General features: G+C 44.4%; 1 protein-coding gene across 5 annotated transcripts; it reads right to left on the bottom strand.

Moving 5' to 3' along the window:
• Positions 1–46,620: 46,620 nt before the first annotated feature.
• On the bottom strand, positions 46,621–105,347 carry LOC128305405 (protein encore). 5 transcript variants are annotated; one of them, XM_053042838.1, is made up of 12 exons: positions 105,241–105,347; positions 55,650–57,569; positions 55,181–55,336; positions 54,831–55,033; positions 54,251–54,472; positions 53,794–54,182; positions 53,589–53,716; positions 53,009–53,524; positions 52,556–52,943; positions 50,262–52,471; positions 50,088–50,181; positions 46,621–50,007 (listed from the first exon to the last, which is right to left on the bottom strand). In XM_053042838.1, the coding sequence occupies exons 1-12, from the start codon at positions 105,244–105,246 to the stop codon at positions 49,931–49,933; spliced, it is 6,309 nt and encodes a 2,102-aa protein (XP_052898798.1). In that variant the 5' UTR covers positions 105,247–105,347; the 3' UTR covers positions 46,621–49,930. The 5 variants fall into 5 exon arrangements, with proteins under 5 accessions (XP_052898798.1, XP_052898794.1, XP_052898796.1 ...); XM_053042834.1 differs by lacking the exon at positions 105,241–105,347 and adding an exon at positions 69,303–69,809; XM_053042836.1 differs by lacking the exon at positions 105,241–105,347 and adding an exon at positions 69,303–69,809 and having other exon boundaries at positions 54,251–54,454.
• Between the last annotated feature and the right edge of the window lie 17,884 nt (positions 105,348–123,231).

Here is a 123,231-nt window from a genome sequence, read left to right as displayed (position 1 = left end):
ATAGGCTTCAACACCGCCCTCCGTGACGGGGACTTGGAGCCAGGTAAAAATCAACAAACTCACACGGATGAGAACCAAAGCCAACCACCAGCGCCTGGTGGTTTTGTTCGTCCTACCGGAAACCCTTTTCATGCGCTTTGTCCGCTCAGGATACGCTCTGGAAGAGCTCGACAAATAAAAAAGGTGCTTCATCCTTTCCAAAATATTCTGCAACGTCCGTCGCACCAATCATTCGGCACCGGTAACGCTCAATATCAACTCCAATTTTCCGACGGAATGTTATATCGTCACCCCGTTTTGGGACTCCCATTTGCTTTCGGCAAAAAGGTACAGGGAGCTTAAGACCCGTAGTACAGCCGCTTGCAGAGGGAGGGTTAGGTTTGAGGGATGGAATTACCATTACGGGGAGAGCCCCCGTGGCATGGCACAACCGTGGCTAAACACTATAAAAAAGCGAAGTCGATAATCGATATCTTTCCGGCCAGTACGTTCTTTCCGCACACACATACCGGCATGCACACACGCACTACACACGCCTGGGCAATCAACGAACAACACACACACACACACATCGGTGGAGCAACGAACCGGCCGGGCACCCGGAATGAATCGATCCGTACGAGCCGAAACGGAAGCAAAACTCAATCACAGGCACCTCGGATTCGGTTACATAATCGAGCCAGCATAGTTGGATTCCTTGGCCCGCCGGAACTTGAGTATTTGATTTCAATCATGTGTTTTTTTTTCTTCGTTTCGTTCGCGACAACAAATGAAGCGTCCTTACACGAGCCGAGCGGAATTCCATTTTTGTTTTCAATTCTCAGTTTTATTTTTGCATTTGTGTCAAGCATTTTTACTCTGTGACACGTGCTTCGTTGTTGTGGAAAATATGAACGTTTCTTTCTTCTAATAATAAGGTGAAAATTAAATAGAATAATTGAAAATTTTATCTACTGCAATGTTCATGCTAATTACGGGACTTTTTCAATATAAATAAACTTCAGAAATTCATAAATAAATATTTCGCGATAAACCATAAACAAAACCAAACAGTTCAAGGAGGGCTAATAATTTAAATGATGAATTCCTGGAATGAAAATGTTCCACAGCACCCGCAATGTGTACGTTGTAAAGGAGAAGTTCATACCAATCACCGTCCCATACCCTCAATCCCTGAATATCCAAGCCAGATTATACGGGGGATAATGATTATTTATCCAAATTTGTACTATCATTTGCATTGCATGATCTTCAGTTACAAAGAAATAATACTCATCGGTAAAAATGCTAACCTTCACTGCACGCGTTGTGGTTTGTTGCAGTGTGATATACCAAGCTGAATCACTCGAAGATTTTACAATTCTAGTCAACTAGTGCATTAACATCACATCGCTGAACAAACGTTTGATTGCCGGCTGGCGTCCTTGTGGCAATTCCTACCAGACCCATTACCGAACGGTAACGCGCACCACGGCCATGCGGGAACGACCAACAACCGTTTCGCAACAAATCTGCAAATGTGCAATCGGAATCGAGTGCTCAAGGAGAAGGTTAGCGGGCGTGAGCAATGCCGGTTTCACAGCGCCACGGGTACAATTAAAGCCAGCGCAGGCCGGCGGTATTGGCATTTCCTACGATAACGCAGCATCGCTGGCTTGGCATTTGTCATTTGTGTCAACGATTAAGTTCACGGTTTTCCACTGTAGCCACTGTACGGTAGCTTGCCGCCGATAAGGACCGTTCAGCAAAATCGTAATAGCAGTAGCTAATGGCAGACGAGACGATGGCCCATTCGGATATGAGGTAACAGTTCGACATGGAAGTCACTCCCCTCACTCTCTCGCTGGGTAGTTGTGAACAGTTGGGGGAATTTGAACCAATTTGGATTGTCAATGAGAGTATTGGGGCAATCGGTAGCAATTAGCTTAACAGGTTTGAAAAAAAAGCTTCTGAAAATTGGTTCTCGGTTAAGGAGGAGTTAGTTTGAATGCCAAACATATTTAGTTTAATGATGGAAGAAGATTGTCATGAGTCACATAATTTAACTGCAATGTCAAATTATTCATATCTGTTCGTTATGTCTTCTTAAAGGGCATAACGATTTTTTTTAAAGTATCCAGATGTCACAACCGTCTGACGTTTGGAACCGTGGAATGACGTCAGTCAGTGAGAAAAGCGTGAAAAAAAGGAAGCGTTGGTTTTCTGGATAACATGCGGAGCAAAATACACACATAAGTTGGAAATTACTCAAATAAACTGTACTCGGATTAAAAACACAAAACTGGGCTAAACAATATCTATTTTTTTAATTTATTTACTCAGGAACGGCCAGACCGGATTGCTAAACAATATCTAAGTGATTGTAGTTTTGTAAGAAAATAAAAAGGGATTTGAATATTGCATCTAAAAAGCACCGATTAAAACAGAAATCATTGTGCAAATCAGACCAATCATCATTTATCGTACAAGAAATGTGCTCCATTCGAAGATAGATTGAAAATTCGTGCATATTTCCGCAAGAAACCCGAAGCACTCCACCATTGGGATCCCATCTTTCCGCAAGTCTATCATTTAATCTATCACGTATTTCAATCACGTCCATCACCAAAGCGAAGCTCCCATTATCTGCTCGCGTTTTCCGTTTCTTTACAGTTCGGAAGTAAAGCTCTGCTTGCACTGCTCAATACATTCATATTTTTTATTAAAATTACAATAAATTATTTGCCGTGATGTGAGTGCCGCAAACCGTGCACGCCTTATGACTGCTCAATAAAGCAACGAGATAGCTTTGTGCGCTATGCACCAAAACTAAAATGTGTGTGGCAGCGGAAATACTCGAGCCCATTTTGGGGTTTCCCCTTATAGTTTTATTTTTTAACAAGCGGGTAGTTCCGGCCAAAATGTGTTACAAAACACAGCTGGACAACTTCGTCAAACTATGTGTTGGTTGCCAAAACATGAAAACACATTTTCCAACGGTAATAAAACCGAAGAGTTCACGCTCTCGATCTCTTTCTTTCACACACAAACACACAGCGTTCTTCCGTCTTCGAACATGGAAAACGGAAATCAAAATTGAAATAAATTCATACGGCTTATGGGAGGTCTGCTACTTCCAAGCGGTAGCAAAACTTCACGTCCTAGCTGATCGACATCGTCACCAACGAGTCGTAAAGTTCGACGATTTGGCTTCAGGTTCCGTTCCGCTTTCACTCAAAACCGATGCGGCAATACGGTAAAAACGTTCACCCAGGTCATATAGGTCAGGTTCGGTTTGAGTGTCTCCCCTTGTACCAGCTCCTCGTTCGAGACCGCGTTAAAGTTTCCCACGTTGAAGCGTTTTTTTTTTGTTTTCGTTCTTAGAGCTTTTTTTCCCATTTTCAAAGAACGTAAGCGAAACGGAACGAAACACACATAAACTGTATATTTAATCAATTTCTTGCTGGTAACGCACCCTGGTCCGCACTTCACGAGTGTGCCAAACCAGTCACTCAACCTGGTAGGTCACGAGCATTGGAGAAACATGGCTTTACTTTTCATGCCGAGATCTGGTATGATAACGCATTCTTTTAGCGAAAAATAATTATCCAGTAAAAGAAACGAAGAAACAACATCTCTAACGTGCTCGAGTTTTTTCATTGCATTAACATTCAAGAAAAATTGATAATTTCCAGTAATTTTTCCATAAAAAGTAATTTGTTGCTGAACAAATGAAAATAAGCATAAATAGCAAATAAAACGTAATCAAACATATTAAAATTTATAACCAAATTAATTAGATCTTTAACAACTTTTATGCTGGGAAAACTTAAATAATATTCATAATATTTTATAGCTCGGAACAGTGGAGGATCAATCCCCTTGGAGGCCCAGGGCGAAATTATAGTTGGGGCCTCTAATTTCAAAAACGATGGAGGGAGGGAAGGGGAACATTGAGGGGACTTGAAATGAGACAAGTCGAAAAGCGCAGTAAGAAGGGGCCTACTCCGCCTACCGTTTGATCCGCCGCTGGGCCACCCCAAATCACCATCTTTGAATACAATAATGGAACCGGCTATATCACCACCAACACCAGTTACCTGCACTCTTCTAAATGGAGCTACAACCATACGTGCGCCAACTTCGAGAAGCTGCACGTGGTGGAATTTACAACTACAGCATCCAAGGAGCACTTTGCCATCAAATTGGTTCGCTCGCTGTTCTTCCGGGATATTCGCCATGCAACACTCAGTTATACTTCTTCGATCTTAACTTAACTTTACAAAACATTCAAGCACCAGTAGTTGGTGGTGGACATAATCGATATTGTCTGTCCTGCAGCGAGTATTTATCACTCGCAATCTCCTAACTCGGATGTTCAGTCATACATATGAACGCATGTCTTTTCGCGATGAGCTGCGCCTTTGTCTCCTTTCACGTATACCAGGTATTGACCAGTACCGGAACAACGCACCGACTGCAGGTGAGATAGGTCATGTGCAGTGGAAGATCAATCTTCTTGGAGGCCCAGAGCGGAATTTTTCAAGGGGGGCCCATAATTTTGCTACGGCATTATCGGTGTTAGGGAGATGTACTTCAAACATGATGTAACAACACCAGCAAAGTCTCGGAAAGAAAGCTCCCTTGCGTACATCTCAGAGTTCTGTTGCGTAGCCCTGTAAACGGGCCTAGTAAGCTAGTCTCTATATATAAACGTTTGTATGCGCTAAGGAGAACGATAACGCCACTACTTGGATCGCCATTAGCTGGTACGAAATTCCATACAAAACCAGCTGTTTTCAGATTGCCGATACCAGGAGAGCATCCACGGAAGAGGTAGTACCTAGTACAGCAATTTTGCTCGAAAACCGCCGAAAGGTATGCAATGTTTAAATACTAACTTTCCCGTTGGTCGTGAAAAATTTCTTCGAAAACTACCAGTTCCCGAATGTATAATACCAGGAGAGCATGCACGGAAGAGGTAGCTCCTGGTACTGCGCCGTAAGGTATGCAATGTTTATACACTAACTTTGCAACCAACTTGCAACGCAATGCGCCGTAAGGTATGCAATGTTTATACATTAACCTTGCAACCAACTTGCAATGCAAGTTTGGTGCATGCAAGAAACTTGCAGCAAGATGGCTTCGTACTTGCATGCAACAAACTTGCATGCAAACTTGCATACAAGTTCTTGCAAGCAAATTCTTGCATGCAAACTTGCATGCAAGTTTGCATGCAAGTTTGTATGCAAGTTTGCATGCAAGTTTGCATGCAAGTTTGTATGCAAGTTTGCATGCAAGTTTGCATGCAAGTTCTTGTATGCAAGTTTGCATGCAAGTTTGTATGCAAGTTTGCATGCAAGTTTGCATGCAAGTTCTTGCATGCAAGTTTGCATGCAAGTTCTTGCATGCGAGTTTGCATGCAAGTTTGCATGCAAGTTTGCATGCAAGTTTGCATGCAAGTTCTTGTATGCAAGTTCTTGTATGCAAGTTCTTGCATGCAAGTTCTTGCATGCAAACTTGCATACAAACTTGCATGCAAGCTTGCTTACAAACTTGCATGCAAGTTTGCATGCAAGAAATTGCTTTCAAGAACTTGCATGCAAGCTTGCATGCAAGTTTGCTGCATGCAAGTACGAAGTTGGGCGCCATCTTGCGCGCCATCTTGCTGCAAGTTTCTTGCATGCACCAAACTTGCATTGCAAGTTGGTTGCAAGGTTAGTGTATAAACATTGCATACCTTACGGCGCATTGCGTTGCAAGTTGGTTGCAAAGTTAGTGTATAAACATTGCATACCTTACGGCGCAGTACCAGGAGCTACCTCTTCCGTGCATGCTCTCCTGGTATTATACATTCGGAAACAGGTAGTTTTCGAAGAAATTTTTCTCGATCAACGGGAAAATTAGTGTCCTGGTCCTGGTGCAATTTCGTTTATACTTTAAAGTCACAAAGTCGATATTCTTCTCTGCATTTAATTTATCACATAGAAAAAAATGTTTTATATAACCAAGGAAGATATTTTTGATCAATTTTCTACCTTGTAAATTTTTTTTTTTGCTATAATTTAACTTTATTTTAAAATTTTCAAAAATCGCACAATAGGCACAAAGTTATTGGGGCCCCCAACACGGCGAGGCTCTAGGCGACCGCCTACTCCGCCTACCGTTTGATCCGCCGCTGGCTCGGAAATCGGTAACTTCAGTAAATGAAGGCTACTTTAGAATACTTCATGGAGAAAACAGTCAATTTTTAACAATATTATGGACGGGATAGTAACTTTTCTTACAGCTTTTCTTTCGAAATTTACAAACATGAACATTTTTGTATCCACTACTCACACAAGGCTGATTCTGCCTCGAATTTCTGGCTCTAATTCTGGCTTGCATGACAAGATTCTGATAAAGACGCTCAAAAGCCCTTCATGGGTGATAGGAACAAGATATTTGAGATGTAAAGTAAGTAAAACTAGTAAATAAAACTGAACTAAGATTATTTACAAATAGAAGTTGAAGGAAACAGGAGGATAATTATGAAGGAAAGGAGAGAGGAGGAGAATAAAAGAAGGTGAAGGATATTTAAAAATTTGATGGCGAGCTTTTGAAAGCCTTCGTGCAACAAGTAGAGTCTTAAGGTAGTTGCAGCCGAAAAAGGACGAAAAAGTCATTTTTTTATTGTGCAATATATACACGGGCATCAGCTAAAACACTGCGCAAAAAGTCCCGCAAACCTCCACGGCACTGAACTCCAGTTCATAGCACTAGCTCCAACCCATTCGTTCTGAGCAATCCGACCCCCTCCCAATGTGACATTGATGTTTTATCGATAAATAAGTGCTTTTGTCTTTCGTTACGACACCAACTACAGGAAAAACCAATCGCGTCGCATCGAAGTCATCAAACCGATCTCAAGTGATTGTTTGCAGCGTGGAAGAACGAAGAGTTTATTGAAAGCAACTGCATAACATCTACTTGTCATTAGCTGGAAAATGGAAAAGCGCACACGAGACCTATTACTATGGTGAGATTGAATGGAAAATCAATCGATGATGCAGTTTGACTTGAAGACTGCAGTCAATTTTTGGGCCGTCTTGTACCGTGGCGGGGGGTTGAATGTCGCTATTTTTAGAATTCCACCCCTTTTTCCCAGCCTGACCTACCGCATGCGTTCCTCGCTTGACGGTTGTAGAATAAACAGTTCCGGGAAATTTTAACGCGAAGATGGCCACTCGCACCGTTTAGCTTGGAAACGAAACCCGAAACACTGCGACGTGGCCTTTGTGGTGAAGAAATAAATCTCAACCGGAACATAGTTCCACGTACGCAAAACTCAAACTCCGAACTAACCGGACAGACAGCAGACAGCGGTAGTAGGTCGCGAACCGGCAAATCTGGCCTAGATTATTTTTAGCCACCAACAGCTCGCAGGCTCTTTTTTCGGATGCCGCCTTGCGTGGGCGTCAGAAGATTTTTATTTACACAATTACCAGCACAAAACAAACAAACCACTTCCCCGATGGTGGAGCGCGTGTCGGTGTGGATTGTAAAGTGAAAGTTGCTGCAATAATTTCGTCACTGCTCAACCAACGAACCAACCAACGAACCAGTGCAATAGAGCATGGATTTTCCAAGTGCACTACAGAACGTTGGTAGAAAATATTACGTGTGATGTAATAAAATGCACAATCGTTTTGGGTTCAAATGATAACTCAATCGTGTTAATCATACCTAAGAATGTTTATTCACTTATAAATAATCTTCAGTATAAGATTCTAACAGCTTGCAAAGACTTTTCTCTGTGGTAGATTGCAAAATAATACACATCATATCAATTTCAATTAAAGCATAAATATTTCTTTGTAACAACATATTCAAGAAACAAAAAACAAATCGAATCGTTACTAAGTCTCTAATTAACAAGAAACATTGCTACAATTACAGAAAAATGTGCCAGTATTCAATATTTCACTTATTGTGCTGTCAAGTACTAAAAGCGTCTCGAAACATCATGACCTTAGGGGAAGGTTTAAGCTAATCTTTGCTAAACAGCAAATTTTATTCTACCCCAAATGCGTACTAAAATAATCAATTTGATGAAAATAGTAAACAAACACACTCTTCCCGTATGATGAATTGAGCAGAAAACACCACATCCATCATACTCAAGCCAGGAAGCGTAAATCAACAAACTAATGAGCGTACCCTCCGTTCCTGCATTTGTTTTTGGATCTGGTCACACCGCTCCGCGCACGTACATACACGCGAACGTTTCAAAATGAGATGTTTTAAAACGTAAATAAAATGCAACGCTAATAGCCCGTGTGTGCTAAATGTTTAGTCACGATTAATTGTGCATAACGTGCACCACCGCACACCAGAACGCATCGAATGCTCCACTCGGTGGTGCAACGTTTCGAGAGCAGCAAAGGCGGGCCGGCATTGGCACTACACGCACCCCGACGTCGTCCTTCTTTCACTCCCGGTGCACAGCCCAGCGCACTGCAGTCAACTGTTCGATGGAGATGGAGATGGGCACACATAAATTAACACGTTTTTCAATTGTAATAATGCTTCGCGGACACCATCTACATTTACGTACCACTTCTATTACCCATGCCGGGTGCATACGCGATGATACTTTTCGATATACGATAACCACTTACTTCATATGCTATTGATCGTCCAGGCGATCATAAAACACTTCCGCAATATTCGCCAGCAATTGCCATTGCGATACTCGTGGTCCAGCCTGCGTGTTTCGGAACAGTATTGTGTTTAGTATTTCGATTGTCACAATTTCTGCAAGTGTGCAAGCCGGTAATGATGTTATATCCGACACAATCTGTCAGTGTACTACAACATAGCTAGCATTGTCATAAAATATGAATGCAATCATATAGCAATCATTGGAACTACCTTTTTCGTTTGATATTAAAACCTCATGGTTCTTGGAATACTATTTCTGTCTTTGTAGATTATTCCTTATTCAAAGCTGGATTGTAGGTCCAGCTTATGGATCTAATATCTTCGGAAAACTGGGAAGAATCACGTTCAAATCCACAAGAAACTGTCCAAATACTTTATGATCAGCTGGTCAACAGCGAAAAACCACCATACCGTTGCGGCGCACACAATTGTTTTCAGATTTCCGATAACAGGAGAGCATGTTCTTCAAGAGGTGACACCTTCAGCGTGGAATAAATTTACCCATCACTGTTGCATTGCATATTATCAAACCCATGAGAGCGATCGCTTATGTAAGGAAGATTGATGAAACGGAAAGCATCCTTCATTTCGCTCAAACTTTCCGTCGACTGGTACGAAATGCCATAAAAAAACCCGCTGTTTTCAGATTTCCGATACCAGGAGAGCATCCACGGAAGAGATAGCACCCAGTACAGCAATTTTGGTCGAAAACCGCCGGAAAACTGCTTCAAAAACTACCAGTTTTTGAATGTATAGTACCAGGAGAGCATCCACGGAAGAGGTAGCTCCTGGTGCTGCGCCGTAAGGTATGCAATGTTTATACACTAACTTGCAATGCAATGCGCCGTAAGGTATGCAATGTTTATACACTAACTTTTCATACAAACCAGCTGTTTTAAGATTTCCGATACCAGGAGAGCATGTACTTCAAGAGGTGACATCTTCCATCCCCCTCCTCCCCTACCCCAACAAGATGGCGGACACAAGATGGCGAACAAGATGGCGGCCAAGATGGCGGACAAGATGGCGGCCAAGATGGCGGACACAAGATGGCGGACAAGATGGCGGACAAGATGGCGGACAAGATGGCGGACAAGATGGCGGACACAAGATGGCGGCCAAGATGGCGGACAAAATAGCGGCCAAGATGGCGGCCAAGATGGCGGCCAAGATGGCGGCCAAGATGGCGGACAAGATGGCGGACAAGATGGCGGCCAAGATGCCGGACAAGATGGCGGCCAAGATGGCGGACACAAGATGGCGGACAAGATGGCGGTCAAGATGGCGGTCAAGATGGCGGACAAGATGGCGGTCAAGATGGCGGTCAAGATGGCGGACAAGATGGCGGACAAGATGGCGGACAAGATGGCGGCCAAGATGGCCGACAAGATGGCGGACAAGATGGCGGACAAGATGGCGAACAAGATGGCGGATACAAGATGGCGGACACAAGATGGCGGACAAGATGGCGGACAAGATGGCGGACAAGATGGCGGACAAGATGGCGGCCAAGATGGCGGACAAGATGGCGGACAAGATGGCGGACAAGATGGCGGACAAGATGGCGGAAAAGATGGCGGACACAAGATGGCGGACAAGATGGCGGCCAAGATGGCGGACAAGATGGCGGACAGGATGGCGGACAGGATGGCGGACAAGATGGCGGACAAGATAGCGGACAAGATGGCGGACAAGAAGGCGGACACAAGATGGCGCACAAGATGGCGGACACAAGATGGCGGACAAGATGGCGGACAATATGACTGATAAGATGGCGGACAAGATGGCGCACAAGATGGCGGACAAGATGGCGGATAAGATGGCGGACAAGATGGCGGACAAGATGGCGGACAAGATGGCGGACAAGATGGCGAACAAGATGGCGGACAATATGGCGGACAAGATGGCGGTCAATATGGCGGACATAAGATGGCGGACAAGATTGCGGACAAGATGGCGGACAAGACGGCGGACAAGATGGCGGACACAAGATGGCGGCCAAGATGGCGGACCAGATGGCGGACAAGATGACGGACAAGATGGCGGACAAGATGGCGGACAAGATGGCGGCCAAGATGGCGGACACAAGATGGCCGACAAGATGGCGGACAAGATGGCGGACAAGATGGCGGACAAGATGGCGGACAAGATGGCGGACAAGATGGCGGTCAAGATGGCGGACAAGATGGCGGACAAGATGGCGGACAAGATGGCGGCCAAGATGGCCGACAAGATGGCGGACAAGATGGCGGACAAGATGGCGGCCAAGATGGCGGACAAGATGGCGGACAAGATGGCGGACAAGATGGCGGACAAGATGGCGGACACAAGATGGCGGCCAAGATGGCGGACAAAATAGCGGCCAAGATGGCGGCCAAGATGGCGGACAAGATGGCGGCCAAGATGGCGGCCAAGATGGCGGACAAGACGGCGGACAAGATGGCGGACACAAGATGGCGGCCAAGATGGCGGACCAGATGGCGGACAAGATGACGGACAAGATGGCGGACAAGATGGCGGACAAGATGGCGGCCAAGATGGCGGACACAAGATGGCCGACAAGATGGCGGACAAGATGGCGGACAAGATGGCGGACAAGATGGCGGTCAAGATGGCGGTCAAGATGGCGGACAAGATGGCGGACAAGATGGCGGACAAGATGGCGGCCAAGATGGCCGACAAGATGGCGGACAAGATGGCGAACAAGATGGCGGCCAAGATGGCGGACAAGATGGCGGCCAAGATGGCGGACACAAGATGGCGGACAAGATGGCGGACAAGATGGCGGACAAGATGGCGGACAAGATGGCGGACAAGATGGCGGACACAAGATGGCGGCCAAGATGGCGGACAAAATAGCGGCCAAGATGGCGGCCAAAATGGCGGCCAAGATGGCGGCCAAGATGGCGGACAAGATGGCGGACAAGATGGCGGCCAAGATGCCGGACAAGATGGCGGCCAAGATGGCGGACACAAGATGGCGGACAAGATGGCGGTCAAGATGACGGTCAAGATGGCGGACAAGATGGCGGTCAAGATGGCGGTCAAGATGGCGGACAAGATGGCGGACAAGATGGCGGACAAGATGGCGGCCAAGATGGCCGACAAGATGGCGGACAAGATGGCGGACAAGATGGCGAACAAGATGGCGGATACAAGATGGCGGACACAAGATGGCGGACAAGATGGCGGACAAGATGGCGGACAAGATGGCGGACAAGATGGCGGCCAAGATGGCGGACAAGATGGCGGACAAGATGGCGGACAAGATGGCGGACAAGATGGCGGAAAAGATGGCGGACACAAGATGGCGGACAAGATGGCGGCCAAGATGGCGGACAAGATGGCGGACAGGATGGCGGACAGGATGGCGGACAAGATGGCGGACAAGATAGCGGACAAGATGGCGGACAAGAAGGCGGACACAAGATGGCGCACAAGATGGCGGACACAAGATGGCGGACAAGATGGCGGACAATATGACTGATAAGATGGCGGACAAGATGGCGCACAAGATGGCGGACAAGATGGCGGATAAGATGGCGGACAAGATGGCGGACAAGATGGCGGACAAGATGGCGGACAAGATGGCGAACAAGATGGCGGACAATATGGCGGACAAGATGGCGGTCAATATGGCGGACACAAGATGGCGGACAAGATTGCGGACAAGATGGCGGACAAGACGGCGGACAAGATGGCGGACACAAGATGGCGGCCAAGATGGCGGACCAGATGGCGGACAAGATGACGGACAAGATGGCGGACAAGATGGCGGACAAGATGGCGGCCAAGATGGCGGACACAAGATGGCCGACAAGATGGCGGACAAGATGGCGGACAAGATGGCGGACAAGATGGCGGTCAAGATGGCGGTCAAGATGGCGGACAAGATGGCGGACAAGATGGCGGACAAGATGGCGGCCAAGATGGCCGACAAGATGGCGGACAAGATGATGGCCAAGATGGCGGACAAGATGGCGGATACAAGATGGCGGACACAAGATGGCGGACAAGATGGCGGACAAGATGGCGGACAAGATGGCGGACAAGATGGCGGCCAAGATGGCGGACAAGATGGCGGACAAGATGGCGGACAAGATGGCGGACAAGATGGCGGAAAAGATGGCGGACACAAGATGGCGGACAAGATGGCGGCCAAGATGGCGGACAAGATGGCGGACAGGATGGCGGACAGGATGGCGGACAAGATGGCGGACAAGATAGCGGACAAGATGGCGGACAAGAAGGCGGACACAAGATGGCGCATAAGATGGCGGACACAAGATGGCCGACAAGATGGCGGACAAGATGGCGGACAAGATGGCGGACAAGATGGCTGACAAGATGGCGGACAAGATGGCAGACAAGATAGCGGACACAAGATGGCGGACAAAATGGCGACCAAGATGGCGGTCAAGATGGCGAACAAGATGGCGGACACAAGATGGCGGACAAGATGGCGGACAAGATGACGGACGAGATGGCGGACAAGATGGCGGACACAAGATGGCGGACAAGATGGCGGACCAGATGACGGACAAGATGGCGGACACAAGATGGCGGACAAGATAGCGGACAAGATGGCGGACAAGTTGGCTGCCAGGACGACGGACAAGATGGCGGACAAGATGGCGGACAAGATGGCGGACAAGATGGTGGACAAGATGGCGGACAAGATGGCTGCCAAGATGGCGAACAAGATGTAGGTCAAGATGACGGACAAGATGGCGGCCAAGATGGCGGACAAGATGGCGGACAAGATGGCGGACACAAGATGCCGGACACAAGATGCCGGACAAGATGGCGGCCAAGGTGGCGGACAATATGGCGGACAAGATGGCGGACAAGATGGCGGACAAGATGAACGACAAAATGGCGGACCAGATGTCGGACAAGATGGCGGCCAAGATGGCGGGTAAGATGGCGGACAAGATGGCGGACAAGATGGCGGACAAGATGGCGTACAAGATGACGGCCAAGATGTCGGACAAGATGGCGGACACAAGATGGCGGCCAAGATGGCGGACAAGATGGCGGACACAAGATGGCGGACAAGATGGCGGACAAGATGGCGGACACAAGATGGCGGACAAGATGGCGGACAATATGACTGATAAGATGGCGGACAAGATGGCGCACAAGATGGCGGACAAGATGGCGGATAAGATGGCGGACAAGATGGCGGACAAGATGGCGGACAAGATGGCGGACAAGATGGCGAACAAGATGGCGGACAATATGGCGGACAAGATGGCGGTCAATATGGCGGACACAAGATGGCGGACAAGATTGCGGACAAGATGGCGGACAAGACGGCGGACAAGATGGCGGACACAAGATGGCGGCCAAGATGGCGGACCAGATGGCGGACAAGATGACGGACAAGATGGCGGACAAGATGGCGGACAAGATGGCGGCCAAGATGGCGGACACAAGATGGCGGACAAGATGGCGGACAAGATGGCGGACAAGATGGCTGCCAAGATGGCAGACAAGATGGCGGTCAAGATGACGGACAAGATGGCGGCCAAGATGGCGGACAAGATGGCGGACACAAGATGGCGGACAAGATGGCGGACAAGATGGCGGACAAGATGACGGACGAGCTGGCGGCCAAGATGGCGGACAATATGGCGGACAAGATGGCGGACAAGATGGCGGACACAAGATGGCGGACAAGATGACGAACGAGATGGTGGACAAGATGGCGGACAAGATGGTGGACAAGATGGCGGACCAGATGGCGGACCAGATGACGGACAAGATGGCGGACACAAGATGGCGGACAAGATGGCGGACAAGATGGCTGCCAGGACGACGGACAAGATGGCGGACAAGATGGCGGACAAGATGGTGGACACAAGATGGCGGACAAGATGGTGGACAAGATGGCGGACAAGATGTCGGACAAGATTGCGGACACAAGATGGCGGCCAAGATGGCGGACAAGATGGCGGACACAAGATGGCGGTTAAGATGGCGGACAAGATGGCGGACGAGATGGCGGACATGATGGCGGACAAGATGGCGGACAAGATGGCGGATAAGATGGCGGACAAGATGGCGGACAAGATGGCGGACAAGATGGCGGCCAAGATGGCGGACACAAGATGGCGGACAAGATTGCGGACAAGATGGCGGACAAGATGGCGGACAAGATGGCGGACAAGATGGCGGACAAGATGGCGGACAAGATGGCTGACAAGATGGCGTCCAAGATGGCGGACAAGATGGCAGACAAGATGGCGGACACAAGATGGCGGACAAGATGGCGGCCAAGATGGCGGACAATATGGCGGACAAGATGGCGGACCACATGGCGGTCAAGATGGCGGACAAGATGGCGGACAAGATAGCGGACACAAGATGGCGGACAAGATGGCGGACAAGATGGCGGACAAGATGGCGGACACAAGATGGCGGACAAGATGGCGGACCAAATGACGGACAAGATGGCGGACACAAGATGGCGGACAAGATGGCGGACAAGATGGCGGACAATATGGCGGACACAAGATGGCGGACAAGATGACGAACGAGATGGTGGACAAGATGGCGGACACAAGATGGTGGACAAGATGGCGGACCAGATGGCGGACCAGATGACGGACAAGATGACGGACACAAGATGGCGGACAAGATGGCGGACAAGATGGCTGCCAGGACGACGGACAAGATGGCGGACAAGATGGCGGACAAGATGGTGGACACAAGATGGCGGACAAGATGGTGGACAAGATGGCGGACAAGATGTCGGACAAGATTGCGGACACAAGATGGCGGCCAAGATGGCGGACAAGATGGCGGACACAAGATGGCGGTTAAGATGGCGGACAAGATGGCGGACACGATGGCGGACAAGATGGCGGACAAGATGGCGGACACAAGATGGCGGACAAGATGGCGGACCAGATGACGGACAAGATGGCGGACACAAGATGGCGGACAAGATGGCGGACACGATGGCGGACAAGATGGCGGACAAGATAGCGGACACAAGATGGCGGACAAGATGGCGGACAAGATGGCGGACAAGATGGCGGACACAAGATGGCGGACAAGATGGCGGACCAGATGACGGACAAGATGGCGGACACAAGATGGCGGACAAGATGGCGGACAAGATGGCGGACAATATGGCGGACAAGATGGCGGCCAAGATGGCGGCCAAGATGGCGGACAAGATGGCGGCCAAGATGGCGGACAAGATGGCGGACAAGATGGCGGACAAGATGGCGGCCAAGATGGCGGCCAAGATGGCGGACAAGATGGCGGCCAAGATGGCGGACACGATGGCGGACAAGACGGCGGACAAGATGGCGGACAAGATGGAAGACAAGATGGCGGACAAGATGACGGCCAAGATGGCGGACAAGATGGCGGACAAGATGGTGGACAAGATGCAGATGGTTGAAGGTGGTTAGTGACCGTGGTAGGTGGGTGGTGACCCGTGGGAGGTGGGTGGTGACCCGTGGGAGGTGGGTGTTGACACGTGGAAGGTGGGTGAAGACACGTGGAAGGTGGGTGGTGACCTGTGGGAGGTGGGTTTTTTACCATTGGAGGTGTGTGGTAACCCGTGGTAGGTGGGTGGTGACCCGTGGGAGATGGGTGGTGACCCGTTGGAGGTGGGTGGTGACCCGTGGGAGATGGGTGTCGACTCGTGGGAGGTAGGAAGTGGCGCTGGCGTGGCGCTGGCGTGGCGCTTGCAATCAGGTTGGGCCATAACACATAGCGAATATCCCGGAAGCACAGCAAGCGAGCCAATTCGATGGCAAAGTGCTCCTTGGATGCTGTCGCTGTAAATTCCACCACGTGCAGCTTCTCGAAGTTGGCGCATGTATGATTGTAGCTTCATTTAGAAGAGTGCAGGTACAGTGGTAACTGTTGTTGGTGGTGACATAGCCGGTTCCGATATTGTATTCGAATGGTGATGGCCCTGACGGATCATTTGAAGAAAATGATTAGGGGCGGCCCATCGACGGATCAAACGGTAGGCGGAGTAGGCCCCTTCTTACTGCGCTTTTCGCCTTGTCTCGTTTTATGTCCCCTCCATGTCCCCCTTCACTACTGCATCGTTTTTAAAATTAGGAGCCCCAACAATATTTCCGCCCTGGGCTTCCAAGGGGATTGATCCTCCAATGTTTCTTTAAACACCTGTTACTTCTTTATTTTGCGTCATAGACCATTAAAAGTTTGACCTGATTTTGATAAAAAACCACACAATTTTCGGACTTTTTGGCAAGTTTTTAGGGTCGAATTTTTTTAGGGTCAAAGTTTTTACAAAAAGTTTTTTTTTCTGTAAACGCCTGTAACTTCTTTATTTTGCGTCCTAGACCATTCAAAGTTTGACCTGATTTCAATAGAAAACCATACAATTATCGGACTTTTTTCAAGTTTTTAGGTCAAATTTTTTTTTTTCTTTAAACGCCTGTAACTTCTTTATTTTGCATCCTAGACCCTTCAAAGTTTGACCTGATTTCAATAGAAAACCATACAATTATCGGACTTTTTTCAAGTTTTTAGGGTCAAAATTTTTACAAATTTTTTTTTTCTTTAAACGCCTGTAACTTCTTTATTTTGCGTCCTAGACCCTTCAGAGTTTGATCTGATTTCAATAGAAAACCATACAATTTTCGGTCTTTTTTCAAGTTTTTAGGGTCAAAATTTTTACAAATTTTTTTTTTTTCGTTAAACGCCTGTAACTTCTTTATTTTGCGTCCTAGACCCTTCAAAGTTTGACCTGATTTCAATAGAAAACCATACAATTTTTGGACTTTTTTCAAGTTTTAAGAGTCAAAATTTTTAGAAATTTGTTTTTTCTTTAAACGCCTGTAACTTCTTTATTTTGCGTCCTAGACCCTTCAAAGTTTGACCTGATTTCAATAGAAAACCATACAATTTTCGGACTTTTATCAAGTTTTTAGGGTCAAAATTTTTTCAAATTTTTTTTTTCTTTAAACGCCTGTAACTTCTTTATTTTGCGTCCTAGACCCTTCAAAGTTTGACCTGATTTCAATAGAAAACCATACAATTTTCGGACTTTTTTAAAGTTTTTAGGGTCAAAATTTTTACAAAAATGTTTTTTTTCTTTAAACGCCTGTAACTTCTTTATTTTGCGTCCTAGACCCTTCAATGTTTGACCTGATTTCAATAGAAAACCATACAATTTTCGGTCATTTTTCAAGTTTTTAGAGTCAAAATTTTTACAAATTTTTTTTTTTCTTTAAACGCCTGTAACTTCTTTATTTTGCGTCCTAGACCCTTCAAAGTTTGACCTGATTTCAATAGAAAACCATACAATTTTCGGTCTTTTTTCAAGTTTTTAGGGTCAAAATTTTTACAAATTTTTTTTTTTCTTTAAACGCCTGTAACTTCTTTATTTTGCGTCCTAGACCCTTCAAAGTTTGACCTGATTTCAATAGAAAACCATACAATTTTCGGTCTTTTTTCAAGTTTTTAGGGTCAAAATTTTTACAAATTTTTTTTTTCTTTAAACGCCTGTAACTTCTTTATTTTGCGTCCTAGACCCTTCAAAGTTTGACCTGATTTCAATAGAAAACCATACAATTTTCGGACTTTTTTCAAGTTTTTAGGGTCAACATTTTTACAAAAAAATTTTTTTTCTTTAAACGCCTGTAACTTCTTTATTTTGCGTCCTAGACCCTTCAATGTTTGACCTGATTTCAATAGAAAACCATACAATTTTCGGTCATTTTTCAAGTTTTTAGAGTCAAAATTTTTACAAATTTTTTTTTTCTTTAAACGCCTGTAACTTCTTTATTTTGCGTCCTAGACCCTTCAAAGTTTGACCTGATTTCAATAGAAAACCATACAATTTTCGGACTTTTTTAAAGTTTTTAGGGTCAAAATTTTTACAAAAATGTTTTTTTTCTTTAAACGCCTGTAACTTCTTTATTTTGCGTCCTAGACCCTTCAATGTTTGACCTGATTTCAATAGAAAACCATACAATTTTCGGTCATTTTTCAAGTTTTTAGAGTCAAAATTTTTACAAATTTTTTTTTTCTTTAAACGCCTGTAACTTCTTTATTTTGCGTCCTAGACCCTTCAAAGTTTGACCTGATTTCAATAGAAAACCATACAATTTTCGGTCTTTTTTCAAGTTTTTAGGGTCAAAATTTTTACAAATTTTTTTTTTTCTTTAAACGCCTGTAACTTCTTTATTTTGCGTCCTAGACCCTTCAAAGTTTGACCTGATTTCAATAGAAAACCATACAATTTTCGGTCTTTTTTCAAGTTTTTAGGGTCAAAATTTTTACAAATTTTTTTTTTCTTTAAACGCCTGTAACTTCTTTATTTTGCGTCCTAGACCCTTCAAAGTTTGACCTGATTTCAATAGAAAACCATACAATTTTCGGACTTTTTTCAAGTTTTTAGGGTCAACATTTTTACAAAAAAATTTTTTTTCTTTAAACGCCTGTAACTTCTTTATTTTGCGTCCGAGACCCTTCAAAGTTTGACCTGATTTCAATAGAAAACCATACAATTTTCGGACTTTTTTCAAGTTTTTAGGGTCAAAATTTTATACAATAATTTTTTTTCTTTAAACGCCTGTAACTTCTTTATTTCGCGTCCTAGACCCTTCAAAGTTTGACCTGATTTCAATAGAAAACCATACAATTTTCGGACTTTTTTCAAGTTTTTAGATCCCAAACGAAGGATTCATTCGCTAATCGTCCATTTAAAAAGCTTAAGAAGCTCGTTTAAGAGTTTGCATTACATCGTACTATGGCGAATCGATGTAATCTATTAAGAAAACGAATTCGTACGTAAATTATTTATCAGTACTATTGCTCGTTTATTTATCTAGCAACTTTTCTTTTGCGTAGTTGTCTTGTGTTAATTCCCATTATTCATTCACCTTTTCGACTAACTTTTTTTTAAAGATTTATCAGATTTAACAGATTTAAATGATCTATAAAAATGGCGAAAGTTAAAATACTTTTGTTGGTAAAGTAGATTTAGTGAATAATTTTCAGTTGAACGAAGATGCGAGTATATAGAACTTATACAGCTCTAGTACTTTCATACGCCCGTGAGACATTGACTTCGCCCAAAACTGACGAAACCCTCTTAGCCGCGTTCGAGAGAAAAATGCCTAGAAGGTTTTTTGGCTCCGTATGTGTGAAAGGACAATAGAGCCGCTACAATGATGAGCTCTATGAGTGGTACGGCGAACCTACCGTCGTACAACGGATTAGTTCAGCCTGGGCCCTTGGTCACGTCATGGGAATGACACCGAACGAACATGTCAAAAAACCGTTTAAGGTCGTCCTCATGGACAAAGGAGGCATGATAGGCCCAAATTAAGTTAGGGGGATGGTACGAAATTCCATACAAAACCAACTGTTTTCCGATTTCCGAAACCAGGAGAGCATGTTTTTCATGAGGTGACACCTGGTACCAGCCGAGCAAGATGACGGTAGATGGCGCGCAACTTCGTATGCAATTCCATTCGAAATTCCTTAGAAAACCAGCTGTTCTCAAATTTCTGATACCAGGAGAGCATGTTTTTCAAGAACCAGCCGAGCAAGATGACGGTAGATGGCGCGCAACTTCTTATGCATCTCCATGCCAATAAGCCGTCAATTAGCTGTCATCTCACCCCACGTGTCACCATCCCAACTTCGACGAGTCAGCATCCACCTCCCACGGGTCACCACCCACCTCCCATGTGTCACAAACCCACCTTCCACGAGTCAGCACTCACCTCCCACGGGTCACCACCCAGCTCCCACGGGTCACCACCAACCTCCCACGGGTCACCACCCATCTCCCACGGGTCACCACCCACCTCCCACGGGTCACCTCCCATCTCCCACGGATCACTACCCACCTCCCACATGTCACCACCCACCTCCCACGGGTCACCATACACCTCCCACGGGTCACCACCCACCTCCCAAAGGTCACCACACACCTCCCACACCTCCCACGGGTCACCATACACCTCCCACGGGTCACCTACCACCTCCCACGTGACACCACCCACCTCCCACGGGTCACCACCCAATTCCGTCGGATCACCACACACCTCCCACGGGTCACCACACACCTCCCACGGGTCATCACCCAGCTCCAACATGTCACCATACACCTCCCACGGGCCACCACCCACCTCTCACGGGACACCACCCACCACCCATGAATCACCACCCACCTCCCACGGGTCACCTCCCATCTCCCACGGGTCACTACCCACCTCCTACATGTCACCTCCCACCTCCCACGGGTCACCACCCACCTCCCAAAGGTCACCACACACCTCCCACGGGTCAACAACCACATCCCACCATCCGCCATCTTGTCCGCCATCTTGGCCGCCATCTTGTCCGCCATCTTGTCCGCCATCTTGTGTCCGCCATCTTGTCCGCCATCTTGTCCGCCATCTTGACCGCCATCTTTTGTCCGCCATCTTGGCCACCATCTTGTCCGCCATCTTGGCCACCATCTTGTCCGCCATCTTGACCGCCATCTTGTGTCCGCCATCTTGTTCGCCATCTCGTCCGTCATCTTGTCCGCCATCTTGTCCGCCATCTTGTGTCCGCCATCTTGTCCGCCATCTCGTCCGCCATCTTGGCCGCCATCTTGTCCGCCATTTTGTCCGCCATCTTGTCCGCCATTTTGTGTCCGCCATCTTGTCCGCCATCTTGTCCGCCATATTGTCCGCCATCTTGTATCCGCCATATTGTCCGCCATCTTGGCCACCATCTTGTCCGCCATCTTGGCCACCATCTTTTCCGCCATCTTATCCGCCATCTTGTCCGCCATTTTGTGTCCGCCATCTTGTCCGCCATCTTGACCGCCATGTGGTCCGCCATCTTGTCCGCCATATTGTCCGCCATCTTGGCCGCCATCTTGTCCCCCATCTTGGCCACCATCTTGTCCGCCATCTTGTCCGCCATCTTGTCCGCCATTTTGTGTCCGCCATCTTGTCCGCCATCTTGACCGCCATCTTGTCCGCCATCTTGTCCGCCATCTTGGCCACCATCTTTTCTGCCATCTTGTCCGCCATCTTGTCCGCCATTTTGTGTCCGCCATCTTGTCCGCCATCTTGACCGCCATCTTGTCCGCCATCTTGTCCGCCATCTTGACCGCCATCTTGTCCGCCATCTTGTCCGCCATCTTGGCCATCATCTTGTCCGCCATCTTGGCCGCCATCTTGTGTCCGTCATCTTGTCCGCCATATTGGTTGCCATCTTGGCCGCCATCTTGTGTCCACCATCTTGTCCGCCATCTTGTCCGCCATCTTGTCCGCCATCTTGTCCACCATCTTGTCCACCATCTTGTCCGCCATCTTGTCCACCATCTTGTGTCCGCCATCTTGTCCGCCATCTTGACCGCCATCTCGTTCGCCATCTTGTCCGCCATATTGTCCGCCATCTTGTCCGCCATCTTGTCCGCCATCTTGGCCGCCATCTTGTCCGCTATCTTGTCCGCCATCTTGTCCGCCATCTTGTGTCCGCCATCTTGTCCGCCATCTCGTCCGCCATCTTGGCCGCCATCTTGTCCGTCATTTTGTCCGCCATCTTGTCCGCCATCTTGTCCGCCATCTTGTCCACCATCTTGTCCGCCATATTGTCCGCCATCTTGTATCCGCCATATTGTCCGCCATCTTGGCCACCATCTTGTCCGCCATCTTGGCCACCATCTTTTCCGCCATCTTGTCCGCCATCTTGTCCGCCATTTTGTGTCCGCCATCTTGTCCGCCATCTTGACCGCCATCTTGTCCGCCATCTTGTCCGCCATCTTGGCCGCCATCTTGTGTCCGCCATATTGTCCGCCATCTTGGCCGCCATCTTGTGCGCCATCTTGTCCACCATCTTGTCCGCCATTTTGTCCGCCATCTTGGCCGCCATCTTGTGTCCGCCATCTTGTCCGCCATCTTGTCCGCCATCTTGTCCGCCATCTTGGCCACCATCTTGTCCGCCATCTCGTCCGTCATCTTGTCCGCCATCTTGTCCGCCATCTTGTCCGCCATCTTCTCCGCCATCTTGTCCATCATCTTGTCCACCATCTTGTCCGCCATCTTGTCCACCATCTTGTGTCCGCCATCTTGTCCGCCATCTTGTCCGCCATCTTGTCCGCCATCTTCTCCGCCATCTTGTCCATCATCTTGTCCACCATCTTGTCCGCCATCTTGTCCACCATCTTGTGTCCGCCATCTTGTCCGCCATCTTGTCCGCCATCTTGTCCGCCATCTTGGCCGCCATCTTATCCGCCATCTTGTCCGCCATCTTGTGTCCGCCATCTTGTCCGCCATCTCGTCCGTCATCTTGTCCGCCATCTTGTCCGCCATCTTGTCCGCCATCTTGTGTCCGCCATCTTGTCCGCCATCTTGTCCGCCATCTTGTCCGCCATCTTGGCCGCCATCTTATCCGCCATCTTGTCCGCCATCTTGGCCGCCATCTTGTGTCCGCCATCTTGTCCACCATCTTGTCCACCATCTTGGCCACCATCTTGTCCGCCATCTTGTCCGCCATCTTGTCCGCCATTTTATCCGCCATCTTGTCCACCATCTTGTCCACCATCTTGTCCGCCATCTTGTCCGCCATCTTGTCCGCCATCTTGTGTCCGCCATATTGTCCGCCATCTTGTCCGCTATCTTGGCCACCATCTTGTCCGCCATCTTGTGTCCGCCATCTTGTCCGCCATCTTGGCCACCATCTTGTCTGCCATCTTGTGTCCGCCATCTTGTCCGCCATCTTGGCCGCCATCTTGTCCGCCATCTTGTCCGCCATTTTGTCCACCATCTTGTCCGCCATCTTGTCCGCCATCTTGGCCGCCATCTTGTCCGCTATCTTGTCCGCCATCTTGTCCGCCATCTTGTCCACCATCTTGTCCGCCATCTTGTCCACCATCTTGTGTCCGCCATCTTGTCCACCATCTTGTCCGCCATCTTGTGTCCGCCATCTTGTCCGCCATCTCGTCCGCCATCTTGTCCGCCATCTTGTCCGCCATCTTGTCCGCCATCTTGGCCGCCATCTTATCCGCCATCTTGTCCGCCATCTTGTGTCCGCCATCTTGTCCGCCATCTCGTCCGTCATCTTGTCCGCCATCTTGTCCGCCATCTTGTCCGCCATCTTGTCCGCCATTTTGTGTCCGCCATCTTGTCCACAATCTTGTCCGCCATCTTGTCCGCCATCTTGGCCGCCATCTTGTCCGCCATCTTGGCCGCCATCTTGTGTCCGCCATCTTGTCCACCATCTTGTCCGCCATCTTGGCCACCATCTTGTCCGCCATCTTGTCCGCCATTTTATCCGCCATCTTGTGTCCGCCATCTTGTCCACCATCTTGTCCACCATCTTGTCCGCCATCTTGTCCGCCATCTTGTCCGCCATCTTGTCCGCCATCTTGTGTCCGCCATATTGTCCGCCATCTTGTCCGCTATCTTGGCCACCATCTTGTCCGCCATCTTGTGTCCGCCATCTTGTCCGCCATCTTGGCCACCATCTTGTCTGCCATCTTGTGTCCGCCATCTTGTCCGCCATCTTGGCCGCCATCTTGTCCGCCATCTTGGCCGCCATCTTGTCCGCCATCTTGGCCGCCATCTTGTGTCCGCCATCTTGTCCACCATCTTGTCCGCCATCTTGGCCACCATCTTGTCCGCCATTTTATCCGCCATCTTGTCCACCATCTTGTCCACCATCTTGTCCGCCATCTTGTCCGCCATCTTGTCCGCCATCTTGTGTCCGCCATATTGTCCGCCATCTTGTCCGCTATCGTGGCCACCATCTTGTCCGCCATCTCGTGTCCGCCATCTTGTCCGCCATCTTGGCCACCATCTTGTCCGCCATCTTGTCCGCCATTTTGTCCACCATCTTGTCCGCCATCTTGTCCGCCATCTTGGCCGCCATCTTGTCCGCTATCTTGTCCGCCATCTTGTCCGCCATCTTGTCCACCATCTTGTCCGCCATCTTGTCCACCATCTTGGCCATCATCTTGTCCGCCATCTTGGCCGCCATCTTGTGTCCGTCATCTTGTCCGCCATCTTGTCCACCATCTTGTCCGCCATCTTGTGTCCGCCATCTTGTCCGCCATCTCGTCCGCCATCTTGGCCGCCATCTTGTCCACCATCTTGTGTCCGCCATCTTGTCCGCCATCTTGTCCGCCATCTTGTCCGCCATCTTGGCCGCCATCTTATCCGCCATCTTGTCCGCCATCTTGTGTCCGCCATCTTGTCCGCCATCTCGTCCGTCATCTTGTCCGCCATCTTGTCCGCCATCTTGTCCGCCATCTTGTCCGCCATCTTCTCCGCCATCTTGTCCACCATCTTGTCCACCATCTTGTCCGCCATCTTGTCCACCATCTTGTGTCCGCCATCTTGTCCGCCATCTTGTCCGCCATCTTGTCCGCCATCTTGGCCGCCATCTTATCCGCCATCTTGTCCGCCATCTTGTGTCCGCCATCTTGTCCGCCATCTCGTCCGTCATCTTGTTCGCCATCTTGTCCGCCATCTTGTCCGCCATCTTGTGTCCGCCATCTTGTCCGCCATCTTGTCCGCCATCTTGTCCGCCATCTTGGCCGCCATCTTATCCGCCATCTTGTCCGCCATCTTGGCCGCCATCTTGTGTCCGCCATCTTGTCCACCGTCTTGTCCACCATCTTGGCCACCATCTTGTCCGCCATCTTGTCCGCCATCTTGTCCGCCATTTTATCCGCCATCTTGTCCACCATCTTGTCCGCCATCTTGTCCGCCATCTTGTCCGCCATCTTGTCCGCCATCTTGTGTCCGCCATATTGTCCGCCATCTTGTCCGCTATCTTGGCCACCATCTTGTCCGCCATCTTGTGTCCGCCATCTTGTCCGCCATCTTGGCCACCATCTTGTCTGCCATCTTGTGTCCGCCATCTTGTCCGCCATCTTGGCCGCCATCTTGTCCGCCATCTTGTCCGCCATTTTGTCCACCATCTTGTCCGCCATCTTGTCCGCCATCTTGGCCGCCATCTTGTCCGCTATCTTGTCCGCCATCTTGTCCGCCATCTTGTCCACCATCTTGTCCGCCATCTTGTCCACCATCTTGTGTCCGCCATCTTGTCCGCCATCTTGACCGCCATCTCGTTCGCCATCTTGTCCGCCATCTTGTCCACCATCTTGTCCGCCATCTTGTGTCCGCCATCTTGTCCGCCATCTCGTCCGCCATCTTGGCCGCCATCTTGTCCGCCATCTTGTCCGCCATCTTGTCCGCCATCTTGACCGCCATCTTGGCCGCCATCTTATCCGCCATCTTGTCCGCCATCTTGTGTCCGCCATCTTGTCCGCCATCTCGTCCGTCATCTTGTCCGCCATCTTGTCCGCCATTTTGTCCGCCATCTTGTCCGCCATCTTGTCCGCCATTTTGTGTCCGCCATCTTGTCCACAATCTTGTCCGCCATCTTGTCCGCCATCTTGGCCGCCATCTTGTCCGCCATCTTGGCCGCCATCTTGTGTCCGCCATCTTGTCCACCATCTTGTCCGCCATCTTGGCCACCATCTTGTCCGCCATCTTGTCCGCCATCTTGTCCGCCATTTTATCCGCCATCTTGTCCACCATCTTGTCCACCATCTTGTCCGCCATCTTGTCCGCCATCTTGTCCGCCATCTTGTGTCCGCCATATTGTCCGCCATCTTGTCCGCTATCTTGGCCACCATCTTGTCCGCCATCTTGTGTCCGCCATCTTGTCCGCCATCTTGGCCACCATCTTGTCTGCCATCTTGTGTCCGCCATCTTGTCCGCCATCTTGGCCGCCATCTTGTCCGCCATCTTGGCCGCCATCTTGTCCGCCATCTTGGCCGCCATCTTGTGTCCGCCATCTTGTCCACCATCTTGTCCGCCATCTTAACCGCCATCTTGTCCGCCATCTTGTCCGCCATCTTGTCCGCCATTTTATCCGCCATCTTGTCCACCATCTTGTCCACCATCTTGTCCGCCATCTTGTCCGCCATCTTGTCCGCCATCTTGTGTCCGCCATATTGTCCGCCATCTTGTCCGCTATCTTGGCCACCATCTTGTCCGCCATCTTGTGTCCGCCATCTTGTCCGCCATCTTGGCCACCATCTTGTCCGCCATCTTGTCCGCCATTTTGTCCACCATCTTGTCCGCCATCTTGTCCGCCATCTTGGCCGCCATCTTGTCCGCTATCTTGTCCGCCATCTTGTCCGCCATCTTGTCCACCATCTTGTCCGCCATCTTGTCCACCATCTTGTGTCCGCCATCTTGTCCGCCATCTTGACCGCCATCTCGTTCGCCATCTTGTCCGCCATCTTGTCCACCATCTTGTCCGCCATCTTGTGTCCGCCATCTTGTCCGCCATCTCGTCCGCCATCTTGTCCGCCATCTTGTCCACCATCTTGTGTCCGCCATCTTGTCCGCCATCTTGTCCGCCATCTTGTCCGCCATCTTGGCCGCCATCTTATCCGCCATCTTGTCCGCCATCTTGTGTCCGCCATCTTGTCCGCCATCTCGTCCGTCATCTTGTCCGCCATCTTGTCCGCCATCTTGTCCGCCATCTTGTCCGCCATTTTGTGTCCGCCATCTTGTCCACAATCTTGTCCGCCATCTTGTCCGCCATCTTGGCCGCCATCTTGTCCGCCATCTTGGCCGCCATCTTGTGTCCGCCATCTTGTCCACCATCTTGTCCGCCATCTTGGCCACCATCTTGTCCGCCATCTTGTCCGCCATCTTGTCCGCCATTTTATCCGCCATCTTGTCCACCATCTTGTCCACCATCTTGTCCGCCATCTTGTCCGCCATCTTGTCCGCCATCTTGTGTCCGCCATATTGTCCGCCATCTTGTCCGCTATCTTGGCCACCATATTGTCCGCCATCTTGTGTCCGCCATCTTGTCCGCCATCTTGGCCACCATCTTGTCTGCCATCTTGTGTCCGCCATCTTGTCCGCCATCTTGGCCGCCATCTTGTCCGCCATCTTGTCCGCCATTTTGTCCACCATCTTGTCCGCCATCTTGTCCGCCATCTTGTGTCCGCCATCTTGTCCGCCATCTTGTCCGCCATCTTGGCCGCCATCTTTTGTCCGCCATCTTGGCCACCATCTTGTCCGCCATCTTGGCCACCATCTTGTCCGCCATCTTGACCGCCATCTTGTGTCCGCCATCTTGTTCGCCATCTCGTCCGTCATCTTGTCCGCCATCTTGTCCGCCATCTTGTGTCCGCCATCTTGTCCGCCATCTCGTCCGCCATCTTGGCCGCCATCTTGTCCGCCATTTTGTCCGCCATCTTGTCCGCCATCTTGTGTCAGACATCTTGTCCGCCATCTTGTCCGCCATATTGTCCGCCATCTTGAATCCGCCATATTGTCCGCCATCTTGGCCACCATCTTGTCCGCCATCTTGGCCACCATCTTTTCCGCCATCTTGTCCGCCATCTTGTCCGCCATTTTGTGTCCGCCATCTTGTCCGCCATCTTGACCGCCATGTGGTCCGCCATCTTGTCCGCCATATTGTCCGCCATCTTGGCCGCCATCTTGTCCCCCATCTTGGCCACCATCTTGTCCGCCATCTTGTCCGCCATCTTGTCCGCCATTTTGTGTCCGCCATCTTGTCCGCCATCTTGACCGCCATCTTGTCCGCCATCTTGTCCGCCATCTTGGCCACCATCTTTTCTGCCATCTTGTCCGCCATCTTGTCCGCCATTTTGTGTCCGCCATCTTGTCCGCCATCTTGTCCGCCATCTTGGCCACCATCTTGTCCGCCATCTTGGCCGCCATCTTGTGTCCGTCATCTTGTCCGCCATATTGGTTGCCATCTTGGCCGCCATCTTGTGTCCACCATCTTGTCCGCCATCTTGTCCGCCATCTTGTCCGCCATGTTGACCACCATCTTGTCCACCATCTTGTCCGCCATCTTGTCCACCATCTTGTGTCCGCCATCTTGTCCGCCATCTTGACCGCCATCTCGTTCGCCATCTTGTCCGCCATCTTGTCCACCATCTTGTCCGCCATCTTGTCCGCCATCTTGGCCGCCATCTTGTCCGCTATCTTGTCCGCCATCTTGTCCGCCATCTTGTGTCCGCCATCTTGTCCGCCATCTCGTCCGCCATCTTGGCCGCCATCTTGTCCGTCATTTTGTCCGCCATTTTGTGTCCGCCATCTTGTCCGCCATCTTGACCGCCATCTTGTCCGCCATCTTGTCCGCCATCTTGTCCACCATCTTTTCTGCCATCTTGTCCGCCATCTTGTCCGCCATTTTGTGTCCGCCATCTTGTCCGCCATCTTGTCCGCCATCTTGGCCACCATCTTGTCCGCCATCTTGGCCGCCATCTTGTGTCCGTCATCTTGTCCGCCATATTGGTTGCCATCTTGGCCGCCATCTTGTGTCCACCATCTTGTCCGCCATCTTGTCCGCCATCTTGTCCGCCATCTTGTCCACCATCTTGTCCACCATCTTGTCCGCCATCTTGTCCACCATCTTGTGTCCGCCATCTTGTCCGCCATCTTGACCGCCATCTCGTTCGCCATCTTGTCCGCCATCTTGTCCACCATCTTGTCCGCCATCTTGTCCGCCATCTTGGCCGCCATCTTGTCCGCTATCTTGTCCGCCATCTTGTCCGCCATCTTGTGTCCGCCATCTTGTCCGCCATCTCGTCCGCCATCTTGGCCGCCATCTTGTCCGTCATTTTGTCCGCCATCTTGTCCACCATCTTGTCCGCCATCTTGTCCACCATCTTGTCCGCCATCTTGTCCGCCATCTTGGCCGCCATCTTGTCCGCTATCTTGTCCGCCATCTTGTCCGCCATCTTGTCCACCATCTTGTCCGCCATCTTGTCCACCATCTTGTGTCCGCCATCTTGTCCGCCATCTTGACCGCCATCTCGTTCGCCATCTTGTCCGCCATCTTGTCCACCATCTTGTCCGCCATCTTGTCCACCATCTTGTGTCCGCCATCTTGTCCGCTATCTTGTCCGCCATCTTGTCCGCCATCTTGTGTCCGCCATCTTGTCCGCCATCTCGTCCGCCATCTTGTCCACCATCTTGTCCGCCATTTTGTCCGCCATCTTGGCCGCCATCTTGTGTCCGCCATCTTGTCCGCCATCTTGTCCGCCATATTGTCCGCCATCTTGGCCACCATCTTGTCCGCCATTTTGTCCGCCATCTTGGCCGCCATCTTGTGTCCGCCATCTTGTCCGCCATCTCGTCCGTCATCTTGTCCGCCATCTTGTCCGCCATCTTGTCCGCCATCTTGTGTCCGCCATCTTGTCCGCCATCTTGGCCACCATCTTGTCTGCCATCTTGTGTCCGCCATCTTGTCCGCCATCTTGGCCGCCATCTTGTCCGCCATCTTGTCCGCCATTTTGTCCACCATCTTGTCCGCCATCTTGTCCGGCATCTTGTGTCCGACATCTTGTCCGCCATCTTGTCCGCCATATTGTCCGCCATCTTGGCCGCCATCTTGTCCACCATCTTGTCCACCATCTTGTCCGCCATCTTGTCCGCCATCTTGTCCGCCATCTTGTGTCCGCCATATTGTCCGCCATCTTGTCCGCTATCTTGGCCACCATCTTGTCCGCCATCTTGTGTCCACCATCTTGTCCGCCATCTTGGCCACCATCTTGTCTGCCATCTTGTGTCCGCCATCTTGTCCGCCATCTTGACCGCCATCTCGTTCGCCATCTTGTCCGCCATCTTGTCCACCATCTTGTCCGCCATCTTGTCCGCCATCTTGGCCGCCATCTTGTCCGCTATCTTGTCCGCCATCTTGTCCGCCATCTTGTGTCCGCCATCTTGGCCACCATCTTGTCTGCCATCTTGGCCGCCATCTTGGCCGCCATCTTGTCCGCTATCTTGTCCGCCATCTTGTCCGCCATCTTGTCCACCATCTTGTCCGCCATTTTGTCCGCCATCTTGGCCGCCATCTTGTCCGCTATCTTGTCCGCCATCTTGTCCGCCATCTTGTCCACCATCTTGTCCGCCATCTTGTCCACCATCTTGTGTCCGCCATCTTGTCCGCCATCTTGACCGCCATCTTGACCGCCATCTCGTTCGCCATCTTGTCCGCCATCTTGTCCACCATCTTGTCCGCCATCTTGTCCACCATCTTGTGTCCGCCATCTTGTCCGCTATCTTGTCCGCCATCTTGTCCGCCATCTTGTGTCCGCCATCTTGTCCGCCATCTCGTCCGCCATCTTGTCCACCATCTTGTCCGCCATTTCGTCCGCCATCTTGGCCGCCATCTTGTGTCCGCCATCTTGTCCGCCATCTTGTCCGCCATCTTGGCCACCATCTTGTTCGCCATTTTGTCCGCCATCTTGGCCGCCATCTTGTGTCCGCCATCTTGTCCGCCATCTTGTCCGCCATCTCGTCCGTCATCTTGTCCGCCATCTTGTCCGCCATCTTGTCCGCCATCTTCTCCGCCATCTTGTCCACCATCTTGTCCACCATCTTGTCCGCCATCTTGTCCACCATCTTGTGTCCGCCATCTTGTCCGCCATCTTGTCCGCCATCTTGTCCGCCATCTTGGCCGCCATCTTATCCGCCATCTTGTCCGCCATCTTGTGTCCGCCATCTTGTCCGCCATCTCGTCCGTCATCTTGTCCGCCATCTTGTCCGCCATCTTGTCCGCCATCTTGTCCGCCATTTTGTGTCCGCCATCTTGTCCACAATCTTGTCCGCCATCTTGTCCGCCATCTTGTCCGCCATCTTGTCCGCCATCTTGGCCGCCATCTTGTGTCCGCCATCTTGTCCACCATCTTGTCCGCCATCTTGGCCACCATCTTGTCCGCCATCTTGTTCGCCATCTTGTCCGCCATTTTATCCGCCATCTTGTCCACCATCTTGTCCACCATCTTGTCCGCCATCTTGTCCGCCATCTTGTCCGCCATCTTGTGTCCGCCATATTGTCCGCCATCTTGTCCGCTATCTTGGCCACCATCTTGTCCGCCATCTTGTGTCCGCCATCTTGTCCGCCATCTTGGCCACCATCTTGTCTGCCATCTTGTGTCCGCCATCTTGTCCGCCATCTTGGCCGCCATCTTGTCCGCCATCTTGTCCGCCATTTTGTCCACCATCTTGTCCGCCATCTTGTCCGCCATCTTGTGTCCGCCATCTTGTCCGCCATCTTGTCCGCCATCTTGGCCGCCATCTTTTGTCCGCCATCTTGGCCACCATCTTGTCCGCCATCTTGGCCACCATCTTGTCCGCCATCTTGACCGCCATCTTGTGTCCGCCATCTTGTTCGCCATCTCGTCCGTCATCTTGTCCGCCATCTTGTCCGCCATCTTGTGTCCGCCATCTTGTCCGCCATCTCGTCCGCCATCTTGGCCGCCATCTTGTCCGCCATTTTGTCCGCCATCTTGTCCGCCATCTTGTGTCCGACATCTTGTCCGCCATCTTGTCCGCCATATTGTCCGCCATCTTGTATCCGCCATATTGTCCGCCATCTTGGCCACCATCTTGTCCGCCATCTTGGCCACCATCTTTTCCGCCATCTTGTCCGCCATCTTGTCCGCCATTTTGTGTCCGCCATCTTGTCCGCCATCTTGACCGCCATGTGGTCCGCCATCTTGTCCGCCATATTGTCCGCCATCTTGGCCGCCATCTTGTCCCCCATCTTGGCCACCATCTTGTCCGCCATCTTGTCCGCCATCTTGTCCGCCATTTTGTGTCCGCCATCTTGTCCGCCATCTTGACCGCCATCTTGTCCGCCATCTTGTCCGCCATCTTGGCCACCCTCTTTTCTGCCATCTTGTCCGCCATCTTGTCCGCCATTTTGTGTCCGCCATCTTGTCCGCCATCTTGACCGCCATCTTGTCCGCCATCTTGTCCGCCATCTTGACCGCCATCTTGTCCGCCATCTTGTCCGCCATCTTGGCCACCATCTTGTCCGCCATCTTGGCCGCCATCTTGTGTCCGTCATCTTGTCCGCCATATTGGTTGCCATCTTGGCCGCCATCTTGTGTCCACCATCTTGTCCGCCATCTTGTCCGCCATCTTGTCCGCCATCTTGTCCACCATCTTGTCCACCATCTTGTCCGCCATCTTGTCCACCATCTTGTGTCCGCCATCTTGTCCGCCATCTTGACCGCCATCTCGTTCGCCATCTTGTCCGCCATCTTGTCCACCATCTTGTCCGCCATCTTGTCCGCCATCTTGGCCGCCATCTTGTCCGCTATCTTGTCCGCCATCTTGTCCGCCATCTTGTGTCCGCCATCTTGTCCGCCATCTCGTCCGCCATCTTGGCCGCCATCTTGTCCGTCATTTTGTCCGCCATCTTGTCCACCATCTTGTCCGCCATCTTGTCCACCATCTTGTCCGCCATCTTGTCCGCCATCTTGGCCGCCATCTTGTCCGCTATCTTGTCCGCCATCTTGTCCGCCATCTTGTCCACCATCTTGTCCGCCATCTTGTCCACCATCTTGTGTCCGCCATCTTGTCTGCCATCTTGTCCGCCATCTTGTCCGCCATCTTGGCCGCCATCTTATCCGCCATCTTGTCCGCCATCTTGTGTCCGCCATCTTGTCCGCCATCTTGACCGCCATCTCGTTCGCCATTTTGTCCGCCATCTTGTCCACCATCTTGTCCGCCATCTTGTCCGCCATCTTGGCCGCCATCTTGTCCGCTATCTTGTCCGCCATCTTGTCCGCCATCTTGTGTCCGCCATCTTGTCCGCCATCTCGTCCGCCATCTTGGCCGCCATCTTGGCCACCATCTTTTCCGCCATGTGGTCCGCCATCTTGTCCGCCATATTGTCCGCCATATTGTCCGCCATCTTGGCCGCCATCTTGTCCCCCATCTTGGCCACCATCTTGTCCGCCATCTTGTCCGCCATCTTGTCCGCCATTTTGTGTCCGCCATCTTGTCCGCCATCTTGACCGCCATCTTGTCCGCCATCTTGTCCGCCATCTTGTCTGCCATCTTGTCCACCATCTTGTCCGCCATCTTGTCCACCATCTTGTGTCCGCCATCTTGTCCGCTATCTTGTCCGCCATCTTGTGTCCGCCATCTTGTCCGCCATCTCGTCCGCCATCTTGTCCACCATCTTGTCCGCCATTTTGTCCGCCATCTTGGCCGCCATCTTGTGTCCGCCATCTTGTCCGCCATCTTGTCCGCCATCTTGTCCGCCATCTTGGCCACCATCTTGTCCGCCATTTTGTCCGCCATCTTGTCCGCCATCTTGTCCACCATCTTGTCCACCATCTTGTCCGCCATTTTGTCCACCATCTTGTGTCCGCCATCTTGTCCGCCATCTTGACCGCCATCTCGTTCGCCATCTTGTCCGCCATCTTGTCCACCATCTTGTCCGCCATCTTGTCCGCCATCTTGGCCGCCATCTTGTCCGCTATCTTGTCCGCCATCTTGTCCGCCATCTTGTGTCCGCCATCTTGTCCGCCATCTCGTCCGCCATCTTGGCCGCCATCTTGTCCGTCATTTTGTCCGCCATCTTGTCCACCATCTTGTCCGCCATCTTGTCCACCATCTTGTCCGCCATCTTGTCCGCCATCTTGGCCGCCATCTTGTCCGCTATCTTGTCCGCCATCTTGTCCGCCATCTTGTCCACCATCTTGTCCGCCATCTTGGCCGCCATCTTGTGTCCGCCATCTTGTCCGACATCTTATCCGCCATCTTGTCCGCCATCTTGTCCGCCATCTTGTCCGCCATCTTGTGTCCGCCATCTTGTGTCCGCCATCTTGTCCGCCATCTCGTCCGTCATCTTGTCCGCCATCTTGTCCGCCATCTTGTCCGCCATCTTCTCCGCCATCTTGTCCACCATCTCGTCCGCCATCTTGGCCGCCATCTTGTCCGTCATTTTGTCCGCCATCTTGTCCACCATCTTGTCCGCCATCTTGTCCACCATCTTGTCCGCCATCTTGTCCGCCATCTTGGCCGCCATCTTGTCCGCTATCTTGTCCGCCATCTTGTCCGCCATCTTGTCCACCATCTTGTCCGCCATCTTGTCCACCATCTTGTGTCCGCCATCTTGTCCGCCATCTTGTCCGCCATCTTGTGTCCGCCATCTTGTCCGCCATCTTGTCCACCATCTTGTCCGCCATCTTGTCCACCATCTTGTGTCCGCCATCTTGTCCGCTATCTTGTCCGCCATCTTGTCCGCCATCTTGTGTCCGCCATCTTGTCCGCCATCTCGTCCGCCATCTTGTCCACCATCTTGTCCGCCATTTTGTCCGCCATCTTGGCCGCCATCTTGTGTCCGCCATCTTGTCCGCCATCTTGTCCGCCATCTTGTCCGCCATCTTGGCCACCATCTTGTCCGCCATTTTGTCCGCCATCTTGGCCGCCATCTTGTGTCCGCCATCTTGTCCGCCATCTTGTCCGCCATCTCGTCCGTCATCTTGTCCGCCATCTTGTCCGCCATCTTGTCCACCATCTTGTGTCCGCCATCTTGTCCGCCATCTTGACCGCCATCTCGTTCGCCATCTTGTCCGCCATCTTGTCCACCATCTTGTCCGCCATCTTGTCCGCCATCTTGGCCGCCATCTTGTCCGCTATCTTGTCCGCCATCTTGTCCGCCATCTTGTGTCCGCCATCTTGTCCGCCATCTCGTCCGTCATCTTGTCCGCCATCTTGTCCGCCATCTTGTCCGCCATCTTGTCCGCCATTTTGTGTCCGCCATCTTGTCCACAATCTTGTCCGCCATCTTGTCCGCCATCTTGTCCGCCATCTTGTCCGCCATCTTGGCCGCCATCTTGTGTCCGCCATCTTGTCCACCATCTTGTCCGCCATCTTGGCCACCATCTTGTCCGCCATCTTGTCCGCCATCTTGTCCGCCATTTTATCCGCCATCTTGTCCGCCATCTCTTGTCCACCATCTTGTCCGCCATCTTGTCCGCCATCTTGTCCGCCATCTTGTGTCCGCCATATTGTCCGCCATCTTGTCCGCTATCTTGGCCACCATCTTGTCCGCCATCTTGTGTCCGCCATCTTGTCCGCCATCTTGGCCACCATCTTGTCTGCCATCTTGTGTCCGCCATCTTGTCCGCCATCTTGGCCGCCATCTTGTCCGCCATCTTGTCCGCCATTTTGTCCACCATCTTGTCCGCCATCTTGTCCGCCATCTTGTGTCCGACATCTTGTCCGCCATCTTGTCCGCCATATTGTCCGCCATCTTGGCCGCCATCTTGTGTCCGCCATATTGTCCGCCATCTTGTCCGCCATCTTGTCCCCCATCTTGGCCACCATCTTGTCCGCCATCTTGTGTCCGCCATCTTGTCCACCATCTTGTCCGCCATCTTGGCCACCATCTTGTCCGCCATCTTGTGTCCGCCATCTTGTCCACCATCTTGTCCGCCATCTTGGCCATCATCTTGTCCGCCATCTTGTCCGCCATTTTGTGTCCGCCATTTTGTGTCCGCCATCTTGTCCGCCATCTTGACCGCCATCTTGGCCGCCATCTTGTCCGCCATCTTGGCCGCCATCTTGTGTCCGCCATATTGTCCGCCATCTTGGCCGCCATCTTGTCCGCCATCTTGTCCGCCATCTTGTCCGCCATCTTGTCCGCCATCTTGTCCGCCATCTTGTCCGCCAGCTTGTCCACCATCTTGTCCGCCATTTTGTGTCCGCCATCTTGTCCGCCATCTTGTCCGCCATCTTGTGTCCGCCATCTTGTCCGCCATCTTGTCCGCCATCTTGTCCGCCATCTTGTCCACCATCTTGTCCGCCATCTTGTCCGCCATCTTGTCCGCCATCTTGTCCGCCATCTTGGCCGCCATCTTGTGTCCGCCATCTTGTCCGCCATCTTTTGTCCGCCATCTTGTGTCCGCCATCTTGTCCGCCATCTTGTCCTCCATCTTGTCCGCCATTTTGTCCGCCATCTTGGCCGCCATCTTGGCCGCCATCTTGGCCGCCATCTTGGCCGCCATCTTGGCCGCCATTTTGGTGGGGAAGGGGGGGAGGGGGATGGAAGATGTCACCTCTTGAAAAACATGCTCTCTTGGTATCGGAAATTTGAAAACAGCTAGTTTGTATGAAAAGTAACTGTATAAACATTGCATACCTTACGGCGCATTGCATTGCAAGTTGGTTGCAATTTTAGTGTATAAACATTGCATACCTTACGGCGTATTGCATTGCAAGTTGATTGCATAAATTCCGGCGAAGTACCAGAAGCTACCTCTTCCGTGCATGCTCTCCTGGTATTATACATTCAAAAACTGGTAGTTTTCGAAGAAATTTTTCACATACAACGGGAAAGTTAGTGTTTAAACATTGCATAACTTTCGGCGGTTTTTGAGCAAAATTGCTGCATAATTTTACTCGACCAACTGGAAAGTTAGTGTTTAAATATTGCATACCTTTCGGCGCTTTTCGACCAAAATTGCTGTACAAGGTGCTACCTCTTCCGTGGATGCTTTCCTGGTATTGGTAATCTGAAAACAGCTGGTTTTATATGGAATTTCGTACCAGTCGACGGAAAGTTTGAGCGAGATGAAGGATGCTTTCATCGCCGTTTCATCCATCTTCTTTACACTAGCGATCGCTCTCACGGGTTTGATAGTATGCAATAGCAATTGTGATGGGCAAATTTGTCCCAAGCTGCAGATGTCACCTCTGGGAAACCATGCTCTCCTGGTATCGGGAATCTGAAAACAATTGTGTGCGCGGCAACGGTATAGTGGTTTTCCCGTTTGACCAGTTTATTTGGTCATTGGACAAATTTGTCAACTCCCGTGGCCCTGCACATATTAATGTGAATTTCGATCGTTCGCTTGATTTTCGCATATGAAGTTTGATGCTCCAATTTTAGGTCGGTTGTCCGTGCGTCAAGAAATCCAAGAATTTCTGGGCCGATCTCTTCGCTCATTGTGAAGCCACTTGCGATCATTTCGTCACATTTATACTTGCACATTTACATTAGTATGAAACACACTATGTGCTCCTCAGGCACAATTTGAAAGTCAGTAGCAAATTATAGGGATACAACACCACAAAGCACTCACTATTTTTGCTCAAACAAACTGAGTTTTCAATTTCAAAAAAACGAGACCGCTTTCAGCACGCACGACAATGTTTTAGCAATACTACTATGATAGGTTCTTCACGGAATATATCGTTTTTATATCAATGCATACCTGATTACTTCAAGCATTTATTTTTTTCATGTTCTTTTTTTAATTTGGATCAACGATTTCGCGGTGATGATCGTCAACCGTATGGATTTAGAATTGGAAATTTTAGAACAATTTCAGTCTAACAACGATGCAAATGTTACCGAGATTACAACAATGTAGTTTGAACAGTATTCTACACGGGGATATGATGAAGTGTTTGGACAGTTTGGGATGGGTGGACATAAGCTGAACCTACAGTCCAGCTTCGATTAAGTAATAATCAAGAAAAACAGAAATGGTATTCCAAGAACCATGAAGTATGAAATATCAAACGGGAAAGAGAGTTCTATTGATTGCAATATGATTTTATGCATATTCTATAACAATGCTAGCTATGTCGTAGTACACTGACAGATTGTGTCGGTTATAACATCATTACCGGCTTGCAAACTTGCAGAAATTGTGACAATCGAAATACTAAACACAATACTTCACCACCACAATACTGTTTCGAAACACGTAGGCTGGACATTTTCACGGTTCAATGGGTGAGAGAAAACAATACCACACCACGAGTATCGCAATGGCAATAGCTTGCAAATATTGCGGAAGTGAAAACAAGCATGGTTTCTATTCTAGCATCTAACGGTAGGATCATTTACGAACAGATGAAAAAATCCCGTTCAAGAAATAGAATACATGAATAGGTTGAAGGGCATATGAGAGTTCACGGGACGGCCAGATGGTGTATTGGTAGCGCAGCCGGTCTGCACAAGACAGGACCACCGAAAAATTTCATTTGGACCAGCACTGACTATCCTACGGGTAAATAAAGTAAAAAAAACTAGAAATGGTAGGCATAAAGATGTCGTGCCGATATCTCATCGGAAGGAGTTGAAGTACACTGCATACTTCTCTTGCGTAGCCGTGTAACCGGGCCGATATAGCTAATCAAATAAAAAAATATCTTACCAAGGATATATAAAATCTAAGGATATTTTCGATCAATTTTCTACCTTTTTAATTAGATTTTGTGCTATAAATTAACTCTGCTGCTAAATTTCCAAAAATCGCCGTTCCTGGCCGTAAATCTTATAGACTACCCGGTTAAACTTAAATTAAATGATAATAATTCAACAAGCTGTTATGCTATGTGTTAGTGCTATGTGGCAGGGAGACATAACCTTCTCCCACCATTAGGATGCACCTTATCCCGGGTGGACTCGGCAGACATTTTCGTCTCGTAGATTTATCCCACTTTTCATTCGAACTTTATGTGACGGTTGGATCGGCAACTTCAGCGTCTTGATGACATGCGGTGGCACAAATTTCCTCTCGCTTTTACAGCGTTCGGTGAAGGATAGTCGGCGTCATGACGTGCTTTCCTGATATTTGCTTGGTGATTTCGTCTTCGTTGTCGTCCGTGCGGGACGATAGCCAGTAGATACATAATATATCTGTCTCCAAGATCGTACCAGACGGCGACATGGCAGCGTCTGCGTAACCGATAGACCCAGAATGTTGCGCATAGGCATCGCTGATAAAAATTCAAAATCACGAAATGGAAAGTAAAACAAACCACAGGAAACTAAAACTAGACGATTTTAACCGATTTCCTAATAAAACAAATCAAAAACAGAAACAGTCAAGATAAACAGGCACAATATGTCGTAGGAAATATAACCCAAATTGAACTAACTATTGCCAAAAATGAGCAACAACCGATATGCTAATAATATCAAGTACAAATGAACTCCTGTTAATAATGTGTATTGACTATAAGGTGTGTAAGGAGTAAATATGAAACAAATCATTACAAACTATATTTTGTAACGTAATGTAATTTTTTCAACGGTTAAAAGAGTGTTCTTAAAAACTTATACCAGAGCCTACGAGCCCGACTTAGCTGTGGGACAAACTAAACGCTGAGAAATGTTGATAATGCGACATGTGTAACGTAATTATTTAAAGCAAAGCTCATGTATTTTATTTATTTTTATTTAATTTCTATTATGACGGCATTGCCGTATTTTCAACACCGCTTGTGTTGAGAGTAAATAACAAATGGAATAAGGCATTTCCTCCTTGCAATTTTCCTTATCCCGGGCATGCTCGGTTGTATGCAAAGCTTACGTACTCATTTGATTACATCATTCCTTTGAGCAGCAGTATAACCAACACAAATAGTTGCACATATTTCGACAGCAAACGTGCGTTACCATCGCTTTTGAATGGTTTGAGCAAAAAGGTAAAGAAAATGTGGAATGAACAGTTGTCCTGATTTTTAAGCATTTTAAAATGAACCGGATCCTGATCTTTGGGCACAATTACCACGTCAAAGTCGTTCCAATGATCCAACACTACGATAATATCGCTCGTCTCGGAACTATTGTCTTGACGAATCTTAGCCCAAATGTAGAGAGTTTGTGGATGTTGTTCGTACTTGATCGAAAAGAGAGGATTGAATTTTTTCCCCAAACACCTGTTCCGCAAAATTGCATTCGATTGCATTAACAGTGGATTTAAAGAAGCGAACGCCTTTACCAATTCATCCGCAACGGTGAAATTCAAACAGAAGAATAGAACTTTGTATACATCCTCGCTTCTTACATCCAATGCTATGTATTAGGTGCCAACCCTTGGGACGTATTGTGGATCGCCGCGTAAGACGTTAACTGTTCACTATCAAAGTACATAAATTTCGATGAATTGCCAATAGCGGATGGTTTTTTGCCGGTGGACAAAGCGCAGGATTCGACTGCAATTGCCGAACAGATGGACACTATGCTACTGAAGGTGATAACGAACAACAGTATGCTCCTAAAGGATAATGCGGGTGCCATTTCCGAAAACCTCCAAAGCTGGCCAATCGTCAAAGATACACTGCACTGAATTGGACACTGATTGTTGAATGGCCTTATATATGCTTACGATAGCTGAAGAAGCTGTTGGAGACATGTTGGCCCACTTTTCCACACAGTTCTGATAATGAATACCGAACCTAATTATGGTAATGGCTCCACAAAAGTTCAAGTAACTATTGCTTTCCATGGTTCTTGAGATGTATCATCGACATTAAGAAATATTTTTTTATCATAACATGCTTATCATAACGCTGTATTCATGCTCAGCTGCTCTGATTTTCTAGTAACTCGAGATGCTTAACTTATGAGATGTATCCTGTCGAAGAAGCAGACGTATCACACCTCAATGAGAGGTAAAATCCCGTCGTGTTCTTCGCTTCTGTTACTTTTTCGATTTTCGGGATAAAATGTGTGTGTGAAGTGCTCGATCACGGTTGATAAACATGCTGAAGATGGTTTCAAAATTAATAAAATTCGTGTGATCGCTAGTACAAGTGAGATGCATGAAATGGGAAGTATCTTTCATGTCGCACTCAAACTCCCCGCTGACGGAGACGGAATATCTCGTACGGGTTTTGGTTTATTTCTACGAATTTTGTGAAAAGATTTTCACAACAACTCTACTTCACTTTGTAGTAATTTATTTTTAATGTTCGTTTACATACCACAATTGTATTTGATTTCGTCAATATTTATTTTTATCTCTGCGAGACCATTTTTTAGAAACAAAAACGTATGACGCAACCACCTACAAAGTATGAGGAGAGCATGCTCAACAGAAGGCGCACGATTAGTTCCGATGACACTGTTCAAATCGATCGATTTTGTGATCTGAAGTAACTGTTTAGCCCATTCTATTTCAATAGAGCCGAAATTTCTTCGGCCATTTTAAACTTTTTTTATCAATGGGATTTCAATAACCCAACCGTTGAATCGGTGGATCGGAGAATTTATATCGCTTGTTCTAACAGTTTTTACAAGTTCTAGAAGCTTTTCGATGGGTTACAAGAAATTTTATGGGAGGTTTTAAGCAGTTTTCCATGAATTGTTTATTTTTTTGTATATCTGGCAATTTTCCACGAACTTTTCCACGAACGGGGTATATTCACGAAATTTCCGGCAGTTTTCGCGGGGTTCTCAACAGTTTTCCGTGGGTTTCCCTCCGTTATTAGCAAGTTTTAAAAATTCCTTGATTCATCCGTTACGCCAAAATTAATCTTTGACTAAGCTTTCTGTCAAAACGATAAATCGGATTAATCTTTGATTAATCCTTATGTCGCAAAGATTAAATCGATTCTATGTTCAGTATTTAAGTTGTCCTCTACAGGATGAAAAGTCCCATTACCAAAGAAAATACACAGGACATAGTTACCTCTTCCGTACAAGGAGTGAAGGCTTAAATAAAATAATCATTTGCTTAACACTTTACTAAGCTCATGTACTTTTGTACCATTTTATACTTATTTATTTATATTCTTTTAAATCATCAGCTTGTTGGCTGCACATATTACAGTCAAGAACAAACACATGTCGTTTTTTTAATTTACGATTCCTTTAAGCAGCAGTATAACCAACACAAATAGTTGCAAATATGTCGACACCAAACGTGCGTTACCATCGCTTTTGAATGGTTTGAGCAAAAAATTAAATAAAACGTGGAATGAACAGTGGTTTTGATTTTTAAGCAATTTTGTATGAACCGGATCCTGATCCTTGGGTACAATTACCACGTTCAATATGTTCCAATGTTCCAACACTATGATAATATCACTCGTCTTGGAACTATTGTCTTGACGACTCTTAGTCCAAATGTAGAGAGTTTGTGGATGTTGTTCGTACTTGATCGAAAAGAGGGTGTGGATTATATTCCCCAAGCAGCTATTCCGCAAAACTGCATTCGGTTGCAATAACAGTGGATTAACAGATGCGGACGCTGTGGCCAACGCATTCGCAACGGTGAAATTCAAACAGAATATATGAGCTCTGTATACTGCTTCAGTTGATCCATCCAATCCAGCTAATATATCCAAGCTTTTGGAAATATTGTTCATCGCCGCGTAAGAGGTTAACTGTACACCATCAATGTAGATCCATTTCGATGAATTGCCAATAGTGGATGGTTTTTGCCCGGTGGACAAAGCGCAGGATTCGATTGCAATTGCCGAACAGATGGACACTATGCTACTGAAGGTGATAACGAACAACAGTATGCTCCTAAAGGATAAAGCGGGTGCCATTTCCGAAAACCTCCAAAGCTGACCAATCGTCAAAGATACACTACACTGAATTGGACACTGATTGTTGAATGGCCTTATATATGCTTACGATAGCTGAAGAAGCTGTTGGAGACATGTTGGCCCACTTTTTCACACAGTTCTGATAATGAATACCGAACCTAATTATGGTAATGGCTCCACAAAAGTTCAAGTAACTATTGCGTTGCATTGCTTTAGAAATGGAAGACATTAAGAAGTAATTTTTTATCATAACATGCTTATCATAACGCTGTATTCATCCTCAGCTGCTCTGATTTTCTAGTAACTCGAGATGCTTAACTTATGAGATGTATTCTGTCGAAGAGGCAGAAGTATCACACATCAACGAGATGTAGAAATTCTGCTATCCTGCCGACTGATTTAAAGAGACGTTCTTAAGATATTTTTTGGGCATGAACATTGTTTAAAACCGAAGAAATCATCCTAACTTCTTTCTATACGAAAATGCTCATATTCAGGGCCTCAGAAGGATTTTTGGCCACGCATGTATAGGAGTTCTACAAACGATCTTTTACTATGAAGTACTATTTGAGATCTGCGATTGAACCAAGAATCATCAGAAGAATCCTCAGATCAGAGGGCAGTTGCAGCCTAGTTCGCAGCGCAGACAGCATAGCACGCGCATATTTAGATAAAATAATGATGATGATTAAACCCTCTGATAACTCGGTATAGAGAATTGGCATACATCTAGCAGTGTACAAGAATACTCCAAACACACAATGTTGCTGGTGAACTGGAGAAGATGAATAAAGCTCCATCTGCTTGAACAAGAAAAGAGCACCAAAAGTCATCTAACCTAAAGTAAAGCAGCCACGATGACTCGTGACACGAAACTCTTCCAAATTTCTTACGATCAAACGAATGTTTAATCCGTATCCGACGAATTTAACAACTTAACACTCTAAATTTACCGAGTAATGGAGGTATAGTTTTATTATACATATGTCTTGATGATTCTTTAGTAAAGAACGTAAGTCAGAATATAATCACACAGTGAAAATAAAACATAAAAAAAGAAGATAAAAAAAAGTTGACACATTTGTAATCAAAGTTTATTAGGAGTCTATCCTCGTAGTGCATTTTGATCATTTGCAATTTGAAACTTTTTCAATGGAAAATTATAAAGTTTGTATGAAACATAAAAGCTTTTTATTCCCATATAATTCATGATTTTTGCCAAGTACAACAACATGCAACAGGATTTAAATTTACCACCATCACTGGAACACAACAATCGATTATGAAGGAAACAAATTGTATGTAGTATGTTGATCACAGCCGTCGTATAAGCAAACCCACTAACGTTGGCAATAGTACATGTTTCGATAATGGATGTGTTGCTCTACCTTTTTCTAGGTCCGTTCCAATCTCTAGTGTCTTGAACATCATAGAAAACATAATTTGGAATGAACAATTACCCGGCTTGTTAGGAACGTTTACGTGAGTCCAATCCTCAGTGTGATGCACCACCGTCACGTTGCATTGGTTCCAGTGATCCAACACCAGCATAACGTCACTTCTCTTCCTATCCTTTAAGGAATCCCAAAAACTCATATCTTCTTCAAGAACCTTAGCCGCAATGTAAAGGGTTTGTGGATGTTGTCCATACTTGATCGATAAGAGTGGATTGTACATATCTTCCATACAGCTGTTATGCAAAATTTCATCCGATTGTAATGCAAGTGGGTTAGTGGTAGCGAACACCTTGGCCAGCTCATCTCCTACGGTGAGCTTCAAACAGAAGAACACAACCCGTAGTTCACCAAAAGTCATGCCGTCCCGGGCTTGTAGTAAGATCAAGTTTCTAGTAGAATTTTGGATCGCCGCAAAAGACGTAAACCGTGCACTATCGAGGTAGATATATTTTGACGAACTGCCGATGGTGGATGGTTTGATTCCGGTGCTCAAATGACACGATTCGATTTCAAACGGTCTTTCATTGCAATACGTTATGCGACTGAACAAACCGATGAGTGGCAGTATGTACAACGGGAAACGTGGTCTACGCAGTGCCATCTCCGAGAGGATCGAATTATGGCATTCGTCAAAGCCACACTGAGCTGATGGATTCTCTGTTGTGGAACACTTTTATATACGTTTTGTGATGGTTGACAAACTTTTCAAACATTCTGGCCAACTTTTCCACACGGTGCTGTTGTTGAGTGCATATTCGACTCCGGTCATTAGTGCACCTAATTAAATTAATGGCTTTTTAAAGACTCACGTAATAATAGTGTTGCGATTCACACAAATTATGACGTAAAAGGATAGCGTTATTAGCAGCACTCAATCACAATCATTCTCGTTGGATGAACTTCTCTAATTCAAGACACTCTATATTCTCTCTATTTCATCATTTGCTTCCTTTGCAACTTGACACTTGTATTGATTTATAGAGATATGCCAACAAATCTTTAAAGAGTTGTTGCTGCCCAACAATTAATTCTAAGGTACCTATTTTAAACAATACAATAGGCCAATATCAACGTTTTTATAAAATATTGTTTTTTTTATTCTCACATTTGAACGCCAAGAAAAACATCGATTCTATGTTATGTTATTTAAGTTGTCCTCTACAGGACGAAGAATACCATTACAAAAGAAAATGCACAGAACATAGTTACCCATCGGGGCACACAAAAATCGTTGCTGTTTTTCAATGGTGGTTGAAATACGATCGTCAACTCCAAACGGTACCTACAACTGCGCTTATTTCCCGGAGTAAACAGATAGATACTATTAAACTGCTTATCCATCTCCTTTATCTCATACGGGGTCCATTGATTGGTCGCCAGAAACATGCTGGTGAGGTTACCACCATCCTCTAGCATATTCGCATCCATGAACAATGTTTCGGACACAGTATCGTAATGCACCCTGTAGGAAGTTCGGCGACAGTCTATCCACTTGCTCACTACTTGCCGCAAGTCTGGATCGGTGGGATAAACATCCATATACCTCTGCTCGGGGGCGTCACGATCGATCGGACAGTACAGCACAATGCTCAACCGATGCTTTCTGTAGGAAATGTCCACATTCACGCCCTCTAGGTGTATCTTGGTGGCATTGAAAACGTTAAACGGTGTGTAGATGGAGCCATCGAAGCGAAGATAGTTCACTACATTGTGAGCGCTAAATCTCTTCCTGATCGGTACTCCATTCCAATTAAGCAATGCACAAGAAGGTACCGCGTGCTCGAAATGTCCTTTTCCGAGCAAGGAGTGAAGGCTCAAATAAACTAACCATTTGCTACACACATTTATTTGTGCCATTTGAATCAGCTGTCAAACGTGCAGGAGCAAGTTCATTCAAGACACTGAACAAACGAATTACTTGTGAATGGATTTTATATTCGACAATTCGAACGAACAACGTCATAAGTGAGAAAAAGTTTCTCGATTAATGAATTACCATTAAAGTGAGTGATCATTAGGCACGTACCGCACAAGGACGAGTTACTACTGACACTTAAAATGCCTCAAACAAAAAATGAAAAATGATAATAATAATGTAACTTGTACATGTAAACATGTAATAATAAAACATGTGTAGCACAAAAACAACGTAAGATAATGAAAAAAGCTAATATTCATCACCAAAAACGTTTAATAAGCTCCACAAGTTCACCTTCTGGACGTTCCTTTCCGCTGTCTATTCCAAGTTGCTTTCGGATATTTCTTCAAGCTGCACAGACGACACCGCCAACGTTTCAATTTTTCTACTTTACTTGTTTTTGGTTTGCTTCACTTTTTCTTTTCACTTGGAAATAGTTTCGTCCTTTGTCACTGTAGCAGTTTCACTTGTTTTCTCTTAATATAAGTACTTGGTTGTTGTTTTCTTTTTTTTTTGGTTTGTCTGATTTTTGTTGGTTTCTTGGTTTCTTGCTGGGTTTAATCAGTTGCTTTTTCACTCAGTTTTATCTCTCGCCCGCTTTCAGCACTTTCCACATGTTGGGTTTTTCTTATATGGCGGGCATGCTACCACGATTATTTTCTTTTTTCGGTTTTGCAAACGCTCACTATCTTCCATCACACTGTCAGTTCTCAGTTACGCCTCTGTCTCTGTGTATATAAATTAAAATAAATACATTCTTTCATATATATAATAACACATTTAATCAACTGTTCCATTTGTGTGTTTCTGTGTGCTTGCTAGTTTAACGCTCGTTCACTCAATTCTCGTTTCGCTGTTAGAACCTATCTGTTCTTAATGCTTCGCTTTCGCTATAGTTTCATATTCTTATCATTATAGCGTTGTTGGATTTGAGTTTTCTACCGTTTACTGTTCTCTACGTGATCGACCTTTTTTTGTTTGTTTAAGAACACACATTCACTTTAAAAGATCCGAGAATAAACTATTGCAGCTTCACATCAGCTGTTTGTTTTTTTTTGACTGTGGAAAAAATTGGGTTTGTTTTGGATTCTGTAGTTTATTGGTATGGCTTCCGTACGGTCGGCTTGACTTAGACACTGTTTGATCTTCGATCAAAGCACACTTATTTACGGGAGAATTGTTTTTTACGGTACTACGTTCCTTTGGATGCCCACAGACTGTAGGGCTAAGAAGTGATGAATAAGAACTTTAGCGTAATGCCATTGTCCGAAACATAAAAGGCATGTATCAATGGTAGCAGATGAACCACATCAAACAAAATATTCATTTTTAATGATATCGATGTGCAGAACAATATCACCAAACATTACAAGTTTTTTTTTGTGACTAGAATCTTTGACACTCTGCTACAATCAGCGGGTAGGTTTTGGCATGCCACGCTGCGCTTAACACGTTACGATGACAACATTTTTCAGAATAATTTGGACGAATGTTGATGCCAAATAACATTATGAAGAGATTTATTCTGGTAGCAGAAGATAGCAACGATTGATAACGTTATTTATCTAGCCATATAAAAAGCGTTCACCTATTAGCTTCGATCGGAAGAACAAGCGATCCACGCCGCCTGTTTCGAATGATGGAAATTGGTAACATTAACTTGGTAGCGAAATCATTTTTAATTATAGAGCCTCAGAATGAAAATTCCTATCGGAAAAAGGACATCAGCAGCGGCTTGCTCTGTGATGTAAGTTGAGAACATCTGCTTTTCTTTAACCTCTTTCATGTGCCTTAGTCGTTCCGCAGGGTTTGGCGTTAACAGAAAGATCAATTCTAGACGTTTTTATTGGCGACCGATCAAGTCGTTTGAATGTATGCTGGTTTAAAGATATTTCTATATAGGTTGGATTGTTTCTAATGCCCGCTATGCTATTTAACCATTTTCGCAGTTCAGATTAGTATGTGTGCTGTGGTTGACCATTTGCTTCAATATAATTAATCGTTTGACTGATTGTTGTTATTAGAATGCTGTTGTCTGTCCGCTCATTATTATGCTGATGTTGACGATTCGTTGGCAAGTAAATAATGCGTTTCCGGTTCATTCATACTGTCCCGCTTTTGCTACTCATCTTATATAGTTTGTTCTACACATGGCAACTGATAATCCGGCAACATAGTATTTTTTTTCTTCTTCTTTATTATAATATTCCCCTACACACTTCAAACAGCACCACTGGAGTTCGGTATGCCTTGTATTTAGTATTATTATTATTATTATTATTATTTTTGGTAATCGATCACACATTTCTAAGAAGCAGTAACTCAATTGGTTTTCATCACACAACAACAGTTTTGGCGCAAATTTCCTTTCTTTTTTATTTGTTGCAATGATGGTAATGGTAGATAGTGTGTGTTTCTGTGTGTATGTGTGGTATAGGACTCTGTGTTTGTTTTGTTGATACGGATTTCCATTCGACCCAATGTTGTTTTACTATTCACATCAAATGTGAAGTTTCTTTTTTTGGTTAAAATGGGTGGTCCTGGTATTGCTGTTGTGTTCAATTTTTTTGTGTTGGTCTTCCTATTATTTGCGCCTCCACTGGCATAACATTTCAACATGATCGCCATATTCATCCATTATGTTCCCATTTCATTGACCACATTCCGTTCCTTTTTTCTGCTGGTCGCTTTGTTTTTATTGTTCAAACGCTTCAGATCTTGATCGCCCATTTGTTTTCCATCCGCATTGTAAACCTAATGCATGGCCCGGCACTGTTTACTTATCTGCTCTTAACACTCTCATAGTTTTAACATAGCGTTTCATTCTATTGTAATAAAATGTGTGTGTGTATGTTTTCCTGGTCGTCTTTTTATTACTCTTGCAACGGACGCCCCCTACCGGTTGACGACTTTCTGCTTCTCCGTTTTGTATCACATGAAGTTGTGATACGCGTTTCAATTTCATTAGTTTCACATTTCACACCGTTGCTTGTTGGTCCTGCCTATACCGCTTGGGTGACTGATAGATAACGAGCCTGTTGTCCATACCACTGATTGTGTCAAGATCAGCAACTAAGATATTTGCACTGTTGCCAAACTGTAACTAAACGGTACATGTTGCGTTTTAAAACGTACACCATTAACTGCTCATTAACACTTGCATCCAACTTTCTGCTGTCCAACCTACAAACCCTCTCACTATAACAATTGCATCAGGACGTTTTACTTACCGCTGAAAAGTAACATGCCTTGCATAAAGGGGAAGTAGTGGTACGTATTCCATAATATGTTTCGTTCTAAATAAATGTCTCATGCCCTTTCCCATTGTCACGCTGCCGCTCTTAATGATTATTGGCTTGTCTTTCTAGAGTCTCTGTTAGTCGTTTGTCGCTTGCAGTGATTTCTTTTCATGCCTGAAAACGCGCGCCCTGTCGCGAATGACGATAATTCATCTGGTTGCGATTATTTTGTTAGATGTCAGCAACCCATCGTTACTCACGTAACACTTTGGACGCTGAACCCACATCAGCACAGATCACATTATACCCCCTAATAGTACGTTTTTTTTTATATGGTAAAGGTTGGATTTCTACGTTTGCTTGTTGCGTTACTGCACTACATTCTGCTGTTGTTGGTTCTACTACGGTTGTCGGTTTTTATACTCATCGTATGTATAGTTTATGATGTTTGCACCGTTGAAGCATCGTACCCTCTCCTCTTTTTATGCTGCAACGCGTTGCTATTTTTATGCTTCTTTATCGAAGCGATTTAGCCGCCTTGGCACTACTGTACCCGCTGCTGTGCTGTGGTCGTGGTGTAAACTGTCGAGATGCTGAAAGGTAGAAGGGAAGCAAATCGGTTAGAATCTTCTCCGGTGCAACCTAGCACGTGCTCCAACACAGTGCCTCATACCCGGCATCACCATATTCATCGTCGGATAGACACCCGCAATTGGACGAATTTCGTTAGGAGGCGATCGGCGGCTTTGCGGCAATGTTAACGAAGGCTAAACATGTAACACAAACGAAACGCTGAATAAGTACGGGAGACACACAACGCTATCGATCGATACAATCATCTACTTACGTAGTACGCCTGGCCAATTTTGACGTAAGACATCCCGGTGGCGGCATTGATCGGGATCAACTGCTGATGGTACGGTTCGACGGCAGCAGCAGCGGCCGCTGCGGCAACTGCCGAATTATGCATTACCGCGGCAGGCATCGCGTGCGGGTGGGCCGTGGTGTGTGCACCGGAGCTCACGCCGGATCCGGAACCATTGCCACCACCACCATTGCTTCCTACGCTGCCACCGCGCTGCGACGGATTTCCTGCCCCACCCGAGTAGTACGACGACTGTCCGGAATGGGGCTGTCCAGCCGTTGCCATCGATTGTCCGCCACCCGCATGGTAGTAGTGCGTCGTACCACCGCCACCACCTGCACCGCCTCCGCCGGGACCACCACCGTGCGTCTGCTGCTGAACACCGGGAGGCATCGGTTGATTTCCACCATGATGGGGATGGTGCTGCGCGTGCGGATGCGCCGGATGATGATGGTGGTGCAGCGTGCCGTGCTGGGACGGTTGGCCACCAGCCGACACGACCGGATGGTTGCTTCCGTGGTGGTGCGATGTCGGTGTCGATGGATGATTGTTTCCACCGTGCCCTCCGTGGTGATGTGTGGCGGCGTGGTGTGCCGGTGCCATGGGATGATGAGATTGAGACGCACCGTGCTCGTGCACAGACGACGACGTAATACTGTTCGGTGAGCCATTGCTTTCGTTCGAATTTGTGCTGGGCGTGTTGCGGTTGTTCACCCCACTGTAGCTGTTGTTGCTGTTGTAGCTGCGCTTCAGATCGAGATTGGGCGGTTTCGAGGAGCGATTCAGACGCGATTTATCGCCCGCCATCCCGGCGTTTGGTGCTGCCGCACCCGGTACGACCATGCTGGGCAGCGTCGGTATCAGCGGGGGCTTGCTGGAGGAGTTGCTATTCGTGTTGGTTACGTTTTGAGGCGCGCTACTGTCATGGCGATTACCCTTGCCCGATGGAGGCGGACCCAGGATCAATGGGCCGTTCTGGTTTTGGTTATTGTTCCCTGTATTATTCTGTGTGTAGCTTCCCTTCATGCCACCATTTCCTTGCGGCTGATAGCCACCACTTCCAGCGTTGCTGTTCGGCGTCATCTGCCGGCCTCCATTCGCAGATGCGTTGTAATTAAAGTAGCTACCACCGGTCGAACCACCGTTTGCACCGGAGTTCGGTTGTCGCGGTTTGCTTCCCTGGTAGCCTCCATTTCCCGACTTGCGCTCGTCCGCCGCTCCATAATGATGGTGGCCACCATAACCTCCGCCTGCGGCCACGTTCGGCATGATTGGAGGGGTTGGAAAGAGCGGCATGCCTTTATGCGTTGCACCGGGAACACCGGTATGATGCGACGGCATAGACATTGGCAGGGAGAGCGGTGTACTGGGCGTGGACTGTGGTGTCGGTGCGTTCGTCGCACAGTTGTTGCTGTGGTTGCCACTGTGGCTGCTGTTGCTGCTACTGCTACTGCTGCTACTATTACCACCACCGTTCGACGGTCCATTCACAGCGGAATAGTGGCCACCGCTTCCTTGCTGGTGGTGCTGGTGCTGATGATGGTGGTACTGTGAATGATGTTGATGGTGACCGTTGCCACCGGCCAGTGGCGTCGATTCACCGCCGTGCGCACCACCGGCAGAAGCTGCGGGATGGTGGTGACTGGCGGTGGCATGGTGCTGCGATCCACCGGATGGCGGATGCGGATGGAATGATGCGGCAGTGGGTACCAGCGTCCCGGGAGTGGCCGCCACCGGATGTGGATGTGTCGCCATCGGGCTAGCAAATGGAAGCATGTTGGGGTACAGTGGCTGAGGGAAGGCGGCGTACATCGGGGCACCGGCGGCGGCAGCAGCAACCGCCGCGGCCGATGAACTATCGGGCAGTGGTACGGAAATGTTGGTGGTGAACGGTGATATCGGCACCGGTGTTACCGAGGCACTGTGCGTGGCGCCGCTCTGCGACTGACCGTGCCCGCTGTTAGGAGGAGTCGTGTTGCGCTTGCCGGAAATTGGCGCACCGGACGAGCTGTTACCGGTGCCCGGGGTTGATGCCGACACGGTGGCCGTTGTCGTGATAATACCACCATTGGTGGGGGTTTGCGGTATCGGAGGCTGCATTAGTATTGAAGCACCGGCCACCGTTGACGGAACGGGCGTCTGAGGAACGTAATAAGTGATTGGTTGATTCCAGTAGTTTTGGTACGCAGCGCCTGCAAAGAAAAAACATTTCAATCAACCCAACTGTTTTCAACCTTTCAAAGTATTAAACTGCATCGTAACGTTATCGCCCTTACCATTGAACGGGTATCCTATTCCGATCGGGTAGCTAATGGGATACTGCGAAAGCTGACCTGCTGCTGCAGCGGCGGCCGCTTGTGCCACTGGGAATTGGTCGGACGAATACATGACCGGATTTTGATACAGCGGTGCGCCAGTATAGGCGGCTGCAGCCGCCGCAGTGGCCGCACTCGGCGTGTACGCTATCGGATGCAATACTGTCGATGTGGCACCGGCCGGAGCCGAGTAGATTGATGCGCCCGGTGTTGAACAGAGGCTTGCTTCGCGCTGCTGCTGTGGATCGTACACTGGCACAAAGTACCCACCGGGCATCTCGGTCGGATCCATTGCCGTGGGATATGTGTAGACGAGCGAAGACGGTACGGCGTAAATGGCACCGTCCGGCTGAAATCAACGAAATGCAATGAAACAACCTACACAACAAGTCAGAATCTTCCACTCATGCTCACCGCTGTCTGATATGTCGTCGTTGACATGCCTGGTGTACCAGTCGCGTATACGGTGGCACCCGGATGACCACTGCCTCCACCATCGTACGTGACGGTGTACGCGCTGACTCCACCACCACTGCCACCATTGGGGGTCGTTGTGGAGCTCGCGTAACTAGTCAACGGTACTACTGTCTGCACCACGTTGGCTACCTTTACCATGTCGTTCTTCTTATCAACCTCCTCCTGTCCACCGTCCGTTGGGGTTTCGCTCCGATCTTCGTCGTCCTCGCCGGCGTCCAGCGTGCTGCTACTACTGACAGGATCGTGTACGTGCAACAATTGTACAGCAGCACCCAGAGCTGGATTGTTGTGTTCGGGTTTGTCCAGAGCGTCAAGCGTGTCGCCGAGATCATCTTGCTCCTCTCCCGTCGTTTCCACCACCTCGTCGATCAAGGACCGATCGTTATCCAGCAGTCCAGAGTTGGCAGTATGCATGAGAGTTCCACTTTCGTGCTGATTGGTACTGTACTGTATCTGCCAAAGAGAGACACATATGATCGCATATTCGCAGTGGATGCTAAGAATAAATTACACATACTTCATTCATATCGATTGGCTGCAATTCGCTGGCCTGCAGCATAGGACTAGTGGCTTGATGTTTCTGTAACTTCAACCCGCCAAGCTCGTTTGTCGTTTGTGAGATTTCTTCGCAGAGGCTTGAGTTTTCTACAAACAAATAAACGAATATATTGAATGCTTGCCCAATAAACAACCCATTTCATACCCAAGAAGCACATACTTACCATCCATATCTGGATTATCTTTAACGCTTAGTAATTTTAGGCCGCCGGAGTTTATACCCACATCGTAGCACCCGAGCTCATTGACCACTTCCTCCGCAATGGTGGTCGGTGTCGTTGTCGCTGTCGTTGATACCACCGTCATGATGGTCGTAATGGCACCCGTGCCGCTCTCTACAGCAGTAGGAATCACCGTCTGCTGTCCGCATTCCACCGTCTTGCCTAGTGATGGTCCATCTGTAGCGCTTTCAAGCGAACTGCTACTGTTGAGATTGTTCTTACTATTGAATGACTTCTGCTTTTCGAACCTTCGCTTCGACATTTTGCCACTTGCTGGCCAGGGACCGCCTGCAGCTGGTGGTAGATTGGATGGATCGAAGTGATACAGTGTGCTTGAAGGGAAGAAAATATGAAACATTAACAGAAAATGCATCGGATGCATCTAAACAGTAAAACTTACCCGTCCTGGTTGACAATCGGTTGAAACGTCTGGGGATCTATCAGCACACTTCCTTTCGGTACGCTTGCCATATCGGTCACGGCCCACATAATGCCGCACGTGGCCGACGGTGATGGGACGCACGGTTCCGGTGTGTGATCGCCGCTGCCGTATCCCGTTGGGGAAGGTGTTACCGAGTCCGAGCGGATCGATTGGGTTTTGTAACTGGAAGTAAGGTACGACCTGCGTTTGAAGGCAATCGTTACTCATCGGTCGATCCGGAAGACTACCGGAGGCGTTTCAGATGGATTAACTAATTAACGATTAACCTGTTGCATCAGCAAATGATCGAAATTACGCTGACTTAGCCTTGGACACTGAGAAATTTTCTTCTAAACAAACAAAATAGCAGCTAAGTTCAGTCAAGTTATTACCCTATCATATCATATCATATCATATCCTAACACAATGCCAAATGATTTACCTATCTATCAATAAATGAAAATAGTCTGAATTGTCCATCCATTAGCTCTCATTCGGTTGGGACCTTCCGTAGTATACCATCTAGGGCAGTTGGGACTGCACCGAGCAAAACACTCACCCACTGCTTGACGGGGACAGCCTCCAGGGCGTGTTGGTGCTGGCGTTCGAGTCCTGCTTCGTAAACAGCCGTGCACCGGCACTTTTGGTTGACGTTATCGAATCGCCCCGCAGCAACGATGCATTCTGTGACGATCCTCCATAACCACCGAAGCTGTGCGATTTTGAAACGCAAGGCCGTTCGTCCGATCGTCCCTCAATTGACTAAAACGAAACCGATCACAAACAAACAGAAAAAACAAAATTCATTGCAGCAGCATAACAAACCACATAACAGCTAAGCGGAGTTGGGGGTAGGGTTGTGGTTTTGGTGGCATTAAACTCCACCACACACACAGACACACGGCGTACCACTGATTGTACTTTCAGCAAGCGATTGTTCTGAAGTTTCTGCTGGTGCCGGGCGGCATTCAGGTCAACCAGCGTCGTACCAACACCGGCGCCGCCACCAGCAACACCACCACCATCGGTCGATATCCACTGCCACTGATCGGACTCGGAATCATGCTGAAAATTCCCCGCCAGGTGGCATTCAATGAGCACGATGGATTTGGGGTTGGACGGACCGGTAGAGAGCGGGAATGGAGAGGATTTTCCGTAACGGGAAGACAGGACGGATGATTCGATAGAAATGGGAATCATAGAAAAAGAAACAGAGAATTGAGAAAGGAAACGAAATACAATACACGTACATTGATTACATCTTTGTATCAAGTATACATACAGATACACACATATACACATTACGTGGTATAATACTACACATTCAAACCCCTGCAATACAAGGGAACTTTCAAAAGCTCCTTTCTATCAAACTTACCTCACGATTTTTGAATAATCTCCGCTTGGACTTCTCGTACTCTTCTTCACGCTCTTCGAAGCTTTTCGCTTTCCGATCCAGCATGCCCCGGTCGGGACAGTGCAGCAGACCGGATCCACCACCTCCGCCACCACCACCGCCGCCGCCACCAGTACCGCTACCGAACCGATGGTACTCGTCGAAGCTGTGCGTGTCCCGCTTCAGGATGGACTTGCGCGGTTCCTCCGAGAAGCTGTCCGAAATGAGATTCTTGAACCGAATGTCCGGAATGCGGGTGGCCGGTGTCACCTCCGCAATCACACACTGCTGCGTTGCGTCCACGTTGTGCTCCATGCCGAAGTATGCCGCGACCCGGTGAATCAACATTCGGTTATAGGAAGACATGGGCGGAAATTTCATCTGGCTCCGGCTTCGATCCATCGCCAGCGATAGTAGCTCCTTCTCGATCTTCATCAGCATGTTGCGATCTTTGAAGTTTTTGTTCAGCGTTTCCTTGAAAAACTGAAGCAAATTCACACCGCTCTGGTCGGTGAACGGATCGCATAGACTGTCGCGCGACATAAACGAAGCCATTCCGCCACCACCACCACCACCACCACTACCGCCGATTCCTCCGCCACCGTCAACGCTGGAGGAGGAGCCGCCGCTCAGATTTTTCATCCGGGTCGCCTTATTTCCACCCTTCCCGGAAGCACCACTACGTTTCTTACCACCACTGCCTCCGCCGCCACCGCTGGGTGGGGTGGTGGTTGGCCCCGCATTACCACCGCTCCTCATAAGGCTATCCGTAGGACTGTCGCACTGGATGTAGCGCGTTTCCGTTTCGTGCGAAAACTGTATATTGATCTGACCGTCGACGTTCGTCGATTGGCCTCCAGCGCCCTCATTGCTGCTAAAACTCACATCCCGCTGCTGTTGATGCTGGTGCTGATACGGCCCATGACGACCATCGTTATCACAAAAGTTGCTGTTTGCAGCTGACTGTACCGGAGCGGTGGTGTGCGTAGACAACGCTTTGCCTACGGTTCCCGAAATCGACGGATCACCACCGACCGTAGTATCACATGTCACCGCGGATACATTGCCCGATCCGGACACCGGCACGAGATTATGATTGGACGGACATTGCCCGGGTGGCAAACCTCCACCGCGTGTCACTCCACCACCGTCCGGTGTGTCCGTGCCGGTAGCCGTGCTAGGTGAAACCGTGCTCGTCACGCTTTGCTGTGACGGCGTTGTCTGTTTCGCGTTACTGCTGCCTCCGGTCGCTGCTGGGAGCGTTGTAGCGGCGGTGGTTGTCAACGGTGCCGATTTGTCTGTCTCGCAAGCGGTGCCACCACCATTCGCCCTAGCGTGATGCGTGACCACTCCATTGCTCTTCACACTGTTGCCCTTTTGTGAGTGCGGATGATGCACGCCGTTATTACTACCAGCGTTCGGATTAAAGGACGTCTTCGGAGGTGTCAGCTTCGGGAAGTCTAAATCCAGCTGGGATTTACCATTACGCTGCTGATCCTCACCACCGGCAAAGAGGACGATGTTAGGCGAACTGTTGCCACTGTTGCCCCCGCTAGTCCCGCTTAGGCCACCACCGCCCGGGCCAGCGCTGTTATGTTTGGCCAGCGATTCTACGTCGTTCATGGTGGATGCTGCTCCTGCCGATCGCTCTTGAGGAGTTTGGGGACCATTGCTGAGTGCGTTACCACCGCTGGTACTGCTGGTGCTGCTGCTGCTGCTGGCAACCGTAGTGGTGGCAGTGGTCGTGTTGGTTATTCCACCCGTGGTGCCGCTGCCGGTGCTACTGATTGGATTGCTGCTGTGTGTATCGGATGGCGATCGTGGCGTTGGTGTTCGGGGCGGGGAAGTTGACTCACGCATCGCGTGACTGCGGGTTAAATGCTTGCCTTTGCCACCAGCAATCTAAAAGTACAAAAACAGGGACATATTTTAATCAAAAAAATCTATAATTTGTGACCATTTTCAAACACTATTAAATTGAGAATAAAATTGTTCAAAGGATCGAACTCTCCTCGGTGCTTGGAGTTATATCGCTTCACCTCCACCTCACCTTCTCAATCCCCATGACCATGAGTAAGATTTATCACCCTTTTACGAACATGAAACCGTTTAGTTGCAACTGTCGTCACACCTTTCTTTACCAAAAAAAAACGAAAACAAAAACCGGAGATACGCCTTCCGTTTTTCCATTTTCAAAACTTCACCACCTTCCGCACGCAGCTACTTAGTTGCGACATCCTAAAAGCGAAATTGAAGGTTAATTAGAAAGTCCTCAACCTAGACCACCGGGCGAACCAACGCTTAATTGCTATGCTTACTCCCTCCTTTCCCACGTGGTGTGTCTCCCAATGTGTCCCCTTGCCTGGGACCTGGGTTTGGTTTTTTCGCACCGGTTAGGTCAGGGCAAATCGGTCCTTCTACACACCTATATACACCGTGTCCGGGGGCAATCTGCACGGTGTGTTGGTGCAGAACGCGATAAAAGAGAACACTAATCCCTGGCAACACCCGGAGTTGGGATGTTCCCCGTTGGTCGGTGCTTAATTGTCACTATTATCCTGCGGTTAGCGTCCCGATTGCGTTGCGGGAAATATGATAATGCAGTGGGCGTTACACAGGTTTGAGTGATAAATGGGCGTTTATCGTGGATTTAACGTAGTTTTTACAAAAAAAGTGTGAATCTTTCAATTAACGAATATCGAAAACTTTCGTAAAAAATATTATAAAACATTATAAGAAGACATAAATATTTAGTTAAAGCCCTAAAATACATCTCCTATCGATTTGGATTTAATCAAGTTCATGAGGTTAATAGATAGAATATAGAAAAGAACAGGTGAAGGTTAATTTTGACAATATCAACCAAACGGAACTGTGTCCACCCTGCGCTACGTCCAGTTCGGTTTGGCGATAGCGGAAGTACCATTACTATCGGATTAGTTTCCAAATCACTTTCCGTCCGATGAAAGCATTTACATTGATTAGTGGTAAGCTTCCCGCCCCCCCCCCCCCCCCCCCGGCACCGAGATAACAGTGTGTCGAAAATTATAGCACACGATGCGTGAAGGCCAGATTAGGCAGAACATATTTTACCTTCATTTTGTCTCCTGCCACCGACAGCAGAGAGTGACTCCTTGATTCATAGCGATTGCGGTGTGCGAAGGTGCGAAGCTTATCCGATTAACGATTGGCAGCGCGACCGAGCCCAGTAAAAGGAAGCACGGTTCTGTCAGCCAAGCGGAAAGCGGTTCCGGTGCCCGGTGACAGAAGGCTTCCGGCTCTACTTTCACGATAGATTAACGCGTAAAGGATAGGTTCCCGAAAGGTCGATAGCGTGAAAATATGATTCAAACACGCCCCACGATACCCATTACTAATGCTAATGAACACTCGCTCGTCTTTGTGGCTCTATTTCCCCCAGCAACTAAGCAAAAGGGCAATGAATCGCGGACCTTCTTCAAAGACAAATTTTCAACTTTTGGAAGAAAAGTTTTTCCGCCCTTCCGAAAACGGTTTCTAAGGTATTTGCTAGCAGTCGTAATTATTAATCATAACTCAACGAAAGCCATGGGGCTCTGACCTTCAACGCAATGACACCTGGAACATGGATATGGAGTCACACTCAAATGAGAATTAAGACAGCAACACTTTTTCACAAACAATGGTACGCAACTTTTTGCCCAAAGTGCCCTAAAGACGACGCGGAAAAGGGTGAATAATGCGCGAAGCTTTCGTGAAAGTCAAGATCGCTCGCCGGACAAAACTGAAGGGGGTTATTAAAAAGGTCCGAAAAGGTCAAAACGCGACACGTAGCATACGCTTGAGGTTCAGGTGGGGCCAATGAGGGCCAATGTAAATCACGCCACTAAATCAATAAATTCCAACCTCGATTCCGGCAAACGTGCAGGGAAGGTCCTTCACACAAGACCGCATAAAGGTACCGCGACGCTCGTGCTCGTGCTCAAGCCGTCCTCTGCTCCCACAACACAACACCATCGTGCAGGGAAAACTTCCCACACAGTACACATGTTAATATTGTTGCCGTTCGAACACAGTTCGAAGTGAATGGTGATGGTTGTGCCGATGGCACGAAAGCCATTCTTTGGCCAAGGAAAATTCGCAGTCCTTGTGTACGTATCGGTTTCTACTTTGCTTTATTATTATTTTACCCTAAAGTCAACTTTCACCTCACCGTTCTGCCACGACCAATCCAAATCGGGGAGGTGAAATAAATCACACCGCATGAAAGCTAAGACGAAGGAGGCCATGAACTTTAAGAAATGTCAATGTCAATGTATGCGTATGATTGCTTGCCTTTCCTGTTTGTTCGGGTGTTCGGGCGAACATTTTGGGGGAAGGTAAAAGTTTGACAGCTTTCAAAACGCGTACCCGTCCTGTCGAATGGAAAAGTCTACATGAACGAGTATATCGGAAGACCGGAAGTATTGCTGATTTTATTTTTCTCTCTGCCCACGGCAAAATCGGTATTCAATTACCAGGTCACAGCGTGTCAGACCATAGTCTGGCTGTGTTTAATGTTTGCAACCGTAAACAATTTAGGGCAGTTTGAGAAAATCGATCGAACACAACAATACATTCAAATGCATCGTTTTGTTAATAAAATTGAAATTATTTTCAATAAACTCATTAACAAAATGGACTAAACTGTTTAATTCATTTTTTTTATTTAAAAAATACTAAAAACTGACTTGGAAAAACTCTCCTTGTACATCGCCTTTAACGTATCATACCACGCGGAATCAGTGAGCAATATTTTAAAGAGTTATCACACATTTTTCATTCTTCCTTATCATTAGCCTGCAAAAAAGAAAAACAAAAATCCACAATCCGCATTCACTTGGCGATAGCGACAATGTTTTCTCGCCACTCCCCCCATTCATTGGCTGGCTAGTGGTGCTGAAAGCGAATAAAAAAGTACAACACATTTTCCATGCACTCATTCATCATCATCCACCGCATCATCCCTTCTCACGACCTTACCCCAACCAAGCTAAACACTTTGACACGCTGGTCTCACCAGCCGCCCGAGACGAGAATGTAATTATCCGCCAATAAAGGGTAACGCTTTTGCAGACGTTTCGAAACAAAAGAAGTGCCCCGTGGTGGTTCGTGCGGAATTTGCCGCCACATACACCCGACGATGACACACGACAGGACATAAAAAAGTAAGTGTTGGCAATGATGAGTTCTCCATTGTGAGTGCTATCACTGGATGGTAGCGTAGGAGGAGGAGGTTTTGTTTGCCGTTCTGGTTCTGGTTCTAGGCGTGGGTTAAAATTGTCCGCTTACTTTACGAGGGATTGTAACAGAGAGAAAAAAAGAGACAAATGATGATGTTTTTACGAACCCAACGAAGTCCAAACGAGTCTTAGTCGATAAAGCAAGGCCGGTGGAACATCGCCGGCGAAATAGGACCATCAATACGTGCGTAACGTTCGGTAGTATAGCACTGAAATGCATAAAACCAGACGTTGCTGCCCGGTGACCGATAATGGAACTGTCCTGCGGCACTGTGCAAATGTGGATGCAATTTAAATTTTAATTAGTTACTCATCACAAACACGAACATTCATCAATAACGGTCCGTTTAATGTTGAGCGGTGGTATTGAACCATCCACAGCGAGCATTACACCACCGCCACGAAATGGGCAACGAAAGCAACCTGATGCCCGGAAGCAAATCCTGCACCCAATTTGTAACGCGTGACCAAGCAGAAAGGCAATTTGTGTTTGTTTTTATTTAATATTTGTACATGCGAAAATGACCTGCTTTTTCCAACTTCAGTTATGTTGCTCTATGATTGGTAGGCAAACAAATAACGTTAACATGGTCAGTAAAAATATTGGTCGGATTTGTTCCGTTCATTTCAAATCGAACACGAGTAGCCGAAAATTAAATTAGTGAACCAGCCACATGTATTAAGCCATTTTATATTTTCTATTGAAGTATGTTCATTCTCTGTAATAATAAAATCGCTTCATGCAACTGCTTCACTATTGCGCTGTGTTACAATGGTCAATAATCGGGAGGAAATTGTTTATTTGAAATAGACACATTGAATTGAGCATTTGTCCAAGCGGATAACAAAATGGGGAATTGATTCTGGACTGAATCGACCATGTGGATTATACGTATATAACATAGTAGGCATGTTAAAGTTAGTGTTACAAAACTAAGGACATTATGACCATTTTTAAATACACCTTTTCAATACACTTAACATAAAAATGTAAAGAAACCAGATTTTTTAATTTAATCCGGCAAAGTTGGAGCTTTTTATGCTTTCTGTTCACATAAAAATTAAATTTGTCTAACTGCTTGTTCAAAAGCAAGCTAAATTTGAAGAAAGCTTTCTCGACTGACACAAGAAAAGCTTTGCAGTTGCACCATTCGCACAGTTCCGAAATGCTTGTTTAATAAAAATTCTTGCTCTCTAAAGGTTCATACCTTTAACAGGTTCATATAGAGAGAAAGAAAGGCTGATTACATCCTCTTTAAAGGAAGAACGGCTAGGACCTAAATCTTACATTATAATCAACGCTATACCAAATGGCACTCCTGTATTACTTATTATCGACAACGCTAGAACTACCAGGATATTGTTTTTTTTTTCTTCGAAAGATATTAAAAATAAATAGTTTGAAAAGTTGGATTACTTTTTAATATTTTCTTATAGCCTTTGTACTATAGGATAGATATTATAACATGCAAGTATTCTGGACTACGGCAGATTACGGAAGGACCTTTTTATGAAGCATACAAACATATGTGATTTAAAGGAACCGGAAGCGACAAAAGGATTACCTGAAATGAGAACTGCTTGTTTTAATTTAACAGCTATAAACACAGAGGGGTTTCGAGTTTAAGTAGCAAGCTGAAACCAATTCAAGCTTCTCCTTCACGATGAACTGGAATCTGTTGAGGAAATCATGAAGTCAGTTTTATTTTCTGGAGTTTTTGACGAGCTGACAGACTAGCTGGAAAAGTTGCGGAAAGCAAGAAGGATGTTACATTTACCTAAACACATACCAGTTTTACATGAGAATAGAAATTGTTCCAATATTTTTCAATTTTTCAAGCTCCTTGCAGAAATGGCTCCAACTCGCTCACTAGAAACCCCTGTAAAGTTGAGAACTTCTCATTCCCCACTACTATATTTTGATAAATTATTTAACTAAAGCGACAAAACCTGCCCCACTCGGTTGTTCTAGCTACCAACGCGCGTTTGATCTAACGTTATTATACAAAAAACAGCACTACGTGACGTTCATGCAAGCCAAAAAGGGGAACACTACCAAGTCAGCATACTAAACCACACCACGGCCAGAACGACGTCATCTGCACACAGTTGTCACCGACGTGAAGCCAAAAAACCCGTTCCACCCGACTTTGTTTTGTTTTCATTTTGCCCCCCCCCCCCATCCAATGTGTCCCCCACCACTCCCTCTCGCGGCTCAACACATTTTCCACGCTTTTCCACACACACAGGCGTACATCCTTCTACTCATTACTCATTGGCCGGGCCTTTATCTACCGGGACGCGCGCTAGCTGAACGAATGATGCTGTGACGGTACACGGCATGTTAAGAGCATATCGAGAACGGTATCTCACCACCCCGCAGTACATCCCCCCCATCACAACTACCCCATTTCCTCCCACTACCCGTTGCGCACCATCACTTCTTCCGAACGCTTTGTCCCGCTTGTGTTTTGTGAAAATGGCGAGTAATCACATTAAGCAAAACTGCGGGACGCTGGTGGCAGCAATGCTAAACGCCGCCCGAGCACGAAACCGATGCCGTCGTTTCAAGATCGTTTGGCAAGTTTTTGGCAGCGGCGAAATTGCAATCTATCTTTAGCCTAAATGGCGTACAAAGCGTACAAAACACAGTACGGAAAGGTAAACGAGGCATTAGATTTGTGTGTGACTGTGTGTGTGCAGCCAGAGGTAAAAAAGAGCAAGAGAGAGAGAGAGAGAGAGAGAGAAGAAGCGAAACGATGAAAAAATAAGAAAACAAGACATTTCAACCTTCTGCTGAACAAAACAGTTCAAAAAACCCTCCACCATCCATGAGACACAAGCCAGATAAAGGGAAAATGTGTTGGTCCGAAGTTAGACAAGTGTGTTTTTTTTTCTTGTTAAGTGTTTATTGTGATGAGATTTTTTTTTCAAACCGATCATCATGTTGATCATCAAGGAAACGATCACCACGCTGCGCTTCTCACGAAACAATGGCTTGTAATTTCATTTCATAAGCATTTCCAAAAGTTTCAATAGATTTAGTAAACGTTTTATATTAAGTTGAGTTTGAAGTCAAAAAGGGATCGCAAAGGATAGCCCCGAAGATAAAGAAAAGATGGAATAATATTCAAATTAGGTAATTTTGATCATAACGAACATCAGACAAAAGATATTTATTATAATTCTGTAAAGCCCAAGTGAGCAGTAGGGTTATACTACAAAAAAAAACAAAGAAAGAAAAGCTCCCTGTAGGAATAGAAGCCAACGCATTACAAACAAAGCTTTCCTTACCAAATGCAAAGGATCATCTTTCACAATCAAATGTTTATCAGGGCCGGTTGTTCACGGAGTCCCAAAGTGTTCATGCCTTACTTACTCCCATTTCCCGACGGCGGTACTTAACACGACCGATCTATATTTACCACAATGAAAATGGCGCTTAGTACACCTCTTACTACTACTACCTGTGTGCGTGTGTGTGTGCGTGTGTGTGTGTGTGTGTGCCTGAGCCACCGCACAAGCCCCAGAGGCTCCGAAATTTAAACGGAAACGTAAACAAAGCCGAAATGGTGAAACCAGAAACAGAAAGCTCCCAACTCCCGCGCCCGGCAAAAGGCGACGCCATTTTTCCCTGACACTTTTGGTCGCTGCAACAACAACAATAGAAGAAGCAACGAAAAAAAAACGATGAAAGGGAACGCGAGCGCACACACTGTTGTTGTAAACACCCCCGAGGGACCATTCAGGCCAGCGGTAAAGTAAATTCATCATAAATTTAGAATCATTCGACCTATAAATAAATTGCTCCATTATGCACCGCCGTACGCGTATTTTCTTTTGTTGGCAAAATACATTTACCGCTAGGAAGGGAAGGAATAACATGTGCGCTTTTTCACACTGTTACACACCGAATATACACCGACCGTACCGACGTGAGCAGCAAATTCTGCCCGAAAATATGGTTTGCTTTCACTGCCTTGATAGCTCATTTGTCCTGCTTGCAGCAACGTTATGGAAATGACTTTTATTTTGTCGGTTCGTGGAAATGAAAAATTTCCCAAGTGTTTTGATAAAGTTTGATTATGCAGGCAATGATGTTTATCACCGGCGGCAATGCAGAACATCGTGACAAACAGCGTACGATAAATAAAAATATATTGTTGCAAGACTAAATATTAATTATGGTTAAGTTATTTGATACATAAATCAGTAAATTCGAAAGTAGCAAAAGTAAGCTCAGATCTCTCTAATTTAATCAATTTTAAAATGACGTCGATTGTTTCAAAACATGTAATGGAAGATTGCAACAAAATACGAGTCGTACATAAGTCAAGGTAAATACAGACCATCTGGAATTTAAAAAAAGTTTTTTGAAGCAAAATTACAAAATATCCGAATATTTAAATAGAACATTTACATCAAGCCTAAAAATAAAATAAACTAATATTACATCACTTTTATAGCATTGAACTAAGTAAATAAAAAGATAGTAATAGTCATCGATCTCTTTCTTCCTATCGTGCTCGTCTCCTATCCTCTCTTTGACACCTTCATCCCTCCTTTCCCTTTCCTTAGTAGCCTTAATTTAAATTACTTTCTAGTCTAGACCTTTATTCTTAGTAAGTATTTATCTTATCGTTGCCTCTATGTTAGTCTTTAAATAAGGCGCTTAGTTATAAGTTTTGTTTGTGAAGCTTGTGCGGACAAACTAAATAAATAATAATAAAAATAAAAATAATTAGTAATGGGTAGAAATATCTAGAAAAAAATCTAGTTAGTAGGAATATGCAACACTCAATGCATAAAGAAGTTAAGACTTAAGAACTTTGATATAGTATTCTTCAAAAACTAATGCTACTAAAGAACACACATGTCTACGGAACAACACCTAACAACATTCTGCCGGCAGCCTGTCAAATGCTTAGAAATTCGCCATTTACATAAAAATAAAATAGATTTAAAATCCAGAATATATTTATTTTAAATAATAGAATCATCGAAAAAAAATTAAATAACACGTATAGAAGAACCGGATTATGGCAATTATTAGTAATGAACTTCAAATGAACTGAACAAGAGATAGAAATAAACGAGCAATTGGATCGTCGACAAGATTACACCTATCCTTCAACGAGAAAATAGCGATATCGAATAGTGAATATACGTATTATAAACCTTTCCAACTCTTCTGAAAGCAGCTAAAGAGCACACTTGATAAAGTTTGTAATCCATGCCTAATTCACCAAATCCGATCGAGTCAAAAAAGGTTCTAAGTATACACCAATTTACCCTATCAATTGGACCAAAAGCTAGAGGTCTACTAATCATGACCGTAAACCCTCACTCAAACACCGCCACCGACCCAGTGCGGTCAGCGAGAATCAAATTTTACGGGTGAAATAATTTCGGCTTTGATTGAACTGATTGAAAACGATACCACAAACACCGGGTGAGAGGGTGTGAACCCGGTTTACCGGACACGAATGCCGCAAACGAGGCGGAAGTCTTATGTTGAAGTTTTAAATCGTGTAATTCAATTTTAACGGTTCAATATCTAGTTAAAATGTTTCACCCTCAGCGCACGTTCTGCGTATCTTTCGGACCTTCTCACTTACGTTCACTTGCTCTTCGTAGCGGGACGCTAATGGGAAGCTGATCGTTATTTTACCAGCTTAACCCCAACAACAAGCCCAGTTCGGAGGGATGGAATTGTTCGGCAAGTGTTCGGTCCAATCAAAACAACATTCCAGCAAGCACTCCCTCCTCTCCCACCAGGGCAGTTCCTTGCTTGCTTGAGAAGAAGAAAGTAAAATCGGCTTTATGCATCAACGTCGTTACGCTAGATGACGTAAAAAGTCGGTACAATATTTCGAAAAGGTGTTCTGTGGCCTCTAAAGTTAATGAGCTTACTGGTGAGAAGCTAATTTGTTACGCAGCTTTTAAAAACGTCCCACACCGTACAGTAAGGACTTATGCATGGGAAGATAAAGACAATTATATTTTGGCATAACTTATTGTCTCGCTTCATTATGATAATTTGATTTGCTTAATGAACGAATACCATCGAACGCCAGACAGAAGTTATATTACGAGTCAAAAGTTTATGCTACAACTTTGCCGAACTGACTACTGATGGACATTATCATTTTTAATTGTATTTTCGATCGGAATACATTTTGAACATTTTCTACCCATCAAATGCCATATTGTGTACTTTAAGATAATAACTGTGCAACTGAACAGCAAGCAAAATACGGAAGATCAAATTTTAGTAACTTTTACCATATTAATTTGATAGTTATCGTCTTGAAAATATGATACATATATTTGAAATTTGTTTTTATTTTTAAAAATTTTTAAAATTCAAAGCATCACACTTTGAACTTTGATGAATCAATTAACATTCTCATGTCAGTTTTGTTTAGCTACCATACATCTTTGTTGACTATAAAAACTCTCTCTCTACCTATTAAATCTAAACTGTAGACAAAATTAATTCATAGACCGAATCAAGCTTTTGTTTTGAACAACAAGTTCAAGCTAAATCGTCTCATCAATCCACAGCAACACATTTAGCAACAGATGCAAACGATCTCTTAAAACGCATTTTCAATTAAATTATAATATCTTGTCTGGCAACCAGCCAACAGCTGGTATGCAATCATGAATTTAACAAGCATTCTCCATTACTCATCAATGCAGCTATAAGCCACCGAGACAAAATACTGTTCTCTGATACAGTCGGATCACCAACGTAAAATTTAGAAAGCTGGAAATATGATTTTTACCTTAAATGGTAGATACTTGAATCTCGAACGGTTTTGTATTTTATGAACAAAAAAAAATAATAACGTTTTAGCAATTCGAACGAGGAATTTAAGAGCTTCATTAACAAGTGAATTTAAAACTGCAACAACCTGATTTAGTAGACTACTTAGTGATTATTTTTCAACACGCCATTCCTTTTTTAATTTAATTTAATTTAATTTAGTTTTAGTTTAATAAACCAAAACCATTGTTTTAAACCCAAAAACCATTCTTTATCAACGTGCAATGAGTTCAACAACTATAAAGAAATGCATTGAGTTTAATGTAATGTCACTGCTGGAATTAATTTGCATGAAAGGTTTCATGAAAGGTTTAACGCGCTTGACGAAAAACTAATTGCCCTAGTTAATCTTGCCTAGATCAATAATGAATTTTAGAATAAGAAAAGGAAGACAAATGAATATACAGTAGCAAACAGAACACGGAGATTGTAAGACACGTTTTTAGGGTTTCGGTTATAGAAACTTTTTTGCGAAAGATACAGTGCGCGGATACAAAATTAAGTGAGATTTCTCACAGTCACCATCATACTAACGTATTATTAAATCTTTTAACTCAAAAAATAACTCAAAAGTTTTGTGTAAAATTACTAGTTGAATCCGGTTGACTTTGTTACTATGTACAACTTTAGCTGGTTCCCTTGGTAGATTAACGATTGAATGAATCATCGTCAAATTGTAGAATCTTCAATTTTTTTGTATTAATTTCGAATCAAATTTGTTACAAATTAATAAATTTATCTATTTAAAAAAACATTTCGCTTGCTATACAGGAACATTGATTGCACGTGCTTTGTTACATAGCGTTTACTCCAGTAAGCAAATTCTACTTTTTAGAAAAGCCAATACTATTTATAACAACTAAAGAAATTTGTAAACACAGCAGCCAATCTATCGCAATGTCTACGTGCGCCGATGATGATATTCTCGGACAAATAAAGTGTAATACAAAGTGCAGACATATTTATGCAGATTTTCAAGCAGACCGTACCCTCACAGCGACAGTCCATGTGTACAAATGCTGAGAGGTAATATTGTATTCAATTATTAACAAACCCGAAATGAGCCATCCGGTCCACCTGCGCGGTCCACCAACAACCACACGGGCATACTAAGGGCGTTTGGAATACAGTACGCAACGGAATAATTAAAAAAGAGGACTAAACAAACACAATGTAAAATGAGAAATATCCTTATCCACCGTGAGGAACGCTGGCCACTGCCATTCAAAAAATGAGTTCCCCTGTGCCCTCGGCTTGTACAAACCCGTAATCGACCAGATGGTCCTATCATTAACCCTCTTTTTCGGCAGTGAAGAGTTCGTTCGAGTTTTGCTTGCAGCATTCGATGAACATTTTCGGTAGAATTAGCTTCGCCCCACTTCTGGCGGGAGTTGCTAAGTGTTTGTGTTTTTTTTTTTGCTAAATGTTTATATGAATGGAAGCACACACGAAAAAAATCTCCGTTCTACACAAAAGCGAAAAGCAACAACGAAAAAAAAAAGGATGGATGTAAGCAGAACCCTTTTTTTCTATAAAACATACCCTTTGCTGTCGGCCACCGGATGTCGGACGGCTGCCCGGAGCAGCAGGTTGATCTTGCTGCTGTGGAGAGGAGGAGTCGACAGGCTGCTGCTGCTGCTGCTGCTGCTGGTGCTGCATCTGTTGTTGCTGTCCATCACCTCCAACAGATGGAGCACTTGTGTCTGTTTGGATGTCTGCCATGGCGGTTCCACTGCTGCTGCTACTACTACCACTACTACTGCTAAGGCTACTACAGCCAACACCTCCACCACCACCACAGCCAGGAACTGCTGTTGTAGCCGCCGATTCCGGTGTAATGCCCGGTAAGGCGGAACCGTTGCTCGGGCAGGGCGCACATGGCATGCCGGAAGTATGTCCGTTCTCTACCGTGCTGCCAGCGGGTTGCTGCTCCGCGAGATTGAGGCTGTGCGTGCGGCTATCAGTAGAATGCTGCTGCTGCTGCGCAGCAACGGCAACAGTGCTCATCGTCTGCTGCAGGGACGTGATGCGTTCCGTTCCCGCCGGTGCTGATGATGGTGCCGGCGTGCGAAGCAACTGTGTCGAAGCAACGGCAATCAATGAGGATGCGTTTGATGGTGGCGATGATGGCGAGACAGATGGCGTGGAAGATGCGGACGAGGCTGCAGTGATGGACGGTGGCGGCAATGGCTGTGCGGCCAACGGTTTCTTGCCCTTCCGGCTTTTCCTGTGCTTGCCCTTGGACGAACTTTTCTTACTGGTTAATGAAAGAAAAATGTCTACCGGGACGCGATTTCCGTCACCGACGGCCGGAAGCAAGCCACCATCCGCGGAAAGAACATTGAAACGATACACATAAATATACACACATACATTCATTTATATATATACACGCACACACACACACACAATATATATATGTAAACAGCAGAACATAGAATCACATGTATATGTGTGCAGGTGATGAAGCGATAAACATAAGACGAAGAAGCGCCCTCCCCCGTAGAGACGCCAGGATATGAAGAGAAAAAGAGAGAGAAAGAGAGAGAGAGAAAGAGAAAAAGAAAAGAGAAAAAACGAGCAAATTTAGACGGCAGAATGAGATTGGCGAAAAAATTAAAAGAAAAAATCTCTAAACATCACCCCCATCCCGGTTCCGGCTTAGCAGAGTCCATCGTTACAAACCAGGCCGGAGGGAGTAAATAAAACTAGAAAAAAATGCAATTTGTGTGTAGGACTTCGACCTTGTTTATCCTTGTTTTTAAGATTCGATAGTAAATAAAAAAAATTAAAACAACAAATGAGCATTGCGACAAAAGAAAGTGGTGGCTAACACCAAGCAATTTTGCATGGGCCATGTGCTAAAGTCTCTCTCGTTTTTATTTTTGTTAAGCTTTGTCATGTGCAAATATTGAGGGATGCATTTAATGCATTTCGGTCGTACCCTTGGTACCCTTGCAGCACAAGCATTGCCGAGATACGGATGGGGTGCATTGATAATGATTAAAAGTGCAGCGGTTGCGGTACGATAAGGATGCGGAATATTTATGCTACTACATCGTTTACAATAGACACGGCAAATTGCTCAATTAGCTTAATTATCATTTTTCATCGATAATAGCATACGTGTGTGCAGCGGCAGCAATCGAGTGATTTAGAGCAAACGTGTGCAAATACCCATTCAGATGTTGTTCTTAACACTAGTTGGTGGAGTGATGCATTTTAAATATCGTTTTGATTAATATATGATGTGCGCATTATAGTCTTTTTTAAGGATACAATCTACTCATTTTCGCATAGAGAATACGCTTCGGATACTACTCTATTTCGAGCTGAGCTGATGTTATTTGAAGCGAGGGAAAACTTTCACCATGTGGATACATATAAAATTCTTCACGAAAGCGCAGCAAAGGAGAACCATATATTATGCATTATAACTTAAAAGTTTCAGTGTCGTTTTTCACGACTCTAATTAGTTCACATAAATTGTGAGTTAACGTACATTGTTTTGCGAATAAAAATTATTTGTGCGATATTTTAGTAAAAGGAAGCAAATCTTTTTAAAATGTTGAAACCAATCATTGCAATTATTAATTATAAGAAGTTCAAAAACAGATTTTCAGATACTCTCACAATACTTCAGTTTACAGTATCACAAGAATGTTTAATGCTAAAATTGATTAAGGAAATGTTGTTCTTCGCAGAAAAGCTCTCTAGCGCGTAGTCTTAAGCTCATCACATTGTTAAACTAAAACTATCAAAAAAGACATACAAAGTAAATATCTCAACCAAAAATTCTAGCTTTCACCTGCAACATTAATTTTAAAAGAATATCAAATAAAACACATCACGCACATAATCAGCGTAATCTCTTCAAAAGGATGAGCAAAACACTTCAAGAAACTGGCATGTTCGTTTTGAAGAGTCTCTAACTAATTGAGTGTCGATAAAATGGATCATAAATTGATATCCAAGCCCAGTACCGGGCTCGTTAGCAGCGTTCCCGAGCGGCATATAATTAGACAGGATGCGCATTCATTGCTGACTTCCTTGATCGAATGAAGTAGATCCTGTGCTTATATCCTCTTCCCATCCACACTCCCAACAACCATCCTTTTCTCTTCTCCATGAGACGGAGTTCTCAAAAACTTGGTTAGCATACGTTATCAACTGCGCTAAGCAACCACCCATCCGGTCGTATAAGGTGGTTATAGGCCGGTGTGTGTTATGCTGCCTTAATGCTCTGCTCCCAACCGCCCTCCTTCTTTATGGTCGCTGCTGCAAAAAAAAGCTTCCACGCAAAAGCCCCCACAACGAACCCCGATGTTAGAAAGCAGAAGGGATAAGAAGGATTATAACTTCCGTGCCGCTTCTAAGGCATCCCAGTTTTGCATCTTTGACTTGAGACTTTATGCGTCGCACAGGGCTAAAGAGCATGCGTTCGTATCGTTTTGAATACAGGTGGAATATTAGAATCCGACCAGCGAACGTTGCGGTGATGCTCGTTTCTGGTTGGATGAAAGCCGCACACCAGACCAGCGTAACTACGACCGGCCGGAAGTAACAGCTAAGTATCTTTCGAAGTGATGGCACCCAGTGCCAGCATAATCGTTGAGCCCATACGCTGAGCAAGAGCGGAGAGTTGCGCTGTCGTATTACGGTGAACCTATATATTTTCATCCTAACCCGCGCCATTTTGGAGCTGTGGTGGTGGTGGTGGTGGAAAATGATTTCGTGGGTTTTCTGGTTACGCCCCTCGCAATCGGTTCCTCCGCTACGAGTGCCATGCTGAACAAACAGGTTCTCCGCTTCCATTCCATTCCGACCGTGTGCAGTAGGCAGCACATAAACTTTTCTAACTAGTTTTTGCTACTTCATAAGCACGCGCACACAAACACACAGCCCCGGCACCGCTTCCGGTTGTTTACTGAGCCGTAAAAGGAGTGTGTACCGTTCCGCAAATGAGCAGCAGCACCGGTCGTCTTCGGTGGTACGGGAATGACGGTGAAAAGAGGCATGCATAAATTTTCCCACTGGCCTTGCCAAGGTTAAGACGGTCGACAGGCGGCCATTCGAACGTTCCCGGGGTAACAAGACGAACCGCTTTCGCATCATCCCTGGCATACGGGCAGTATGGCACAAAGGGAAGCCTTTGTGCCATACCATGCTTTTCTTCCCTGCATGCATGTCAGCAAAAGTTTCACCTTCAAGGATTCCCCGAACAAGGGAGCAAACTGTTCCCGGTGAACTATTTATTAGCCACTGAAACGCAAACGCTACCAGGAAGCAAACTTCTCCAACCCACAACGGGCCCAGGGTGACCCGTGTGGGTGTGTGTATCGAGCAGAAAATGCAGTCCGACCTTCCGGGAGTCCTTCTAGGCTTGCACGGATTATGATTAAGCCGGGGAGGAGAATGCTAGACAATTCGCCTACAACACACACACACAGTGCCTGCGGTGAACCATAAATATGTCCAGCTCAAACGCCGTGTATGTTTGGCCTCGTTTCGGTGCCGAGCGTCGAAGCCAGAGCAGCGCCAACCCAAGGAACCTTTCTCTCGGACAACCTCGGGAGGTGGTTTGCAGCAGTTTAGTATACGGTTGGTTCTATTTAACGGGAACCGGTCTCAAGGAAACCGTATCGATTATTGTACACGAACGGACGGCGACTAAGCAGATGGTATAGGTCAGCATTGGAACGACGTCCTCCACACATCAATTAGTTTGAGTTTAACTCCAGTTACAGATAAATTGAAATTCCATTTTGAAACAATTAAATTGAATTGAGGTTCAGATAATTACAAAACTTTCCAAAACTCTCACTAAATATCGCAGTATTACTGACTGACATCACATTTGCAGCACTTATTTCGCAATTACGGATATCAATATCATAATCCCAAGATTGTGGTTACGGAAGAGTACGTAAGTAATGAGTGTAAACGCACCAATAACAATCGTAAACTTTCGAACGTTAATAATTTCAAACATTGCTTCACTAATTCAAGGGAAATCCTATTTAAAATATTAAATAAAATAGTATACAATCATTTCCCGAGTTACGTGAATTCGAGATACGCAAATCTCCAAATTTGGACAGTTCGTATGATTTTGTATGTGGAATTGATTTTTTTTATTTGTCAAATTTAAAATTATACCAAGAATACGTTACATTTTTATATTAACATGCGGAATAATTCCCCGTATTATCTAGCTGTGGGCAAATTAAGTCAAAAAGTCAGGATTAAGGGTAGAAAGCCATAAATAGCAGGCCTAGACGGAGCATCGGAGCCTTGAGGTTGTTGTTCTGATAAGCCGGACTCTATTTTCTGGAAAATATTTTTTCTTCATTTTGAAAATCGTATTGAAAATCGTGTGCTTTACCATCACCAACAATATATTATCATTATATTATCATTCAACCGAATATGAAGCTGCTAATCCTTCTCAGAAGAAGGCCTTATAATGTACGCAGCCTTATTCGCATTTCTTGAGATTATCCTTTTGTTTCTTGTTTTCCACTCCGTTCTCCGTCCACAAAACTTAAGAACTGAAACAAGAGCATCATCATCTTTCTGCAAAAGTTTTTCTTCCCTCGACGCGCAAGAATAAATGAGATTCGGTTCCGAGAAAATGGCGCGTCCATTTTTTTTTCGTCCTGCTTGCACTGGCGAAATCACAAAATCATAGAATGTGAAAAATCAGCACCGCTCAGCAGAAAACCGTGAAACGAAAACACAACCTAGGACAATCCGCAATAACAATTGCAGGTTTTTCTTCTCCCTACACAAGGCAGGCCCTGATGAGCAGCATGAAGGTACGAGGTTTTCCCTGGATTTGCGAAGTTTTGTGGTTGTTTTCTTTCTGCTTCTATTTGCTATTGCTTTTTTTTGCACTACAAGTGACGAAATTTGACCTACTTTCGAAATGCATTTGAAATAACAAAACAAAAAAAAACGTTGAATTGTGAGCGTACCACGCCAAATGCACGAGAGGAAAGAGTTAAGCTTTCTGATTTTTTACGTGTTGACAAGGAGAGCGAGAGAGTTTTAAAAAAGAGAAAACTGTCTTCGGGGAAAATGGGAAATGAATTATCGATAAGCTATCAGACAGAATACCGAAGCATAATTTTATTTACGAAACACAAAAGAGCCAAGAGTGGAACAATAATATTGGCTTTTTATTCAAAGAGGTATGAATGGACGAAAGGAAATATATAAAATTCTGAAATTTTCAGACTTTACTCATATTTATTCCTTTTTCTTCTGCAATACAAGGTTTCAAACCATACGAAGGAATATTTCAATCAATTGGGGGAATTGGGGGAATCAATTTGCGAAAAACGAAAGGGGATTTTTAAAGCCATATTCAGCAATATTACTGCATCTTTTGAGTGTTAACTCGTGATTCAGGCACAATACTACCTTCAAGTTCACATTTTCTCTACCGTTAGTGCTACAGCAAAGTAATTAGTGAAGGCGAACTGAGTGGGCCAAACCAAGCTTCAACACGTGTAAAACAATTAGGAAATACTCGTTGCTAAAAAAAATATAAACCAGTAACGATGCAGATCGAGGAGAGGGAGAGAGAGATAATAGCACATGTTATTAGACCAGTTTTATATTTTCTTTAATTCCAGCCCAATTGTAACACATTGAAAATCACCAACAAAAATGAGAATAAACTACTTGGAACTTAGTGCATAACCAAGCTTAAAAGAATTTTGTCTCACAAAGTTAAAGCTTGTTCAGGTATTAATCCTTCTACCAATAGTTTGATTAACAATTGGAAAAGTTAAAAAAAAACCAAGAGAGAGAAAGAGCGAGAGATAAGTTGCAGACTGAGACACATTAACAAAACAAAATGCTTCACGTATAGAAGTTTCATCGTTCACTCAATCATGGTGGAACTGCATCCACCCGGCCACGAATGAAAGTCCCCAAGACAACCAACAGAAAGAACCAACTATCGTAGCCCAGCATTCGTCTAGGTACCTCCGAAATAATCAGCGAGAGCAGCCAGCTTGCTCCGAGCAGTAGCTTTCCGGTCCAGCGGAAGAAGTGTGTGAGGAAAATTTTGCCGGTCCGTACGTTTTCCGCGCCCCAGCCAGAAAAGTTGATGGACGCACAAAGGAGATGGTGGCGTCGGCACCGTTTCCCTTTCGCGCTCGTACCAGCACCAAACAGACGCGGACACCGCTCCGCTAGTTGCTGGGATGAAGGTTGCTGTGTGTGTTTTTTTTTCAACGCACTTCCGGCATTTCTTTACACGCACACACACACCTGCACACAGAAAACACACACATGCACCTCGCGAGAACGGCACCGAATATTTATCCGCACACAGAATACACCCACGGAACGCGAAAAAGAAACATAAACACGAACACTTCCGCAACTAATCGCGACACTTTTCACCCACGGTGCACCTTCCTTCTAATCATAACACTTCTCTACAGCGCAGTGTTTATTCTTTCTTTTGTTTTAACATTTAACATCTCTTGTTTACAGCTTCCTGAACCAAAATGGAGGAAATAGAACATTAAAAACAATACTCTTATTTTACACTGAGTTCCAAGAAGCAAGAATGTCACAACAAATGGTACTTTTTCAAGAATACTTTCTTCTTATCACACAAACAATAACAAAATTACTCCAACTCGATGTTTGAATGTTTTTTTTGATCACCTAATCATGACGATAAAGCACACGCCGAAAGCTTACAGGCCCCAAACAACACTTATCGAAAGTAAATAAAACAACACACGAGGCAAACAGTTCGCCAACATCTCCCAGCGATGTTTCACTCTCTTGCAAGGGGGTTTGGTTTTTCAGCATGAATTCAATACATACACCCATACATGCAGCGTTGCCATCGCTGCGCAACCTTACGCACGGGCACGATCGAAAACGCAACCAAACCCGTCAAAACAGAAGCGTACTCAGTGTTCTCGTTACGTAATCACGCTTGACGGACGCCGTAAATCGAGGGAAAACCTAACCCGAGGTCGGAAAATGAAGTGAAAATGAAAAGGAAAATCCTTTTAAAAACTCTCATTTGTCATACTAGCTTCCAATTAATATTACGGTATTGACTCATCCATTGGATAACTCACTAAAAGCGAATATCTCTAAACGAAAATAAAAGTTACATCAACAAACAAATGCAACAGCTTCATTAATTCATCACTCAACGCGTCCTTTACTCTGCTACTGGCTTCCCACTTGGTCGGGTTTCTTCTCTTCTATTTTTCCATCTCTCGTACACTTTACAGCACGGAACTCGTGCAGCAAACAGTCCTCTCGACAAATGCGACACTGCGGTGGATCACTTTGGCCAAACACTTTCGCAAAACTATTTTCGACTTCATCGCACCGATACTGCACTAGAAGGCAATATGAAGCAATGTTCAAAACGGTTCCCCTAAAATTCATGAGAAATGCGTCAAATAAAACACATTAAATGAAATTTTAATACTAAAACCAACATAGCAACCAGCCGTAGCTATAAAATTGCTTTCGAATTATAATACTCTCGTTTGATGCCATTCCTGCCATTCCTGCACTGTCGCACGTTTGCACTGCCAAAAACCCGTGTATGCCATTAAGCAGGCAACCATTTCACTTCCAAACAATCGAGCAATTTGCATACCGAAAATTGCAGAATTTTCCATTGCATATTGAAACCATACGATAATGGGGCAGATAGCAGCGCAGGAACAAACAGTGTGTTTTTGTACATAAGTGAGAGAGATGGAAAGAAAATCAAGACACAAAAACGACAAAGAAAAGGAGAAAAATGTGTACCAAAAAGAGCAAAACAACAAAAAAACACACACAACCACATCCGAAAACATTTGCGGACGGACGAGAGTTTTCCCTCCATTCCGCTTGAGCATAGCAGGATGAATTTTCTTTGATTTTTGGCGGTCGCTGTGACCAGGGCCTGCTGAGATGTTACGAAACATCCATTGCTCTCGTACACAACAGCACAGTCATCAGCACTGCGTAGGCAGTGTGTCTGTTCCCCCTCTGCTGTGTGATCTTCGCTTTGATCTTGCATTTTGCAACAACTTCACAATATTCCCAAACTACTCGTCCTTCGGCGTGATGATCATCGTATGCTTTTCAACAAACACTAAACAAAACGACAACGCATTTCGTGTGCTTTTATTCGCTTTTTCTAATCGATTTTTCCATGTTTTTCTTTTTTTTGTTCATTGCACATTCATTGTCACCACACTGCGGACGCTTTTCTTTCGATGAGGGAAATTGGAAACATTTTCGCCATGTCACACGGAAACGGGGGTCTGCACACACTCGCGTGTGACAGTGGCAGCATCCATTCATCGATTTTTCCAACACCCTCACACACACACACACTCACAGCCGTACAGGAACGGTCAAGTGGAGCAACGTTTATTTTCCCGTGGCGATCATCATAATTTAAACTTTGCCAAAGGAAACACTCCTCCCGCTAACATAACGGCCATTGTGAGAATGCACACAATAAACATACATGTTCGATTGCACTCACACACACACACAGACACGCACACACAATGGGAAAGAATCACGGGAAAATGATTTTCCTTTCCTTTCTTTCGCTTTTTTTCTGTTTCTGTCCAGAGGAAATCGATCGCTTCTGTTCGGTTACCTTTTTGCCCAGTCGGAGGGCAATGATTTTCATTATTCAATTCGGTTCATCAATATTTGTGCCTCTGCACACCTCCCCCCCCTGGTGGGAAAGCGGAATCGTTCATCCCATCCATTATTGGGTCACGGAACCATCATGCTGGATGGGGGAGGACGGCTCGGGCCAGCATCCGACACCGGGACAATAGTTCATTTATTAATTCATTTTTGCAAATTTTATTCGGTAGCGTTGGTTAACACCAAACAATAGGAACCGACAGGTAAAAGGAGCACTGGACTTGTGTATTACCCCGAGTGAGTGTATTTCTTTATGACGAACTGTTTTATAACACATTATACAGTAAGAATCCTACGATAGTAAACATTTTATTGTAGTCTTTTTATATAAAAGAGCAAACAGCACGAAACACCCAAATAAATGAACATCCTTTTCCCGCATTGAACCGTTTGGAACGGTCGTAACCCTCCCGACGTTAAACCACATTGCACAGGACGGATTGCTGTCATCGCACCACACAACACGCTCGACTCATCACAGAAGTGCGCTACAAAGATACACCGAGCGCAATCACGGACACGCACACAGCAGCCGCCGCTCATCAGCTTCCCCCGATGAGGTAATGGGCCACGGAAGAAAAAAAAATCACAGTGGAAAACACACCAGAACTGCTCCATTTCCATCACTGCTCTCCTTCTTCCACCCCGACCAGTCAGTCTATTTCCCTTTCGGGGTTTATTTAATTCCGTGGATTTTAACACAGCAAAAGGGCCATCCCTCTGTTGCCGTTTTTTTTTTTTGGCAATGCCACACGCTCGGGGGACACCACAGCCGCCATTGAACACTTACGGGGACGCAAAACACACACGCACACATACACACATCCAAACACAGGCACACACGCGCGCACACGCGACGGTCTCTTGCGACGGTGGCAAATCGTGTGGGGCTTCGCGAAGGCTCAGAACCGAACTGTGGCCACCGCCGGAATCCCGGTCATGGCCGGGCCATCGTCCCCGGGGTTGAGAGCCGAACGTGGTGCGCTCTGCGTGGTGTTTTTTTTTTTTGTCTCCCATGTTGCCGAATTGAGCGGATGAGCGGAAAATGAGCGCTAGGGAGCGTTTTTCGCGTACAACAAATTCTCACCCGAAATGCTGTCACACTCTCTCACTCTCACTCCCCATACACGGGAAGCTCATTGTTTTCCCAATCTGGATATTCCCCCATTGGGGGACGTACGGAAAATCCTTTGCATGTGAGAAGAAATCTTTGCTCAGCATATTTTCGCTCACAATTTAAAACCACACACCGACAACAAAACATGCACCAGAATGTCAACACTGCTGGGGTTTAGATTTAGTGCTGTGTTTACTGAATTTTTTATAATAAATGTGAAAAATCATTTATAGAAAACATTAATGGGGGAGTCATTCAAATCAGGAATCGACCCTCAAAAGATTCCTCAGAGCAATGGCTGTATCAGATTCATCAGAATAATATTTGGATTGGAAGTTTTACAGCAAAGTTCTTAAATGAATAAGTACCGAAAATGGGAACTAAACATTTAAAATAGTTTCAAACATTTAATAACCAAATTCTTGCTGTCAAACGATTACTAGAACGAAAACTAACCGTCGGTATTTCAAACGATATATTCACAGTGATAACTAGATCGGTACGGACATGTCATCGCTTTTATATGTCTTGAACCTTTCTATTATTTTGTTCATATCTGTGTTCTTTCGTTTTCGAAATTTGTTCCATGCTTTTGATTGTGTTGTTTTGTTTTGTGTTTTTTAATTGTTTTGATTTTCTATTGTTCTTGTCCCGTTGTCCTTTGACTTTATTATTATTATTAATTATTTAATATTTATTTTAATAAATATTAATATTTAACACGATTTAAGGCGGATTTTTATTAGTAACGGCGCTGATCTTCACACGACAGCACCGGTCCAAAAGGTCCATTCAGACATATTTTCTGTACGCAGGACAGACTTTCCAGCTACGGGTAAATAAAGCCAAAGAAAGCTAGAAATTGCGACCCTAAATACCTCTTGAGGTTGTTGTGCCGATAAAGAACCTTACGAAGATTTTCTTTCTGAGGTACATACAATATTTCCAGCACTGTAACGGTTGCAACTTGTGAAACTTTTATCCTTCATTTCTCAGCAGCTGTTGCATGATGAAATTCCATACCCCAAAAAACCGATGCTCTTTCTTATGCTAATGAGAGAAACGTTGCGAGAGAAACACACGAAACAGCGGAGAGCAGACTGCTCAGCAAATGTCCGAACGGGAAAATTCTTTTTCCCCTTTCGGTTCACCAATACACTCTCGCTCCTACTCTTATTGGACAATCTCACGGTGTGTACGTTTTTCTTTCTTCAAATCCACGCTTACCACGCTTCGTTCGACAACAGTGCGTTATTTGCAAAACCAAGCAAAGCGAAACAACAGCCAAAGGGAGAGCAAAAAAAAATCAACAACGAGCCGCCAAAAACCGTTTCTCACCACGGCACATGGCACCAATACGACCAAACACACGCCGTCCAACCAAAACAGGGCGTCAAGGCGAGACGTCGGCGAATCGGGAGGCATGGGCAGGATGATTGTTTCTCGGGAAATTCCTAACCATGACAGAGGGACACGGCACAAAAAAAAACCAAAGCCTAGGAATCTTTCCGCGCGCACCGTTCGGCAGCGAAAAAATACCATCGGTAAGCGGTAACACAACATGCGGTAACCGTCGTCGTGGTCATTTCCCTCCCGCTTTTCCGCCCGGTTTTCGGTTCCCGCTACGTTCATGTTTTGTCCATAGCAATTGTTTTTATCTTGTCACGAGTCGTGTAATAACGACAGGCTCCATCCGGTACGCGTCGATCACCAGCGGTTCGAAGTGGCGTGCACAAGCAAATGCACGCATACCGAGTACACGCAACTCGCAGCATGGCATTGTACCGAAGATGAAAACAATACGACTTTTCTTGGCGTAGCTGTTGGGCAGCACAGTTTTTTCGATGATGTTGTCTAATGCTAGCGTTCGATTTGGCTTTGATATCTTTTACCAAAAAATATCAATTACCAAAAAAATTACTACTTTTACATAATTTGTAAAATATTTCTCATATTTGTCAGTTTTATTTCTTCTCCCATTAGGTTGGGGAAAATAAATTCCATTATTTTTGTCGCTAAATAACTGTAGTAATGACTGTATATCTCAGAAAGTAAGAATAAAAACTCATTGTGTCAAGGTAACACTTAACACTAGAAATATATTAACATTTTGTTGTTTGGTTTCTTTCATTTAGCAACCACCAGGCGATGAAGTTTGAAGTCAAGAAAGAGATAATTCTTTACATTTTACAGTTTTTCTTTGATAAAGGATAGAGTATAAACCAGACGTCGGATATAGCTAATTACATGACATTTTGGTTTCTGCATTTTCGTTAAGACATTTTTAATGTTAAACATGCACCTTAAACAGGAAGGCCATATTATCGAGTTGGCATGCTAGCAGTCGTACCATCGTCCAAAAGCTAAAGATCGACAAGAAAACAGTTTTGAATCATTTGCAAATCATTTACTTTGAGTTGTTTTCGTACGGCCAAACAATAAATTCATGATCTCTACTGTCATCAGCTTCACCGTTTGAAGCTAGCGATTGACAAGCAAAGGACAACATTGACCAACGGAAGAGGTGCTATGATCCCTCAGATTCCACTATATCTGGCAACGTGACAGCACAAACGAGGTGAAATAGCGACCGCAAAAAAGTGAAGCGTACTTCGTACTTTAGCCCTTAAACTTAACTTTATCTGTTGAGAAAAAACGAAACACATAACATGTCAATCCCGACATGAAAAGTTTGAACGCAAACATAGTAACGATCAATAATGCAAAGGGCAATATTATTATACCTTTATGATGCTATCACCGATGGTTCAGGTTGTCATCATTCTGGTGAAGGATGAAATCCGTTACTAATAAAAAACAGAGATCCACAGGAAGACAAAAACTCGCACCCAAGATATAAGAGAATTTGTGGGTGATATTGCAATTTTCCGTTCAGTTCCGTTGGAAATTAGAGTTACAGTAAAAGTGTGAGATTCGTGATTGACGAGCAGGATAATTTTCAAGGCACGAATACACTGGGTCCGTAAAGCCATCTCCATCTTCGATCACTAACGGAGATCCAGATTTGGTATCATTTGTGTGCAGTCTGCATTCGACATCACTTGATATCGCCCTGGTTCATAAATGTCGTGTGAGGCGAAGGAGGTTACAATGCCCTCCAGCTCTGCGTACGTGCGATAGTTTAATATTTTTGGCAAACGTATCGGTTGTACATTTGCATTTGCTGAATCCAGCGAATTGATGTTATGTCATGTCGTCAAGTTTGGTCATCGTAAAAAGGACGAAAGCGTGTATCGCTAGCGTTGAAGTTGATGCGTGGCTTCCACCGGGCGGGCCACCGTTTAACATTGGCACCAGCGTTACGTCCCGTTGTATTATCAAAGCATGCGGAATCGTTGCTCTCGTTAGAATGTAATTTATCATAATCAGTTACCCGTTGCATAAATAATAGTATGTGAAAGATTCGTCCTTGTATAGAATATGCGCATCTGCATGATACGGAAACTGTCCAGGAAAGACAATACATCCGTTCTGAAGAAAGTGGGTTCGACGGTATCGGATTACGCGATTGCTTCACATCGTTTTTTGGTAATCGATAATCGGGGTGATCGTTAGTTTCCACTGACGATCACTCAGCGCCACTCAATGCAACTGTTCCGACGACTGTTTCCGCAACTGTACTGAACACAATTTCGTAGCTTTCATTTTATAAGTTTCCGAATGTTTTCGTCACCATTATTAATTTTACTCTGAATTGCCTGGCTTGCCTATTTCATCAATTGGGGTTTATGTCATGCATTATTTCACGATAACAATAACAGCCAATTACGTTAATGACGCGTACCGCTTATCAGTTTATCGTGCTAATACATAGTGGCTTATCGTGCTTCGAATTCGGATCTTTATGTTTTAATCTAACGTTTTACAAATGCTTTCAATTAAATCCTATTCACCAACACACTACTAGACGTAATATCCAACAATGAAACATGTGTAGAATGTTTTCTATGTTTGGGTTTCTGTGGCGTGTCTTCAAGCGCAAACATGTTTGCAAACTCAAGCGTAAAGAAGGCTGTCAGTGCTTTGAGTTTCTGCTTCATCTGTCATAATCGATTTATGGTAGCACCAGCGTAACAGCGGCTATTTTGCGTCGATTTCTTGCAAAATTTATTCTTTGTCTTTCATAGATCAACTGTGCGTACAATTCCCTAAGGATTCTAATTGTTTACTGGGCTTCCCGTATTTTTTTGCATAAAGGAACATACACCCCTTAAACTTGCTGAAGTAAAAGCCTCATTCAACGCATTTTTTTCGTATTAAAATAGATTTTGCCGCAAATTAACTTTTTTGACCAAAAACTAGCCATGTTTACGATCGACGTTGATAAATATGGCCAATCATAATCATGCAGCATTATTAATAAGTGTTTAACATTTAATTGTTCTGCCGTTAATAACAAAAGACTCTAAACTCAATCATATTTATTTAATACACTTCATTCATACATATCGTTCATATATTACCCGACAGGACTTTATTAATTTAAAATACGATAACACAACATATTGAAAATTAAAATCGCTAAGCGTTGTTATTTAATCTTGTAAACATCATTTTATTAGCATTCCGTACACTTTCACCATAATTGTGTCGCACGGATTTCACCTCACACTGTCATTCAACTCAACTTTCTAAAAATCAAAGACATAATTCGAATTCTGACGAATCCAATCTCTGAAATAAGTGACGCGTGTATGAGCGACCGGATAATTCAACGCACAAGTGTATATCCAATTGGTGATACCAATCTGTATGCGACCATTTTCGTCCTCCACTGTCAATGGACCGCCGTGGGTAATTTGGCAAAATGATCCCCCTATAAAAGAATCCGTACATAGCTGATGGCTGTAAACATACGAATGAACTAGATTGCAATTATCGTTCGACATCACTTGGTTGCGCGCATATCTCTGCCCTATGTATTGGCTAAAGCTCGTACTGGTAGCTTCCATCATTTCGAAGGTGCGCGAATCAGATAATCGCGGCAAACGAATCGGTTGCACATATTTGTTAAACACTGCCGGTTGACTCAGAAGAACTGTGGCTATATCGTTAAGATACGATCCGGTATACGAGGGATGAACACTGATGCCACTTCCAGTGAAATTGATTCGTTGCACCCGCTCCAGGTCACCTTCTGGCGCCGATCCCAGCAGTACGTAGCCGAAATCGTACACATTGGTGGCCGACTGCAAGCACACACAATATGCTGCTGTTAAGACGTAGCGCGTAGTTATGATAGAACCAGCACAAAGCACATATCCAATTCCTGTCTTTTGCTTGGAATAAACCTGCGCAAGGTGGGGAAACTGCCCACTGTAGGCCAGGTATCCATCCGTAGTGAGCTTATCAGTGTCTTGGGCGGCGAGCGGTTGAATTTGCACATCCGCAGCTATTGGTTTCGATCCCTCCGTTACAGCCGATGGTGATTGTTCCACATCCACCGACACAGCACTCGAAATGAGAAACAGGATCACCACACCGATCACCATTAACAGCGCTCGCAAAGCCTGCATGATGTTGCTTGTGCTATCTTGTCACACCTGGTCACAAGTGACTGGGTGTTGTTCACGATTTTCGTGTGGTTTTTATACACACGCTGATGCTGAGTTTGATAAGATAGTTGAGAGCGTATATTTAAAAAGGTAAATACCAAGCTGCACAGAATCTTTTATCGGTGGCAAATATTGACCAAAATTGTAGATAACACTTTCTGGTAAACCATTCCCTTGTATCGTAATCATCGCTATGGGAATCGTAAGATGCACAAGCAAAAATCAAATAACTATTACAACAAATGTTAGTCTGTTTGTTTCCTTGCATAGAATTGATGTCCGTCTGCATTTGGTTTTGATGTGGTGAAAATAAAATACAAAGTTTTAAGCAACTTCCACTGAACAGAAACACACAACTGTCCGAATACGAGCAGGGTAATACTTTGCATTTTCTAGTCAAAGCTTCTATGCCATCAAATTATCTCAGATGTTGGCTCAGACGATGAACGTTTATCATTTTATCGTTTCGGAAAGATAAAAAGAACCTGGAAAACATATCTTAACAAATACGTTACATTTACAACGTGCCAAGCCCGGAAGATAAATGAATAACGTAACACGGCAATGTGCAAATAAAGGACTGTTTTTTTTTAATGAACAATTAATCACTAGATTAGATACTGTTAAAAGCAGTTTAAAACAAATGTTATACAAAAATAAAACTTCAATAAATAAATCTGTTTGTGGATACGAAATAAATGGAGGCGCCCAGTACTTGAACCTATTAACCTATTATTTATCCAAACTGAAATCTTTATTTAATTGGTATGAAATTTTAAGAGCAGTAAGAAATAACTGGAAGTCAAGAGAATATTATCCTAAAATTGATAACTGGGACACTATTTTCTTTTAGATATCTTCAAACGTTGAAAAGAATAAATAATCTATTATTTAACACCATATATTGCTTTTTGTTATGTTCGTTGAACACGAATGTTGTTTATGTTGTTAATGTAAATTTTCCTTTAAAAAGAAATCATAGCTTTCCTACAATTTCATTGTGCCTGGTAAATATTTCACAGAAAATTTGCTATACTGTGCTAAGCACATTCATTTAAAAGCAAGCTCCTTCTGGCCAACGAGATTAGTGAATTTGAAAAAATATATATATCACTAATCTAATTGCTCCTAATTTGATCCACGTTGCAAGAAAACAAAGACTCTCTCCTCGTCTTTCCTTTTTAAGCGCCCACAATGCACAACATAACAGCACAACTAAATGCATCGTAAGTTACACATACATACAGACAGTCGCTTCCGTTTTTAAAGTTTTTTAATGTTCGTTATCTCCATTTTACTCCAAACCACACTTACCCTTTATTAAGGAATTTATATTGTTAATACACGTTTTATACTCTCGTTATTTATCATTCAAATCATTAGATTTTAAGCAAAAATATAACTCCAAAAGCTAAATTGTTTAACCTGCTCCACACCAATGGCTCTCCTCATACCTCCCCAAACACGAAGAGCTGCTGCGAATTTAAAGAGCTAGTCCTGGCCATTGTCAATCCTTGGGCTCAAGTTCGTACACCACCACACCGACACCATCTGGTTCGCCAGCAGACGTACTCAACCGGTGGTGGTGGAATTGGTGGTGGAAAATCGATTTTTGCTATCCTAGGTTCACGCCACAGCCAAACACCAGAGGAGTACGTGACGCGGTGATGGTACGCGACGTTGCCATTATGTTCGGCCTGGTGCCATCACTACACTCACACAAAGGCCCACCATCGAACGAGGATAGTGTGTTCATAAAGATGGTGAAAACAGCGCACGAATACAAGCACAATTTCACTGCCAGTAGTTTTCGGTGCGCAACGTTTGTTTAGTTTCCAATTGTTAAAAAAAATAATTTGTGATTTTAAGAGCGAATCTGGCTTTGTAAAGGACATCACTAATGTTCACATTTTAACATAAAGTGCAATTGGTTGAACTAAAAAACATATTGTTCTAAAGCTCTTTATATAAATTATGTATATATTTTAAGCAATATTTATAAAAAAAAATTACAAAATGGACCTTTAATAACATTAAATTTAAAACTTTTATATAAATTTATAAATTCATTAACTGTAACCTGCGGTAACCAGCGCATTTCAATACGGTCAATATGGAAACCAATAAAAACCATACTCTCATTTGCCATCCCGCAATCATTTAACATCGCTGCTGCTGCTGCTGCCATGTGTTTTACACCGTGTGTCGTTTGCCATGGCTCAAAGCAGTCTGTTTGGGAAACCGGAGCACTGCTGGGAAATAAGGAAATTGCCGCAGACAACGCACGTTGCATGCTGCTGTGAGACGAAGACGGACCGATCGCAAACGAAACACCAACACAACTATACGGAGAGCTCATGGCGGCAACAGCACTACCAACACACTACCCGGAAAGCAACCAGCAGCAGCATAGAAACATCGAACGGCGTGCGGATACTACCATGCAGAGAAATTGTCTTATGCTGCTGCAAAACGTGTGCTCTCAGCTTCCATTTGTGTTAGCGTTGGGTTAAAATAGGTCACTGGTGCATGGCGCTACTCAGACGTGCTACCGACAGTCAACGGTTTGGCTTCGTTCGCTCACTCTCCCATTATTGCGGACGGGATGAAACCAGCTCCGAATTTTATTCAATCTGAATCAGCAGATTTAATGAATGCTAAAAAGACATTCCACCGCTGTATTTCTTGACATCAACTCGTTAAACAATCGTTAAACAGAAATATTTTCCAACTTTATTATTGAACCACGTTTAATCCTTAGAGTGGAATTTCCCCTCAAGTAATCCACTCTACACAAATGCGACGTTCATTCTACGAAAATGATTGGCACAACAGTGAACCGCTCCAACGGTATTTCCACGTGCCGCATAAACATTTTTGCATATCACTTACAAACTCGATGACTGAAAAGCCCTCGGCTCGGCTCCGACCTTCCGTACTGGGCCTCACCAATGCCCAAGTGCCAAAACCAGTGACGGGGTCCTTTCGGGGCATGGAGCAACGGTAAAGACCAACGGCAACAACAGAAACCTTCCAGTAAATCTCAAAAGAAAACGAAACGAGTTAACACGCTGACTGGACGGAACGTTTTCCAGGAAATTAAATTTACTAGACGATCAACGGGGTGGAAGCCCGTTTGGAGTGGCGAATGCGTTGTTAAGCCCTTCGTTACAACGTACCATCATGAACATCCGCTCCGGTGCGATATATACCTTTCTTTTTCTTTTTTGCTTTTAAGCTTTCCTTTTTTTGGTACGTCTATTCGACATGTGAAGAACTCAATATCTTGCCGTGTCCCAAGGCATTGCCTATAACTACGGCAAACTTTCGGCATACTTTTCGCTTTTTCGAGATTTACGGTTTCATGAGATAACAAAAAAAAAACAAACAGATTATCCTCTTTTCACACAGCTTTACGTGAGTGTATGGGCGTATTGGATGAAAGACAAGAGTTTCTATTCTTCGATTCGACGAAAACCTTTCTAAAATGATTGATTCCAGGAAAAGCGTATGAGTGTCAAAATCAAATTACAATGCATTGATCTATTGTACAGTAAATTAAAGCATAAAAAAGAAAAAAACATATATGAATCACAATTTTTCCCCTAAAACACAAATAGATTTAAGCTCCTGAAATCTTCATACCAATACAACACACATCACTTTAAAAACATAGCAAAAACAACTAATCTTGCCCCCAAAATCAATAACCTTCAAAGGAGCAGATTGTATCGAAGCAAACCAAATCCATCATTCTCGCCCAACCCACACCGACCCGGTGGCAATAAAGAAACGGTGATAGTAAAACGATAACGATGCCGTAGGAACGAATGATGATCGTAGTAAAAACCCTTTCCTTTGGTGCACACGAAAAATGAGTTTTCACCCTGGCTGTATACTAACGAGAAGGTAAAAAAAAGAAGAGGACAAATAAATACAGATTTTCCGAACCGAACCGCAATCAAACACATGACTCAGCGACGTTGGCCGCGAGGGAGGATCGGAGCAAAAATGTCAAAACGAAGGAAAAGTTGCTAGAAATAGTTGCTAGTGAGCCTACTCGACCGTGGGAACTAATGGGTCGGCAGATTTTATGCTTGAAAATTATGGCATTAAAGAAAATTCCATGCTTAGTACAACATTTTCAAGAAAATCTTAATGATTTCGAAAAATAGGAATCGCTTTCGGCAGGAGCATCTGTTTTGGGTGCCTTGTACAGGGCGTTGCATGACAGTTCAAATCTTTTAGCTTATTTTACAATCACACTGAACAAAAAACTTATTGCCAAATGCATCAGCAAACCAGAAGCACGTGAAAAATGATCTGCGAAGGAACAAAAAATCGTGTAAAGTCATCCTCACATTCAGGCGCGATTTACCACGCGTCTCCATGACAGGCTCAGGCAAACAGAAACCAAATGGGGCTGCAAACACACACACACACACAAAGACCATACAGTAATACATCTCGCTCCTCACTGCACATTGCACAACATTAGCTAACAATATTTGTTCACCGATTTGATCCGTTTGCACACACTCTCCTTCCTTCGTTCGTACCGCACGCAGCACCAGGCGTCTCCATTTGAGATTGAATTTTCAACCACATTACCACCACCATGGGCAAGGAAGAACTGATAGCTGTTGCGAGTGAGCTTCAGACGCACGCAAGTTGTATCAGCGGAGAGAGCACATTAAACACGGCGCAGGCAACAAGCGGCGCTACGGAAAATGTGAAATTAAATTCATCCAAAACCCGATCCGGGCTCCGGCCACCTTCACATGGGTGTGCGCAATAACACCGAGAAGATATCCGCGCTACTGCTTCCGATTGGGAAGGTACACTGGATACAAATTTTGCAAACATACTTGGTCAGAATTTTGATTATGTTGCTGGAGCGAAGCAGGAGTGAAAGAAAGTGAGCGCGATTACACAACATTAAATAACGAAAAGCGCGAAAGCAGCAGCAACAAACCATACACAGCAACTGTAATAAAATGCACCATAACTTCTCCGCACCCGGGGGGAGAAGTTATTCACTTTCATTACAGCGGCCATAGCCATTGTGTGGCAGCCATTCGGAACGCTTGAAATAAAAGAAGTGCAAGCGCGTGGGTGTGATTGGGTGCTCCTTCAGCAGGCAACCACATCACGAATTGTTCTTTTGTAATGTTGAACTTTAAATCGACAAAAAATTAACTAGTAACACCGAATGTGTGGAAAATCATTACATATATGAAACAGTGTTTTAATATTACTAGGTAATCGGCCCGGTTACAGGGCTATGCAACAGAATTCCGTTGTGTGCGTAAACTCAAAGATGTTTAAAAAGAGGTTTTCATCCCAATTGGTGGACGTTGATTTTATTTCATTTAGTTTAATAATTTGTCTAAACTATTCCACAAAGCATATTCCAAGTCACATAGAGCTATTGTTGTTTTTTTAAGGTTTTACAGATATTGAGCCTTAGCGATCTCTTAGTCTGAGATAGCCATTTGTCTGATCTGGAGCATGCGACATATAATTTTAACATGAGTACTCCAAATTACCCTTAAGCAATTCTTAAGAATCTTGCGTCACATTATACCCCTATCCCTTATCCTGCTTTTCGTACGCACTGCACATAATTTCGTCCAAAGTCGACGTCTTTCACAATTGAAAAACTGCAACTGATTGCATATGTCTAAGGTCAAGTGGGTATTCCCATTTAGGTATCAGTGGTTACACATGAGTTTTTCTGACTTCTTCTACTGATACAGTATATATGAGTCGAACCTTTCCATTAACAGGCACATACATGTTTAGAATTCATACGGTGCCAGTTTATCAGATGTGCCTGGTATTATATTTGGTAGCGGCACCAGTCTTCATTCGAAAGGACCGGTACAAATTTACATCCGAACCAATCCCTCGTGGCCAGGAACAACTATCCAGGTTACGGGTAAATCAAGTTAAATAAAGTGCTCAGTTTGTGTAATGGATTATTGAAGCACAGGCGATCTGCAAAAAAAAAGCCCTACTAAAAATGTTCTCGTCCTACAAAAACTCCAAACATGAACTGCAATCGCAAAACCGAAATATCCGGTGAAGTACAATGATCAAGAAGATGATGGCAGCCAGTTGTCTTGGCTGGTATGATTTGAACTGACGATTGTTGACTATGATTTAACCGAGCCTTTCATTCAAAAGATGTTTACCTGAAAATTATGGCAATATTACGAATTTTGCCTATTAGCATTTGATGGCATCTTGGCCATTGAAACTATTCTCCACAAAATTCTGCATCCCCAGACTGTTGGTTGTCTGGTTTGATAAAATTTGCTCTATATAAACAGAGAAGTAAACAATAGAGCACAACAACAACAACTGCTCATGAAACAGTAGTATCTGATGGTACAATTATTAAGAATTGCAGCGAATCAAGCAGTAAAACAGCTTCTTAAATGCCTATATAATATAAGATGATGTAACACATGGTATCCTCTTTTATGCTGCTACCTTTGTGAGTTCAATGGTTAGTTAGCCCTGCGTACGGGGAAACGGCTCGAATAGGATTTTGTACCAGTTTTGTCGTTTAAGAAACTGTTCACACTGTATCACCGACCAAAATTAAAATCTTTTTGAAAATCTTGTAAAGGTTTAAAGGTGTAAAGGTAACTGCTAGAAAACGCGCAACTACCAAAGGACAACAATTAAAAACATTCTCAAATTGCGCGTCTGTGGAAGTCGATGCGTTTCAAAAAACTTGCATTTGGTAAAATCAGAGTATACATAGAAAAATAAATTGTTGGCGAGGGGATCATAGAAGGCATAGCGAAGGAAGAGATGTGAAATCAAAAATGCTCCACACAAAAAAAAACCATGGATGTGGGAAATAATGTTACCATGGAAACGTTATGCGTCGCCTCCAACTAAAATTTGTATAGCGATCCTTTCTTTCTACTCTATAAATTACTAACAAAAAACAAAAAATATATAACCTTTTTCTAATTGTATGCTTCTCATACGTGAGGTTACTTCGCTCGTCTAAAAGCAGTCCAACAAACGATGTCATAAACGCATCTATCAAATTGTTAACAGTTCAACGCAATGTACTTCACATCACCAGCCTTCAATATTTCCCCCAAAGTGATCAATCAATTACGGGCGAATAATTTTACTTACTGAACCATAATTCCATGAATAGTATAGAAATTTCGTTAGACATTTTGTGTCGAGTTTGGAGAAGCAAACGTTATGAAGCGAGCTGAGCACCTTCTACTCTTGTGGTGCAGTAACGAGATGCTTCTGATGGTCTCAGTACCAGTTCTCAAAAAGAATCCATTGCTTACCTAAAAAGAAAAAAAAATAAACGGTGATGTGTGAATTAATAATTGATTAAGTTTATTATGGTACTGCTATACAATGAAGTGGGTTTAACGGATGATACAAGATTCACAAAACTGTGAAGGTATTTTCCAGCAGTAAAGCAGTAAACAAAGCTTACAAATTAGTTGACAAAACGCCAAGAAGCAATTCTTGTGTCAGCAATGGCATCTCGTTACATTTACCATTCCAGTCTACCTTTCACTTTAACTTTTCTAAGAATATTAAACCCATTAAGGCACAACAAAATATAACCCGCACGGTTACAGCAAAAAACTGCAAATATACTCTATGCAAACTTAAACTAAGCCTTTGGCAAGCCTAGCTTTTTGTGTGTCGTATTTTATACGCATCGTTCCAGAAGTAGCGTGATCTTCCCAGCGCACAACGAAACGATTGTGCTGAGCTGTTTCCCAACAAACATTAGGCAAAGCATAGCATTAAATATAATAAACATAGCAAAAAAGACACCTTTTTGCTGGACCACCACTTCAAGCTGCAAAGAAAAGCATTCCGCATTCCTAGAACGAACCATGGCAGAAAGGTTCAAGCACACAATGCTTTGCCGTAGCCCGCCGTTCTACGTGCGATAAATATCGAAGCATTCAAATTCCTAAGGCTACAGTTTTCCTACAAGCTAACAAAAAAAAACAGGTAACTGGCAAAAGAAGAAAAAGCACACACCAGCAACATGGTGTACAAAGCTGAAAGAAATGAAAAAGCTACCTTCTGTCCTAGACCAATGCAAACGAATGAGGCAACACAAGGACGCAAGCAGCACTAACACTGAGCGTCCGTCCGGGCAAATGAAATTAAGAAGTCAAACAGACGGAAAATGGGGAACAGTTTTGTTATCCCCCTTTTTTTCTGTTTGCCCTCATGCCGCATTTTCAATTACAACTTATCGGCTACAATAGTGGCTCGATCGAGTGGCGGATATTGCTTCACAAAACGCTCGCCAGATTTCACACGGGACGGACGAACCGAAAGCAATCAGATAGCGGACGTAATTTACCAACACGTACCGCGTACCAAAACTTTCAATGTAAAATTTAAACGCACCGTACGACGAGGACAGAGCGAGCAAATGGATTCCCTCGTTCCACACCCAGGCACCATCCTCTTATAGCGCGTACCGTTCCATCCTTGGCGTTGGGGCACATTTGTTGTCCTTCAGGTTTCTTCAAGCATCCTTGAACGGGTTGTGTTGCAGGAAGAAAAGAATGTTTAAAGTTCTCACTTGCCGCCGCCGCCACTGCTCAACACATACAGCCCACCCGTCCAGCCGGCACACATTTGCATATTAAACACACCTGCCAAGGTCGGTCGGCACGATTAATGTGTCAGACGGAAGAGACATGCCAACCGGAACCTGTGTGCATGGCTATCTGCAAGGGAAATTGTCGGCCTGTCGGTCACTCGGCCAGCACTTTCTGCCCTCCGGCGGCATGCACCACACACCTCTCGCTGCGGTGTGATCGTATGAGAGTTTCTTACAAATATGACACATATACTTTCGCCTCTCATACGAAGGTATATTATCTCAAAAGGATTCCATAGAATTTATATAATTAAAATAAAAGATGCGCAACTACAAAGCACAACTAATTTTCCATTCAGCAAAATTATCTACTCATGAAATCCATTTACCTCCTTTCTGCAAACCGGAAGCGACTCAGCAATAATGAGTGCATGTTAATTCTTCGCCTAAGACAGGACGGACGAGCGTGCTGCGCGCAAATGGTCTCTAATGGATGGGCCGTTATCGGGCGTTATCACCCATTGTAAACGTCTTTTGAAACGCAACAAAACCTTTACAGCGCAGAAACGCGAAGAATGCGAAGGATGCGCAATTTTCTTCACAGGAAACCATTCCATTTGCTTTTCTTCCTCAGCGAAACCTTCCTGGGAAAATTCTTCATCGCTTTTCTTTTCCTTTCTGTTTGCCTATTTGTTTAACAACTCTCCAATGCCATAAAAAAGCAAGATATGATTTCATGAACTTTCACGAACATGCGCTTATATTCGGCACCATAAAACCGAGCACACACGCTCGCACGTACACTTTGGGACAAATGAAAGAGATTGTCTGCGACAGTACCAATCTGTAGCGGCACATTTGTAGCGGAAACTTTGGCAATAATCATAAGATTCAATTACTCAGCTGAGGTTGGGAACGATTGGGGTTTCTTTCCCCTGTTGCTAGTGTGGATAATATGCAGCTAAACAAATACGATAGTCACATACATGTGCAAACGATCGCATTCGTGAGATCGTTACGAAACGTAAATAATTTATTGCTATGGAACCCTTTTTCTAATAAGATTATTAAAATATGTAAGTAGCAATTTATATACTGTCAAACTCAATTCAATAAGAGCGCCGTACTTCATCAAAGTGTAGCATATCTGTCTTAAAACATTCCAAAATCTATTTATGCTAAAATTCACCCCATGCTCCTCTATTGAAATATTAAAACAAGAACGGCAATAAACAAGTAACGCAAATAACTTAAACCTCAGGCGCAATTAGAACAAATCTTAATCGCTCACAAGTCGCAAGTACATATTCAATGCACACAAGTTACAGGTGCAAATCCATTATGCAAAAAACATAAAAACATATACCATAAATGCACCGAGTACGTGAAAAGTGACCATCAATCCGATTCCCACGATCACGCAAAGAATTTGCGCGATGCCAAAAGTAGAAAAAAACCATAGCGCTCTTATTGCAAGACAGTACAGGTGCGTTCCACACCAGAGTATCAACCATTGCAGTTGAGCAATACACCCAACACCCGTGTGCTTGACTTGGTTCAAGTTTGCAACAGGAGACGACCCAACCGTACGTAGCTTATAGGAAACAGAACTACTCCATCTGACAAGTAAGAACTGAATGCAAGAAAACGTTAAACCAACCAACCAAAATTTAGACAAACAAAAGCATCAGATATCCGAGAGTCCGGTATGTGGAAAAATCCGTATGTATCCGGAAAAATCCGGTATGTGTGGAAGATATCCGAGAGTCCGGTATGATATAAAATAAAGATTGACCGTTGACTAGACAGTCACTCGCAGCCACTTGCACACGCGGTAACTGTCGTAGTTGATCGTCGTACTCAACTAAAGAAGCAAGTGTTATAGTGTTTTATTAGGGACCCAACATCCAGTGAAAGGAAATGTAGACCTATTACATGGCGATCGTGTTGTGATTGAGTAGAGCAGTTATATTACAAAAGCATGCAACATAAATGCAAAAGAATAACAGGAGTTATTATATTATTGTTATTTAATCATCAAAACATTATTGAAATAAAATAATTTATTTGTATTTCTCTAATTGATCGTCCTAAATAGGCAATAAAAACAAATAATTACTGTCACTACCATTGAATGAATACATCAAGCACAGTTTAAGCGTAAAATAACACGTCCAACACAAACCAGCAATCAAACGCAACAAACTACCGCGATAACGATAAGGCCAGCGAAACCAAACGACTCATTCTTGGCATACATTTTGTGTTTATTTATCCCTTCTTTCACCTTTCATTATTTCACCCCAAAACCCTCACTACCATTCCTCGCGCACAAAAACACCATGCAAATTAATGAGATGCCCTTTTTTAACTTTGGCATTCAGCCACCGTGCCATCACCATCATCATCATCATCATTTCTGCATAATTTCGTTCGCAAAAGATCGGAAAATGGCCACTAGCCACACACTCACCCACGAACAACAACGGCCACCTTACCTTTCCAACAAAAAGCAATACTATTTGCTCCGGGGGGAATGTGATCGCCTCGAAGGCTTTTCCCCGAATTGAGCTTCCATTCCCGTGCATGAAATCCCGAATTCCCGTACTTCGGGTGCCGGGGTTCGGGTCGGAACAACGTTCGTTTCGGAAATGGTCTTTTGCCGTGTCGCTAATGGGTCCGAAAGCGGCGACAGGAAATGGGCAAGAAAATCAACGATTGATGATATTTGTGTCACGTTGCCGTTCCGTGACACCGTGACGTGGGGGGAGAAGGGGTTTGGCCATTTGTTCGACATTGGAACAATGGCAACCAACAGCAAAGGCTTGTTTGTAAAGGATTCTATAGTTTTCTGTTGTTGCGAATGTGCATGATTGTCTAGGCCATACTTTGACGGGTGTTCGGTCAAAATTTCCCAACTCACACAATAGCTAGGAAATTGTTCAGTTCACAGTTCGTATCGATTGGTTGGGAAGGGCACACAAAGAGCCATAGAGAACTAAAACTTTAATATAACAATTTGTGTTTAGATAGCGTTGCGTTACTTGTTTTACTGTTTACATTTTATTTTATGGAAACATTTCACCAAATCCAATAATATATGCAATTAAATATTATCAAAATGAGGATATGTTGCCTGACACTACTCAAACTTTATTTTATGTATTCCATACTAATTATAGAATAAATAAGTCTAAATTCATTATTGAATCTCCTAGCAATTTGAATCTCACTTTACATGGAATTATTCACTAGAAAAGTCTACTAAGTAGATAAAATATAAATTATATAGTATTAAGCTAACACACTTACAGTTTATGTAATTTTAGACGCCAAATTGTAGATAAACGCAAAACACCTCACACTGCTCTTTTCTCATCAAAACACAATGAACAAATTAACACAAATAAAAAGAAAAATATCTATACCACGGGCAGTGATGGATACAAACAGGCAATCACAAATACAATCGAATTTCTGGGCATCCAACTTCCTACTGCATTAAAGTGAGCATCGAGAACCCATCAAATCAGATGTAATAGCAATTTATACATCCCGCTCTCGGCTAACGTACAACCGAAACTCATGCCCGCCCCACCGGGAGGGCCACACTGTCAGACACGCAATGGATGCGAACGGTATGCAGCAATATACACAAACGGCAAAAGGACTTGTACCATGGGAATCGACATACTCCCTCCCCCTTTTCCGGTGCGGTGTGACTGTGGTTTGAAAAATGAACGATACGGAATGTGCCAGCTGGGAAGGAAAAACTCCCACGCGTCCGCACGGAAATATGCTATGACCGGGTACTATCCGGTGACGGCCTTTATTTTTTTTTCTTCTATTTCTTTGTCGGGCCTTCTTCTTTCGTTCGTTTTCCATTCACCAAAGTCATGATTTCATCATTTACCATGAACCTGCGAGCCGTCCGTGACCGCCAACACAGGGCACCTTGATCTCCATTCCCTGCTGGTGATACAGCGACTAACCGCACAAAGCAGGATGTAGTAGACCCGTTGCCGGCAGGACAATTGCGTGTCGCGTGTGTAAAGCGTGCGGTACGTAATTCCCTACATGTAGTTAAGGGTTTATTCTTCTCGTGACTAGAGCACAATTACTGGTTCGGCAGTTAAGTTCGACAATGATGGCTTCAAACAAGTGATTGACTAGAAAATTCGGAACCAGCTGGAATAGCGCTGCAGGACGGTGGTTTGAATAAATTAACATCGAAACGAAGTTGGATTACGTATAATGTTCCATGGAATACTAATATATAAATCTATACAATGTTAAAATGAGTATAACTCTCCAAACATCGATTCGAAAATATATATTAAAGCAAGATTTCAACCCATGCCTAACCTACTTTTTCAGCCAGCACTGTAGCAAATAACCCCACGCATAACCACAGTGCTACGTTTCACACGATGATCACATGTTATGGTTCTATTTCACGCGACTTCGCTGCGGACATTCCATGTGCACGGAGCGATGAGTTTCGCATCCCATCGGCACAGGACACAAAACGGGGTTTTCCCACCATTTTCTGAATTTCCTTTGCCGCCCGTCATCCTTTTTCCTTTTCCTCCCCATTTCTCCATCAACGTGTGCGCGTCGTCTTCGAAACGCTCACAGAAGTCAATTAAACTCTAACAAAACGCATCCCCACCGTAGCTAGCGTGCGCCACACATAGCTGCAAAGCTGGAAAATCGTGGCTTCCCCGTTTACCAATTGCATGCCGGCGGTTGTTGGGCATGGGCCAAACATGGGTGCCACGGTAACGACGCCACGGTGGTACTTCCCGGAACTACTGCAGGCTCTCGGTAGGTAAGCTTCCCTTAGTCTGGGTCGTCATAATAAATAGGGGGCCCCTCGTTACTACCATAACTGCCGATTTGTTTAATTTTCATTGCCGCTGGTTTGTTGGTGGTCGGGGTTTGGTTGTCGCATGACATGGAAAGGACCCCTTTTTTTCCTAGAACACTGTCAAGGTCAGGGTATCGGCTCAGGATGATCGAAATGTCTCACTATTCGGTGGCAATTCGGTTCGCACGTTTTCCAAGTTGAACCCCCCAAACACACACACACACAGGAGCTTTCTTCCATTCGGCATAAAGTTGTTTCTCTCTGGGTTATGGTTTTATGAACATGGAACCGTTGAAAGAACAGGTTAGATCGATAGATTTACAGTTTTGGTGCATGTACGACTGAGTAATGGATATTTCTGAGAACTGCAATTTACACTAAAAAATAAAACATCATAAATTTTGATTATTAATTTTTAATTAAACATTTGTATAAAGATTAATCAAATCTATTTATTACTTAACTAATAAATCATATGTTATTAGGTCCGCAAATAAATAACGACCGTTTTGAAATCGATGGGGCCACTGTGGACTGTGACGCGATTTTGACGTTTACAAACGTCATAAGTCAAGTTCGGGAATGACATAATCAAACTAAGTACACAGATTAATGATTATTTCGTGCGAGTTAAAGTTCCTAGTTCTTGAAAATGTCTGATTTTGAGCCGGATAAGCGCCATATGCGGGAGGTGTTGCTGTTTTTGTTTCGAGCGAAGAAAACGGCAGCCGAAGCGCATCGAGAACTTTCGAGTGTTTACGGCGATGCTGCTCTAAGCGAAACAAGGTGTCGGGATTGGTTCCGATGCTTTAGAAGCGGTGATTTCGCCGTGGAGGATGCTCAACGTGAAGGAAGGCCCAAAACGTTCGCCGACGAAGAATTGACGGCTTTACTGGAGGAAAATCACTGCCAAACGCAAGAAGAGCTTGCAGCCGTGCTTGGTGTAACTCGTCAGGCCATATCATCACGGTTGAATGCGTTAGGCATGATACAGAAGGTGGACAAATGGATACCACACGAGTTGAAGCCGCGGGACATTGAACGCAGACTCTGCATGTGTGAATTGCTGGTCCAGCGGTACAACAGAAAGGGGTTCCTGCACAGAATCGTGACGGGAGACGAGAAGTGGATTTTGTTCAGCAATCCTAAGCGCAAAAAATCATGGAGATCCCCCGGTCATACCCCAACATCATCAGCTCGACCGAACATCCATAGCTCGAAAGTTATGCTGAGTATTTGGTGGGACCAGCTCGGCGTCATCTACTACGAACTTCTGAAACCGGGAGAAACAATCACTGGTGAACGCTACCGGAAACAATTGATGAGTTTAAGCCAAGCACTGAAACGGGTGAAAAACGGCCAGAATACTCATCACGCCACGACAAAGTTATTCTGCTGCTTGACAATGCTCGGCCACATGTTGCCCAACCTGTGAAAAACTACCTTAATACCCTCAAATGGGATGTTTTACCGGTACCATCCGATTTCCATCTGTTCCGTTCCATGGCACATGGATTGGCTGACCAGCAGTTCTCCTCCTATGAACAGATCCAGAATTGGTTGGATACCTGGATTGCGTCGAAAAACGTATCATTTTTCCGAAAAGGAATCCGTGATTTACCCGAAAGGTGGAAGAAAATAATAAATAATAATGGCCAATACTTTGATTGACCCAATTTCTTCAAATAAAAATGACACGAGCAAAAATAAACTTATGAAAAAACGGTCGTTATTTATTTGCGCACCTAATAGATGCATGAAGATGAAGTTTAGTCATTTCTTCCCAGTGAACGTACATTTTCTAGCTAAAAGCTAGTAAAACTACATGAACAACACGAATCACTAATGCATTTTTAATCTCCGCACAAAACCACCTCCCACCATGGCCACAACACGCGATGAAATATGCAAGCGCCCCCGTGCAGTTCTAAAAGCTGACAAAACAAAAACATCATCAGCATTTACCGAAAAGAATTTACTTAAATTATTCGCAAGCAAAACTTTTCTGCCTGATATCGCATCGCAACAGTAGAAAACTTCTACTCTGTCCCCTTATTTTGCTCTGCCGTAACAGGGTTTGCCGTAAGTTGTTCTATCTCGGGATACACAATTTTTGCGACACTGCCGTACATAATGAAACTTAGATAAACTACACTGTGTCTGTATGTATGAAATACATTTCATTTCGTAAAACATCATCCATCATAGTAGGAGAATTTGGAACTGGAGGGTTGCGAAAGAAATGTTCCCCTTGGCACCCGAAAGGAGCCTGTCTGCCGCATGACTCCGGGCACGTTCGATATTCACTTATCGTCTAATGAAGAAACCTTAGTTAGTGCTAAGGATTTGCACTTCATTTTTTCGCTCCGCTGCAACTTTTTCTTTCTCGCTCACCTTATAATTATGTCACGATGACGAATCACATTCCGGTTCCGACCCGGTACGGTCACACAGTGCGAGAAACTGTCAGCGTAAGGCATTTGGAAAGTTTTATTCCTACTTCTCGCCGTGCGAAACGAAGGATAATAAATTTGCAACAAACAAACAAAAAACCGACTGTAAAACCTGTTTTGAACTGGAAAATACTAATGTCATTAATTACGGAGCATGCAATGGAAAAGATTCTTTTCAAACGTTGCTTTGAGCGTAGAATAGTATAGGGATAATATGACTTTGTTGAAAGATCAATGTAATAGCACCATTAATCTCACCCTAAGGTCCAAATAGTGTATAATTTTGTTACTCTATTTCTCTGATCTCATTAATATATAAATACAAGCTGCTATTGACCGCTACAAACGCTACACTTAACTGTTCTAGGGCACTCAATTTCCCCTCCATTCCACAGTTGGTCCCCGCACATAACACAGCTAACACCTAGCATTAGAACATAATGAAGGAGAGCAATAGCTTTTGACTTTTACCTTTTCCCCCACAGGACCTTCAGGATAGCTGCTACATTTGTACGGTCGGTCGTAAAATGCCCAATCCTTTTCGGTCGGGTAAAAGCATGCCACCGATTTACATTATTCATTACACCTGTTACAGCTGCCGGCGAACGCCTGCGCTTTCTGTGCCTTTTTTTGGCTTTAAGCACGGTACCGAACCATCATCCCTGGCGATGATGACACACCCGGGAGTTCAACAAACGCACCAAAACCCAACCTCTGCTGCCCAACACCGGGTAAGGGATCGTGGAAGGATCTTCAGCGCAGTTACGCAAAGAAAGATGCACTTGGTGAGGAAAGCGTATAATCAACCTGCCGTGTTCTTACGCCCTCGATGCTACTAAGGTAAGTGATTTTTGGCGTTCATTTGCACAACAACAAATTCACAACAGTCGGTCTGGAAATGAGTGTGCACGGAATAAACTATATGCTTCCCTTGGCGTTGCTTTGGCTGGTATAAAATAGAGTCAAGCAAAAGGTAACGCGGCATTAACGTGGAAAAGCGTGACGCACATCGAGGATCAACCGTTGGTATGGTCTTAGCCTGACAGACGGCAAATACGGCGATAAATTCAAGTGATTCAATCTTAATAATAGCAATAGCCGTTCTATGCAATTGAAAAAATCAATGAAAAGGTTCATGTTTTTTTAAGAAAACACTGACACAGTATGTGACCTCTTTCGGCAGGGATATTAACTACAAAGAGAAAGCAAAACAATCAAAGCTCAAAAATGTAAAAAAATGGATATAAATAGAATTCTTTTTTAACTTAAATTTATATCAGAATCAAACGAATGAAACCCCTAGCAACTGATTCAGAATTAATTATCTTGACATCAAACACAATGTAGTAGTGTATAACAACGTTAAAAGAACAAGACCCATTGAAGGGAAGAAAGAAGAAAACCCAGTTTTTCCTGCCACATTTCCACAGAAAGACTATATTCTTGTTGTATGATTGTTTAGCAAATGATTGGAAACACCAAACTCATCCATAATACAACAAAAAGACTACATTCCTTCACCTCACGCCTAATGAGAGCTCGACACAGAAAAGCATACAGACACTTTCACACAGCCAAATGAGCTGAGGATCGTTTGTGGGCTTTTCAAATTTTTCATGAACCCAATACCATAATGTCCTGATTGGTCCCTCCGAATGGTGTCTCTATCGAGTTTCCCACAAACAGTCGCTCCAACCCCCCGTTCCGCAACGACACGGCGGCGGCGGGTGAACATTTAATAAAGAGTCCTTCTGTCCCACCGTTCGACATTGTGAGCTGCCCCGTTCACCCTCACCTGCTCCGCACCAACCCCGTGGCGTTCGATCAATTATAAATGCTTTAATACATTGAATATTTATGCTGGACGACGTTTGATTTACCGAACCTTCCTTCACCCGGACAAAACTAGGCGAGACGAGTCCGCGGGCCGGATGGATTCATTATTTGACACAAACGAAGCCCGGACCAAAACAGGGCCTTTTCCTCGTTCTTTGTGGGGCTCGAAACAACAGCAAAAAAAAACAGTAATAACAACGAAACATCGAAACAACAGTACAATAATAGAGAAAATACACAAAACATCAACATTGCCACTGGCAACGGGGGAAAGAATCGATTCTTACCAGGTGTTGCTTTGTCAAAATGGCCAAACTCGCGAGGGGTAAATGGCCCTTCTTGTGTGCGACGGCACAACACCAGGAAAAGGAACGTATCTTCCTTCCGTAGCGGGGACTTAGTATCAAGGGCGAATTGATAAATACAAACCGCCCATCAGGCCTCCACTATCGAGTTTCGGTGGTTTTTCAGCCAGAACCGATATCGAAAGGACTCTAAGTTTGGGATTCGTTCGAAGAAAGTGCAACAAACGATATTAATGAAAAGGAGTGTCGATATGATCGTAAAATGTATTGTAGCGGATTTTCAAACTCTTTTCTCCTTTCTTAATTTGCTATTGCTGGAGAAGAATTGTCACTGTTAATATGACGCAATAAAATATTATATTTATAATCTTCTTATAAAAAAATAACACGCGCAAATTAAATCAAATAGCTCCCGGTACTAAGAGTGAAGTATTGATTTATTTTGACTCGAAAAATGACTTCATGGCAAGGTATTCGTCAAATTATTACAAAGCAAATAATTAGAACCAACTGTAAAAAAGAAAACATAGTAAGACAAGAATTATGTAAATAACGCAAACAATGATGGTGAGAACTGATTAATAAAGGAGAAGAGAATGCTATTTATATCATAATATTAACATGGAATGATTAAGTTGGAAGGAATAAGATTCCTTTACGTGAATTAAACATAACAATCCGTCTAGAAAGAATCAAAATTGAGGGGGCCAGGGGCATTATTTTCAATTGACCATCTTTAAAACTTAAGAGAATCAGAATTCATTTCAATTTTCATGCAATTATGCTTTATGTTGCATATTTTTTTATGTTGTGCAAAAATATATTCTTAAGAGTATCTTTAATGATTTAATCACAAATTTTAATCAATAGTGTTCAACATAGCAAACCCGGGATAAGGTTCGTAACTCATTAGCGCAGTTTAATTTTGGCAAACTCTTACAAAAATGGAAAATAGATAAAATTAATCAATAGTGCATCTTATAAAAAGTCATTTTTGTTCATTTAAGATGCTCATTTTAAGGATTATACTTTTTCCTGAAATTAAAAACAGTACAAAGCACAACATAAACAACCAAAATTAACCCTAAAACTGTTCCTACTAGCAATAAAGGTACTCTTAAAATTATCATCTGATATCAGTTAACACATGCTTAGTTTAAAAAATACAGCTTTTTGAAAAAAAGTGTTTTTTGCTACTACTACTTAAATACTAATCAAATACAAATAAATAATAGATAACTAAAGCCTAGAAAAATTTATAAATTAATAATAAATTATTAAAAACAAAATGGTTGACATCGATCTACATTCAAAAGGTTTCGAATAAACCGCAATTTGATCACACAGCTGGCGCTCAACAAACTGAACGTCCAAAGGCCATAAACCCTTGCAGGTATATGATACTAATTGTGTTCTGCTTTGATCGCATATTCAAGCAAACGCATCAGAACACAGCATACCAGCCTGCTTCTCGATTGGTAGTACAGTATCGCTCAGATAACGGCACTAAACAACGACAAGCATTTTTCAATAGATCCAATATAGCCTTGAGATAGGAGCCACCGAAAAAAAATTCCCCCCGAATGCTTTGTTTGCTATCATCTCTGTCGTCACCTGCCTTCCTCTGGTACGGTGCGAAAGAGAACGGATACGGCATCGATGCGTGTGCGTATTCGACGCACTAGAAATAGTACACATCATGCACTCGGAAACAGGATAACGAATCATTGTCCTGAGAATATTACTTCAACAAGAGATTCCAGGAAACATCATTAAAACACACAGGTTTGCTTTGTTCAGGAGAAATTAAATTTTAAATGCTGTTACGCAAAAAAAGTACCAATCAGCCCTTTTTAATCGCTAATTTTTTGCTCCTGTTGATGCTGTTCCTGATATTAGCCTCATGCAGAGGCAAACAAATACAGAGTCTGTTGTCCATTTTTGCATTGATTCCCTAAAGATATATATTCCAACGCCAACTTACCTTCATTAGAAACGATGGTTGTCCCGATGCACCCACCGGATCACACGGAAAGGACACGATACATCTACCGCGAATCCGACGGTTCGGAACCACGGTTTAGATTTTTCCGATCTTTTCACTGCGTGCACACGCACAGTACCAATAGCGCACCATTTGGGGAATGCAACAGCAAAGTATAGCAACGAGAAGAAGGGGTCGAAAGAGAAAAACAAACGTACACCGGAATAAACTAAACACTTTTCACTGCACGATAGATAATATTCCGGACGCACGCTTCACCTCAATGTACCGTTTACGAATTACGAGTTTGTAAGATATGCACGACAGGGGTCGTGCTTTTCTGTTTGTTAAAATTGCGATTTAATCGCGCAAAAAACACACACGCAAAGTGCGATTTTATCCACAACGAAAACGCTCTCTGTTTTTCTTTACACCGACCAAGGTGCGTAGAGTGTTGGAGCGCTGGATCCGACGGGCTTGTTTTGACAGCCAGCTGTTTGGCAGATGGGATGCTGCTTTGCCGATTACAACAGTTTTTGTCATGCTAAAGTGCTGTAGATGTAAATTTAAAACAGGAGAAAATAACATCTTTCAGTATCATCCACGAAATATGATTAACCATGCGAGAAATTTGTAGAATCAACGTAAACTTGAAAACAATTCAACTTTCATTCCTTCTTATCTTGGTTATATACACCTTGCACATGAATTACAGTGAAGAATTCGACTCGAGTATAAACACAATGGTCAATGGTGACAATTCGAAAGCGCACATCCCTACCCTCCCGGTAGCGATTCTTAAACATTTAAAAAATACGTTTTTACTTCCAATCATTGTAAATACAAATTAAACAATTATTCTAGGAAGCTGAAGTCAGTTGGTGTAGGGATACAATCTTCATCTTCTTATTTATTGGCAGAACCACCTCACGAGATCTAAGCCTACCATTTCTGGTTTACTTTGACTTTATTTACCCAGGGCCAGATAGTCAGCCCTGCGTACGGAGGATTGATCCGGATGGGATTTTGGACCTGTCCTGTCGTGTGAAGGCAGCACCGCTACAATGCACTTGAATGCATGAAATAGTTATTCATTTATCTACCTTCCAGTATGATTTGCTTTATCTTATTATCCGATCTATGAGACTGGTGATCAGGGAAACTTTTCAAATTAAACACTAATATTCGCTTTTTATCCCAATACATTAATTGCTTTAGGAAAGTAATTTTATTACTAGCACGAAATATCCGCCTATTATTCAGCTAAAACCTCATTAACTGAACCATTGTATTAAGTATTGTCTGGAGTTTATTCTAAACAATTTTTTGTGACCATCGACACCATTCTCAGAAGGGTGTTATCGATTCCAGACTAGACTTCATTAAACTTCCAATGCTCATTAACTCCAGCTTCTATTCGCTTTCTTTTCGGATAGTTTCGCCGTCTGCTTGTCTACTGAAATAAGACCCCAGACACAAAATAAAAGCCAAAACAAAATCAAACTGATTTAAATATTCAGTGCGCCTGGCGATCATTAGAAGCACGGCCTCATCAAAGGAAGTGTCTTTAGATTCTTCATTCTCTATTGCTTGCCTAAAAATATACACACGTAGGCGTTCATTGGCAAATTCTAACACACAAGTGTCTTTGTAAAATTGGACGGACCACCGGAGGGAACAAAACTGCCAGACACACTAAGAACCATTAAAGTCTAGACCGCAGCTCTTCTTCGTTTCTTGCTTCAGTGCAGTGGTCTTCTCTTATGCGTCTTTCGCCCCCAAAAATCTAGCGCACCAGACCAAATCTGACTTTGAATGACTTTTTCGGCTAACCCGCTGCAGACAGACATCCAGCCATTCGTTGAACTCTTGCGTTTCACGTACCCCGTACATGCAATTCAAGTCCCCTTTGCTTCGTCACCTATTATATCACTGATCCTATTATCTAAAGTTCTCACATTCCCAGACACCGGTGTCTATGAAATCTTCTTAGGAACCATTATTCCTACCGAGCCTCCTACCTAGCGTCGCTAGAGGTGACCCCAAAGACAACCACCAGCACCGAATAGAGAGGACACGCAGCTCCCCCGGGGTGGGTCGTCTAGCGCTTGCCGTGCACCACGTTCTCCAGGAAGTCTGGAGGACGTCCTCTTCTTGGTTCGTCTGCAGCGCACCGGTTCTTCTCTCGTTCGTTTATGGCCCTTGTTCACCCTGATCGATGATCGTTCCGCCGGTTGCTTAGCGCTCACCATTTGGCGAAACATTGGGCCATTGCATGTGTGCGGCTTGTTTTCGGGACTCGCTTCATTCGCTCTTTCGACCATTTTTTTTATTGCCATTCCATGCAAGCGACCATGCAGCTAACTCGTCATGCTGCGGAACGTTTGTTTGGTGCTCGGGCGATCACATTTTCGAGATCTCCGAAAAGGCCCGAAACAAAACTTGCAGTTATGAGTGGGTTTAGCAGAAATCCAATAAAAAAAAGCTATAAACATGCACGTTTCATATGCCAGCATGCCGAATCTGCTTCAACCACAGCTATTAACCAACAGCGTCGTCTAGCGTTCACATCCCTTCTATGTCTGTTTCATCCGTTCTATCTCGAATGAAAAAAAATAGTCGGTTCAAGCGACGCATGGGGCTCTTTTGGGGAGACCGCCAACATCGAGGGACTGAGGGCAATAATTTTGAGCAATAAAATGAAACCGCGAAACGGATAACCCCCCCTTGGGCTGTTGATCACCCAGTATCTTCTTACGCGTTTTGCTTGATTTTTGGATCCCGAAATCCTGATCACCAGTTTTGCTGTGTCCTCGTTAAAGGTCTTCGATTATGGTTTCCAGAAGCTCCCTTAATCCTAGTACCATTTGTTGTTGAATGATGAAAAAAACTTAAGAAAATATTGTGGTCACCCCTTGATAAAGGTAAAATCTTCTATTGAACGATATGGAACTGTACCTTGTGAAATGTTTATTAGTGGTTTATGGTTTATCAGTGCTACTATTTAATACAGTATTAAAATAGTTCCATTTTTCAAAGAGTTTATTTCGGATTAACCTTTATTTATAAATAATGATGAGCCTTATTTTCAAAAGATATGTGATCTACCGAGTAAAAGTCTCCAAAGAGTTAACTTATTCCTAAAAAGAACATGATTAAGATATCGTCACTTTTAGCAGGCGTGTCAAAACGACTAGTCAAGTTTGCGACGCTTTGCGTCGATTTTTAATATAAAACAGTAATTTATTACCACCGTAATATGTTACATTATTGCATAAGTTATTACAAAAATATGACTTTTAAGACCTTCGTATAGCTACATTGACGATTGATTTTGTTGGTTTGACTAGAGTTGTGTATAGTGAGTAATAATGAGCGAGTGAGTTGAAACGTATTAGTAAAATGAGTTGCACTCACTCGTCAAAGGGAGTTCACATGACTCTTATTTTGTTTTACTCAATCATGAGCGTTAACAAGAGGCTGCCGTATGCCTGCGAAGGCAACATTACCAGACTATCTAGCTTCACCTAACTATCAACTTAAACTGTGAAAGCAAAAAGATTGAATGAGTGAGTTGAAACGAATGATTACAACTCCTTTTACTCACTCATGAGTAAAAGGTGAGCAAATTCGAACAAAAATAACCGAATACAGTTTTAAAACAAAATGCGTGTGTTAGTTTTTGCGGCGTTTTAAATATCTCTTTTTTAATAAACAAATGTCAGGAAACAAATGTTTTGCAATTAGTTCTTTTTTATGCTATTGCGTACAATGTTTGGAGTGTTCGTCGTATGGAATATAATAATTATTAGAGTCTCAATTTTGCACCGTATGGAGGTTTTCAAATATTTACGGTTATGACGTTATGTCGTCCGTGACAAATAAAATCGAATATTACCAATAACATTTAAGGTTTTCTTTAATTAATATGTATTTAGATTCGGAAATAGAGTTATAAGCTTGTTAGTTCATATAATATGTGAAGAAATATTATATATTGTCATATTTCCTCTTAGGAATCATCCTAAAAATTATCCAAAAACAAGTTTTGCAAGCATTTACCAAACATTTGTTAATGCGTAAGCTAATGAGGCAAAGAGAGAGTAAAATGAAAGATCCGGTTCTTATATGTAAAAAAATAAAAATGCTTAACAAGCTAATATAGGTCCTTATAGGTCTTACTGGCGTTAAATTTTAGCGTGCCCTAATAATGGTCATTCTACGGGCACGAATGGTGTTCGGAAAACAGAAATGTTCTACAAAATATATTCTCAAATATCATATGAATTGTGTTCCACATTATTGGGATAAATCCAGTCAATGCTTACAGCAAAGGTGTTACAACACGTGACAAACCAGGCGGCTCCATTGACAACATGAAAATACATCAATTAAAATAAAATAAATGAAGTTTTAGTTATAATCCTTCAATAACCCAAAAAACAAAATACTTTATTCAAAAATATACCTTGAAACATGAATTGAGGCTAAAATAATTTCGATTATTTAAGACTTTCGATCTAATTAAGGTCAGATCATTGAAGCTTTTATTTGAATTGTAATCTCCAACGGTTGTAACGTATTTAAGAAATCCATTCCACTTTCTTCATAATTCCATTTTTAGCAGCTCCCCCCAAACTAACGCTCCAAACCTGCAACACTCTGCATTCGGCAGCGGAATCATCATCCCCACTACACTAACAATGTGTGCGTTTCTTGATTTGGTGTTTTGCACCCTTCGCATCAGGTTGCGAACGCGCGCGTGTGTGTGTTTGTGTTTGGTTTTGGGGTGGTAATTTAAAAAAAGAGGCAAACAAATTCGCGATCGGTTAAAATTTTGGCAATCGGTGCTCTACGCCTGTGTTGGTGTCAACCGCCATCCGAAACCGGGACGGACGATGGTGCAGCGAAACGACTTTATGGTTTAAACCACGGTTGCATCAACTTCGCCCACTTAAAGCCAAAGCGGTTTCCGTTTTCGTCCACCGAACCGGGTGGACGGTTTGGTGGCGTGGAATAGATTTCTATTCTCTGCTTTCGGTACGCGATTCGCAACCGGCTTCTTTTTACGCCGCCGGCCGCTTCCTACAGAGTGTGCGTTGCGAGTTAGGTTTGCGACTGAGCAAATCACCACCGTGTGCTCGGTTTTATTTATTTTTTTGTTCGCCTGCACGTACACCGTTTCAGTCTTGCTTTCTCTCTCACTAGCAAGCGTGCTGTTTGTCTTAAAACCCATCCGTCTCTGCTGACATTCATCCCTCGCTTTGTGTTACCCGTATGTTTATGACTGTCGAAGATGTCGTGCTGCTTGGCTTCATCTCGGGCGACTCTGTTCCCTAAACAAAAGTCCTCCAAATGTCTGGGTTCTTGCGTCACCTCTCGCCCACCTTTCCCGAGCGCTGCAGCGCCCTCGTCTACGAGTACAACGTCAACAAAATAACGAAACAAAAAAAAGACTAATCCTAAACCACGCATCGCGTCGGTTCTATTCGCTGGGCAGCGAGTATTCTTGCATTTTCGGCATGATCACTTCCCGTTGCTCAAATGCAACGATCGTTAGCCGGGGTTGGGGTTGTTGTTGCTGCTGCTGTTTGTGTCTGCTTCCTTCCCGGTGCTTCCCCTTCCCTGCCACGCTGTGCTGGAGCGTTAAATTTAAAACATTTTTGTTTCATCGTGCATCGGTCAAGGTTACCGGTGCGCAGTTTCGTGGCTCAAGGTTTTGCTGCGTTTTGTGGTGCAGGCATTGTGGTGCTGGTTAGCTTCGGTCGTGTTGCAAGTTTTTTTTTGTTTTGGTACCACCACAGCCGGGAAAAAGGTGAGTGGAGCCGCTGGTCTGTTGAGCTTAAATTGATAGAGGAAACCCTACTCGAATCGAACGATTGGCGAAGAAGCGATGGAAACGAGCGCGGTGGTAAAATATTTTAGCTTGAGAAGAGGAAAAAAAACTACACCACGAAAGGAAGTGTCGATGAGGTTGCGTGGTGCAGTCACACAAAGAGCTGGGAAGCACAATGTTCTGCAGAGCGTCTCTGTTGGATGACGTTTTGGATGGCAAAGGTGAGTGGAAGGGCACGTGGCCGGTTGGCTGGTGCAGCGATTATTCGTCACATAATACACACACACGAAACGGGCAAGAAGTTGTGGAAAAACAACGCAAAACTTCCAAACAAGCGATAGACAAAACCAGGCAGAAGAAACCCCTGGTTTGAACAGAAGTAAAAACTCGCAACACATAAAACCAGCTTTAGATCTCCAATCTTTGGCATGATCAAAACGCTAAATCACTGCAGCCGGATCGAGTTAATGAATAAATTTGGTGCTGAAAGCTGAGTTTGATGCAGCGTTCGTTTAAACTTTACGTACTTTTAGTAGCTCTTTTCAAATGAGATGTGATAAGACGGTGGAAAATGATACAATCGGACAAAGGTTGTTGGTGTTGCATAATATTTATTTGGTTCTTTTTGGGATTTTCCAACTATCCTATGGAAGCTCCTGCAGATGTACAACATTTTATGCAAGTTGAAACATGTGAAACATTAATATAACATTAGAGTAACAAGTTATGCTGGTATATCTGATTATTATAAAATTTCTTAAAAATACACTAAGACACTAAATATTGGATATTCCATTCCTCCTATTTCCACTAGACATTAAGAAGTTAAAGTGCATAGACTGTACCTCATGAAGACTTCTTATTTTGTTACTTAATTCTTCGTATTACTATGCTAACATTCTTACTTAACAACTATTCGCATTGCAAAGGGACCGGCAATCAAACAACAACACTCATCAACCCCCACGAAAGGTTGAAGGTTACGCATACGAATCGCTGCAGGTGTATGTGTGATTCGCAGTTGACGCGTCGTTGACGTTTGGTGAACGTTATTCCAAACACAATCGCCACCACACCACTTCGTGCACTTTGCGGTGCATTGTCATTTTGGCTTGATTGCCTGCAAGTTGCTTGACTTTGGCATTGACCACAGCACTGGAAGTTCTGTGTATGGTTTTTTTTTGTGGTGCTTACCCATTGTCTCCGCGTGTTGTTGCATTCGGCAATATGAAAGGCCGAGAGGAAATGAAGCCTGCAATCAACACGAATCGCACCAGGCCTCGAAATGATTTCCGGTAGTGAGGGATATTTGTAGATTATACTCTTTTTTTGGCTCTTTAGTTAGTGACTAAACCCAACGTCCCAGTGACTTTGGGGATTCAAGTCGGGCTGTTGAATGGTGTATGCTATAAATCGATTCTTAGTTTTTAACGTACTGCTTGGTGTCTTCTCATAAAGAGTAAATAGATATTTTGAGGTATCTCTTACTAATTCTACAACGAGAAACTCCATTTCTAAATAATTTTCTCAGAAAACACCGCGCTAACATCAATACGAGGCGAAGTAATGTACGAACTCTTATAGACGAAATGGATTCCACATCAAGGTTGATTATCCGGGGCCACAACCCTTCGACTTGATTCACACAAACGGACCATCAGACGAGAGATCAGTGTGATGATACACTTTAAGCAAAAAAAACCCAAAAAAATTGGTTCATAAAAAGGTCACGAAGTAAGCAGGATATATTTTTTTATGCTGAATGTTTTCATACCTTCCAAGGTTTTACTGTTATTTAGGCTTCTAACATTGTTCATTATGAAGGTAAAGAGATTAAAACTCTTATATTCGATGTCTAAACCCCCGTGGATGATTAAAATGGTCTTCCTAGCATCAATTTTACTTAAGCTAGGCCTAGAGCTTCACTGTGCTAGCGAACCTTCCGAGAAGTAGAGACCTAGAACATAAAATCTACAAAGGGATACCTTTAACGGTATCTCTTGTATCTCGCCTAGCTGGAGAGCATATTCAATCTTCTAAGAAGTGATACGAAAGAAAATTGCCGGAAGAATAAGGTTTTGAATCTGGCACAAATTAAACCTAACGGTGATTCTTTTTTATAAATAATATCCAAGGTTTTAAGAAGATCGATTAAAAAAAATCTTCTCTCCTACAGATTGATTTGGAGAGCAAAATGTGCTAATATTCAAACTGTATGGAAGCAACAACCGCTTGTCATACAAATTAATTAAAATGTACAAACCCATCAGCTTTGGTTTTTGATCTGACCCATCTTACGGTGGGTGTAATCATCGTTCAATGACCTCCATAAAGTAAGCAACGTTTTATTCACGGTGCATTATGGGCTCGATCGTTTACGAGCACCGTCAGCACCGTTAAAGTATTCTATTCGCGCAACAAGTCCAGTGCGCCTTGGATGTGTCCTCCTTTGCCGCTGTCTGCCTGCTCCACCACTGGCCGTACCAAAGTGTGACTGACCATCCTTGGGAGAGGAGTTTTATTTTTGCTACATCAACTACGAATCATCCCCGCGCCATCAGCCAAGCCCCAACCATGCCCATTCTCCAGCTTTTATTTTAATTATATTCATCGTCAATTTTGTCATTTGTTTTATGCGTCAGATTTTCTCCCACCGGGAGGGTTTCCGTTCTGTGGCGCGTATAATACTGCAAGCGCAAACCGATCGCACAGGGACTATGCCCACTTTACGATGCGATTACCACATTCGCGTTAATGAGCTGCAAAACCTACATGGCTTCATTTGCGTACAGCAGTCAAGTTCGTAGCGCGATTGATTGTTGCAGTTACCAAACAGGGCATCCTCATTTCGGGGTGGCAAACCGCTGACAAAGAATGTGGGTGAACGAAAGGTCAATGACTGCCGGTACACACCTGGTAGGACATAAGCAAGTGCGTTGCATCCTTTCCATCCTTCCAGTTCAAATCCCTTGCAATGGGTGCATTTCTGGTTTTGTTTTATTTCTTTACTCAAAACGACAAAAATACGACACGTTTTGTACATGGGTAAGGCGTGCTTCACAAAGAATTGTTGCTGAACTTGTGTGCGATACAACTGACAAAGATGACTCTCCTCTCCAGCGCCATGATCTGATGCGACCCTTTTTGTCCACCATCATCACATATTGAGTGCCATTTGCACGCGATGGCGCGCGCGCACACACGTACAGAGAGCGCCATGGTTGTGCATTGGTCCACCGCTTTGCAGGAAGGTGATTTATTTTTATTTCGACATTTATGATCTCATACATTGGGCCGTTTTGATGGGTCAAAAGGAGGGAATGTCGCAGATATTCCAGCACTTTATCGTATCTTCGCCATCAAACGACTCGTGGTATAGGGTTGATGCAAGTGCATTATCAAAGCAAAGAGTGAAGCATGCAGTGGTGCGTTTGGTTTAAACATGTCGAAGAAAACAATCCATACATTATTAAAGAATTTTTATACTGTTGGAGGAAGAAGTTGCGTTAATAACGAAACAAAATATCTTAACTCTATTCTTCATCATGTTTACTACGGTATGCAACGATACACAATACTAACTTGCTATAATTTTTTATGGTACACAATTTTAAGTCAATATAAAATACGAACTTACTGAATTTGTAGTTGTACAAGTTCAACTCGATGATAATTATTATTTAAAACAAATGAATAACTGAAAATAACTCAAGGAAATTAAATTATCAATATGTAGTAAGAACGTTTTCTCATTAATGAACTATGCTATAATGAATTAAACTAGCTATAATATAATGCAATAATTAACTACTGTCAACGTAGTAAGGAATAACCAGTAGTAAACTGGAAGCCCTCCGCCATTGGCCATCTTAAAAAGCTGTTGAACATGCATTCAATCAAACATCAATCAACACCTCAAGCCAGATGCACCTGCACCAACCCATGTCACCATGTTGTGTAAAATGTCATCACTTACGCAAACCTCCAAAACACCGTGAAAGACGCGGCAAAAGCGTAAACAATTATCCCGTTCGTTTGCCAGCCTGTAAATGTACATAAATCCTTCTCCATCTTTCGCACGGAACTTACCGGACGGTGTAGTTCCTCGATCATTCGCAAGGGTCGTTGACATGGTATGCCAAATGGGTTTACGGCTTTGTTGTGAAGGTGTCCACCAAACCAAAGGACCGCACCCCTTCATTCAATGCTCCGCCACCAAGATCATGTTATCACCCACCCTGAGAATGGGGTTTTTTTCTTCTTCTGTGGCCACTAACACACACCAGGTGCTTATGCGCTGAAGGTGAGCTGATACATTCAATCTTCATGCTGTAGCACTACACAACTGTACGACTAATTCTTCATCCAGCCAAGCTACAACTCTTGTGACTCTTGTCTGAACCGAATTTGACCATCCGACGCTGGTGAGGTGGTGTGGCCAGCTTGCTACGAAAGTCATCTCGTGTGTCGAGCACTCGGGCTCAAACGCCTACGCTTGAAACTTTTCTCATTTGGCTTCGTCACCTTTCACAGGCACAGGGAGGGTAGATTATCGGAAACGAGTTCTTGCTCGATATTTACCGCCGATGAGAATGGTTGATGAAGGTTTTACCAAGTGTTACGCTTTGGCGCAGGAAATTGGTGCGAACGGACCAGAGTTTACAAATAATAGCTGATTCTTTAGCACAGATACAGATGCGCACTAGCCGTAGGTGTCACCGCATTCATGCAGATGCTTATCGGCTTGCAGATCCTCTGGACTGGTATTACACTTGTAAATCTTGTTCTCGTTTTTTATGACTATTTAAACTTTTATTCGAGTACTTCTTGAAGTCTTTAGAGTATTGATCTTCGCGCTAGGCTCACTAACGCGAGAGTTCCATTACTAGCGAGCAGTTTTGCAACCATCCCCATACAGACAGGCTTACAAATTAGTTGTTAATTAGCAGTCGCAACCTTAAGCAATCGTTTCCAGATGGACGCAAACCGAATCGCGATAAAATCTACCCAAAGCCTATCACTTCTCACAGTTGCCCAACAACCCACAACAACAAAAAATAAGACAACATTACGCTCCTCGTCCGGTCCGGACATGATGCACTTCTGTCCCATCTTACCAAACCGAACCAAACTGTACCAGAGGGTTGTAAAGCTGCAAACGCAAAAAAAAATAAAGTAAAGAAATGCACCTCCCCTCGGCCCCTTCGACGCCCATCATCCCGCAAGCGACCATTCTTCAAGCCACTCGTGAGAAGTGGTTGACCTCCTCGAAGTGCAACAGCGTGCGCACCGCGGTAACCGAAATGAAGTTTGCATGCAAATTAGTCGACGGCAAAATCACGCCCGTACCCATCCCATCGCTTTGGTGGAGTTTGGGTTCTGCATCAGCGTTTTGCGTGGTGACCTTCCAAACGGTGGTGTAAATGCGAACCTTTGGTCGTTAAGGTACGAAGAACGATGACTTCGGCAGGGAGATGGAAATGATTAGTGATTTGTAATTATGTTATATTTAGCCTGCGCTTTACTGCAACAGGTTGCGCATCGTTGCCAGAAGTCATGAAGGAAGCTCTGGAAGGAAGAACGAATGTGTATTGCTTTAGAGCTACTGAAGTGCTAATGCCCAGAATATTGTTTCAGAATTGTTTGAGACTACGTTAACTGCTGTTTTAGATCAGTTCTTCTGTGCTTTTGCTACTCTTTCATTTGCCTTAAGACTCCATCTTTACGATGGTGGTGTTTGTTTTTGTCAAAATATTCAAATATTCACCCTGCCACAAATAATAACTCAACAGTATCAGCGTCCGATGCAATAAATTGATACCAAACAAGTATGTCTGCGTCCTTAAGAAATCTCCCAACACGAAGAAAACATCAAGATTTATCATCGCTTCATCACCTCGCTACAGATGGGCACGCAACGGAAACGTTTTCGGGTTCTTCATTTCGATAAAATTTCATCATTTCATATGCTCCTTTTTGTGTACGCGGTATGGCTTTCAAACACACACACGAAAGTTTTATTTTTCTTGTCGTTTCCTTTTTTTTTCTGCTACCAAAACCATTCACACTACGTATAACGCGATGCAGCAACGAAAAAAAAAACATAACCTGCGATGAGAACGTTCGGATGCATTTGCATCCGAATGCGAAAAGCTTCACCAAACAGAATGCAAAATCGTAAAATATTACATACCTAAAACCGGTATAAATATCACGAGATTAAGTTTAGTGTCCGGGCGCAACAGCACGTAAAGCCGGATGGCTAAATGAGACAACAACCGGCAGAAGGGTTAACGAGAAATGGTTTGCATTTAAAGATTTGTGCTGTGTGTATACAACACTGGAAGGTTTTTAAACGTTTCATTTAATTATTTTTTCATAACTTTCATGACTTTTTGCTATTGTGGCTGAATATGACGTTGGTTAGTCATTGCCAAAGTTTACATAAGCAAAATTATTTAAAAGCAATACGGCCGTTTTTCATGAATAAAAACAATATATAAAATATTTTTGGGGCTTAAATGTTTGAATTCTTTTCGAAACTTTTGCATATGCTATACTTCAAAACCTTTGTGAAACTATTAACATCACACGATTTTTTTTCATGACGTCACTCATGATCATCCTGGTGGTGAACGGTGAAAAATGATTCTCTGCCTACTACGATGGCCTCACTCCCTGCTCAAACGAATCCATTGCAAACGCTCGACCAGGGCTCTAAATCGCTTTGGAATTTTTCGCAAGAAAAGAAATAAAAATAAAGGGATCCACCTTTCACAGGCTTCCCGCATTACAGCAAACCTTCGAACCGGCTCGCGCTGTCCGGGTTGAAAAGTTGCACTTTTTAAAAGTCGATTAATAGGGTTTTGAGAAACCATTTTTCACGGTGTCTCGACGCCGACCCCGGCGCAGTCAATCGGTGAACCGTTCGGGAATTGGACGCCTCACATAAGCAATCCTAAGCCATCGTGCTCGAAGCAAACGTAAGCGTACGGAACACCTCACATTCCTTTGGATACATCCTTCTGCGGTGCATCCGCTGGGTGAGAGGTAAGCGGAATTTCAAGGGAAAGAGCACTCTTGCAAGAATCACCACAGGAAGGTGAATGCGTGCCATTCTATGTTTCGCAGCAGGAAAGGGAACCACAGGATCGTCGTGGATTTTGTTGCACCAAAAAGGGTGGTAGCCCAACGTCCGCTTGCTGATCTTGCTGCTTGCAATTGCTGCTCGACCGTATCATGTGGCATTAAATTGCAATTAGTTAAAAGCCACGATCTGGTAACAAAAAATCCAACAACGGAGAGTACCGAATGTTTGATTTTTCTTTATCTTCGTGAATTTCGGAGATATTTTTGTGTGGCTTGGTTTGTACCCTAATCGAAAATTGTATCTCACCGGTAATAGGCACTTACGATCGATAGTATGCGAAACCTGCATCAATAATTTAAAAATTGTCAGGCGTAATTAAGAAGTTGTCCTGAGATAATATTTTTATATTTCAATGCAAGAATTTATTTTTAAAGAAAGGATCTATAAATCTTATTTAAAAAAAAACATCTTAACATACAAAAACATTTTGCTTCAAAACTTCAAAACACTTGTCTGCAAATCTACTCTCCCATACGCTATCTTACATTTGGTGTGGTTTATCGCGGTTTTTTTTAAACAGTATGCTTCTCGCTTCAACGCCTTGCAACCACCACACAACCGATGCACCCTGGACGAGGGATGCTCGAATGGGGCGAATCTGTCTCTCTCATTTCCGTCTCAAAACGCCACGAACGCCGGCTACGAAGACGCACATGCCTTCCCCAAAAACCGAACACTCACACGGCGAACAACGCACCACAGCACACATTAGCATACATTTTTAATAACTCGAGACTCCAGACGCGCTGCCATCGCTTGACGGGTTATATGTTTGTGGGGGGGAAGGGGACGACTGGTTGAAAAATAAAAATAAAATTTGCTACTTCTTGCTTTCATTTGCAACCCTCGAAATTGGTTTTCCTGGTATTGGTGCAAGCCCCCATCCCTTCTGCGCAACTCGGCTGGCCAAATGCATCGCGTAAAATAGGATGTGAGCACAATGTAGCCAGCTTGATTTGACTTCCATGATCTTGCGTTCAAATATCTCGCCCAAAAGATCATTTTCTTACAATGATTGTAATATATTAGATGCATTTTAAAGTCAAGGTGTCGTTTTTGTGTTCATATGTAACAATATAAAATTGTTTTACTTCATATTATTAAATATTATACTATAACATACTTCAATTCATTTATTTCCTAAGATGCAACTTGTTTAAAATAAACTACCACAATTAAAATCTATTACAATTCCTAGAGCAAAACTGATAACTGAAACCATAAAATTGTCGGATGGTTAGTTTACTGCACTCGCTAGATCAGTGACTGAAGTCATCCTGTGTGCGTTCTGCATTTTTTTTTCTTTAGCGCACACAAAAAAAAGCAAAACAAAACCGAAATTAACGCTCTCTTCTACGCTGCTATGGGGATGTATTTTATTGCTGCATCCAATCCTCCGATCGCCATCATTGGTTTGTTGGCGTTGGGGGTAGATCGTGAGGCAGATGAGAGAAAGAAAAAAAACAATCGCCAATCATCAATGCAGTGCTCCCGCCTCGAAAAAGGCTCGCGTCATCCTGCCAAGCTAGCGAAGACAGAAACGGCATGAAAGAAACGGGCAAATTTGAGCTTGTAGCAAAAAATATAAATAATATTGAGAGGAGTGCAGAACAAAAAAAAACACATCGACGCTCTACGAATCGTCACCCGACAGCGATGCCGATACTGAAATTGGCGTTAAGAAACAACCAAACAGCCGACAGATACTCCAGCGGGCAGCAGTACACTATCGGCCAAATATATATGTTTACCGGTTTATTAGCCTATTGGGAACTACGGTCTACAACTTCTGGGTTGTGGTAGCCATAGCTGTCCTCTATTCTACTCAGAAGTTTAAGACTGTCTTCTACTAATTTCCTCTCTCTCTCTCTCTCTCTCTCTCTCTCTCTCTCTCTCTCTCTCTCTCTCTCTCTCTCTCTCTCTTCTTGGCGTATCGTTTGCTATTCATTGTATGTATTATTAACTAATAATTTAATTATTTAATTTATAATTTACATTCTCATGAACTCTGTTCCCTCCTTCTGACAGATGATCTACATCATCACCACATCTTCATCGAAGAAAACTTCCCTAAAAAAACTTTATTTCTAGGTCATCAGGTATCAATTAAGCAGCTGTGTCACGATAGTGTCAAACCAAAAACATACGGATTTAATTCATTCATTGCTTTATTTTCGATTGGGCTTAACAATAATTCTTAACATATTAGCTTATTACATATTACAATTAATTTAAATTAAGATGAGAAAAAACAATTTGGCAAACTCAAAGTGGGAATGAAGGGAACAATATGTCAACCGACAAAAGGTATCCCTAAGAGGAAGAACTAACAAGTGGTCAAAACAACAAGACAAAATAACAGAAGAGTCAAAAGCTAAATCATCGTAAAATAGAATGAACCCCTTAACACAGGAAGAGAAGCGGATGGTTGTGAAAATTTACAAAGCGTTGCGTTTCCGTTGTTAAAGTATCCCTTGAACAGAGGAAACGGGAAGCACAGAAGAGATCAGATCCGGAGACCCTTTGAAGTGAGCCACCAAAGAAGAATGCTTGGGCTAAATGACGTCTCAAATTTACGGAATCTATCCCGAAAAGTAGACTTAGACATTGCGTAAAATGCCATTTGTTAACTTGCTAATAGTTTAGGTAACACATTTGTACTTGTTAGTAGTTTAATTAACTTGTTAGTAATAGTAATAGAACAATTAAATTTAAACAAACAAACAAACAAAGTGATCCAACTAGTGTTATGCTTATCGAATCTTTAGAAGAGAATCATTCATATGAATCTTGAGTGATAAGTCATTAAAATCAGTAACCGACTCTCAAAAGATTCTGATGATACCTTTTAAAGGCCATAAGCAGAACGGTAGATGGGTTCATTTTTGCCAACTGGTAGCTGGGTTGCCAACAATCCATAATGTCTGTGGTCTACTTCTAAATCATCAATCTTATGTGTTTTGTTATTTAATATTCATTTTTTATGCTAAACCCTTTTTAAAACTCTACCTTCAAACAAAGGAGTAACTTGTATTAAATCAGCATACACTGTATTCTTCAATGACCGAAGCGCAGCATTCAAGTGGGTGGCTGAGGTTGCCCGACCAGCTCATTCCAAAAGTGCAGCACAACCAACAGACAAAAAAAAAGGTTCTCCCTTGCCTCTTCACAAACACCCTCGGCTGCCCGGTCCGTTGTCGCACTCCAACCGGTTACGTGCGCTCCAAAGCGCACCCCAAGAACCGTCAAACCAAATAGAAAACCGTACCGAAACAACGAAACCGAAGCAAATAATCAAAAAAAATATCAACCGGCGTTGAGTGAAGCGAAATGTGCCAAAAAGGCCAAGAAAAAGAGTTTGAATTTGCCAAACCAAACACACACACACACACCGTCATGAGCTCCCCGACAAAGTCACATATGCGAACAAATAAAAAATCGTACAAAAAACGTGGCCGCGCCTTTTGGAAGTCACCCCACCGGTGTAGAACAGGGGGAGGGGGGTTGCAAGAAAGACACGAACGTCTCCATCATGCCTTTTCCTTTGCCTTGGTCACTCCTTCGTTCGTTATGATGCACGCACACACGCGCTCAACTCGGTCCCGAAGTCGTATCATAAGCGGTTGCACGAAGGGAAGGAAGATCTTCAACTCCACTTTCGGATCCGGATCGGTCGCGGATATGCAAGAAGAACAACGGAAAGATGGTGGGAGGGAAAGGGAGAGAGAGAAAAAAAAAGATCGCGATCGCGAGCTGCGATCGTGAATCTCCCTTCCTCCATTTTGTTCCCTCCACCCCATCCAACCCACCTGCCACCCAAAAACCGACACCCCCGGGGCACTGCGGCTTAACTTAAGCGGCCCAGGACAAGGTCGAAAATTTTCAATAAGACCGGCATTCAAACACTGCAAAATTCCACTCTAACGTCAGTTTTCGTCGCATGCGGACGCGTTTTCGTGGTGCGTGCGCCGTTTTTCGTGCTTGGTGTGTGCGCGCGACCGGGTGCAAACTTGTGCAGGGTTGTTTGCTGAAGGACTTACATAAAGTGTACCAAAAAATAGTGTGATAAAGTGATGAAAAGTGTCGGTTCCACATTTGGGGTGTACGGTGCGATAGTTTTGCCCATTCGAGTGTAATGCAAAGTGAACCGTCCGTTACTAAAAAACTCTTCTCCTCAATTCATCGCGTGCTGTTGACACAGGTGCGGTGCAGGCGCAAAATGGTGGACCATTATTTTCACCTGCTATGAACCATTTACAAACAGTTTTTTTTCTGTTGTTCCCAGCCGTGTGGTGTGCATAAGATGTTTTTTTTTTCCGCGCAGAGAGTTGCGCACCACTGTATTCTTTTACCGCCGGCTAGGATGAGTTGTTTTTTATTTGCGTTCGAAATAAACATGCCGGTAAACAAGAAGCCGTCAATAGCTTGGCCAACGAACGATGGTGTCTGACCCTAACTGGAGGTCTCTGGGTCGGGTCTGTGGTGCTACAAGCTAGTGTGTATTGCGCAAAGTGTTTCGACGTTTGTTGTGTGTCTGCAAGGAATGCACGAGGCGGTCATCGCAAGCCAGAATAAGTGCCATTTGCTCACAGCGCGATGCGTTCGATCAGCATAAGATCATGGTTTACTATTCCTAGTCTCTTCAAACTCTTTTAGCTATCCACCGTAGCAAACATAAGTCAAGTAATTTAATTAATTAAACACTAACGAAAATCTTCCAATTTGATGAACCCCTATTTGCTAACCCTTGCACACGCTTTGGCTATCAAACCATCTTCACCGCGAGGGTGCAAACTTGACGCACGCCGGGAATACTAACAAAGCAAACGACCATGACGGCTGGCGACGGGTTTGGAAAGCAAAAACAAAACCAAACCCCATACCGAACTGTCGAAAAACAAGGATAGGAAGAAAATTCTCCCCTCCCTTAATGGATGCGACCACCAGCCATGTGAACCAAAAATGGATTTGAGTCTCCTGTGTGACTGTCGCACATTTGTTGGTG

Source organism: Anopheles moucheti, chromosome 3 (assembly GCF_943734755.1).
Source record: "Anopheles moucheti chromosome 3, idAnoMoucSN_F20_07, whole genome shotgun sequence".
Classification (NCBI taxonomy): Eukaryota; Metazoa; Arthropoda; class Insecta; order Diptera; family Culicidae; genus Anopheles; species Anopheles moucheti.
Note: the sequence above shows the minus strand (reverse complement) of the source record. Positions and strands in the feature narration are given on the sequence as shown.

Bases quoted from the DNA above. Each gene is read 5' to 3' on its own strand.
- LOC128305405 (XM_053042834.1), bottom strand. From the start codon at position 69,767: ATGAGCACTGTTGCCGTTGCTGCGCAGCAGCAGCAGCATTCTACTGAT. The intron at 54,473-54,830 runs GTGAGTGTTTTG...CTTCAAACGCAG, and splicing joins CTGTCCCCGTCAAGCAGTGG to GTCGTACCTTACTTCCAGTT. The intron at 52,944-53,008 runs GTGAGCATGAGT...CGTTGATTTCAG, and splicing joins CGACGACATATCAGACAGCG to CCGGACGGTGCCATTTACGC.